This window comes from Nelumbo lutea, chromosome 1 (assembly GCF_056320005.1).
Source record: "Nelumbo lutea isolate HS-2025 chromosome 1, American lotus-T2T, whole genome shotgun sequence".
Taxonomy (NCBI): Eukaryota; Viridiplantae; Streptophyta; class Magnoliopsida; order Proteales; family Nelumbonaceae; genus Nelumbo; species Nelumbo lutea.
The window spans coordinates 212,564,743-212,708,921 of NC_142684.1; the positions used below are offsets into that span (position 1 = coordinate 212,564,743).

At 38.0% G+C, this 144,179-nt stretch overlaps 3 protein-coding genes across 5 annotated transcripts; 1 reads left to right on the forward strand and 2 right to left on the reverse strand.

Annotated features, from left to right (window-relative positions):
- Positions 1-14,948: 14,948 nt before the first annotated feature.
- LOC148880839 (uncharacterized) lies at positions 14,949-16,272 on the reverse strand. The gene is made up of 2 exons (XM_088977342.1): positions 15,242-16,272; positions 14,949-15,159 (listed from the first exon to the last, which is right to left on the reverse strand). Exons 1-2 carry the CDS (start codon positions 16,270-16,272, stop codon positions 14,949-14,951), a joined length of 1,242 nt encoding a protein of 413 aa, XP_088833468.1.
- Positions 16,273-45,542: 29,270 nt separating this feature from the next.
- Positions 45,543-109,534, reverse strand: LOC148880840 (transferases, transferring acyl groups). Of its 3 annotated transcripts, none has more exons than XM_088962899.1 (16): positions 108,833-109,534; positions 108,674-108,737; positions 108,528-108,570; positions 105,403-105,521; positions 98,419-98,492; positions 98,196-98,283; positions 98,018-98,107; positions 86,872-86,945; positions 76,726-76,813; positions 57,126-57,252; positions 56,936-57,040; positions 49,192-49,321; positions 49,033-49,084; positions 48,906-48,950; positions 46,115-46,213; positions 45,543-45,976 (listed from the first exon to the last, which is right to left on the reverse strand). In XM_088962899.1, exons 1-16 carry the CDS (start codon positions 108,880-108,882, stop codon positions 45,824-45,826), a joined length of 1,401 nt encoding a protein of 466 aa, XP_088819025.1. In that variant the 5' UTR covers positions 108,883-109,534; the 3' UTR covers positions 45,543-45,823. The 3 variants fall into 3 exon arrangements, with proteins under 3 accessions (XP_088819025.1, XP_088819024.1, XP_088819026.1); XM_088962898.1 differs by having other exon boundaries at positions 105,403-105,539; XM_088962900.1 differs by lacking the exon at positions 48,906-48,950 and having other exon boundaries at positions 105,403-105,539.
- Positions 109,535-135,756: 26,222 nt separating this feature from the next.
- LOC148880841 (non-specific phospholipase C3-like) lies at positions 135,757-138,943 on the forward strand. The gene is made up of 4 exons (XM_088962902.1): positions 135,757-136,491; positions 137,553-137,959; positions 138,035-138,205; positions 138,368-138,943. The coding sequence occupies exons 1-4, from the start codon at positions 135,866-135,868 to the stop codon at positions 138,727-138,729; spliced, it is 1,566 nt and encodes a 521-aa protein (XP_088819028.1). The 5' UTR covers positions 135,757-135,865; the 3' UTR covers positions 138,730-138,943.
- Positions 138,944-144,179: the final 5,236 nt, after the last annotated feature.

The following is a 144,179-nucleotide window of genomic DNA, read 5'->3' on the forward strand; positions in this document are numbered from 1 at the left end:
AATTCGAGGATGTTGCATAAGCTAATTCACCATACTTACAACAAATGATATATCTGGTCGTGTGATAATCAAATAGTTCAATTTTCCCACCAACCTCCTATACCTTCTAGGATCATGAAATTCTTTACCTGCATCCACACTCAACTTAACATTTGGTTCCATAGGTGTCTCAGCTGGTTCAACACCTAACAACCCTGTTTCATCAAGTGGTCAAGGAAATATTTCCTTTGACATAAGTTAATTCCATGCCTTAGCCTTGCAAATTCTATTCATAGGAAGTACTTCAGCTTACCCAGATCTTTTGTGTTGAAGTGATCCTAAAGGAAGTTCTTCAACCTGTTAATGGGTGTCGAATCCAACAAAAATAAAAGTCCTATTCGAAATAGATACTTTTGTATATAGCGATGAGCAAGGTCGTATCCACAGGGATTGGGTTGATTTATTTCCAAGAAAAACAGTAAAACGAAATGGGGAATTGTTGTAAAAAGGAATTCAAATAAAATAAATATTAAATCAATAGGAGGCAATTTCTAGTTAAAGGAATAAGTTCAGCTTTGATTATATCCATTAACAAACTCTAATAGCCAATCTCTCCTTGATTTCTCGATAACCAAAACAAGCTCTTTGATTACCTCTCTTATTAATAAACAACCCTAAACAAGCTCTTAGGATTAATATATCAATAGCATTAAGAATTAGAAAGACCCAATTCTAATTGATGAACATGCAAGTTCGGTTCATCTAAATCAAATCATATATTTTCATAACATAAATCGAAAACTTGTCCACAATCAATTTATGTTATTCGCCACAAAGATTAAATCTAACAAACATATACGAATTTGAAGATCTAATTGGCAATAAACTATTTCATCAATTGAGCAACGGATCATTTTTGCTCAAGAAACAATGAACTGATAAAATCTATTAGATCTCACAATTGTTGTAGAATCAAAGCTTCATTAACCTTCAACCAGAAAATAAGAGTTTAGTTGCTCTTCATGGAAAGAACGCAGCTCCAAGAAAAAACGAATGTATTCTGCTTCCAAGATGTCGTTCTTGCTATTCTATCCCCCCTTATATAGCCCTAGAGAGGCTATTTCCAGCATCTCTTAGGAGTTCTTCCTCAAATAGAAGTCTACCCTCATTAAGGGATAATGATCACCCCAATCTAATCTATTCTCATCCCTATATAGGAATAAGAATTCTAATTAAAACGGGACTCTGACTCTTTTCAGAAATACAGTATAAAATAAACTCTAATAAATTCTAATAATTCACGCCTCCAATTTAGCTGAATTCCACAAGGTGTGAGATTGATAGAGCGTGCCCACGTCTTGCATGCTCAAGTCTTCTACTAAAACCGTGCTAATCTCCTTCCGAAGTGTTGGAAATTCACCAATCGATGCTAAGATTGTACTTCAAGCTCCTTTCAGCTCTATTTTCCAATTTTCTAAAATAAAACACAATTAAATCTATCAATTAAGTGCAAATTTCCAATAAAATAAGAAGTAAAAATATAAATAATATGGAAGTTATGCACTCTATCAAACCCCCACACTTAGACTTTGCACGTCCTCAAGCAAAACAAAACAAAACAAACAAAGTATCCTACCAAACTTCAAACTCAACTCTCCTTCATCTTTTTCCACAAATATTCTAGGTCAACTATTGTAAATCGTTAAATCAACACAACCAAGTCATACACGACTCATCTAACAACCAATCCAATTTTACTACTTCAAACCAGGTAGTAAACTAGGGAAAACATTTTTATCTCTCTCTCTCTCTCTTTTTGTAAAGTGAGTGCATTTTATGCTCCATCTCACTCTTAGAATTGCTTGATTAGTAGGTGCATTTTATGCTCCATCTTACTTTTAGAATTGTTTGAATAGTAGGTGCATTTTATGCTCCATCCTACTAGGGCACATCAGTTGTATGGTAAAAAATTTACCCTATTTACTTGAACCTGAGTTTAGAACTAGCTTAAAAGGAAATGGTTTTAGAGCAATTCATGTATTCCCTAATCATATCTCATTAGTAAGTTCACAAAAATTTTTCCAGAATATTGTTTCAATTGATTTTAAAATAGTTGAGTTTTTTTTCTTTTTTTCTTTTTTTTTTTTTGATAAAATTGCTCATCTAAATTCCTAAATCAAAATCCTATACTCCCCCCCCCCCCCCACACACACTTAATCCATACATTGTCCTCAATGTATCAAAAGAAAGCTTACTAAAACAAAATTCTAGTAGTATAGAGATAAGAGAGACTCCCCTGACTAGTGAGCTCTAATGTAGCGGACCATCATGGGCTAGGTGGGTGAGGAGGATGGAATTCCATGCTTCAATTTGTATAATTTGGGCTTTCAAGAGCTACCTCCTCCACATCGTACACCTGAAATCCTTCATAGAAGGGTTTTAAACAGTGTCCATTTACCTTTAAAATCTTGTTTGTGGTTGGACTTTGAATTTCAACTGCTCCATAAGGTAAGACATTAGTAACGATAAAAGGTCCAACCCATCGAGAAAGCAACTTACCAGGAAAAAGTTTAAGTCTAGAATGAAAAATAACTTTCTGACCAACAGAGAAAATTTTCCTTGAAATCATTTTGTCATGTAAAACTTGTCTTTTCCTTGTAGATTCGCGAACTAGGCATCATTGCAAATCTCTTCAAGCTCTTGCAATTGCAGCTTTGTTAGTTCTCCCGCCTCATCCATGTGCATGTTGCATTACTTAACCGCCCAATATGCTCTATGTTCTAATTCAACAGGGAGATGACATGGTTTACCAAATATCAAGCGGTAAGGAGACATACCTATAGGAGTTTTATAAGCCGTGCGATAAGCCCATAGTGCATCGTCGAGTCTCAAACTCCAATCCTTTCTATTTGGATTGACCGTCCTCTCAAGTATAGACTTGATCTCCCTATTGGATACCTCAGCTTGTCCACTTGTTTGTGGATGATATGCGGTGGAAATTCGATAGGTGATGTTGTATTTCTTAAATAGAGCCTCTACCACCCAGTTACAAAAATGAGTGCCTCGATCACTTATTATTACTTTCGGCATACCAAACCTGGAAAAGATATGGGACTTGACAAAATCTACAACAACTTTAGCATGGTCAGTCCGGGTAGCCTTAGCTTCTACCCACTTTGAAACATAATCCACAGCTAGTAAAATGTAAACATTATCAAAAGAAGAAGGAAACGGGCCCATAAAATCTATACCCCATATGTCAAATATTTCACATACAAGTATAGGAGTAAGCGGCATTTGATCTCTATGACTTAAATTGCCCATCTTTTGGCATTGTTCACATGCTTTGCAAAACACATATGAATCATGAAACAGAGTAGGCCAAAACAATCCACATTCTAGCACTTTACGTGCTGTTCTTTTGGGACCGAAATGGCCTCCACAAGCATATGAGTGACAAAATTGAAGAATGGAAGGGATTTCGGTTTTAGACACACACATTCGAATAATTTGGTCAGAGTAGTGTTTCCAGAAATACAGTCATCCCAAATGTAGTATTTAGCATCACTGTTTACCTTATCTTTTTGGGCTCTTGATAAATCTCCTAGTATTGTTTTAGTAACTAAATAGTTAACAATGTCAGCGTACCATGAAGTTTCTCCTTGAATTGTAAAAAGATGCTCATTCGGGAAATCACCTTTCAAGGGTGTTACTTCTTCACTTGTAGTCAGTCTACTAAGATGATCTACAACCAAATTTTCTGCACCCTTCTTGTCGCGAATTTCTAAATTAAATTCTTGTAGCAAAAGAATCCAATCGATGAGCCTTGGTTTTGCTTCCTTCTTGGTTAGCAAATACTTTAGAGATGCAAGGTCAGAATAAACAATCACTTTAGTACCCAATAAACTCATAAAGTACATCATTTTGTCCAGGAATGGCACCAACTGTTAGACAATTTTGTATGCCCTTAGCTTCAATCAAAATGATGTACTTTATGAGTTTATTGTAAATGAATTAAAGTGCATATTTGATTCATGTTCCCTTGGTATGTTTCTGTATAATACCCTTAAATTGGACACTTAATGAGACTCGTGTTAGTTTAGAATGTTCACAGCCAGTGGGTTGATTTGGGGAGAACTATCCTGATAAGGCTGACACTGTAGTGCCACCAAGTCGGTTGGGGTGGCTTGTCTCAGCTACCGGGGTGAGACCCTAGGAACATACAGTGTGGGATTAATTGAATATTTGAACTGGACCAGATTTCCAGTATTGCCCTGGACCTTGGAGATTGATGGGCAAAACTGGAAAGTTACACCCGAACCCTAAACTCGATTATGATGCTGCACTAGGTGTCAGATTGGGCTGTCTTTGATGTACCAATCAGTGAGATCCTTAGCGGGAGTCAAAACCTGAGTATATTGGGACAGTTTGAGAATTCATCTGAGTGGGTGATCATAGTGACAGGATCAGCCCCTTTGTCGGACAAAGGTAATGATCGGGGATGCACTCTCACTGATGGAAACCAAGATTGCCGGTAGCTGATTTCAATCGTGGAAATTTGTTTCGCAAAATATATTTTATATGAGATATAAAAGTATATACATTATGGTTTCGAAATGATTTGCAAAAGGTTTTAATTCCCGAGATCCATACTTGAGAGAGTGCAACATTGTTCCTTGCAGCCAAGGGAGAGGTCATCTCTTATTGGGCAATGTTTGATCATTATGGGCTGAGAGGTTAAGTGTAAGACCATTGAGGATAATACCTGATGGGCTAATCTTGCATCAGCCCACAGTCCCTGGGGGTTACAAGGTGGCTTGGCCCAGGGACCACTTAGGGTAAGTGTTGGGCCCATAGAGCCCATTTGATGGGTTTCAGGGGGTGCACTGTCTATAACAGTGTATTCGGCCAGGCCTTGCAACAAAGGCTGGGCTGAACCCATGTGGCGGATGTGTAGATCAATGTTTGGGTCCCACGCCATACAAGGAAGCCCAACTGGGTAGCAGTTTGGAAGGCTAAATGAATATATAACCCTAAATGGGCCTTAATCCCATTTCGAACTGGGCTAATCTGATTAGTCACTTAAGGGGCAAATTCTGAGATAAGATCAGCTAATAGGATTGTGCCCACACCCTATCCACTCAGAGAGTCCAAGATCTAAATGAGATTTAGATCTAGAAACTTCCTAATTAGATTAGGAGATGGCTGATCTAATCTGCAGATAAGATAAGGATTATCCCTTATCTTAAAGGGACTTCTAATCCAGATATGATTTGGGTTAGCAACTCCTAATGGGATTAGGAGCTAATCCCTTTAAGTCTATAAAAGGAAGAGGGGCGACAGCCTTTAGACACAACACAATAGACAACCACCAGCAACAGTCTTGTCTTCAGAGCTAAGATCACAGAAGAGATAATTCTGCACCCTGCAAATACTCTCTTGCCGCCTCCTTCCTACAGCCGCGGCCTACAACAGTTCGATCTCCATTCCTTGGGAGAAATCAAGATTGGATCTTGATTCCAATCTTTTGGAGAAAAGATTGGTAGGAGTTGTATTCACAAGTCGTTCAGGTGATTCTTGAGAAGGATCAGGTTCCTTTGGAAAACATTGTTGATTCTGCTCCACCCTGCATTGCGCCATCTTCAGTGGGAGCAGATTTTGGATCCTACCTTGGGCACACCTCCATTGAGAGATATTGTTTCTCTGTATCAGGTATTATCTCTCCCTACTCCTTTTGGTTCAGATCTGGTTCAGTTTATGGTTCAAGAATGATCATTGAAAATATGATTTTCTAAATAGGGAATTCGATTCCCAGTTGAAGGAAAAGAAAAATTTTTGAAATTCGCCCCTTTATTCCGCATTTTTGGGTGTCCATGTGATGGATTTCCTATCCCCTCAGTGGTATCAGAGCCATGGTTCAAATCTTGAACCATTCTATTTCAGATCTGAACCTGCGCAAATAGGGAGAAGGCATTCTACCCAATTTGCGCAGATATGGGTTTTAGGAAATTTGTTCCCAAAACAGATGGGCAAATAATCTGAAATTAATTTTAAATAAATCTGATTATTATTTAGAATAGTTTTTTATAATTTTCTTGATTTATGGGTTGTTCGTACAAGAGGAGATCGAACTCTTGGTTTGCGCAGGGAGAACTACAAGATTTGCAGTTTATTGAATTTATTTATTACATTTGGTCTATAAATAATTTTTTTTAGACTCAATGTATAGGCATTTGATCTGATGTAATTATTAATAGAAATATGATTTCTATTTAATTTTAATTTTGGATCGAAGATGGCAGCGCAGAGAAGGAGATTTCGTAGATGGGACATTCGCTATATGCGATTTACAGTTTGCAAAATTGCAATCTGTGATCTAACCTCTATTTTGTAGGATGGAGTGTGCGAACAACCCTGATTAACTGATTCTTGTTTTTCTTTTATCAGTTATTTAATTTTAGATTATTTTCTTGAATTAAGGATTTAATTAAAAATCAAACCCTAGACCCATTCGAACCAAGATTGGTTCAAACTATTTGGACCAAATCTAGGGTTTAATCAAGGCTGAAAGTCAGCCCTAATTTTCCCACTAATGGGCCTGAGGATTGATATTTAATTAAATGGTTAATTCGGCCCAACCTGTAAAGGCCCAGTTTTAAATAGTTAAAACCGCTAAAAGCCCACTTCAAAGGATAAAGCTATGTGGACCAAACTGGATATCCCTAATTCAGCCCATATACCTAGATAATATTAATGGTTAATTATGGATTTTAACGAGCTTCCAATGGGCCTTACAGATAATTAATTGATTGGATCAATTTATCCCAGCATGAGATGTATGGATGTGTGATGTGCTGCGTACATGGGGCATAAGTACTTGGCCCATGCTCATTCGACAGTGGCTCTTGCGCACACCATGGCTGAATGCACATCATTGCCATGGTGTCCCTTCTGGTCATTGGATGACCTCCCTCAGTGATGGGCCCCACACCTCATCAAGAGGTTACGTGCGGAACCCTAGCCGATTTAAGGCCCACCGAAATCTGGCTTTATGAAAGTTAGTGGGAGCCACTTTGCTTTGACCTAAATCAAACTAGGGCGTAATTATTTGTTCCCTCCCGCTAATATGAGTGCATGTGATAGGGAGATTCATATGATGAACTCTCTAAAGGCCCTCCATCATTAGCATGAGGATGGGCCCTTCAGTAATGAGGAAACACACTAGAAAATGGGCTATCCATTTGCTGTTGGGCTTGTCTGAGTGTTTCATAAGATGATAGGGGCGTCATAGACCGATGTGGGAGGGGCTTCACCAGAAAATGGGAACTCTCTCACAGTCCATTGGCGTTCACGAATATGATGGGTAAGCACTCACTGGACAGAAAGGTTTACCTGAAAATGGCTCTGAACCTTGTCTGACAGGGGCCAAAGGGAAAACTCATATGATGAGTGGATATGATCCTTCACAGAAAGGTGGTGGGGTTATGCAACTGAAACGGTTGGCTCCATGCACCCTATGTGATTTCTCACATTTCTAGAGACAACCCGTAGTCTCCATCACTAAGAAAGGAGGGAAATCTCAGAGATGAATAAATGGAAATCGATCATAGATTAAAATCCATATCTATGAAATGATTATGAATCAAATTAGGTTGTGGATTGATGTTTGCTCTTTTATCAGAAAATGGCAAACGGATCTTTTCAAAGCTTCTTGATGTCAACAAGCTTAAGGGCCCAAACTATGCCGACTGGTACAGGAACCTTATGCTGGTCCTAGCTTCTGAAAAGCTGGACAAAGTGGCAAAGAATCCTACCCCAGAGCGTCCGGGTGACAGGGCTTCTGAGGCCCAAAGTAGAATCATTCTACTCGACAAAAGGTCTTGAAATAGTTCATGACCACTCAAATGTCCAAGGGCCAACAAGTTCACAACCATTGTCTTCGGATGATGGGTTACATCAACGAACTGGAGGCTCTTGGATCCAGGTTGGACCTTTCAACCCAGATAGATGCTATCCTTAATTCTTTGTCTCCTTCCTTTAATCTGTTCATCATGAATTATAACATGAACAACTGAATGTCATCTTGCAAGAGCTCAGCAATATGTTGCAAAGAGCTGAAGAACTGATTAGAAAGGATGAGCATGTGGCTATGCTTGTTGAAGCTAGCAAGATAGGCAAGAGAAGGAGGAAGGCAAAGAAGCCTCAGAAGAAAACCACCAAGGGTAAGAAGCAGAAGAAAGACAAAGCATCGGATGCCTGTCACTTCTACAAGAAGACCGGCCACTGTAAAAGGAATTGTCCTGCCTACCTGGAATCCAAGAAAGGTAATTTTGAAACTTGTGTTATAGAAACCAATTTATTGGTAGTTTCTATGTCCTGGTGTATTGACTCCGGGGCTTCAACTCATGCGTGTAACTCATTGCAGGGGTTCAAAGTAAGCAGAAGGCTGAGTGAAGGAGAATTCACTCTCTACTTGGGGACTACTGCAACTGTTGCAGCCGCGGCAATAGAAACCGTGGAGTTAATTTTTAGAGAAGGAAAAGTTGTACTGAAAGATTGTCTTTATGTACAAAACTTAAGAAAAAATTTGATTTCTATTTCAAAAATGTGTGCAGATGGTTATTCTGTTTTCTTTAGTAATATGATTACTATTAAAAGAAATAACAGATTCATCGCATACGGGGAACTGGAGAACGGTCTCTATGTTCTACACCCTTCTCTAGAAACTAACATAACCGGAACTACGTCGGCTGAAATCCCCAAGAAGAGAGCCCGTGATACAGTTAATCCCACGTGTCTGTGGCATTACCGACTTGGCCACATCAGTGTTGACCGAATCACATGGTTGGTAAAGGATGGTCCTTTGGATTTTCTAACTGTAGAAGATCTTCCCACCTGTAAGCCTTGCCTACAAGGCAAAATGACGAAACAGCCATTTAACGGTAAGCCTGAAAGATGTACAGGCACACATGACCTAATACATATTGATGTATGTGGTCCCTTGAGTGTTAGGACACGAAATAAACACATGTATTTCATCACCTTCATAGATGATTTTTCACAATATGGTTACGTGTACTTAATGAGACACAAGTCTGAATCCTTTGAAAAGTTCAAGGAGTTTAGACAAGAGGTTGAGAAACAGTTGGGGAGAGAAATTAAAGCCCTTCAATCTGATCGAAGTGACGAGCATCTCTCTGACGAATTCAGGGACTACTTAAAGGACAATGGGATAGTATCACAATTAGCTCCTCCTGCTACACCACAACTTAACGGTGTTTCAGAGAGGAGGAATAGGACCTTATTGGATATGGTCCGGTCACTTCTCATACACTCGGAGTTACCCACATCCTTTTGGGGTTACACATTAGAGACTGCGATTTACATGCTGAATCGGGTTCCAACCAAATCAATTCCGAACACTACATATGAACTTTGGACCGGAAAGAAATCAAGTGTCAGACACTTGAAGATTTGGGGTTGTCCAGCACATGTCAAAAGAACGAGTGCAGGCAAGTTGGAATCCAAGACCAGTCGTTGCCTATTTGTAGGCTACCCAAAAGGCTCTGTAGGTTACCTATTCTATGACCCAAGTGAGCAGAAAGTGTTCTGCAATCAAAATGCCCAATTCGAGACCGATTACATCTTGAACACCCATCATTAGGAAATTGTTCTTGATGAGGAGAGCTTAGGAACAGTGGGAGATGTCCCACAAGTTCCAGGTAGTGACCAACCTAGAAGATCCACTCGGGTATCCAGGCCACCAGTTCGTTATGGTTATGACCAGGATAGTTACCTGGTGGAAACCTTGACTAGTGAGGAGGATCCCGTGACTTACGCGGAAGCTATGTTGGACATAGATTCCTAGAAGTGGGTGGAGGCCATGAGAGCAGAGATGGACTCAATGGAGACCAATGGAGTCTGGACTCTAGTAGATCCGCCCTCTGGGGTAAAAGCAATCGGTTGCAAATGGATTTACAAGAGGAAAAAGGACCCCGATGGTAGGGTTGAGACCTTCAAAGCTCGTCTGGTGGCGAAAGGATACACTCAGAAAATGGCATCGATTATGAGGAAACCTTTTCGCCTGTGGCCATGCTTAAATCCATTAGGATCTTGCTAGCTGTAGCAGCACACCATGATTACGAGATTTGGCAAATGGATATCAAAACTGCATTCCTGAATGGAGATCATACTGAAGATATCTATATGCAGCAGCCGCAAGGCTTCATAGCTGCGAGTGAGGAAAACATGGTATGTAAACTTAATAGATCCATTTATGGACTTAAGCTAGCTTCTAGAAGTTGGAACATCCATTTTGACTATGCTATCAAATCGTTTGACTTCAAGCAGAATCCGGATGAACCCTGTGTTTATAGGAAGTACAATGGAGATAAGGTTACCTTCTTGGTTCTGTATGTAGATGACATTCTACTCATTGGGAATGATGTAGGAATGTTGACTATGGTGAAAGTATGGCTTTCACAAAAATTCTCCATGAAAGATCTTGGAGAAGCCTCCTATATACTGGGTCTTCGACTCTATAGAGATAGATCGAAGCGGATAATAGGATTATCCCAATCTGCCTATATTGATAAAATAGTCAAAAGATACAACATGAAATAATCCAAGAAAGAAAATGTTCCTTTTAGGCACGGAGTCACTCTCTCCAAGAAAATGTCTCCCAAGACTTTTGAGGAGATTGATGGCATGAAAGATGTTCCCTATGCCTCTTCCATAGGGAGCATCATGTATGCCATGCTGTGCACTCGTCCTAACATTGCTCAGGAAGTGAGTGTAGTAAGCAGATTTCAAGCCAACCCAGGGCAGGAGCACTGGACTGCTGTGAAAGATATACTTAAGTACCTTCAAAGGACAAAAGAGTTTTGTCTAGTATTCGATGGTAATTCACTACAGATCCAAGGGTATACAGATGTTGATTTTCACTCAGATCCAAATGATAGAAAGTCTACATCTGGATATGTTTTCATGATAGGATCATGTGTTGTTTCCTGAATGTCAACAAACAGGGGTCCTAAGTAGCAAATTAATAGTCCACAACCCAAGCCAAACGCATTGCCGTAAGCGAGGCTACCTTATGAATGAAGGTGTTCATTCCTGAATTTGGAATTCAGCACATCACCCATTCTATAGTTGTGTGACAATAGGAGGTTGATGTTAAGAGGTAGCATCAGCGGAGAATGTGGTAGACCCATTGACTAAGCCACTATCACAGAAAGTGTTTGAGAAACACGTGGAAAACATGGGACTCCGGCCAGTACCTGATTGGACCTAAGTGCAAGTGGGAGATGTTAGACAGTTTTGTATGCCTTTAGCTTCAATCAAAATGATGTACTTTATGAGTTTAATGTTAATGAATAAAAGTGCATATTTGATTAATGTTCCCTTGGTATGTTTCTATGTAATACCCTTAAACTGGACACTTAATGAGACTCGTGTTAGTTTAGAATGTTCATAGCCTGTGGGTTGGTCTGGGGAGACCTATCCTAACAAGGCTGACACTGTGGTGCCACCAAGTCGATTGGGGTGGCTTGTCTCAGCTACCGGGGTGAGACCCTAGGCACATACAGTGTGGGATTAATTGAATCTTTGAACTGGACCAGATTTCCAGTATTGCCCTGGACCTTGGAGATTGATGGGCAAAACTGGAAAGTTACACCCGACCCCTAAACTCGATTATGATGCTGCACTAGGTGTCGGATTGGACTGTCTTTGATGTACCAATCAGTGAGATCCTTAGCGGGGGTCAAAACCTGAGTATGTTGGGACAGTCTGAGAATTCATCTGAGTGGGTGATCATAGTGACAGGATCAGCCCCTTTGTCGGACAAAGGTAATGATCAGAGATGCACTCTCATTGATGGAAACCAAGACTGCCGGCAGCTGATTTCAATCGTTGAAATTTGTTTTGCAAAATATATTTTATAATAGATACAAAAGTATATAAATTATGGTTTTGAAATGATTTGCACAAGGTTTTAATTCCCAGGATCCATACTTGAGAGAGTGCAACACTGTTCCTTGTAGCCGAGGGAGAGGTCCTCTCTTTTCGGGCAGTGTTTGATCATTATGGGCTGAGAGGTTAAGTGTAAGACCATTGAGGATAATACCTGATGGGCTAATCTTGCATCTGCCCACAATCCCTGGGTGTTACAAGGTGGCTTGGCCCAGGGACCACTTAGGGTAAGTGTTGGGCCCATAGAGCCCATCTGATGGGTTTCAAGGGGTGCACTGTCTATAACAGTGTATTCGGCCAGGCCTTGTAACAAAGGCTGGGCTGAACCCATGTGGCTGATGTGTAGTGAAAGAATGGTAGGATCCATCTTATGGACGCCATAAAGGTTGCAGAATGGGTGGGCGAATTTCAAAAATTTTCCTACATTCTCCCAACTGGGAATCATATTCCCTAAATTTAGAATACAATATTCAAGGATCCTAATTGAACCATAATCAAACCATATCTGTACCAAAAGACAAATGGGAGGAATATACCTTATCCGGAGAAGCACTATCTCCCAAAGTTGGTGTTCACGCCCAAAGAATGCTTCAAAATCCGTTCCTGCTAAAGATGACACAGCTGTGGATGGAACAGAACCAGCAGGGTGCGTCCTACACACTGGATCCTTCGTAAGTATCCTCTGGAAGCACTAAACATTGAATCTATTTCAGTCTTTCTTGCAAGACTGATGTCAAGAACAGATTTCTTGACTTTCTTTTCTGCAAAGATCTAATCTTGCAAAGGAGATGGTGGCGGCAGGAGGAGAACTCTAAAGGCGAAAAGGCTGAATTGCCTTTTTTCTTTTTCTAGAGTATGAGATCTAATCTCAATTCGCAGGAACCTTTCTTGCGATTTCTCTTGGTTCGAAATCTGTTGTATTTCTCTCCCTTTTTTTTGGTTAGGGTTTCTCCTCCTTTCTTTTTTGGTTAGGGTTTCTTTGTATGGCGTGGGACCCAAGCATTGATCTACACACCAGCCACATGGGTTCGGCCCAGCCTTTAATACAAGGCCCAGCCGAATTCACTGAAAAACTCAATGAACCCCTTGAGTCCATCATATGGACCCTATGGGCCCAACACTTACATTAAGTGGTCCCTGGGTCAAGCCATCTTATAAAAACCCAGGGACTGTGGGCAGGTGCAAGATTAGCCCATCAGGTATTATCCTCAATGGTCTTACACTTAACCTCTCAGCCCTTAATGATCAAGCACTGCCCGACAAGAGAGGACCTCTCCCTCGGCTGCAAGGAACAGTGCCGCACTCTCCTCTCACATGGATCCCGGGAATTAAAACCATTTGCAAACAATTTGAAACCGTACAAATATATTAATTTTGCAAAACAAAATTCCAACGATTGAAATCAACTGCCGACAGTTTGGTTTCCATCAGAGAGAGTGCATTCCCGATCATTACCCTTTGTCTGACAAAGTGGCTGATTCTGTCACTATGATCACCCACTCAGATGAATTCTCAAACTGCCCCAACATACCCAGGTTTTGATCCCCGCTAAGGATCTCACTGATTGGCATATCAAAGGCAGCCTGATCCAACACCTAGTGAAGTGTCATAATCGAGTCTAGGGATCAGGTGTAACTTTCCAGTTTTGCCCATCTATCTCCAAGGTCCAAGGCAATACTGGAAATCTGGTTCAGTTCAAGGATTCAAGTAATCCCATACTGCATGTGCCTCGGGTCTTACCCTGGTGGCTGAGACAGGCCATCCCAACACTTGGTGGCACACCAGTATCAGCCTTGGCAGGATAAATCTCCCCAGACTTATCCAACGGCTGTGAACATTTAAAACTAACACGAGTCTCTATAAATGTCCAGTTTTAGGGTTTTACACAGAATTAAACCAAACAACATGAATCAAACATGCACTTTATTTATTTCCACTAAATAACAAAAGTACATCAAATCAGATTGAAGCTAAGGGCATACAAAAACTGTCTAACATGTAGATCAATGTTTGGGTCCCACACCATACAAGGAAGCCCAACTGGGCAGCAGTTTGGAAGGCTAAATCAATACATAATTCTAATTGGGCCTTAAGCCCATTTCGAACTGGGCTAATCTGATTGGTCACTTAAGGGGCGAATTCTGAGATAAGTCCTTGAGAAACCATCGATAAAATCCTGCATGTCCAAGAAAAGAATGAACTTCCCGTACACTTGTGGGATAAGGTAAGGATTTAATAACATCTATCTCAGCTTTATCAACTTCAATTCCCTTAGAAGAGACTACATGTCCCAAAATGATTCCCTGATCAACCATGAAATGACATTTTTCATAATTCAAAACAAGGTTCTTTTCTATGCATCTTTTAAGCACTTTTGTAAGGTTGGATAGACACGAATCTAAAGAATCACCATAGACAGTGAAATCATCCATAAATACCTCTATGATCTTCTCCACATAATCTGAAAATATACTAACCATACATCTTTGAAACGTGGCAGGAGCATTGCAAAGACCGAATGGCATGCTTCGGTAAGCAAATGTACCAAATGGGCATGTGAAGGTAGTCTTTTCCTGGTCTTCTAATGCAACTGGAATTTGATGAAAACCTGAATAACCATCAAGACAACAATAGTGAGATTTACCAACTAATCTTTTAAGCATTTGATCGATAAAAGGAAGCGGGAAGTGATCTTTTCTAGTTAATGAATTTAGCTTCCTATAATCTATACAAACCCGCCACCCATTTTGAACTCGAGTGGGCACTAACTCACCGTCTTGATTCTCAACCACTGGTATACATGTTTTCTTTGGAACCACCTACACTGGACTTACCCACTTACTATCCGAAATCGGATAAATTATTCTGGCATCTAGAAGTTTTAAAACTTCTTTCTTTACCAATTCCATCATAAGTGTTGAGCTCATACTACAGGTTTAGAATCTTCCTCCAATAGAATTTTATGCATGCATCTAGATGGACTTATCCCCTTTATATCAGCTACAATCCATCCAATCGCCTTTGCACTCCTTGAGCACTCGAATAAGCTTTTCTTCTTCTATAGCATTAAGTTTGGAAGAGGTTATTACAGGAAGTGTCTCCCCCTCTCCTAGGAACATATACTTTAGATGATTCGGCAATGATTTCAGCTCCAATTGTGGTGCCTGCACAAAAGATAGAAGGAGTTTTGTGTGAGATGGAGGCAAGCTAATAAAAGACACATTATGAGTTGTAGGTTTAAGAGATTCCAACTCAAAAGTTGTGTAGTAATTCAGGATTTAGCACAAACTCCGTTGCAGCTTTTTGTAATTCTTTACGATCAAAACCGTTGTTAAGTGCAACCTTCAATGCATCTTCATCATCCAATTCAAAAGTTTGCTGCACTAAAGAGTCAATAATATCTATAGAAAAAACAGAATGTACATCACTAGGATATCTCATACCATCATAGATATTAAAATTGACAATCTCACCATCAAATTCCATGGTTAGTGTCCCCTTATGCACATCGATTTTAGTCTTCGATGTCTTAAGAAATGGTCTTCCCAAAAAAATTGGAGTTGAATTAGAAGAATTATCTTCTTCCATATCAATCACATAAAAATCAGCAAGAAAGACCAAATCATTGACTTGAACTAACACGTCCTCCAAAACCCCCTTCGGATATATAGTGGATCGATCAGCAAGTTGTAGAATCACACCAATTTCTTTCAATGGTCCAAGATTCAAAGTTGTGTAAATAGAACGAGGCATGGCATTTATTGAAGCTCCTAAATCTAACATTGCTCTTTCAATCTTAACATTTCCTAACTTACAAGGGATAGTAAACATACATGGATCCTTACATTTAAGAGGTAATTTCTTTTGGAGGATTGCTAAAACATTCTCCCCTATATGGACTTTCTCATCACCTTTCAGCTTTTTCTTAGCAGTACACAACTCCTTGAGAAATTTAGCACAGTGAGGTACTTGCTTAATTGCATCAAGGAGGGGAATATTTACCTCAACCTTGCGAAATATCTCAAGAATATCCTTCTCTTGCTCTCCTTTCTTGGACTTTGCAAATCGGCTAGGAAAATGTGGAGTTGTCACTATGGCTTGGGGTTGTTTGCTGCTTGGATCTTTCAATTGTCTGTCTTGATTTTGTGGTGGTAATACTTCCTTTTCGATTTCTTCTTTAATTACACGCTTGGGTACTTCGTTGCTAGGCTTTTTCAACTCTTTTCTACTTCTTAAAGTAATTGCACTAGTATTCTGCTTGGGGTTGACTACGATTTGTGAGGGTAATTTTCCTGATCCTTGAGATTCCAATCGATTCATAGCAGTCACCAATTAACTCATCTGATTTTCCAAGTTTTGGATGCTTGTCCTTGTCTCCTATTGAAATTGTTATGTGTTAGTGGCGAGTGCTTTAACAATTTCATCTGAAGACATACCTGGTTTAGAAGATGAGTGTTGTGGAGCCAGTTGTCTAGCTTGATATTGTTGTTGGAAACCAAAGGGCTTGGCTCCATAGCTAAGATTAGGATGACCCCTCCATCCGAAATTGTAAATATTTGAATAGGGATCTAGGGATCGCATCTCCTTTGTGGGAATCCTCCAACAACATTGGCTTGTTCATAGGGTTCATCTTGAAGTATAGGGCACATGTCGGTTGGATGACCCATAGTAGAACAAATGGCACAAGTCTTCACTTGTTGTATGTGACCCACAACCATTTTTTTCCACAAGAGAAGTGAAAGTGTCTAATCATTGATCAATGGGAGAAGTACTTACCTCATTAACTCTCCTTGGGATGGAATCTTGTCTATTGCCAAATTGTTGTGCATTGGCAGCCATGTTTGAAATTAGTTCCCTTGCTTGAGTAGGAGTCTTATTCACCAACACACCTCCACTTGCAGCATCGATCATACTCCTATCCATTAACAATAATCCTTCATAAAAATATTGGATAAGGAGTTGATAAGGAATTTGAAGTTGATGTAAAAGTTGTTTGAATCTCTCCCGATACTCATAGAGAGTTTCTCCATTGAACTATCTTATTCCACAAATATCCTTCCTGATGTTAGAAGTGGTGATGCAGGGAAGAATTTCTCAAGAAATTGCTTCATCTAATTCCATGTAGTAATAGAACCGGAAGGTATGTAGTAAAGCCAATCCTTAGCTTTGTCAGCTAATGAGAAGGGAAAGGCGTGCAACTTTATTTGCTCTTTGGTAACACATTGAGGTTTCATGCTTAAACATACTTCACCTGAAAGTCCACGAAAAGTAGAAAGTAAGTGAATAACACCAGATTTTAATTCAAAAGGTACCATTAGTTCTGCATATTCAATGCAGAGGGGCTGTTGATTCAGATCTGGTGCAGCTAACTCTCTAAGAGTTCTTTTGTCGACAATGGCCATGATTTCTTCTTCAGAATTGCTAGATGAATCGACGAGGTTTGTTGCCAAATTCACTCAGGGAGATGGGGGCGATGTTGATTGGATACGACGTTGCTTGGCTTGTTTCCTCAACCGGTGAACTGTGTTCTCGATTTCGGGATCGTATTGAATTTCACCTGTATGAGAAGAATGAGGCATTAACTAAGCAAAAGGAAATAAATCTTATTAAAGACACCAATCCCCCACAATGGCGCCTAAATTTGATGGGTGTCGAATCCAACAAAAATAAAAGTCCTGCTCGAAATAGATACTTTTGTATATAGTGATGAACAAGGTCGTATCCACAGGGATTGGGTTGATTTATTTCCAAGAAAAATAGTAAAATGAAATGGGGAGTTGTTGTAAAAAGGAATTCAAATAAAATAAAGATTAAATCAATAGGAGGCAACTTCTAGTTAAAGGAATAAGTTCAGCTTTGATTTATGCAATTGATCATTGATGCAAAGATGAATTCATATATTTATGAGTAAATTGGTTATAGCCATTAACAAGCTCTAATAGCCAATCTCTCCTTGATTTCTCGATAACCAAAACAAGTTCTTTGATTACTTCTCTTATTAATAGACAACCCTAAACAAGCTCTTAGGATTAATCTATCAATAGCATTAAGAATTAGATAGACCCAATTCTAACCGATGAACACACAAGCTCGGCTCATCTAAATCAGATCATATATTTTCATAACATAAATCGAAAACTTGTCCATAATCAATTTATGTTATTCGCCACAAAGATTAAATCTAACAAACATATACGAATTTGAATCTAATTAGCATTAAACTATTTCATCAATTGAGCAACGAATCCTTTTTGCTCAATCAATAAAAATAATCATCACAGGAAATTACAGAAAATATATAAATACTCAAGAAATAATGAATTGATAAAATCAAGTAGATCTCACGATTGTTGTAGAATCAAAGCTTCCTTAACCTTCAACCAAAAAATAAGAGTTTAGTCGCTCTTCATGGAGAGAACGCAGCTCCAAGACAAAAAGAATGTATTCTGCTTCCAAGATGTCATTCTTGGTATTCTATCCTCCCTTATATAGCCCTAGAGAGGCTATTTCCAGCATTTCTTAGGAGTTCTTCCTCAAATAGAAGTCTACCCTCATTAAGGGAAAATGATCACCCCAATCTAATCTATTCTCATCCCTATATAGGAATAAGAATTCTAATTAAAATGGCACTTTGACTCTTCTCAGAAATACAATATGAAATAAACTCTAATAAATTCTAATAACTCATGCCTCGAATTTAGCTGAATTCCACAGGGTGTGAGATTGATAGAGCGTGCCCACATCTTGCATGCTCAAGTCTTCTGCTGAAATCATGCTAATCTCCTTCCAAAGTGTTGGAAATTCACCAATCAATGCTAGGATTGTGCTTCAAGCTCCTTTCAGCTCTATTTTCCAATTTTCTAAAATAAAACACAATTAAATCTATCAATTAAGTGCAAATTTCCAATAAAATAAGAAGTAAAAATATAAATAATATGGAAATTATGCACTCTATCACCTGTCAATCCCATTACTGTCACTCCTAATTATGACAATATCATCCACATACACCACTAGCAAGATTTTCCCATCTTTTGAATCATGGTTGAACACAGAGTGATCTACCTAACACTATTTCATCCCAAAATTCTTCACTACTTCACTGAATCTACCAAACCATGCACGTGGAGACTGTTTCAGCCCATAAATTGCTTTTTTAAGTCTACAAACCTTACCATCCTCCCCCTGAGCAACAAACCTTAGTGATTGCTCCATATATACCTCCTCAATTAGATCACCATGCAAGAAGGCATTCTTGATGTCAAGTTGCAAGAGATGCCAGTCATACATTACTGCTAATGAAATCAATACCTGAATTAAGCCAATTTTAGCCACAGGAGAAAATGTATCCATATGTCAAGTTGCAAGAAGGCATCCTTGGCCACTAACTTGGCCTTTAATTGTTCCACATTGCCATTTAGAAGATACTTCACTATGTAGACCCACTTACATCCGACAACATGCTTACCAGGAGGGAGAGTAGTAAGTTCCCACGTGTAATTGTGTTGTAAAGAAGACAATTCCTCTTCCGTTGCTTGTCGCCACCCTGAATAGCTAAGAGCTTCCTAGACAATTTTGGGAGTGGTTAGTGCTCTTCTATGAGTATACACTTGTCGAATTGGTGGTCGCTCAGTAGTTACTTGCACGGAAGAAGGAGGATGAACAAAAACCACAAGAGGGGGATCCACAACTAGAACAGGAACCACGGGGAGGGGGTCCTCAAATAGAACAAGAAGGGGAACCATGAGGGAAGGAGAAGGGACCTAGTACGCAAGAAAAATGAAACTAATTCAAAGAGAGTGACATCCGATCAAACAAATGACTTATGACAATTAGGGTTATAGCACTTATACCCTTTTTGAGTCCTAGAGTATCCAAGGAAGATGCATTTAGTAGCATTTGCATCTAACTTGTCTAAACCAAGCCCCAAATTTTGTACAAAAAAAAAAACACACCCAAAGACTTTTGAGATAAGAGGAAATGGAGACAGAGTGGGAAACAAAATTGAGAAAAGGGGATTGACTTCCAAGGATAGACATGGGCATCCGATTGATGAGAAAACATGATGCTAAAACAACATCACTCCAAAAATGCTTTGGAACATTCATATTCAGTAGAATGGACTGAGCAGTTTCAAGTAGATGTTAGTTTTTCCGTTCAACCACACCGTTTTGTTATGGGGTGTAGGAACAAGAAGTTTGATGAATTATCCCATAGTGATCTAAGTATTGCTAAAATGGTGTTGAGGTGTACTCTTTTGCATTATTTGGGTGAAAATTTTCAATATGAACTCCAAATTGGGTATGTATTTCAGCACAATTTTTGAAAAATAGAGAACAATCCACTGTAATCTTTCATAAGATAGAGCCATGTCATCCTTGGAAAGTCATCAACAAAAATTATAAAATACTTATAACCATTGTATGGCACTACTTTATTTGGAACCCAAACATCAGAATGAATTAAAGAAAAAGGACTTAAGACATGACTATCAACTCTTGAACTAAAAGAGACTCTATGGCCTTTCCCAAGCTGACACGACTCACAATCCAACGATGAAAAATTACTTAAGGACTGAACCAACAACTTTAGAGCCTTGAGAGATGGATGACCAAGTTTGCAATGCCATTAGAGAGAAGTAAGAGATTACAGAAATGCTACTGTTGGGCCACCACTGATAGCTATAATTATACAACCCTAGCAAGTACACTAGTTATCAAGTAGTATAAAGATATCGTTCCCATGAGGATTTAACAAAATAAGTATTAGAACTATAGCTTCCCTCAATTATCTGAACAACCGAATTCTAACAATAGGAACTACTTAAAATTAAAGATAGAAAAAAGAAATAAAAACTAGGGCAATCAATGACTGAACTTGCAATGATCTAATTGAAATTGCTAGGACTATTGGTCCACCTAACCATTCCAATGAACATCGATTTATTAAATTAACCAAGATAATTTGTTATTTTCATAAGCTGAAGTTTTTCCTAATTTATTTAATATTCCCTCCCAGGATATATCAAACCTACTTCTATTAAGTAACCCTTTGATTCATCGACTTGAGTTCTCGAGATAGAAAGTGCATTAAGTTCTATGAAAAACCTGTGTTATCAGATGAATCATGTATATATATTCCTATATACCATTCAATTCACACTATGAATTATTTAGTCTTTTATATGAATCCTCCTTCCGATTCATTCATATAAACCAAATCAACTAGGAGGTGTCCAAGCTCCTAATTGCATTATGCATAACAATTCATAAACCATATGAAAATAAAACCAACTTGGTTGAATTAAATAAAAATCAATCCATGGTCGTGGTTAGGCTTTCTGCAGCCCCAGCTATAAATAAACTAGTTCATGATAAAGGAAATTAAACAAATAAGGTATAAGAAAGAACTCATGATGTCGCCCCTTGAGATTGAGATCGATGAACTTCTTCTCCTTGCTGCCACCTTCCTCTTTTTCTCCTCCTGTGTTGCCGACTGTCTTCTTGAAGGCTGAAGCTCTCTTGGAGGATTTCTCCTTGATTGCTCTAGAGATTGATTGATTGATTGATGCCCTGGTGCTAATCTGCCCCCCTTTATATAGCTTTAGGAGGAGGGGTTGTTTCCAACTCCTTCTTGGAGTTCTTCCCCAAAAATAGAAAGTCCTAATCTAATCCTATCCTTATCTCTTATCTATTAATCTCAATCTCCTTTATCTTTCTAGAATTACATCAGAAAATTGAATATGATAGGAATATTTGCATTTTTTTATTCTTGCATTCGTATTAGGCTTCCTCAACGAATTGGGCTGCTACAATGCTTCTCTACGAGTTGGGCTTCTGTTACGAACTAGGCTTCCCTACGAATTTTCTCAGACTTTGGGCCCGATTGACTTTGATTCATCCCGAATCTATCAAAACTCAAAACATAAAAATTGTATGTTTCTTCTTTATCTTTCCAATGCATCTTGAATCATCTCAATCAGAGTCTGGATGTGAGAGTTATGCCCATATTACTAAGTGGCTCCAAAACTATGCAAAATTACCCGATTAGCCTTGTTTTTCTCCTGACGCCTTCTTTCGTGCCCTAAATCGAAATACAAGAACAATGAGTCTAATTAAGTACTAATTAAGTATAAAAAACTGAACATTTAGGGATAAAAATATGATAATTCTTATTCTCATCAACCACCATCAAGGTAATACAACCCACCTGCCTTATGCCCTCCACCAATCTTCATCCCAGTCTTGAGATCTTGAAACTAGGGATGTAAATGGAGCAAATTCGAATCGAATCAAGCTTTGTTCAAATTTGAAACCAATTAAATAGAAGAATATTCAAATTCGATTCAATATCCGACGGTTTCTTAAAGCAATATTTCGAATTCGAATTCATCTAAATAATCGAATATTTGAATTTAATTCGAATTTGAAATACATTTCTAACAGCAAGCTCTTCACCAAGGAAGGAAGAAGAAACCTGGTTTGAAGTTTTTTTTTTTCATTCCTTGTCGATCAAATTTTCAAAAAACAAAGAAAAAAACAATTAAATTGTTTTTCGAACCATAGCCATCTATTTGATGTCGCTGCAACAAGTGCCGCCATCAGTGTGGTCTACAACGAAGAGATTGTCCACCATGTTCATGTGCTCTACAACATCAAGAGGGAAAGAGAGCAAGAGATTGAGGCAGGAGAGAGAGAGAGAGAGAGAGAGAGAGAGAGAAAGTGATTAAGAAAAAGAAAGAGTAAGAGTAAGAAATGTTGTAGAGTAAGATAAGAAAAAGAATAAGAAAAGCTACGAAAAAGAAATGTTGCAGAGTAAGAACCGATGAAGAAGAAAGAAAGAGTAAGAACGAGGAAGAAGGAAGAATAGTAAACTAAAAGTGATTGAAATGAAAAGTACAAAGTAATTAATGAGATACAACCTTTTGATAAAAAAATAATAAAATATTAATTTGTTTATTCCAAAAATCATCATAACATTTGTATTCGTTCAATTGTTTTATTATTAAAATATTACTTTATTTGACCAACAAGTCATTATAGCATATCTTTCTTCATTTAATTCTTTATTATTAAAATAATATTATAAAATAAATTTTCAAAAGTCATCATTCATTGTACTCTAACAAAAATATATTAATATATTTATTTAATATGAATATAATTGCATCACTAATATCGATATGTATGTATAATGTTAATATATATTATCAAATCGAATCAACTCCTATTCGAATTTGATTTGATTAATTAATCGATAAAAATACTTTATTTGAATTTGACCGTTAATGATATTCGAATAATCTGAATTCAACTCAATTATGTCGAATCTCGAATTCGAACTTGAATTTTTGAATATCGTTTACACCCCTGCCTAAAACACACAAGAAGAGGGATAAAAGGTTATAGAACAATTAAGTGACTTGGTTAATCTACTAACAAACATAAGGTTAAACGAGAACTTGGGAATATATAAAACAGATGATAAAGATAAGGAGGTAAGATCAACATCACCAACACTAGAAATGGGAGATGTAGAATCATTAGAAAGGGTAACTATTTGGAATGTGGAAGACTGAGAAAGTGAAGAAAATACATTCAGATTCCCAAACATATGATCTGAGGCTCCAGAGTCAATGATCCTGTGCGAAGGTTTGGAAGCCATGCAAGCCATACCTGAATGGGCAGAGCAGTTGTGTTCTGCTAAGAGGATGTCTGAAGGAACTTCTCATATACCTCACGTGGTACACTCACCATCATTTCCTTCCCAGAAGAACTAATAGATATGGAGGGAGTTTGATTAGTTTGTTGATTTTCACTAATTGTACCACTGCCACAAGTCATAGCATGGTTAGCCCAAGTGTCGGGTGGGCCATATAAATCATAGCAGAAATTAAGAGTGTGCCCCTCTAATCCATAGTATGTGCATTACTTCTTCCTCTACCATGACCTCCCCCTGACTCTCGACCTCCACTACAGTCACCAGAACGATTAAACATAGGACCACCTCGGTTTCCTAGAAACCCATGGCCACCACCTCCACTACCTCTATTTCCATGACCTCCCCCTCTAGACTCAATAGACTTAATATATATCCTCCAAAAACGGGCAAACACTTCTTCAAGCGAGGGAAAAGCAGACCCCCCTAGTATTTTTGCTCGGACATGTTCATATTCAACCTTCAGACCCACTAGGAACCTTATCACATCAATTTGTTCTCACAATTATTGCTGAACTTGAACATCCAGTGTCAAATGATGATATACATTAAGCTCATTTCAGATATCTCTCATGCTTGCATAGTATTCCTCCAAGCTTTGGTTACCTTGCTTCATATTAAAATACTCTTGGTACCACTGATATACCCTAGTAGTATTATCTTGGCCGGGGTAAAGTTTCTTAGCATGGTCCTAGATTTTTTACCTATATCTAGGAACATAAAATTCACATTGATTTTAGGTTCCATGCGTGCTATTCCTATTGGACAGTTTTGTATGCCCTTAGCTTCAATCAGAATAATGTACATTATGACTTTATTGTAAATGAATAAAAGTACATATTTGATTCATGTTCCCTTGGTATGTTTCTATGTAATACCCTTAAAATGGACACTTAATGAGACTCGTGTTAGTTTAAAATGTTCACAGCCATTGGGTTGGTCAGGGGAGACCTATCCTGATAAGGATGACACTGATGTGCCACCAAGTCGGTTGGGGTGGCCTGTCTCTGCTGCCAGGGTGAGACCCAAGGCACATACAGTGTAGGATTAATTGAATCTATGAACTGGACCAGATTTTTAGTATTGCCCTGGACCTTGGAGATTAATTGGCAAAACTGGAAAGTTACACCCGACCCCTACACTCGATTATCATACTGCACTAGGTGTTGGATTGGGCTGTCTTTGATGTACCAATCAGTGAGATCCTTAGCGAGGGTCAAAACTTAGGTATGTTGAGACAGTTTGAGAATTCATCTGAGTGGGTGATCATAGTGATAGGATCAGCCCCTTTGTCGGACAAAGGTAATGATCGGGGATGCACTCCCTTTGATGGTAACCAAGATTGCCTACAGCCAATTTCAATCATTGAGATTTGTCCTGCAAAATATATTTTATATGAGATATAAAAGTATATATACATTATGGTTTCTAAAATGTTTGCAAAAAGTTTTAGTTCTCGGGATCCATATAAGCAGAGAGTGCAACACTGTTCCTTGCAGCCAAGGGAGAGGTCATCTCTTGTCGGGCAGTGTTTGATCATTATGGGCTGAGAGGTTGAGTGCAAGACCATAAAGGGTAATACCTGATGGGTTAATCTTGCATCTGCCCATAGTCTCAGGGTGTTACAAGGTGGCTTGCCCCAGGGACCACTTAGGGTAAGTGTTGGGCCCATAGAACCCATATGACGGGTTTCAGGGGGTGTACTGTCCATAACAGTGTATTCGGCCAGGTCTTGTAGCAAAGGCTGGGCTGAACCCATGTGGCTGATGTGTAGATCAATGTTTGGATTCCACGCCATACAAGGAAGCCCAACTGGGCAGCAGTTAGGAAGGCTAAGTGAGCACATAACCTTAATGGGTCTAAAGCCCATTTCAAACTGGATTGTTTTAATTAGTTAAATATGGGGCGAATTCAGTGATGGATTAGTAGATAGGATAGGGTCTTAACCCTATCCACTCAGAGAGTCCAAATCTGAATGTGATTCAGATCTGGAAACCTCCTAATGTGATTAGGAGAAGGCTGATCTAATCTGTAGATAAGATAAGGATTTATCCTTATCACCTAAAGGGATGTCTGATCCAAATAAGATTTTGATCAGCAACTCCTAATGGGCTTAGGAGCTGATCATTTAAGGTCACAAAAGAAGGAAGGGGCGGCAGCCTTCAGATTAATCACAAGATCATCAGATCACTGCAAGTCTTTAGAGCTGAAATCACAGAAGAGAGAATTCAGCATACCTGTGAAAATACTCTCATGCCGCCTCCTTCCTGCCGTCGCCTCACCTGCCAGTTCAACCTCCTCTTCAATGGAAGAAATCAAGATTCGATCTTGATATCAGTTCCTTGTGAAGGGACTGATCAAAAGCTATGCTCACGTGCCATCCTGCTATTTCTTGCAAAGAAACAGTTACTTGGAGAAGAACACTGTTGATTCTGCTCCATCCTACACTGCGCCATCTTCAGTTGGAGCAGTCTTTGGATCCTTCCTTGGGAGTGAACACTTCCATTGAGAGATATTACTTCTCCGTATCAGGTATAATCCTCTCCTACTGTTTTTGTTCAAATCTGGTTCAGTTTAAGGTTCAAGGTTGATCCTTGAAAATATGATTTTCTAAATAGATAATGCGATTCCCAATTGAAAGGGAGAGAATTTTTTTTTGAGATTCGCCCACCTTATTCCGCAAGTTTTGGGCGTCCATACGATGGATCTCTCATCCCTTCGTGGTATCAGAGTCTTGGTTCAAATCTTGAACCAATTTTTTTCAGATTTGAACCTGCGCAAATGGGCAGAAGGCGTTCTACCCGATTTGCGCAGATAAAGGGTTTTGGGAAATTGTCCCAAAATTATGGGCGAATAATCTGAAATTAAACTTTATATAAATCTGATTATTGTTTATAATTTTTCTTTATGATTTTCTTGATTTATGGGTTGTTCGTACAAGAGGATATCGAAATCTTGATTTGCATAGGGAACCTGCAATTTTGTAGTTTATGGATTATTTTATTACATTTGGTCTGTAAAATAAATTTTTTATTATTTTTAGACTAAAATAATTTTTTTTTAGACTAAATTGCAATCTGCGATTTGTAGTTTATGAAACTGCAAACTGTGATCTAACCTCTGTTTTGCAAGATGGATTGTGCGAACAACCCTATTTGACTGATTCTTGTTTATCTTTTATCAGTATTTAATTTCATATTATTTTCTTGAATTAAATATTTAATTAAATATCAAACCGTAGACCCATTACCAAGATTGGTTCATGATAGCTATAAGTATATAACCCTAGCAAGTGCACTAGTTATCAAGTAGTATAAAAAATATTGTTCCCATGAGGATTTAACAAAATAAGTATTAGAATTATAGTCTTCCCTAATTATTTGGACAGTCGAAATTTAGATTTGAGGAAACAAGAACTACTAAAAATAAAGATTGGAACAAATAAAATAAAAACAAGGGTGATCACTAATCGAATATGCAAATGATGGAGTCGCTAGGACTTTAGGTCCACCTAACCAATGTAATGAATATTGATGGGTCCAATTATCCAAGACTAATTGTTATTCCCATAAACTGAGACTTTTACAAATTTATTTAATATTCTTTCTCGAGATATACTAAACCTACTCCCATCATGTAATCCTTCGATCTCTCGAGTAGAGCTCTCAAGATGGAAGTGCATTAAGTCCAAGAAAACCATTAAATTCAGATGAATCATGTATATATATCTCTATATACCATTCAATTCACACTATGAATTATTCTGTCAATTATGTGAATTCCTCTCTCAATTCATTCACATAACCCAAATCAATTAAGAGGTGGCCAAGTTCTTAATTGCATTAAGCACAATAATTCATAGACTATATGGAAATCACAATCTTGGATAAATCAAGAAAATAAAATATATTCATTAACATGGTTTGGCTTTCCATAGCACTAGCAAGAAAAAAATCAGTTCATGATGGAAGAATTAAAACAAACAAAGGGGAAGAAAGAACTCTTGAATTCGCCCATGGTGCTGAGATCTCCTCTTCTTGAAGTTTCTTGAATTCTTGAACCTTTCTTGAACCCTTCTTGAACCCTTCTTGACTGATTGCTCCTTGCTTCTTGATTCAGATCAGAAGTTGAATGATTGAATAATTCAGTGATCAAGTGATACCTAAAGCTGGTCCGCCCCCTCCTTTATATAGATTAAAGGGGAGGGGGTGGTCTCCTACTTCCTCTTGAAGTTTATCTTACAAGAATAGAAAGTTCTATCCTAATTCTAACCTTATCTTTTTATCCCTTGAACTCAATCCCTTTTTCACTCTAATATTACATCAAGAATTTAGATCTAGAAGGATTCTTCTTAGTTTCTTGTTCTTGGATTCGTAATAGGCCTCCTCTGCGAATTGGGCTTCAGCTGCGGATTGGGCCTTCCTACGAAATTGCCCCGAATTCGGGCCCGGATTAGACTTCGATACAAGCTGAATCTGCGAAAGCACAAAACATGAAAGTTGTGGCTTTTTCTCTTATCTTTCCAGTAGATCTTGAATCAACCCATTCAGAGTTCGGAGACGCGAGTTAGGCCCAGATCACTGAACGATGTCGAAACTATGAAAAATCATTCGATTTGCCTTTCTTTGCTCTTGATGCCTTCTTTCATACCCTGTACCAAAATACAAAAAATATGAGTCCAATTAGATGCTAATTTAGTATAAAAGACAGAATAATTGGGGATAAAAATATGATAAATTCTACTCTCATCAGTTCAAATTGTTTGGACCGAATCTAGGGTTCGATCAAGGTTGAATATCAGTCCTAATTTTTCCAAAAATGGGCCTGAGGATTAATGATTAATTAAATGCTTAATTCGGCCCAACATGTAAAGGCTCAGTTTTAAGTTGTTAAAACTACTAAAAGCCCACTCTGCAGATAAAGCTATATGGGCCAAACCCATCAACCCTAATTTGGCCCATATACCTGGATAATATTAATGGTTAATATTATGGATTAAATATGCGCTTCAAATGGGCTTTACAGATAATTAATTAATTGGATCAATTTATCCTTGCATGTGATGTATGGATGTGTAATGTGCTATGCACATGGGTCATAAGCGTTTGGCCCATGCTCAATCGACAGTGGCTCTTGCGCACACCATGGCTGGATGAACATCATTGCCATGGTGTCCTTTTTGGTTATTGGATGACCTCCCTCAGTGGTGGGCCCCACACCTTGTGGAGAGGTTACGTGCGGGACCCTAGCCGATTTGGGCCCACCAAAATCTGGCTTTATGAAAGTCAGTGGGAGCCACTTTGGTTTGACCTAGAACAAACTAGGGCGTAATTTACTGTACCCTCCAGCAAATATGAGTGCATGTGATAGGGAGATTCATATGATGAACTCTCTAAAGGCCTTCCATCATTAGCATGAGGATGGGTCCTTCAGTAATGAGGAAACACACCAGAAAATGGGCTATCCATTTGCTATTGGGCATGCCTAAGTGTTTTAGAAGATGAAAGGGGCATCATAGACCAAGTGGAAGGGGCTTCACCAAAAAATGGGAACTCTCTCATGGTACCTTGGCGTTCATGAATATGATGGGTAAGCACTCACTGGACAGAAAGGTTTACCTGAAAACGGTTCTGAACCTTGTCTGACAGAGGTCAAAGGGAAAGCTCATATGATGAGTGGATATGATCCTTCACAGAAAGGTGGTGGGGTTATGTAGCTGAAACATTTGGCTCCATGCACCCTATGTGATTTCCCACATTTCCATAGACAACCCGCAGTCTCTGTCACTGAGAAAGGAGAGAAATCGCAGAGATGAATAAATGGGAATGGAACGTAGACTAAAATCCATATCTATGTAATGAAGATGAATCAAATTAGGTTGAAGGTCTTGAAACAGATTGAACTTGCCAATGACATATTGGACAGTCTCAAGACAATGTACAAAGAGCAGAATTGTTCTACTCGACAGAAGGTCTTGAAACAGTTCATGACCGCGCAGATGTCCAAGGGCCAACAAGTTGACGACCATTGTCTTCGGATGATGGGTTATATCAACGAACTAGAGGCTCTTGGATCCAGGCTAGATCTGGTAACACAGATCGATTCTATTCTCAACTCTTTGCCTCCATCCTTTAATCCATTCATCATGAATTACAACATGAACAAGCTGAATGTCAGCTTGCAGGAACTCAACAATATGTTGCAGAGGGCCAAAGAATTGATTAAAATGATGAGCCCATTGTCATGCTTGTTGAACCTGGCAAATCGGGCAAGAAAAGGAAGGCAAAGAGAAAGCCCCAGAAGAAGGCTGCCAAACCCAAGAACCAGAAGAAAGACAAAGCATCGGATGCCTGTCACTTCTGAAGAAGACCGACAACTAGAAAAGGAACTGTCCTGCCTACCTGGAATCCAAGAAAGGTAATTTCAAATCTTGTGTTATAGAAACCAATTTATTGGTAGCTTCTACGTCCTGGTGTATTGACTCCAAGGCTTCAACTCATGCGTGTAACTCACTGCAGGGGTTCAAGGTAAGAAGAAGGCTGAGTAAAGGAGAAGTTACACTCTACTTGGGGACTTCTGCAATTGTTGCAGCCGCGGCCATAGGAACCATGGAGTTAAAAGAAATAACAGATTCATCGCATATGGGGAACTAGAGAACGGTCTCTATGTTCTGCATCCTTCTCTATAAACTAACATAACCGAAACTACGTCGGCTGAAATCCCCAAAAAAAGAGTTCGTGATACAGTTAATCCCACGTGCCTGTGGCATTACTGACTTGGCCACATTGGTGTTGACCGAATCACAAGGTTGGTAAAGGATGGTCCTTTGGGTTTTTTAACTGTAGAAAATCTTCCCACCTGTGAGCCTTGCCTACAAGGTAAGATGACTAAACGGCCATTTAACAGTAAGCCTGAAAAATGTACAAGCACACTTGACCTTATACATACTGATGTATGTGGTCCCCTGAGTGTTAAGACACAGAATCAACACGTGTATTTCATCACCTTTACAGATGATTTTTCACGATATGGTTACGTGTACCTAATGAGACACAAGTCTGAATCCTTTGAAAAGTTCAAGGAGTTCAGACAAAAGGTCAAGAAACAGTTAGGGAGAGAAATTACAGCCCTTCGATCAGATCGAGGTGGTGAATATCTCTCTGACGAATTTAGGGACTACTTAAAGGACAATGGGATAGTATCACAATTGGATCCTCCTGCTACACCATAACTTAATAGTGTTTCAGAGAGGAGGAAAAGGACTTTACTAGATATGGTCCGGTCAATTCTCATACACTCAAAGAGTTACCCACATTCTTCTGGGGTTACGCATTAGAGACTACGATTTACGTACTGCATCGGGTTCCAACCAAATCGGTTCCAAACACTCCATATGAACTTTGGACCAAAAATAAACCAAGTGTCAGACACTTGAGGATTTGGGGTTGTCCAACACATGCTAAAAGAACGAGTGCAGACAAGTTGAAATCCAAGACCAGCTATTGCCTATTTGTAGGCTACCCAAAAGGCATTGTGGGCTACCTATTCTATGACCCAAGTGAGCAGAAGGTATTCTGTAGCCAGAATGCACAATTCTTGGAAACCGATTACATCTTGGACACCCATCGTCAGGAAATTGTTCTTGATGAGGAGAGCTCAGGAGCAGTGGGAGATGTCCCACAAGTTCCAGGTAGTGACCAACCTAGAAGATCCACTCGGGTATCAAGGCCTCTAGTCCATTATGGTTATGACCAGGATAGTTACTTGGTGGAAACCTTGACTAGTGAGGAGGATCCCGTGACTTATGCGAAAGCTATGCTAGACATGGATTCACAGAAGTGGGTGGAGGCCATGAGAGCTGAGATGGACTCAATGGAGACCAATGAAGTCTGGACTCTAGTAGATCTGCCCTCTGGGGTAAAAGCAATCGGTTGCAAATGGATTTACAAGAGGAAGAAGGGCCCCGATGGTATAGTTGAGACCTTCAAAGCTCGTCTGGTGGCGAAAGAGTACACTCAGAAAGAGGGCATCGATTATGAGGAAACTTTTTTGCCTGTGGCCATGCTTAAATCCATTAGGATCCTGCTAGCTGTAGCAGCATACCATGATTATGAGATTTGGCAAATGGATGTCAAAACTGCATTCCTGAATGGAGATCTTACTGAAGATATCTATATGCAGCAGCCGCAAAACTTCATTGCTGCAGGTCAAGAACACATGGTATGTAAACTTAGTAGATCCATTTATAGACTTAAGCAAGCTTCTAGAAGTTGGAACATTCATTTTGACTCTATTGTCAAATCGTTTGACTTCAAGCAGAATCCGGATGAACCCTATGTCTATAGGAAGTACAGTGGGGATAAGGTTACCTTCTTGGCTCTATGTGTAGATGACATTCTACTCATTGGGAATGATGTAGAAATGTTGACTACGGTGAAAGTATATCTTGGAGAAGCCTCCTATATACTAGGTCTTCGACTCTATAGAGATAAATTGAAGCGGATAATAGGATTATCCCAATCTGCTTACATTGACAAAATAGTCAAAAGATACAGCATGGAGAACTCCAAAAAAGGAAATGTTCCTTTCAGGCACGGAGTCACTCTCTCCAAGAAAATGTCTCCCAAGACCTCTGAGGAGATTGAGGGCATGAAAGACGTTCCCTATGCCTCTGCAGTAAGGTGCATCATGTATGCCATGTTGTGCACTCATCCTGACATTGCTCATGCAGTGAGTGTGGTAAGAAGATTCCAAGCCAACCTAGGGCAGGAGCACTGGACTGCTATGAAAAATATACTTAAGTACCTTCAAAAGACAAAAGAGTTTTGTCTGGTATTCGATGGTAGCTCAGTGCAAATCCAAGGGTATACAGATGCCGATTTCCAATCGGATCCAGATGATAGAAAATCTACATCTGGATATGTTTTCACGATAGGATCGTGTACTGTTTGTTGGAAAAGCAGTAAACAGGGGCTCACTGCAGACTCCACGACTGAGGCCGAGTACATTGCCGCAAGTGAGGCTGCCAAAGAAGCCGTGTGGATGAAGAAGTTTGTTCACGAGTTGGGAGTAGTTCCGTCCAGCACATCACCCATCCCGTTGTTGTGTGACAACAATGGAGCCATTGCTCAGGCTAAGGAGCCACGAGACCACTTGAAGTCAAAGCACATCGAGAGGAAGTACCACGTACTACAAAAGACTGTTGGTAAAGGGGACATCCTAATTCAGAAAGTAGCGTCAACGGAAAATGTAGCAAACCCATTGATGAAAACACTATCACAGAAAGTGTTTGAGAAACACATGGAAAGCATGGGACTCCGGCTTGTACCTGATTGGACCTAAGTGCAAGTGGGAGCTGTTGGACTGTTTTGTATACCCTTAGCTACAATCAGAATAATGTACATTATGACTTTATTGTAAATGAATAAAAGTACATATTTGATTCATGTTCCCTTGGTATGTTTCTATGTAATACCCTTAAACTGGACACTTAATGAGACTCGTCTTAGTTTAGAATGTTCACAGCTAGTGGGTCGGTCTAGGGAGACCTATCCGGATAAGGCTAACACTGATGTTCCACCAAGTCAGTTGGGGAGACCTATCCGGATAAGGCTAGAGAGAGAGAGAGACCAACAAGAAACACATCAGATCCTCTTTATTGCTGAAATCAAGAAGAGAGAATTCAGCACCCTGCGAATACTCTCTTGCCGCCTCCCTGCACTTGCTGCCCTGTTTGTCAGTTCGATCTCCAGTTGTGGGAGAAGTCAAGATTGGATCTTGACATCAGTTCTTTGAGAATGGATTGAAAAGGAAGCTGTGCTCACGTACCGTTCTACTGATTCTTGCGAAGGACAGAGTTCTTGGGGAAGAACAGTGCTGATTCTGCTCCATCCTGCACTGCGCCATCTTCAGTGGGAGTAGACTTTGGATCCTTCCTTGGGCGTGAACACCTTCGTTGGGAGATATTACTTCTCTGTATCAGGTATAATTCTCTCCTATTCCTTTTGGTTCAGATCTGGTTTAGTTTAAGGTTCAAGAATGATCCTTGAAAATATGATTTTCTAAATAGGGAATGTGATCCCTAGTTGAAGGGAGAGAAAAATTTTTGAAATTCGCCCCCTTATTCCGCAATTTTTGGGCGTCCATGGGATGGATCTCTCATCCTTTCAGTGGTATCAGAGCCCATGTTCAAATCTTGAACCATTCTGTTTCAGATCTGAACCTGCGCAATTAGGGAGAAGGCGTTCTACCCAATTTGCGCAGATTTGGTTTTTGGGAAATTTGTTCCCAAAACAGATGGGCAAATAATCTGAAATTAATTTTAAATAAATCTGATTTTTATTTAGAATTGTTCTTTATAATTTTCTTGATTTATGGGTTGTTCGTACAAGAGGAGATTGAATTCTTGGTTTGCGTAGGGAACTTGTGATTTTGCAGTTCTTGATTTATTTTGGGTCTGTAAATAATTTTTTTTTATTTTCTAGACTCAATGTATAGGTATTCGATTTGATGTAATTATTAATAGAAATAGGATTTCTATTTATTTTTATTTTGGATCGAAGTTGGTGGCGCAGAAAAGGAGATTTCGCAGAGAAGGAGATTTCGCAGATGAGAGAAATGCTATCTGCGATTTGCAGTTTGTGAAACTGCATTCTGTGATCTAACCTCTGTTTTGCAGGAAGGATTGTGCGAACAGCCCTGTTTGACTGATTCTTGTTTTTCCTTTTATCAGTATTTAATTTTAGATTATTTTCTTGAATTAAGGATTTAATTAAAAATCAAACCCTATACCCATTCGAACCAAGATTGGTTCAAAACTGTTTGGACCAATTCTAGGGTTTAATCAAGGCTGAAAATCAGCCCTAATTTCCCACTAATGGGCCTAAGGATTGATATTTAATTAAATGGTTAATTCGACCCAGCCTGTAAAGGCCTACTTTTAAATAGTTAAAACTGCAAAAATCCATTTTAAAGGATAAAGCTATATGGGCCGAACTGGGTAACCCTAATTCAGCCCATATACCTAGATAATATTAAAGGTTAATATTATGGAATTTTAACGGGCTTCCAACAGACCTTACAGATAATTAATTGATTGGATCAATTTATCCCTGCATGTGATGTATGGATGTGTGATGTGCTGCCTACATGGGCCATAAGTACTTGACCCATGCTCATTCGATAGTGGCTCTTGCGCACACCATGGCTGAATGCACATCATTGCCATGGTGTCCCTTTTGGTCATTGGATGACTTCCCTCAGTGGTGGGCTCCACACCTTGTGGAGAGGTTACGTGCGGAACCCTAGCCGATTCAAGGCCCACCAAAATCTGGCTTTATGAAGGTCAGTGGGAGCCACTTTGGTTTGACCTAAATCAAACTAGGGTGTAATTTTGTTCCCTCCAACTAATATGAGTGCATGTGATAGGGAGATTCATATGATGAACTCTCTAAAGGCCTTCCATCATTAGCATGAGGATGGATCCTTTAGTAATGAGGAAACGCACCAGAAAATGGGCTATCCATTTGCTGTTGGGCTTGTCTGAGTGTTTCATAAGATGATAGGGGCGTCATAGACCGATGTGGGAGAGGCTTCACCAGAAAATGGGAACTCTCTCACGGTACCTTGGCGTTCATGAATATGATGGGTAAGCCCTCACTGGACAGAAAGGTTTACCTGAAAACGGCTTTGAACCTTTTCTGACAGAGGCCAAAGGGAAAATTCATATGATGAGTGGATGTGATCCTTCACAGAAAGGTGGTGGGGTTATGCAACTGAAACAGTTGGCTCCATGCACCCTATGTGATTTCCCACATTTCCAGAGACAACCCGTAGTCTCCGTCACTGAGAAAGGAGGGAAATCTCAGAGACGAATAAATGGAAATGGATCGTAGATTAAAATCCATATCTATGAAATGAACATGAATCAAATTAGGTTGTGGACTGATGTTTGCTCTTTTATCAGAAAATGGCAAACGGATCTTTTGCAAAACTGCTTGATGACAACAAGTTGAAGGGCCCAAACTATGCTGACTAGTACAGGAACCTTATGCTGGTCCTAGCTTCTAAAAAGTTGTGGCAAAGAATCCTGCCCCGGAGCGTCCGGGTGATAGGGCTTCTGAGGCCCGAAGGAGAGACTATCAAGAATGGGAGGAGAAAAACTCCCTTGCCCGGTGTTACATCATTGCCTCCTCAGACAACCCGATACAGAGGCAGTTCGATCAGATCGAACTTGCCAAAGACATATTGGACAGTCTCAGGACAATGTATGAAGAGCAGTATCGTTCTACTCGACAAAAGGTCTTGAAACAGTTCATGACCGCACAAATGTCCAAGGGTCAACAAGTTCACGACCATTGTCTTCGGATGATGGGATACATCAATGAACTGGATGCTCTTGGATCCGGGCTGGACCTTGCAACCCAGATAGATGCTATCCTAAACTCTTTGCCTCCTTTTAATCCATTCATCATGAACTATAACATGAACAAGCTGAACATCAGCTTACAAAAGCTCAGCAATATGTTGCAAAGAGCTAAAGAACTGATTAGAAAGGATGAGCCTGTAGCCATGCTTGTTGAAGCTGGCAAGACAGGCAAGAGAAAGAGGAAGGCAAAGAAGCCTCAGAAGAAAGCCGCTAAGAGCAAGAAGCAAAAGAAAAACAAAGCATCAGATGCCTGTCACTTCTGCAAGAAAACCGGCCACTGGAAAAGGAACTGTCCTTCCTACCTGGAATCCAAGAAAGGTAACTTCGAAACTTGTGTTATAGAAACCAATTTGTTGGTAGCTTCTGCATCCTGGTGTATTGACTCTGGGGCTTCAACTCATGCTTGTAACTCACTGCAGGGGTTCAAAGTAAGCAGAAGGCTGAGTGAAGGAGAAGTCACACTCTTCTTGGGGACTACTGCAACTGTTGCAGCCGCGGCCATAGGAACCGTGGAATTAATTTTTAGAGAATGAACAATTGTACTGAAAGACTGTCTTTATGTGCAAAATTTAAGGAGAAATTTGATTTCTGCCTCAAAACTGTGTGCAGATGGTTATTCTGTCCTCTTTAGTAATACGGGGAACTGGAGAACGGTCTCTATGTTCTACATCCTTCTCTAGAAACTAACATAACCAAAACTACGTCGGCTGAAATCCTTAAGAAGAGAGCTCGTGATACAGTTAATCCCACGTGTCTGTGGCATAATCGACTTGGCCACATCGGTGTTGACCGAATCACAAGGTTGGTAAAGGATGGTCCTTTGGATTTTCTAACTGTAGAAGATCTTCCCACTTGTGAGCTTTGCCTACAAGGCAAGATGACGAAGCGGCCATTTAACGGTAAGCCTGAAAGATGTACGGGCACACTTGACCTAATACATACTGATGTATGTGGTCCCCTGAGTATTAGGACATGAAATCAACACGTGTATTTCATCACCTTCATAGATGATTTTTCACGATACGGTTACGTGTACCTAATGAGACACAAGTCTGAATCCTTTGAAAAGTTCAAAGAGTTCAGACAAGAGGTCGAAAAACAGTTAAGAAGAGAAATTAAGGCACTTCGATCAGATCGAGGTGGCGAGTATCTCTCTAACGAATTCAGGGAGGTCCTTTGGATTTTCTAACTGTAGAAGATCTTCCCACTTGTGAGCTTTTCCTACAAGGCAAGATGACGAAGCGGCCATTTAACAGTAAGCCTGAAAGATGTACGGGCACACTTGACCTAATACATACTGATGTATGTGGTCCCCTGAGTATTAGGACATGAAATCAGCACGTGTATTTCATCACCTTCATAGATGATTTTTCACGATACGGTTACGTGTACCTAATGAGACACAAGTCTGAATCCTTTGAAAAGTTCAAAGAGTTCAGACAAGAGGTCGAAAAATAGTTAAGAAGAGAAATTAAGGCACTTCGATCAGATCGAGGTGGCGAGTATCTCTCTAACGAATTCATGGACTACTTAAAGGACAATGGGATAGTATCACAATTAGCTCCTCCTACTGCACCACAACTTAACGGTGTTTCGGAGAGGAGGAATAGGACCTTATTGGATATGGTCCGGTCGCTTCTCATACACTCAGAGTTACCCACATCCTTTTGGGGTTACGCATTAGAGACTGCGATTTATGTGCTGAATCGGGTTCCAACCAAATCGGTTCCGAATACTCCATAAGAACTTTGGACCGGAAAGAAACCAAGTGTCTGACACTTGAAGAATTAGGGTTGTCCAGGACACATTAAGAGAACGAGTGCAGACAAGTTGGAATCCGAGACCAGCCATTGCCTATTTGTAGGCTACCCAAGAGGCTCTGTAGGTTACCTATTCTATGACCCAAGTGAGCAGAAAGTGTTCTGCAATTGTAACGCACAATTCTTGGAAACCGACTATATCCTAGACACCCATCGTCAGGAAGTTGTTCTTGATGAGGAGAGCTCAGGAGCAGTGGGAGATGTCCCACAAGTTCCATGTAGTGACCAACCTAGAAGATCCACTCGGGTATCCAGGCCACCAGTCCGTTATGGTTATGACCAGGTAGTTACCTGGTGGAAACCTTGACTAGTGAGGAGGATCCCGTGACTTACACGGAAGCTATGTTGGACATAGATTCCCAGAAGTGGGTGGAGGCCATGAGAGCAGAGATGGACTCAATGGAGACCAATGGAGTCTGGACTCTAGTAGATCCGCCCTCCGGGGTAAAAGCAATCGGTTGCAAATAGATTTACAAGAGGAAGAAGGGCCCTGATGGTAAGGTTGAGACATTCAAGGCTCGTCTGGTGGCGAAAGGGTACACTCAGAAAGAGGGCATCTATTATGAGGAAACTTTTTCGCCTGTGGTCATGCTTAAATCCATTAGGATCCTGCTAGATATAGCAACATACCATGATTATGAGATTTGGCAAATGGATGTCAAAACTGCATTACTGAATGGAGATCTTACTGAAGATATCTACATGCAGCAGCCGCAAGGCTTCATTGCTGCAGGTTAGGAAAACATGGTATGTAAACTTAATAGATCCATTTATGGACTTAAGCAAGCTTCTAGAAGTTGGAACATCCGTTTTGACTCTGCCATCAAATCGTTTGACTTCGCGCAGTGTCCGGATGAACCCTGTGTCTACAGGAAGTACAGTGGAGATAAGGTTACCTTCTTGGTTCTGTATGTAGATGACATTCTACTCATTGGGAATGATGTAGGAATGTTAACTACGGTGAAAGTATGGCTATCACAGCAATTCTCCATGAAAGATCTTGGAGAAGCCTCCTATATACTGGGTCTTCGACTCTATAGAGATAGATCGAAGCGGATAATAGGATTATCCCAATCTGCCTACATCGACAAAATAGTCAAAAGATACAGCATGGAAAACTCCAAGAAAGGAAATGTTCCTTTCAGGCACGGAGTCACTCTCTCCAATAAGATGTCTCCCAAGACTTCTGAGGAGATTGATGGCATGAAAGGCGTTCCCTATGCCTCTGCCATAGGGAGCATCATGTATGCCATGCTGTGCACTCGCCCTGACATAGCTCAGCCAGTGAGTGTAGTAAGCAGATTTCAGGCCAACCCAGGGTAGGAGCATTGGACTGCTGTGAAAAACATACTTAAGTACCTTTGAAGAACAAAAGAGTTTTGTCTAGTATTCGACGGTAGCTCACTACAGATCCAAGGGTATATAGATGCCGATTTCCAGTCAGACCCAGATGATAGAAAGTCTACATCTGGATATGTTTTCACGATAGGATCGTGTGCTATTTGCTGGAAAAGCAGCAAACAAGGGTCCACTGCAGACTCCACGACCGAGGCCGAGTACATTGCCGCAATTGAGGCTGCCAAAGAAGCCGTGTGGATGAAGAAGTTCATTCATGAGTTGGGAGTAGTTCCGTCCGACACATCACCCATCCCATTGTTGTGTGACAACAATGGAGCCATTGCTCAGGCTAAGGAGCCACGAGCCCACTCGAAGTCGAAGCACATCGAGAGGAAGTACCACGTACTACGGGAGATTGTTGGTAGAGGGGACGTCTTGATTCAGAAGGTAGCGTCAGCAGAAAATGTAGCAGACCCATTGACAATGCCACTATCACAGAAAGTGTTTGAGAAACACGTGGAAAGCATGGGACTCCGGCTAGTACCTGATTGGACCTAAGTGCAAGTGGGAGCTATTAGACTGCTTTGTATGCCCTTAGCTTCAATCAAAATTGATGTACTTTATGAGTTTATTGTAAATGAATAAAAGTGCATATTTGATTCATGTTCCCTTGGTATGTTTCTGTGTAATACCCTTAAACTGGACACTTATTGAGACTCGTGTTAGTTTAAAATGTTCACAGCCAGTGGATCGGTCTGGGGAGACCTATCCTGACAAGGCTGACACTGTGGTGCCATCAAGTCGGTTGGAGTGGCTTGTCTCAGCTACCGGGGTGAGACCCTAGGCACATACAGTGTGGGATTAATTGAATCTTTGAACTAGATCAGATTTCTAGTATTGCCCTGGACCTTGGAGATTGATGGGCAAAACTGGAAAGTTACACCCGACCCCTAGACTCGATTATGATACTGCACTAGGTGTCGGATCGGGGTGTCTTTGATGTACCAATCAGTGAGATCCTTAGCGGATGTCAAAACCTGGGTATGTTGGGACAATCCGAGAATTCATCTGAGTGGGTGATCATAGTGACAGGATCAGCCCCTTTGTCGGACAAAGGTAATGATCGGGGATGCGCTCTCTCTGTTGGAAACCAAGACTGTCGGTAGCCGATTTCAACCGTTGAGATTTGTTTTGCAAAGTATATTTTATATGAGATATAAAAGTATATATATTATGGTTTCTAAAATGTTTGCAAAAGGTTTTAATTCCCGGGATCCATATAAGTGGAGAGTGCAACACTGTTCCTTGCAGTCGAGGGAGAGGTCTTCTCTTGTTGGGCAGTGTATGATCATTAAGGGCTGAGAGGTTAAGTGTAAGGCCATTGAGGATAATACCTGATGGGATAATCTTGCATCTGCCCACAGTCCCTGGGTGTTACAAGGTGGCTTGGCCTAGGGACCACTTAGGGTAAGTGTTGGGCCCATAGAGCCCATTCGATGGGTTTCAGGGGGTTCACTGTCTTTAACAGTGTATTCGACCAGGCCTTGTGACAAAGGCTGGGCCGAACCCATGTGGCTGATGTGTAGATCAATGCTTGGGTCCCACGCCATACAAGGAAGCCCAACTGGGCAGCAGATAGGAAGGTTAAGTGAGCACATAAGCTTGATGGGCCTAAAGCCCATTTCGAACTGGGCTATTTATTTAGTTAATTAAAGGGGCAAATTCTGAGATGGATTAGCAAATAGGATAGGGTCTTAATCCTATCCACTCAGAGAGTCCAGATCTGAATGTGATTCAGATCTAGAAACCTCCTAATGGGATTAGGATAAAGCTAATCTAATATGCAGATAAGATAAGGGTTTATCCTTATCACTAGAAGAGAAGGTTGATCCAAATATGATTTGGATAAGCACCTCCTAATGGGATTAGGAGCTGATCTTTTAATTTAACAAAAAGAAGGAGGGGGCAGCAGCTTAGAGAGAGAGAGACCAACAAGAAACACGTCAGATCCTCTTTAGTGCTGAAATCAAGAAGAGAGAATTCTACACCCTGCGAATACTCTCTTGCCGCCTCCCTGCTCTTGCCGTCCTGTTTGCCAGTTCGATCTCCAGTTGTGGGAGAAGTCAAGATTGGATCTTGACATCAGTTCTTTGAGAAATGATTGAAAAGGAAGCTGTGCTCACGTACCATTCTACTGATTCTTGCGAAGGACAGAGTTCTTGGGGAAGAACACTGCTGATTCTGCTCCATCCTGCACTGCGCCATCTTCAGTGGGAGCAGTCTTTGGATCCTTCCTTGGGCGTGAATACCTTCGTTGGGAGATATTACTTCTCCGTATCAGGTATAATTCTCTCCTATTCCTTTTGGTTCAGATCTGGTTCAGTTTAAGGTTCAAGAATGATCCTTGAAAATATGATTTTCTAAATAGGGAATGTGATTCCCAATTGAAGGGAGAGAAAAATTTTTGAAATTCGCCCCCTTATTCCGCAATTTTTGGGCGTCCATGGGATGGATCTCTCATCCTTTCAGAAACAATGATTATCTTTTAATAGATATGTGAATGAATTGTTTTAGATAGCAAATTAAATGTTTGTATATAGGTTTATATAAGCTTTGCATATAATAAAATAGCTTTTCAAAACACAAATAAATGATCTTTAGAGACAGTTACAAGTGCCTCTAAATAAGACCAAATAATACTTTAGTGGCAGTTTTAAGTGTTGTTATAAAGCTTAAATAGGATTCTTAAAAATTACTTTTAGAGGCAAATAAATTTGCCTCAAATTTAATTAAAATGCCCCTAAAAATGTATATTTGGTGACACTCATACATGTCTCTGTAAAATGCTTTTAGCGTCAGTATTCTAGAGGCAAGATTATGTGCCTCAATATCTTATTTTTGGAGGCACTTATCAGATGTGCCTCTAATTATAAGTCAAGTGCCTCTATAACATTTAGAGGCTAGACATTTAGAGGCAATCACCTGAGTGTCTCTATTTCTTTTTAGAGGCATTTTTTGTTGCCTATGTAGGTGATTTTTCTAGTAGTGATAGCAAAAAGGAAGTTGAATTTAGAAGGCCATGCACCACTACCAAATTAATTTCTACCTTTAAAACTCTAAAATCCTAGAGTTTTAGTAGGATCAATGTATGAGACTGGTAAAGAAGCAAGTATCATATCAATATGTCCTTTTTCTAGTCATACATCCCAATTTAGCTATAGGAAGCAATAACCAGCCTTGGAGAAGATTCATCCAAGTGACATAGAAACCAGTCATGTAAAGAGAAGCTACATTCTAATGATTATGCTAATCTTTCCTAGTTAAAGTGAAAATCCAGGGCATCATATAGAGACATAAGGAATATCCTTCTCATACACCATGTGAAGCAGAATAATTTCATTTTAGTTTCATGTAGCATTTTAACCAACATTTCTCTTGTATGAAATAGGTTCACTAGATAAATAAAATGATTCACTTCTGATTGTTAAAAATGTAAATGAGTTCATTTATTGAAATCCAGAAATGACTGAATTACAATATTTTATCAGCAATGAATGGATTCACCTTACATGTCATACTTGAATACTATCATTTTATTTCAAATGCTTCCTAACAAGCTATTAATAATTGGACAATTATAATGTAGAAACAGTCAAAAAAAAGTTGAAACTATGAAAGGTCACAAGGTAATTATTCTTATAGAGCATGAGAAACATGATCTGTAGGCTAATTAAGGGTCATTGCTTGGTATAGTGATTAAATCTCCAGTCTTAATAATGGATATGGCATTAACAGAACAGAATGAAGAAATAGGATTCATGTAGCCAACCCCATATACTTGGGTTAAGGCTTGGATGATGATGATTGTATCCAGTCTATCCCTCCCAAGAACCCATAATTGAACAAAATAATTGATAAGGGTCCAAGTAGATTTGTGCATTAACTTGATGTAATTGGGAAAATTCGGTTGTTGACAGTAATAGACCAGATAGAATCCATGAAAGTTAAAATTTAATTACAGAAGACTAGCTAGAGCGGCAGGGATATCTTTTCTGTTTTTCCATCAATAAGATGGTCATCCTGTTCAGAAACAATTTAGCCTACTTGATTCTCTAGTTCAGGCTGGGCTAGCAATAAAATTTTCTATGTATTATTCCACATTTGCCCATCAGTACAGATTCCATTTTTTTAATTTAGCATATGATACTTTTTAGTTACATTCTCAAAACAAATAAATAAGTAAACTAATAAAGGCACAAATATGTAATACCCAAAGGCACAGAAATGAAGTTTACCTGAAGGATGTATTCCATGAATAGTTGTGGATTCTGCTACCTGAAAATCCTCCACATCCTCTGCAATCTCTGGTGTCAAAGATTGCAAACCCCTTTGAACAGATTGTTTGTTTTGTTAACCTGAACTAGGAACTTATAACTTTAGAAAACACACAAAAAATTTACTTTTTGCTGCCAAATGAAATTTGTATTTCATAACAAATTTATATTTTAATGGTTCTATAGTGCTTGTTTTTTGCAGAATGGATGTGAATGAGGAAGAAACACCTTTCTTCCTGTGATGTTCCAGTCTTCCAGAATGGATGCAGATTGATTGATATTTGGATAGAATACAACATTGATTGATGTTTAGATGGCTAAAGCACATGAGGAAGAAACCACAAATGTTGAGCATGCCATAAACAATGTTTTGAAAATCGTAGTCATATCATAAATCGTAGAGAAAGTTGAATCAAATCAAACCGTGAATCATATCATAAATCGTAAGATTATTTCTATTATTTATAAATTTGTCAAAAATAAATAAATATAGATATATTTAAAACTATATATATATATATATATATATATATGAAAGTGACTTTATCCTACTTCTAATCTATGTATAATATATATGTAGGTATGTACCTAAAATAATAGAATTATCACTTATATAATAGAAGCCCGAGATGATATAATCAAGTTTGACTTAAAAGCCAAACAAATTCACATATAATGGCTTTTTAACCAACATATGATGGAAAATAAACTCAATTTCTAGTCTTAAATAACGTAAATAAATCATTTTCTAGTAATGGCTTAAAAAAACCTCTCTTGACAAAACTAAATATAAATAAAAACATAACAAAATAGAGATCTAATTCTTAATTGAATTTATTTGAATCGTATAAACTGTAAGATTTATGAATTAAATCATAGGATTCAAACAAAAATTGTATGATTTTTGTAAACCGTATCGTAAATCGAAACCCTTGGCATTCAAGATTCAAATCGTGAACCGTATCATAAATCATATGATTTTGACAACATTGGGCATAAATACAAAGTTCAAAAAAAAAACGTTCCTAACTTTTCTTCCTGTGACGCTCCAGAATGGATGCAGATGGATGGATGGGAAATAAGATTCAACTTTGACAACTAGAAGAGGAAGAAACACCGGAGATGTTGAAGAAACCACAAACCTTGAAGCTTGTTTTGGCGATTTAAAGTTTTGAACAAACCCTAAATAGAGAGAAGAGAGAACACCGGTGATGTTGAAGCTGGTTCGCAGTGAAAAGCTTGTTTTAGCAATGTTGAAGCTCAGTGATGTTGCAGCAAAGAATCTTTGGAGAGTGTGAGAATGAACCTTCAAACATCTAACCTCACTGTCACGGAGTCTGAGAAGGAGAAACCTTTGAAGTTACTTTGATACTTTCAAACCCTGAAACAGACCCCCATTGATGAACCCCTCGACCCAATTAACCCTGACCCTAATGGGTACCCTCAACCCAAAACCATCCTGAACTTTTTTCCCCTGACCCTGGTGAGCCATTCGACCCATATTGACCCACCACTAGCATGGGTGGGTTTGGAGTGGGTTTCAAGGTGAGTGGGTCAAATGGATTGGGTCAAAATTGCCAGCCCTGTAACCCAAATAGGGGGACTGCTGCAACTCTCACCAATATGGTTAACCCATCGGATCTGGCTTGCATCAAAACGGGATCAAGGAAAATTTATCCACACAACCTCATAGATGTCACATCCATAAGAAGTTGCTTCAATTGTGCAAAGCTGCATGGTCCACCTTTACATGTTCTGTTGCAAGTGATTGGGGGCACTTTCACCAGCCAGCTTTAACAAGGATTATTACAGGACAAGCAAATGACAGTTCAGTTGGAATACTTGAAACACATTTGCCGTGCTGAAATCCATTCCAAACGTAAACAATGGACTCAGTTGGGCCAACTTGGATTACTTTGTGAAATAATAATAAAGCATATTAGAAAAGGGAACTTGGCTAGAATATTTGGTCGTAGTACATCTTGTGAAATATCATATAATGTACCAAAATTCAGGTTGGCCTAAGTTCTATTCATGCCAATCCATGTTAAGCATTCGCTCTCTAATTTGCAATGGGTAGATTCATGAAGTTAGATTATTATACACATGTAACACAACAATCAATCTAATTGGCTGGCAATCGTGAACTTTCTTTCTTGGTACTAAATTGTGAACTTTCTTTCTTGGTACTAAATCGTGAACTTGACTATAGAAACGAACTCTACCAATTGAATTCACCAAAACTTTAACTTGATTCCAGAGAAATCTGCAATCCCAATGAGAGCAGATAAAACAATGGAATAGCCAACTAAGATAGAAAAGGCTGCAAATGTTGATTCTGAGATGGTATCCACATATAAATTTATCAACCCAGTGAGCACATTCGCCTGCAGGGAAAATGAGATAAACTTCAACCTGATGCAGGTATAGATAGATAGAAAGATCTACATATAGATACATAGATAAAGAGAAAGGGATACAGAGGAAAAAGAAAAGCTTTTTCATAAGAAAGTAAAAGGAGATACCAAAAGAAATGTTCCCAGTAAATTCCGGTTGTATGCTTCTTCCAGTATTGAAGTGTGTTCACCAGGGATAAAATCTGAAAGCATTAGAATTGCTAGTACCTGGACGATTATGAAATTTTATGAGTACCAAAAATCCGGTTTGATCCAAAGAATTATACCTTATACTACTAGTACTGTCCATTTCTATATCTGAACTCTAAGATCCATTTTTGGTTAAAAGAGAAAAGAAGAAAAATAGAAAGAAAATCAATTAATGATCATCAAAAACTACAACTAAAGGCACATTATAACAGGAAAACAATAAAAACGGGTGAGAGCATAAACTCTAAAAGAGGTGGTGAATCCCTGTCAAGCCGCAAACATCTTGGAGGGCATTAATGAAAAAATAACCAATTAGACAATACATATAATGATGTTTTATTATTTTTAACATTTTATGGTTCGTATAATGTTGTTTTATTAGTCTCCTCACATGTTGGCTTCCAATACCCAGATACCTGTACATACTAAGAGTATAGAAAACAGTAGAAATAAAAATAGTAGAGAAAGAAAAGATAGAAGAGAGATTTGTAAGAGAACAAGAAGAGAAAGATGAAAGAAACCAATAATGTATGGAAGCCGTCTCCGTTAGCTTTTATACTTAAGAAATAAAGATATATACAATGTCCAATATACCCTTAATAAGTCGGCTACTGTCAACAACTTAAAAATCAGCAAATTAAAGAATTCCTAAACTAATGGGCCTTCGGCCCAACAATGCCAAATAAATTGTAGAGAACACTGATATGGGCCCCACAGAAGTGATCCCCACTGTGTTCGTAGGACAGCATGTGTAGTTATTTGTTTCAGTTATAGTAGTATCAGTTTGGGTCAGTTTGTTAATTCAGTTGTTATTTATTTCAGTTTTTATTTACTTTATTTATCATGTAAGTACTAAGGACAGATCTGTCCTTTCCATTATGTACTGAACATAACCTATAAATAAAAAGAGAGTGGCGGCAGCAGATCAGTTAGAATCTGTCCCTCCTTTCAACCCCTTGTGTTCTCCTGTTTCTCTTCTATTACTTCTCCCTTCTCTCACTTTTCTTCTGTTTTGTAAACCTAAAACCTATTAGGATTCAAGACTGATTAAAGTCTTGATCTTCTACTTAAATAAAATAAACAAATAATTGTAATTCCTCAACACTCCCCCTCGATTTGAGAGTAAATATTACACATTCCCAACTTGCATAGTTCATGTTCAAGCTTACTCTTTGTAACTCCCCTGGTAAAGACAACCAACTATAATTAGTCAAAAAACATATTGTAAGCAAACTTTTCCTAATGTAACCATCTCCTTTATGAAGTCTCTATCAACCACGATATGCTTCACCCTAACATGCTAAACTGGATTATAGGTAATGTTGATTGTAGCTTGATTATCACAATACAACATTATAGGTTCCTCAACAACAATTCCAAGCTCACTTAACAAAAACCTGATCCAAAGAAGTTTTGAGACACCATGAGCCATAAATCTACACTTGACCTAGCCACAACTAATTGTTTTTAACTCTTCCATGAGACCATGTTGCCTCTTACAAACTGTAGAGAGACTGGGTCGAATGGGCCCTAGTATCTTTTCCTGTAATATGTTATTTATTTATTTGTTAGCTACTGAGCCTATCTTTATGAGCTGTTATTTCTTTTTCTTGTTCTCTTTATGTTACTGCCTAGCTGGCCGCCCACTTAAGAGCATACTTGTAATTAACCTAAGATTGAAGTTTAACAAAAGGATTAGAGAAGGGAGGGGGGAAGAGATATTTGAGCTCTTCTTCATCCTCCTCTTCTTTTCTCCATCTTCCTTTGTGCTGTTGTTCTCTATTTTTCTTTCTTCATTCTCTCTAAATTTTACCAAGTTTATATCAGTTTTACGAGACTTTACATTTGGTATCAGAGCAGGTTTCTTTTTTCTTCTTTTTCTTTTTATCTTTTTTCCATACACCCTCCGATTAAGAAAGTGTATGGAGAGAGAGGTTCTCTACAGTTCAGATGACCTTTTTGCCTAGTTGGTAGAGGGTTTAGAGAGTTGTATTCTGACCGGAAACTGCCACGAAGTGATGTTGTACTGTTTCTGCCCAAAACCCTAGCCGATTTTGGTGTAAAACAGGATTCTCCCCCTTTCTCCAGTTCTTCTTGATTTTGGTGTAAAACCCTAAACCAGCTACAAGGGATTGCAATTCCACCAAAAAATCCAAAAAACTGGACTTACCTGAAGTCTTTGATCAACCCTTTACCTTATCATGCAGTCGGCCAATCTAGGGCTGCACGACGGAGCAGCTCAAGAAATCTTTAAACTTGCTCTGATACCAAGTAGAAAAGTTTGGACAACCCGTTTTGATATAAAAACTGTAAGAGAAAGAAGAAAAAGAAAGAGACGAAAAGGTTTGCTGAGAAAGAGAGAGAAGAGAGAGAGAAGAGAATGGGAGAAGCTCAAAATTAGGTCTGGCCGCCCCTTTCATTAGATTATATACTCATAAATAAAAGAGAGTACAAAGACAAGTATGCCCTTAGTAAGTCAGCTACTTGTGAGAACTTAAAAAAACTCTTTAACTTAAAACATAAACTAATGGGCCTAAGGCCCACTAACTCCCTAGCTATGCTATGTAAATAAAAAACATGTTATATCAGCCCAAAACTCAGTAGTTTTGATTTACAGTAAATATGTAGTGACTTTCTATTAATAATAAGAAAACTATTTTAGTGAATTTCCATTACTATTTACTTTAGTGGAAGAAAAAATGAGAATTACCTGAAAGTTTTGTGCCAATACAAACGTAACATATGTCAGGTTGCACTGCACCAAAGTTCCAAAGAGTGGCAATTATTTGATGGTAACAGCTATGGTTACAATTTTAATAAGAGTGTTTATCAATTACCATTCTACGAGAAACTCCTTCAATGTGCTTGTCTAGGATGATAGTTGATAGCCTACAACAGAATTGCAAATAAACAGGATATAAACAGTCATTCTCAGTTCCAAAGGACATAATGTTGAATTGAATCACTTATGTTTAAAGTTCCACCAGAAAGGATACCAAAAGATAACAGATAGAATCCAGATTCTTGTCCGTGTCCATTGACTGTTTCTCATCTTCCCAGTGAAATCGTTCCCAAAGAAAAGATAGTTTCCCAATTGGACACCAAGAAGATACAAACCCCAATATCCTACCAAAGAGCATTGATGAATTCTTAGAAAATAATCACCTAGCACCAGAGTAGAAACTTCAACATAGTTTTATGAAATGAATTACAAATTCATTATCTCAAACGCATCTAATTTAAAAAAATATATATATGTATACCATCCCCTTATTGACAGGTCTTCTCAAAGCATAGTGAGCCAACCTTTTTTATTATTGAATGAAAGCCTTGTCTGTTGGCTTTTACTTTCAAAACGGTTGGATTGCTCATGCTAACACCTTATAGGAAGTTTTCTGCTGATTTCCCTAAAAGAACCTAGCCTTTGACATAAATACAATCATCTTCCAGATTCATCAACAAAGGGAAGATTTTCCATCTTCATTATAACCAAACTGAACACAGTGATGTTTTCTTCCTTTTTTTTTTTTGAAATGTAATGCACCATTGTACTGATATAGATGAAAGCACATCAGCACCCATGTATGCCAGGGAACTGTACAATGATAATATACAAAAAACAAGGTTCTAAATATCGAAACGTATTGAGGCATATCAGCCAATACGTATCGTATCGGTGAACCCCTGATACGCCCCTAAAGTGGGTGTTTCAGGGTCTGACCTGGTTCAGGGGGTAGGTGGGCCTTAAACCGACCCCCCTGAACCAGTTTGAAAAAAAAAAACTAAAAAAAAATAGTAAAGGTGCAGTTTGATACAGGCCGATAGGCCGGTTTGGACGTATCAGCCTGTATCGATATTTAGAACCTTGACAAAAAGTGTAGTTCAGTATGTTAGTGTGACATTGACAATGCATTCTGTTCGAAAAACAAAATACAATGCTCAGTTGGGAAGAGTGCAAATACAAATATGTTAAGTGCAAAACCCTTATATTCAGTATTTGTAAACCTTGTATTTGCACTCTTCCCAAATGAGGCCTAAGGAACTCTCCTGAAAGTCTTGCCTATCACGAGCCACAAATACACTGTTCCTTTGACTCTATCGCAAAGAATTTGATCCAAGCATGATCTGTTGTCACAAATAAAGGTATTTGTCTCAGCCTAAATGCACCAAAAAATTGCAAAGGGTTTCAACCAATTTTTTTTTTTTTGACAAGTAATTTTGTAGAGAACACTGATGTGGGCCCCACTGCAGTGGTCCCCACTGTGTTTGTAGGACAGCAGTGTAGTTATTTGTTTCAGTTATAGTAGTGTCAGTTTGAGTCAGTTTGTTAATTCAGTTGTTATTTATTTCAGCTTTTATTTACTTTATTTATTATGTAAGTACCAAGGGCAGATGTGTCCTTTCCATTATGTACTAAACATAACCTATAAATATTAAGAGAGTGGCGGCGGCAGATCAGTAAGAATCTGTCCCTCCTTTCAACAACTTGTGTTCTCTTGTTTCTCTTCTATTCTCTCTCTCCTTTCTCCCTCTTTTTCTTTTGTTTTGCAAACCTAAAACCTATTAGGATTCAAGACTGATTACAGTCTTGATCTTCTACTTGGTATCAGAGCCTATCTAGGGCTTCTCATGTGTGTCTAGTCCAGCCGACCACATGAGGACTAGCTAGGGCTGGAAGGTTTGAAGAAGTTTTTCGGTGGCTGAATCTTAGAGATTACCAGGAGAGGTTCGCAGCAGTTGAAGACTTGCCGCGGCTTGCAGAGAGTTGGTAATCAGGAAGAGGCAGCAAAGATTAGGGTTCAGGTAACCCTAGAAGACAGTAAACCAAAGTACATAAGTTTTTTTTTACTGAGTTTCAGAGACTGCAATCAGTCGAGATAGGTTGGACCTATCTAGAAAGAGGGGTCGAACTGTGTTCAAGTTTGTTCTAGGGTTTGGCTTGCCGAACTGTGTTTAAGTTTGTTTCTAGGGTTTGACTATTGGGCCGACCCCCCTCTTCAAAGGTGATTAGTTTTTAGGGTTTCATATTGCCCTACGACAAGTCCTACTTGTGCGGACTACTTGGAGAGTGCAGCTGAGCACTTACTTCAGACCTACAGTTGAAACCCTAATTTTGCTCTCGCAACAGGGAGAAAGTAGTTTTGGAAACCACAGTTATGGTAGTGTATCTGAAACCGGGTTTCAGATTACAACTATGAGATTTGATGGGTCAAATTATTTGGAGTGGGCGCAATCAGCCATGATGGCTATTGGAGGAAGGGGAAAACCGGGTTACCTCTTGGGAGATGTGAAAGAACCTTCCAAGGAGAACCCAACATACACCAAGTGGGTTCAAGAGAAATATTTGGTTATGGCATGGCTGTGTAATTCTATGCAGCCACATATCAGCCAAAATTATTTGTGGGCAAAGACAGCCAAAGAGATATGGGATGTTGTGAAATAAACCTATTCACAACCCCTTAATGTTGCCAGAGCCTATGAATTGAAGTGTGAGGTGAACAGCCTTAAACAAGGAGAGAAGTCACTTTCTGTCTACTTCTCTACCTTGAAATCCTTGTGGCATGAAATTGACCATCTAGAGACCCTTGAGTGGGAGAGTCCCAAAGATGCACAGACTCACAGAAAGTAAGTCGAGACGAATAGGGTATTTGAGTTTCTGGCTGGTTTGAATTCAGAATATGACATTGTGCGACAACAGATATTGACAAGAGATAGTGTGACCCTCTCTCAAGCATACTCCTTGGTGCATAGTGAAGAGACCAGGAGGAAAGTCATGATGCAGCCTCAACCCTCTTTCCCAGCCTTGACAGCTATTAAACCCAAGCCAAGGGATGACTCAGAAAGGGACCGGAAGAAGGAAGATAAACGGGATCTGGTATGTGAACATTGCAAGAAACCCAAGCACACAAAAGATACTTGTTGGAAGCTACATCTTCACTTGGTCCCAGCAAAACTAAGAAATAAGAAGGGTAATGCACATATGGCAGTGAACACTGATTCAACATCCTCATCAGGCACATCCCTAGAGTTTAGCTGCTATCCGGGCTGCCCTCATACAGCTGGAAAAGGAAGTTGGGAGTTCAACTCAACCATCTCAGTCAACATCAGCTCCTGCCACATCTACATTTGCACATTCAGGTACTCGAGCCTCAGCTTACCATGCTTCAGCTCCAGGTAATACTGATCACTACTGGGTAATAGATTCAGGTGCATCTAACCATATGACTAGCTTGCCATCTTTGTTCACTTCTTATCACTTGTCCTCTGGCCAAGATAGAGTATCCATTGCTGATGGCTCTCTTGTTCCCATTTCGGGCAAGGGGGACATCAAGCTATCGGATACTATCTCTTTATCTTCTGTCTTGCATGTTCCTAAGCTTGATACTAACCTGCTTTCAGTTAGTAGTATTACCAAACACATGAACTGTTCAGTAACCTTTTTCCCTGACCGATGTGTTTTTTAGGATTTGGAGACAAGGAAGGTGATTGGGACTGGCCGTGAGACGAACGGGATCTATCTGCTTGGAGAGAGTTCTCGTCAGGAGGAGTCAGTGGATAAGAAGTCTTTTGTTTCCCAGTCTGTGAGTTCGGTTATGCTTTGGCATAACCGATTAGGTCATTTGTCTTTTAAGTCTTTGAAGAGTCTGTTTCCTGCTTTATTTGAGTCTGTTGAGTTATCAAAGTTGAGGTGTGAGAGTTGTGAGCTTGCCAAACATTGTAGAACCTCTTATTCTTTAAGTAATAAAAGGAGTAATTCCTCTTTTGATATTGTGCATACTGATGTTTGGGGGCCATATCATATCTCTTCTATGGGTGGGTACAGATATTTTCTACTGTTTGTTGATGACCATACCCGATTTTCTTGGGTCTATCTTATGCGTTCTCGGGATGAGGTTCCTGCTCTGACCCAAAACTTCCATCAGATGATTCTCACTCAGTTTGGGACCAAAATCAAAGTCCTTAGATCTGATAATGCAAAGGAATACTTTGTTCAACCATTGACCTCCTACCTTCTTAGCCATGGAGTTATTCACCAGAACACTTGCCCTTATACACCACAGCAGAACGGCGTTGCTGAAAGGAAGAATAGGCATATCTTGGAGGTGGCCAGAAGCATTATGTTTACCTCCAATGTACCTATTCGCTTCTGGGGTGATGCTATCCTCACGGCAGTTTGTCTCATTAATCGAGTTCCTTCCCGGGTCCTTGATATGAGAACCCCCTTTTCCCTTCTATACCCAGACGAGGAGTTGTTCATTGTTCCCCTTAAAACCATTGGTTGTACTTGTTTCGTTCAGCTTCTCGGGCCTCATCATTCCAAGTTTGAACCTAAGGCCTCCAAATGCATTTTCCTTGGTTATGCACAAACTCAAAAGGGTTATTGCTGCTATGATCCGGTTTCAGGGAAACGGTTTGTCTCCATGGATGTCACCTTCTTTGAGGAGACACCCTATTATCCTAGGGTTTCTCCTCAGGGGGAGAGTAGTGAGAGTGGAAGTGGGGCTGGTAGAAGTGGAGTTGTTCCTTTACCTATTCCACTGGATAATGAAGGTTGTAGTGGTGAGGGTGGTCAGAGGGAGCCGGAGTTGAGAGTCTATCACAGGCGATGCAGGCAGGTTGATCCTAGTCTTCGGCAGTCCCGGCCAGCTCCAGTTCCTTCTGCGGCTCCAGATCCAGAGCCAACTGAGATACCTCTCACTGTTGCCACTTCCCCTCCTATGGATGACCTTGATCTCCCTATTGCCATTCACAAAGGGAAACAACATTGCACCACTTCTACAGCTCACAGCATCTCACAGTTCTTATCCTATGATCGTCTATCACCATCTTACCGGTCCTATCTCACTTCCATTGCCGATGTCCCTATTCCAAGAACAGTGCAAGAAGCCTTATCAGTTCCAGAATGGAAAGATGCAATGCAAGTCAAAATGGATGCCTTGTTGAAGAATAATACTTGGGCACTAGTTGACCCACCAAAAGGAAAGAAACCGGTGGGATGCAGATGGGTGTTCACTGTGAAGCATAATGCTGATGGCTCTATTGAAAGGTACAAAGCCCGACTGGTTGCAAAGGGTTTCACTCAGACTTATGGTATAGACTACTTGGAGACCTTTGCCCCAGTAGCCAAGATGACCACCATTCGAGTTTTGTTATCCCTTGCAACAAATCATTCTTGGCCCTTGTTTCAGATGGATGTTAAAAATGTCTTTCTGAATGGAGACTTACAAGAAGAGGTTTACATGCAGTTGCCTCCTGGATTCTATGATACAGAGACAGGTAAGAAGGTTTTCCGACTGAACAAGGCATTGTATGGTTTGAAGCAGTCACCTAGAGCCTGGTTTGATAGGTTCAGATTAGCCCTTGGAAGGTTTGGTTATGTACAGGCCCAGTCAGATCATACACTATTCATCAAGAGGGTGGAGTCCTCTCTGACACTACTAGCAGTATATGTTGATGATATCGTGGTGACAGGAAATGACAGTCATGAGATTGAGTCCCTCAAACAGCTCCTTCATCAAGAGTTTGAGGTGAAAGATCTTGATGCACTACGGTACTTTTTGGGTATTGAGGTTGCTAGATCCAAGCAGGGGATTTTTATCTCTTAGAGAAAATATGTTCTAGATTTGTTGGCGGAAACTGGAAAGTTGGGTGTTAAGCCGACTGATATACCCATCGAACAAAATTACAAGATTAGTGCAGATGGTGGAGATCCTCTTGAAGACAAAGTTATGTTCCAATGGTTGGTTGGAAAGCTTCTATATCTCTGCCTCACTCGGTCAGATATCAGCTATGCAGTTAGTGTTGTTAGCCAATACATGCACTCCCCTAGAACTTCTCATCTTCTTGCGGCAGAGAGAATATTAGCATACTTGAAGAGATGCCCGGGTAGAGGTATATTGCTCAAGAACAATAATCACATGAGGGTGGAAGTCTATACAGATGCCGATTGGGTTGGAAGTGTTGATGACAGAAGGTCTACCTCTGGATATTGTGCCCTGGTGAGAGGTAACCTTGTCTCTTGGAGGAGTAAGAAGCAGAGTGTTGCTTCCTGCTCCAGTGCTGAAGCGGAATACAGGTCAATGGCTAATGGAGTGGCTGAAATCTTATGGCTAAGGTCACTACTTGAAGAGTTGGGTATTGACTATGAAAAGCCCTTAATGCTGTATTGTGATAATCAGGCAGCTATTAATATAGCCCACAACCCAGTGCAGCATGACAGAACTAAACATATCGAAGTTGATCGACATTTTGTGCGAGAAAGGGTCACATCACAAGAAGTGTGTCTTCCGTGCATCGCATCTAATATGCAGCTCGCGGATATCCCCACCAAGGCTGTACCAAGGAAGAAGTTAGAGACAGACCTATCCAAGTTGGGTATGATAGATATCTACTCCCAACTTGAGGGGGAGTGTAGAGAACACTGATGTGGGCCCTACTGCAATGGTCCCCACTGTGTTCGTAGGACAGCAGTGTAGCTATTTGTTTCAGTTATAGTAGTGTCAGTTTGAGTCAGTTTGTTAATTCAGTTGTTATTTATTTCAGCTTTTATTTACTTTATTTATTATGTAAGTACCAAGGGCAGATGTGTCCTTTCCATTATGTACTAAACATAACCTATAAATATTAAGAGAGTGGCAGCGGCAGATCAGTAAGAATCTGTCCCTCCTTTCAACAACTTGTGTTCTCTTGTTTCTCTTCTATTCTCTCTCTTCTTTCTCCCTCTTTTTCTTCTGTTTTGCAAACCTAAAACCTATTAGGATTCAAGACTGATTACAGTCTTGATCTTCTACTAATTTCAACCAATTGCTTTTCCTTTCTAACTTATGCCTTGTAGGTACCAGCCTTTAAGAAAGTTCTCAACTGTGACAGGAAATAATCAACTCCACCCAAACGTTCTTAGAGCCATTTCCCATAACACTATTGATGCCAGTCTGTGCATTGTCTTACAAAAGGACCAAATTGGATGAGCCTGAATGCCCCCACTTCCCAACCCTTCTATCCGCTAGACCCAGAAGTGTTATTGTTTGAATTTTCTGCAGCAACATTGCCATAGATTCTACCTTCAGTCATTGAGACTTGTTCTAACTTGCGGATCCCAAACCATTGTACTGTTTTAAATTCATAGCATTTATTGACCAGTTCATTCTTGCTATAAGCTGCCATGAATAAAGTTTGAAAAGTTCCATCAATAGTTGACCATCAAGCATGGGTCCTTCCAAAAGCAGATGCTAGATCCGCCACCAGCTTTCTAACTAATCCCCCCCCCTTGTATGTATGTATGTACAAGTACATGTTGGCTCAACATTTGGGTAGTTTTTTAGCAGGTTTTAACTAAGAGTGTAGAACCTTTATTTGGATTAGTAAGTGGTAACTGATCAGAGATTTCATTCATAAAGAATGAAATACAAGGAATACACAAGGCATGTATTCCTGGGAAAAGGAAAGCCTGTCATTCAGCATTCTCAAGAATCAACTAAGTATACAAGACAGAAACAACCCTACCCACCCCTCCACCCTTTCCACCAAGCACTCAACCTCACCCCCAAAGAAAGGTTTAGAATGTACTATATATTTTATAAATGAAGCAGCTAGAAAATCTAAGGACTGGTTTAGAGAAAACAGCTGTATAGGTAAAACCGAAAAAGAAAAAAGATTGAACAATTTAACCCCAGCTTAGAAACCTAAACAAAACAGGATTTCAATCAAGAAGACTAAGGAGGATCTTTACATTGTCCTTACCAAATATACTAAAAATTCCCTCCTTATTTTGGCTAATGATGTTCATTGCCCTTTCATAAGAAATGAGATACTCATTTAACCCAGACATCAAACATATTTGGTATCCTGCAAGAAGATTAGTATATCAGTTAATTTTCAAAAAGAAACCAACTAAAAAGCATAAAAAAGACTAAACAAATTAGGGATATACCTATTAGAATTAATGAACCTAGAATACCGCAATATTGGGGATGAATGTTAATGATGAATGTTAAAATGGATACAGCTGCAAGTGTGAAAAAGAAATTCCAATGTACACCATACTCTCCCACATGAACCTACAATGAATAAAGAAAAGAATGCCCTTACAGATAAGGACCACAACCAAGAAGAGTAACTAAAAGAAAGAACCCTCTTTTTAGAATTTTAAGGATGTCTACTCACTCCAAAAGGAATCACAGTGGTGACTATTCACATCGTTTCAAAGAATACAACTAATAACAACAGAATTAAAATAGCAAAGCAAACACAAAGCATAACAGTTTTTTTCGAAAGGTATACATAAAGTAAGACAGTTGAACATGGTTAACAACAAGAAATTCTCAAGACTAAAAAGACACATATAACAAGCATTAGATGCCATCACTAAATATCCCCCTTCCCACCAAAAAAAAATCAAATAAAAAAAAAAAAAAATTCCTATGAGGGCAAAAGGAAAAGGTAGAAATTTCTCTTGCAGACTAGCTTGGCTACTGTGGATGTTATTCCTCTGTTCCTTGCAACAGCTTCTGATCTACAAGTTGATGATCAAGATTTGGTGATATCATCCCTATCACCTAGAGGAAAAGAGCAGCTTACTTCTGAAGCTGAACCTGCTGTTAGTATTCAGCATATTCCAAGTGGCATCAAAATGCAATCATCAGGCAAGTGATGTCCCTTCCAGAAGGTGTGCCCAGGTTGCCTTGCACATCCAGTAATGGTTTAATTGCTTCTGAAAGTGATTCATAACAAAGAAGAATTTGAGGGGGAGAGAAATGGAGTTCGTGCAGGCAGGTCTGTGGAGGAGATCCTTGAACATAGAAGCAAAAAATTTCCTGTTTGAAGAGATGAGAATCAAGGGGAAGGTAAGCCTGAAGGTAAGGGAAGCGAAAAAGGGTACAATATTGCTGGAAGGATTAGAAGTGATCGAGTGGCTAAGAGAGTTCATAGCTGGAGCCTGTTCAAAAGCTAAGCAGATAAACTGGCAGGATTTTAGTACATTAGAAGGGAGAAGATATGTTGTTCAATGTAAGAGGAATAGAAAAGGCTTCTTCATAGCTTTGGCTGAATTTTTTGGTAAGGGACGAAGGCAACTGGTGTGTCTACCAGCAGGAAAACAGTTAACAAGGGCCAGTGGTAGACACACCAGTTGGTATATCAGTTAACTGATAAAAAAGCCTCCATAAGGGAGGAGAAGGCAAATCTCAGCAACAGCAGGGTAGAACAAGGGCCAGTGGTCATGGCAAAAACAAAAAGGCCAATGCAGAATGGTGGGAGGTCTAGAGAGAGAAGAGTGGGATAGTATGTTTGTGATACAAGCCAAGGAAAAGGTTAATGATTGGAGGAGGGTAGCTGACTTACTGGCAACCAGGTTGAAGCTGAAGAGTGTCTTCATAGTAACCCCCTTCGATAACTGTAAAGCCCTCCTAGATCCATTAGAGAATGAATTGGAAATATCAGCTATCAATGTTCAGGCTGATTTCGGATCATTCAGTCTTTAAATGGAATCCAACATCCAACTCCAAGGATTTATTTGTCGAGGATGGTGTGGTGGTGCGTGTAATAGGCTTGCCATTTCATCTATGGAAACAAGAAGTAGCAGAATCTATAGCAGTATCGTGTGGAGGAATCTTGAAAGGAGCTTTCTGGGGTGATCTTTATTCCGTAGCAATCCTGCTAAGTGGTGTGAAGCCAGAAGACACTCCACGAAAGGTAGAGGTACGAACAGAGGGGAGTTTTGTCTCTGCGTGGCTAGCATCCTCCATTGAAGCAGGGTTGTGGAAGGAAGCTCGTATGGTAGGAGGGGAGAAGGAGGAAGAAGAAGCATTACGTGGACTTGTGAGATTGGTTAATTCAAATGGGAAGGAATGTTTCACTAAAAAGGGCCAACAAATTCTGGGAAGTCAAAAAGCTTTAGGGCAAATGGAAGGTCAAACCTGTAGAAAGCAAGAAAAGGATATGACAAATGGTGGATCTTTTGTGCAGGTGGTGTCAAGGGAAATAGACAAAAATTTACCTATGTCTAAAGGGAGAGGGCTGAACCAGCAACCTCAGATAGGGAGGGTTGCTGGTTCGACCATTAAAACAGGGGGGCGTGATTTGTTAAGAGGTCACGTGGGACGAAAAGACTTAGAAAATGGGCCCAGTATCCCTTTTCTTGGGCTGGAGAAGGAAACTCATGTAAAGGCTTTAAAGCTGGGTTCTTATATTACAAGTTTTGATCCCAAGGCCCATTACAAGATAGATGGGCCAAGGGACCCTTTAAGTAAGCACATGACTGGGAGGAGGGATGAGATGATAGACGAGATTAAGCGTCTATCTTCTTCTACCCCGAATCCCTCCTTTCGATCGAATAGTTCAGGCGCAAAATCTCAAGACTCTCAGTCTCGAGGCTCTCTACAGTGGGTCCCATCCAACCTGGCGAACCGTCTCTCACCAGATAGGCGCAACCCGAGATACCTGAAGCCTAGTGATTTGAACATAACAGGGTTTGAAGATTGGTTGAGTGAAGAAAACAGCAGTGACGATTCTGATAGAGACGAAACTTTAGGTTTGGGAAGTTTGTCTCCGAAAAGCAACAATGATTTACTTGAAATAGAAAGTTTGCATACAGAGTTGTTGTTTTTAGAGGAAGAGATTGAAGAGGCAGGTGGCGGGAAGACTAGAAATGGTGAAGAAAATGGTCCTAAAGCTGTGAAAACTCCTCTTCCCTTCGCCGAGGGAGCTGACCCTAAGTCTAATGAATTACAGGATGTTGGTGGAGAGGGACAAGAATCGGCCGTGAGGATGGATGTGGGTATTCCAGTGTCGGAAACACAGAGAAAGGTTTTCCAAGTGGGTAGGTCGTTAGGAAGTGATTCTTTCACTATGTCTACTTCACAACTTTGTCCAAAAAGGGGAAAGGCCTTAAAACCATTTGTCGCCTGTCAGCAATTCAATTCCAGTGATTCTAGTCCTACCCCCGTCCTACCAGGTATGAGTGTCAATTCTTTTTTAGGTACTGGCTTGTCTGCTATGCCTGTAACAGATATTCCAGCTTCCCATCCAGGAGGTTCTGATGCAAGAGAGAGGGTGACGGAAGGAAGTAGTAAGGGGGAGGCGGACAGAATTTGGGAGTTGATTTGTACAATGATGGAGGAACTAAAAAAAATGGAAGGATTCTTAGAGAGATATTGTAGCCAAAATAAGTGTGAACATGGTAAAATTCTTCCTCAGACATTGGCTGGAAAGGATGGAGAAAAGAAAAAGGATGATTGTTGTATTAGGAAGGGGGGGAAAAAGGAACAAAGAAGAAAAAAAGATCTGAAGTGGAAAGGCTAATCTCAGACATTGAGGGGGATTTAGAATTCTGTGGTAGAGGGGATAGGAGGAAGGGCCTGAAATGAGGAGATTATGGCCTTTTCATGGGTTTTTTTGCTATTTTGTCTCGATGAAAATTATTAGCTGGAATGTAAGAGGGTTAGGAAGTGCAAGAAAGAGAAGGGTGATCAAAGACCTACAACGAAGGGAAAAACCCGATATTGTGTTGTTACAAGAATCCAAAATGATGGAATTAGATGGGAGATGGGTGAGGAGTTTTTGGAGGTCTAGAGGTTTAGGTTGGAGCTCGTCTCCTTCTTGGGAAGCCTCGGGGGGGATCATAACATTGTGGAGGGAGGATGTGATGGAAGTAGTGGAAGAATTGATAGGCAGATTCTCAGTTTCCATTAAGTGTAAGAATGTAGAGAATGGGTGTGTGAGAGGAATGAGATGTGGGAGGAACTATATGCAATCAAGGGGCTATGGGATGGCCCTTGGTGCCTGGGCGGGAATTTTAATGTCATTAGATTCTATGATGAAACCAGTAATCCCCAACAGGTAATTACAAGCATAAGGAAATTTAATGGTTTTATTGAAGACTGTAAACTGAAGGAAATACCTCTGCTGCAAACCAGTTACACTTGGTCCAACCTTCAAGAAACCCCTTTGTGTTCGAAGTTGGACAGGTTCTTATTTAACCTTGTCTGGGAGAATAGTTTGAAAAACTCGGTTGCTAGAGCGTTACCCAGGGTCACCTCCGATCACTGTCCTATCTAGATGGGTACTAAGTTTTTTCCTATAGGACCCAAACCGTTTAGATTCAAAAATATGTGGCTTACCCATCCAGACTTTGTGAAAAAAAGTGAAGGAATGGTGGGGTGAGGAGGATAAGGAGGTAAGATAGAAGGGGATCAAGTTTCATAAGAAATTAAAAAGGTTGAGAGACAAAATAAAAGAGTGGAATAGAGATCATTTTGGTAGAATTGATGAGCGAAAATTGTGCCTAATCTCTCGAATAGAAAACTTTGATGTAAAGGAATCTCAAAATGGGTTGACCGATGAGGACAGAGTGTTAAAGAGACAATTGAAAAAGGATTTGGAAGAGGTGTTACTGAGGGAAGAAATCAGTTGGAGACAAAAATCTAGACACAAGTGGATTAAGGAAGGCAATGGGAACACTAGATTTTTCCATGATTTGGCAAATGGGAGACGAAGAAAGAATCTTGTGACCAAGCTAGAGATAGGAGAGGAGGTGATTACCAACCAAGATGACATAGCCAGAAAATTTGTGGACCACTTCAAATCGATTTATAGGAGACCTTTGAGTGAGAGAGCAGTCGTAGAAGGGGTGGAATGGCCAAGACTTGATGACGGAGTGGCAAGGTGGCTGGAAAGGGATTTCGAGGAAGAAGAGATTAAGAAAGTTGTCTTTCTAATGGATAGATCCAAGGCTCCAAGTCCATATGGATTTACAATGGGTTTTTATCAAGGCTGTTGGGAGGTGTTGAAAGAGGATTTAGTTGAAGTCTTTAAGGAATTTGTAGACAATCACAGTATAAGCCCTGGAATTAATGCCACCTTTTTGGCCTTGATACCTAAGAAGAATGATGCCAACCACCCAAAAGACTATAGGCCTATTAGTCTGGTGACAAGCATCTATAAAATTCTGGCTAAAGTGCTCTCGTTGAGGATCAAAACAGTCCTCCCTACTATCATTAGTGAAACCCAGGGGGCTTCCATTCAAGGGTGACAAATAACAGATCAGATCTTAATTGCGAATGAGTGTGTGGAGGAAATGAAAAGGTCTAGTAAGAGAAGTTTCACTTGTAAATTGGATCTTGAAAAGGCCTATGATTTGGTGGACTGGAAGTTTCTATTAGAGGTTATGCAAAACTGTAGATTTGGGGACAAGTGGTGTAGTTGGATTTTTGGGTGTATCAGTACTTGACACTACTCTATTCCGGTAAATGGTATGGTGAGGGACTTTTTTCTAGCTTGCAGGGGTGTCAGGCAAGGGGATCCACTCTCACCCTTCCTTTTTACCTTAGTAGTTGATGTGATTAGTAGGATCATTACTAAGGCTGACAGTGAAGATGCCATTAGGGGTTGGAGAATAGGGAGACACCAAGTCCCCGTCACCCACCTTCAGTTTGCAGATGACCTAATGATCTTTTGTGAAGGAGGTTTTAGCGAAAAGGTAGCAAACCTAAAGGAGCTAATCAAAGGATTTGAAAGTATTTCTAATTCGAGAATAAATTTGGAAAAGAGCTGCTTAGCGGGTATAAATTTGAAGGTAGGGGAGGTCAAGGCTATTGCTAAGTGTCTTGAGTGTTCCACCTCTGCTTGGCCTATGCCATATTTAGGGCTTCCTTTAGGGGCAAATCCTAGGGAGAGTAGATTTTGGACCCCAGTGATAGAAAAGTTTGAGAAGAGATTAGCCTCATGGAAAAGGAATTATATCTCTTTAGGAGGGAAAATTACCCTAATAAGAGCTACCTTGGCTAACTTACCTACCTATTTTTTGTTTGTTTTTAGGATACAGTTAGGGAAGCTAGGAAACTGGAGAAGTCGATGCGAGATTTCTTATGGGAGCCGGGACAAGAAAAAAAGGATCACTTGGTTAATTGGGAAATTGTGTGCAGAAGTAAAGAAGAGGGGGGTTTGGGACTTGGGAGGGTAACTAGAAAAAATCAAGCTCTGTTAGGGAAATGGTTGTGGCGATGGCCATTGGAAAGAGAGAGATTGTGGCATGAGGTGGTGGCAAGCATTCATGGGAGGTCAGAGAATGGATGGGATGCTGGTGCATCAAGGCAAGCTAACCTAGCAACACCTTGGAAGGCCATTCACAACACCCTTCCTCAATTCCTCAATTTTATCAGGTATGAAGTTTGTTCTGGCAACTTTGTCCATTTTTTGGAGGATATTTGGGTAGGAGACACACCTTTAAAGGATTTGTTCCCTTCGCTATTTTCTGTTACTTTGTACAAAAAAGATGTGGTCTCAAAATTTGTCTCACCTTTGGGAACACCCTTAGATCCTACTTGGAATTTTGGGTTTCGTAGAGGACTTAGGGATGATGAAATTGAATCTCTTTCTGTTTTGCTTGGTTGTCTTAATCAGGTTTGTTTGGATCCCTCCAAGCCAGATAAGAGGGTATGGACTCCTAGACCCAATGGAACCTTCACTTGTGCTGCTTTCTTCAAGTCCATCTCTCAACTTTCTACTCACCAACCCTTTCCGTCAAAAGAAATTTGGTGCATGCCAGTTCCCCAAAAAATTATGGCGTTTTGTTGGGAAGTATTCCATGGGAAAGTAAACACTCTAGATAACCTACAAAAGAGAAGAACTTTCCTCTGTATTTCTCCTAATTGGTGTATCCTCGTAGAGCTCACAGTGAGGATTGTTACCACCTATTAATATCTTGTTTGGGAGTAGTTGGAATCTACCAGCAGAAGTTCACATGCTCTTCAACCATTCTACCTTTTATTGGCCTACAACAATAGGGAGAATTAGGTGGAGATGTGTTCGTGCTACCTTGATTTGGACTCTTTGGGAAGAAAGGATTATTAGAATTTTTCAAGAAAAGGAAAGGAGTAGTCAGGAATTGAAAGACTATGTGTTAAATAGGGCAATACCTTGGCTGAAGACCTTGGAAATCTTTCATCAATTCTCCTTTAATGACCTTTGGAGAAATTGGTCAGCAGTAGTGAGGTCTTCATATCAAGGGGAGATGTTTCATATTCCCCTAAGGGTGTTTGGGTGTGTCTGCTTTGCGCATATTCTTGGTCATTACCATTCGAAGCTTGATCCCAAGGCAAAGAAATGTGTCTTCCTTGGATATGCAGAGAATCAGAAAGGGTGCCGCTGCTATGATCCAGTCTCTGGGAACCGGTTTGTTACTATGGACATCACCTTTTTTGAATCTACATACTTCTTCTCAAGGAATCCTTCTCAGGGAGAGTGTTTTGGGGAAGCAAGTCAGTAGTCTATCCCTCTCCTAGTTCCAGTTCCTATGTCTACTACTGTGCTTGACAACCATCCGATATCACCCACTCAACAAAGTTGAACTTTGATGGAAGTAGCATGGGTAATCCAAGATTATCTGGAATGGGGGGGGTGCTTTGAGAAATGAGAAGGGAGAGATTTTGTTGCTCTACTCAGGTCCCTTGGGAATTGGGGACTCCATCAGGGCAGAACTTTTAGTTGTTGTACAAGGGGTGCAATTTGCAAACCAGCTGGGGGTACAACACCTAACAATCAAGGGGGATTCCAAAATGGTGGTGGGTTGGTTGAAAAATCCCGAAGAGGCTATGTGGCGTTACAAGAATGAAATGAAGAAATTTAGTTGGTTGACAAGGAATATGTTGGTCACTGTACAGTGGGTGGGGAGATCAGCAAATACTTTGTCAGATGTGTTAGCTAAGCAAGGGGTAAATAGGGAAGAATTGTTTTGGGCTCAGTTGTGATTCTTGCTTTTCTTTCCTAGTTTACTTGTAAGATTCAAGGGGGGGCTGCGGCTCGTGCCTCTCCCTGGGATGTTGTATGAACTCACTCTGAATCTGCTTCTGAATTAATAAATTTGTTATCATTCATCAAAAAAAAGGAAAAGGTAGAAGATATCAACAAGCTAAATAACGTGCATCAGAATTTTAATTAAATACAAACCAACCTAATCTGAAAAAAATGTAATTAAATCATATAAGAAGTCCTTATATTTTGGTAATAAAAATTTTCAATTATCAAAAAAAAATCATATAAGAAGAAAAAATTGATCTTCCTAAGAGAAGGTATGTTCAAGAACTATGATGCCCAGGCACCATTTTACCCCTGCTTTGTTGTTTAGATCAACTTGGCCCTTTTAGTGTCTGGGGTTAAGGCTTCATAGCTCCGCACACCAAAAGAAAAATCTAATACCGTTTCCAATTATTAATAATTTTTTTAATGGGGACTTCAGATGGTTGGGGCTTTTTTTTTTTTTGTTGAGACAAACTGTAGGAACAACCCACCAAGAGAACAAAGGATTTTATGAAGGGCCACTTATCCTCATTGCCCTTCTTTTTTCCTACAGAACTTTGATACCTAGATACCAGAAGATGGTTGTAATAGTATCTCTGGCACTTCAGTTTTTCTCATAAATTTCATCTTCAATACCTTACCCAACCATGTCTCTTCTAGTTTTGGCATAGTAGTTCAAGAATATTTCCTCATATCTATACCAGGAAATGGCCTTCTACTATGAAAACTAGAGGTACACCATTTCTTGAATCCGAGTTGGGATCCACAAGCAAGAAAGTTCTTCACAGTTGGCATCTATATTTTTCATTTAACACCACATAAAAGAGAAAACTAAAGATTAAATCCTTATTCATACACATAATGCTCTTTTACATCTATACACCTTCTGTTGGAAAGGGATGACGAGGATTATTCCTTGTGGAATCCAAGTCAGAATCTTTCCTACTTTTTTTAGTTATTTATTTTCTTATTTAGGCTATGATTATTTTCCTTTTTTAGGTTGTGATTTAGTTTCCTTTTTTTCTTTAGGCTAAATTAGTGGGTTAGTTTCCTAGAATAGCTCCTAGATTGATTCTTAGAAGTATATATTTGTACAGATCTTCTCAATGAAATTAGAACAGAAATCTTCAACCATTTGTTTCTGTTTTCATGGTATCAGAGGCTGCGACGATGTTTGGAACGAGCCATTCTTCATCAACAGTGGACTCGACAACAGTAGTGTTATCTTGAGAGTTGTACTTAAAGTAGAGGAGAAGAGAAGAACACCACTAATATGCTGTGAATGTCGAATTGAATAGCTTAGCCGACAGTACTATTATTTATATTATGTAGTACAATGATACAGGAAGTTACTGGAATGCCCCTGATTAGTGATGGGACACCCAGACAACTTAAAACATTAAACAGGATTAGGCCCATTAACATAGGCCCAGTACAGGACAACTTAAACTTAAGTATAGGCTAATAAGAACTCTTATCAGCCGAATACTCATACATACAAAGACTTCAATCTAACACCCCCTCAAGCTAAGCATGGATATCAATCATGTTTAACTTTCCAAGCATGTCCCTAAACTTTGCTGCTGCCAGCCCTTTAGTCAGTACATCTGCAATTTGCATCTCAGATGGAGTATAAGGCACACAGAGTTCACCCGAGACAATTCTTTCTCTAACAAAGTGTCGATGAATCTCAATATGTTTTGTCCTGTCATGCTGCACGGGATTGTTGGCAATGTTGATGGCAGCTTTATTGTCACAATACAGCCTGAGAGGACCTTCAGCCTTAATGCCAAGTTCATTAAGAAGAGTTCTAAGCCATAAGAGTTCAGCAACCCCGTTGGCCATAGCTCAATATTTGCTTCTGCACTTGATCTAGCCACTACATTCTGCTTCTTATTGCGCCATGTCACCAGGTTTCCTCCCACAAATGTACAGTAACCCGAGGTTGACTTCCTGTCTCCAACAGACCCAGCCCAATCTGCATCAGTGTAGGCTTCAATTTCAATTCTATTGTTTTTCCTGAAGAGAATTCCCTTTCCTGGGCAAGTCTTCAAGTACCTGAGAATCCTTTCAACTGCTTTCATATGAGGGATCTTTGGAGAGTGCATAAATTGACTGACAACATGCACAGCATAAGCAATATCTGGCCGAGTGAGGGATAAGTATATCAGCTTCCCTACCAATTTTTGGTATCTCTCTCTATCACAGTAGTCCTCCCCTACTAATTCCTACAGGCCATGGTTCTGTTCTATTGGAATATCTGCTGGCCTGCACCCCATCATGCTTGTTTCCTCTAGGAGGTCAAGGACATACTTCCACTGACATATGTAGATTCCCTTTCTTGACCTGGCAACTTCAATCCCAAGAAAATATCTCAAATGACCCAAGTCTTTGATCTCAAATTCCAAAGCTAGAAACTCCTTCAGTCTTTTTATCTCTTCCAAGTCATTCCCGGTTATTACCATATCATCTACATAAACAATGAGTGCAGTAAGTTTGCTATCCTGTCTCCTTATGAACAAGGTATGGTCTACACTACTCTGAGTGTACCCCACTTTTTTCATGGCCCCACAAAGCCTCTCAAACCATACACGGGGAGATTGCTTCAACCCATATAATGCTTTCCTCAGTTTACACACCTTTCTACCAAAATCATAGACTGGTGGAGATTCCATAAATACTTCTTCATGAAGGCCACCATTTAAGAAGGCATTCTTCACATCCAGCTGAAGAAGTTCCCATGAAAAATTTGCTGCAAGTGACAAAAGAACCCGAATTGTGTTGAGCTTTGCTACTGGGGCAAAGGTTTCTTTGTAGTCAATCCCTTCTTTTTGAATGAACCCCTTTGCCACAAGTTTGGCCTTGTACCTTTCAATGGACCCGTCCTCCCTGTGCTTTACAGTAAACACCCACTTGCACCCAACAGTGCTCTTCCCCTCTGGCAAATCCACTAATTCCCAAGTTCTTGCTTTCATTAGGGCTTTCATCTCTTCATTCATAGCTTCTTTCCACCTTGGATCAGACACAGCCTCTGAGTACCTAGAAGGAACACGCACAGAGGAAAGAGCAGACACAAATGAGTGATAGGCAGGAGATAAATGTGAGTAAGAAACAAAATCAGCAATGAGGTGTCAGGTGGTGCAAGAGCGAATAGGCTTACGGAGAGCAATAGGAAGATCCAAATCAGAAGTATGTGAGTTGGAATTACCTTGGATTGTAGAGACAGATTGATCCGAGTCCAACTGGTTGCTGTCATGAGATTGAGGGCCCCTTTTTCTTCTATTGTATGTAAGTATCTCTTTCTGTTGCCTACTGGAGCCTTCAAAAACATCTGCAGCATCATGAGAGGTAACCGGCACAGTGGGAGCCTCACTGGGTTGACCTGGAATGCCACAACAAGGAGTAGGAGGAGAGGATGGAAGACCCGAGGTAAACAGAGGAACAAAAAAGGAGGGAGAATGAGAATCCTCTTCCATCCCATTAGTCTCCCCCTGAAGAGGATCCTGAGAAGACTAAAAAGAGGGTTGAGACTCAAAGAAGACCACATCCCTGGTGACATACTTTCTCTTGGAGACAGGGTCATAACACTTGTAACCCTTTTGTGTAAGAGAGTACCCCAGGAATATTCCCTTTGTAGCCTTAGGATCAAGCTTGGTCTTCTTTGGATCCTTCACATGTATGAAACATAGACAGCCAAAGACTCGAAGAGGAAGGGAAAAATCTAGAAGAGTGGGACACAAAATAGAGAAAGGGGTTTTCCTACCCAACACCTTAGATGGCACCCGATTTATCAGATATGATGCAGTAAGTACCGCTTGAGACCAGTATTGCTTGGGGACTTTGTGCTGGAATAGTAAGGCTCGAGTTGTCTCCAATAGATGTCTATTCTTGCGCTCAGCAACCCCATTCTGCTGAGGGGTATTAGCACAGGATGACTGATGTAGTATGCTAGCATCTTCCATGAATAAGTTCAAGGATTTTTCAAAGTATTCAGCAGCACTGTCTTACCTGAATTGCTTAATCTTCTTATTAAATTGCGTTTCAATCATCTTGCAAAATGCCATAGTTATCCGTGGTACTTCATCCCGTCCTTTTAACAGATAGATCCATGTGCATCGAGAGTAGTGGTCAATAAAACTGATGAAGTACCAGAAGCCATCAAAAGAAACAATGGGTGAAGGGCCCCAAACATCAAAATGAACCAAATCAAAAGGAGCACAAATTTCATAACTAGAAATTGGATACACAGTTCTACATTGTTTTGACACTTGACATTCTTCACAGGTTAAACTCTGACTTGAAATGCCCTTAAACAGTTCGGGAAACAACATTTCTAATGAAAAGAAAGACACATGACCTAGCCTAGCATGCCAAAGATGCAACTTAGCTTTTGACTCCACACTCTCCGGACTACTACTAGCAGATGCTTGTAAGGCTGAACCGATGTCTGCATCAAGATAGTAGAGTCCTTCCATACTCATGACCGCACCCAATCGTTCTCCTTGTCAATCTGTCCTAGAAGACACAATGAGTAGGATAAAAGGTTATACTACAGTTCAAATTTTTGGTAAGTTTTGAAACAGACAAGAGATTTGAGGTGAGACTAGGAACATGTAAAACTGATTTAAGAGAGAGATCCTTGCTTAGGTCAACCATTCCCTTTCCAGAGATAGTGGAGAAAGACCCGTCAGCAACTCTCATCTTATCCTGACCAGACAACAAATGATATGAGGAGAATAGGGAAGACATATGTGTCATGTGCTCAGTAGCACCGAAATCAATAACCCAAGAAGTAGAGTCAATAGAGCCAGTGGCACTGAAGGCAGAAGCTGTACCTGATCTGGCAAGAGATGTAGAAGCAAAAGAATTGTTCCTTGGACGGGCTAATGCCTTGCTAAGGACCTCTACCTCACTAGCAGTGAATCCCAAAGCACCAGTTCCAGAGGAATCAGCAACCTGTCCCATAGGAGAAGAAGACACTGTTGGAGTATTCTATGAGTTGTCACCATTGTTGCTGGTGACAAGATTCCCACTTGCCACAGGCCTGTTATCCCTAGAAGAAACTTCTCTGGATATTAGAGACATCTTGACTGCAGCTGCTATGTAGGTGACACTGATTAAGACTAGCCGAAGCAGTTGAGAAGGTTCTGAACCAGTTCTGGAGCAGATTCTGATTGGCCGAAGTGATCACAGCAGGTTCTGAAGCAGTTCTGAAGTAGGTTCTGTATTGCCGAAGTGATTACAGCAGGTTCTGACAGCACTCAACACAGTTTCAGACTTGCTGAGACTGTCACAGTTCTGAAGCAGTTCAGTTACAGCAGCAAGCAAGGAGTTCTGGGCTGGTAACCGACCTGAAACTAAGGGTTCTCAACTATTGTGCTATGCAGACTCCACTTGAACTTCAAGTACAGCAACTGTAAGGAGAGTGTCCCTCCTTCCGGCCAATACTAGGACTGCTGACATCAGTCCTCAACTAGGGTTCACAATGCTGGACAATCTGGAGCTGGAAGCTCCCTAGGTAATCTTCACTTGAGCTGAAGCAGTTCGAGTACAGCAGTGGTGAGAGGTTCCGGACTGATAACCAACCTGAACATGGAGCTGTTTACCACTGTGCTATGCTGGTTTTGCTGGGGCTTCGAAGCTGCAGTTGTGGAGAAGCTCTCCCCCTTTCGGCTAGGGCTAGGACTGCTGAAATCAGTCCTCAACTAGGTCTGTCCTATACAGACCTCTCTTAGTAGCCAAATAGCTACTATTTTCTGAAAGAAGAACCTAGTAGGACATCCACTTCTGGGCCTTACCTCCCTTGAGCCCTACAACTAAGGGAAACCCTAGGTTCGAATCTGCTTTGTTCTCTTACAACCCTAGTTTTTTCAGCAACCCAGAAAAGAAGAAAGAAGATGGAAAGAACAGCAAGAGAAGAGAGAGTAGTGCGCCGGTTGAAACCAAAGAGAAGCTAGTGCTCTGATACCATGTTATCTTGAGAGTTGTACTTGAAGTAGAGGAGAGGAGAAGAACACCACTAATATGCTGTGAATGTCGAACTGAATAGCTCAGTCGACAGTACTATTATTTATATTATGATGTAGTACAATGATACAGGAAGTTACTGGAATGCCCCTGATTAGTGATGGGACACCAAGACAACTTAAAACATTAAACAAGATTAGGCCCATTAACATAGGCCCAGTACAGGACAACTTAAACTTAAGTATAGGCTAATAAGAACTCTTATCAGCCGAATACTCATACATACAAAGACTTCAATCCAACAAGTAGATTCAACCATGAATGCATCGAGATCCCTTGGAACCTCCTTCACCACCTCTGACATAAGCCATTCTCTACAGATTACCCAACACAAATTAAATGGGTCCAATTTTTGTGAGTGGTTTCAATCCGTTTTGTTAGTGATTCGAGGAAAAGGAAAAGTGGGTTACCTTACTGGTGAAATCCCTCCTCCAGCGAGCAGTAATGCGAGTTACAAGACATGGGAAGCTGAAAATTCCATTGCCATGGCGTGGTTAATCAATTCCATGGAGACGCAAATAGGACGCACGTATCTGTTTTACAAGAATGCTCACGAAATATGGAAGGTTGTTCAGGAGATGTACTCAGATCTTGGAAACACATCTCAGTGTTTTGAAATCCGTTCTCTCCTGCGGAACATAAGGCAAGGATCAATGTCAGTAACAGAGTACTACAATAGGCTGATTGATCTATGGCAATAAATGGATTTATTTTATACAATTCCATGGAAGTCTACTGATGATGGAGTACTATACAATCAAGTCCTTGAGAAAGATCGAGTATTTGATTTTCTTCAAGGACTCAATAAAGACCTGGATGAAGTACGAGGTCGTATTCTTGGAATCAAACCCCTTCCTTCAGTTCGTGAGGTGTTCTCTGAGGTTCGACGAGAAGAAAGCAGTAGGAAAGTCATGCTGAACCCATCCTCACACGGAATCCTAGAGGAACAATCTCAAGGATCTGCACTTGCATCTACTCGATCTCAACCTCAGAAGAAAAAACAAAACCACCAGTGGTGTGAACATTACCAAAAGTCGTACCACACAAAGGAGACTTGCTGGGACATTCATGGAAAACCTCCAGATTGGAAACCATGGAATCATAGGAAAGGCAACCCTTCAGCTCATGTAGCCGAATCTACTGAGACAAAGAAGCCTAACACAGAAACTTTCGCACCGGAACAAATGGTGATTTTAAGGTCTCTTCTTCACCAGCAACAGATTTTCGAGGCATCAGGTTCTACACCTACAGCAGCAATTGCACAACGAGGTAATATTTCATCATCTCTATTATTACGAAAAGATGATCTCAATGACTGGATTGTTGACACCGATGCATCAGATCATATGACAGGACATCATACAGCTTTTTTGAATTATAAAAAATGTGATGGTGAGATAAAAGTCTCAGTGGCAAATGGGAATACAATAATTGTGGCTGGAATTGGAGATGTTTTTTACCAAGGACTTTATTTGAAATTTGTTCTTCATGTTCCGACTTTAAGATATAATCTCCTTTCTGTTAGTAAGTTAACTAAGGATCAAAATTGTAAAGTAACATTTCTTTGTGATCGTTGTATTTTTCAGGATCCGTCTTCGAGGAAGATGATTGGCAATGCTGAAGAACGACATGGTCTCTACTATCTCACTGATTCTTCTCCTAGGCCAAAACCACATCTATCTCTTTCTACGTCTAGTTCATTGAATTCGGATGTAATTCTATGGCACAAACGCTTAGGACATCCTAGTTTTCAATATTTGAAACATTTGTATCCAAACTTATTTCTCAATAAAGATCCTTCTTCTTTCCATTGTGAGTCATGTATTCTTGCGAAACAGTCCAGAAAAAATTATCCTATTCACAATTACAAACCTTCCAAACCGTTCCATCTTGTTCACAGTGATATTTGGGGAGCATCACGGGTTGTGGATTTAACAGGCAAGAGATGGTTCATCACCTTCATAGATGACAATACTCGTGCTTGCTGGGTCTATCTTGAAGAACAAATCTGATGCCGGGAATGTGTTTCAACAATTCCATAAAATGATAAAGAATGTGTTCCAATGCAACATTCACATACTCCGCACAGATAATGGAGGAGAGTACTTTGCACAGATTCTTGGGGATTACCTCATTCAGAATGGCATATTTCATCAAAGCTCATGTACATCTACCCCACAACAAAATGGGGTTGCAAAACAAAAAAATCGTCATTTGTTGGAGGTAGCTCGATCACTCATGTTTGCTAGTGCTATTCCACATCATTTTTGGGGAGAATCTGTATTAACTGCTGCCTATTTAATCAATAGACTTCCATCAAAACCCCTCAAATTCCGTACACCAGTCAATTGTCTCCAAAAAGAATTCCCTCATGTTCGTTTACTCAACTCTCTCCCACCAAAAATATTCGGGTGTTCTGTGTTTGTTCATAATACCAATCCTACTCGGGGAAAACTTGATCCAAAGGCCATCAAATGTATCTTCATAGGATACTCTCCCGCTAAAAAATGATATAAATGTTACAATCCTGTCACAAAAAAATTCTATGTATCCTATGATGTTACATTCCTTGAAGATCAATCCTTCTATTCCCATGATTCTCTTCAGAGGGAGAACATAATTGAAGATAATCATTGGGATCCTTCGATACCTCTTCCTGTGTCTTTGCCCCAGATCTCGGTCAAGGGGGAGGATCAGTCCAACAAAAAAGTGAACTAATTGTTTACTCAAGGAGGCCCCATGTTACTCAGCAAAACCAATCATCGGAACCTATGGCGGATTCACCACAAGATTCACAAAGAGGTGTTGTTACAATTGATGACCTGGATGTTCCCATTGCTATAAGAAAGGGGGTAAGATCTTGTACTCAACATCCGATTTCAAATCATTTGTCATATTGTCGTTTATCTAACACTCACAGGACATTTGTATCTCAACTTGATAATGTAATAATTCCTGTAAATATATATGATGCCTTGAGAGATTCAAAATGGAAGGTTGCTGTTTTGGAAGAGATGAAGGCACTAAATGACAATAATACATGGGAAGTTGTAAACATGCCTGAAGGGAAGAAGTTAGTGAGTTGTAACTGGATTTTTACAGTGAAAGTAGGCTTGGAAGGGAAAATAGAGAGATACAAGGCGTGTTTGGTTGCTCAAGGGTATAAGCAAACATACGGGCTTGACTACGAAGAAACTTTTGCACCAATTGCAAAATTGAACTCTATACAGGTTCTCTTGTCTATGGCAGCCGACTTGGATTGGGAATTGCACCAAATGGATGTTTCAAATGCTTTCCTGAATGGAACTCTTGATGAAGTCTACATGAAGCTGCCCCCTGGCTTCGAAGACAAAGAAAAACCAAGATCAATGTGTAAATTGAAGAAGTCTATGTATGGGTTAAAACAATCTCCTAGGGCATGGTTCACTCAATTCAGCACAGTTATGAAAAGATTTGGATACACACAAGGACAGGCAAATCACATCCTATTCATAAAACAGCCAAAGGATGGAAAAAAATCAACCTTGATTGTGTATGTTGATGATATGGTAATCACGGGTGATGACAATGATGAGATTACGAATCTCAAGGACCTACTACAATCTGAGTTCAAAGTTAAGGATCATGGAAAACTTCAGTATTTCCTTGGGATGGAAATTGCCAGAAGCAAAACTGGTATTTTCATTTCTCAAAGAAAATGCATCCTAGATCTGTTGAAGGAAACTGGGAAGCTTGGTTGTCCTCCAGCTAGCACTCCACTGGAGAAGAATTGGAAGCATAAGATCTCTGAGAATGATCCTCCAGCTAACAAAGAGAGATATCAACATCTTGTGGGAAAACTAATCTATCTATCACTTACTAGGCCTGATATTGCCCATAGTGTTAGCATAGTTAGTCAGTTTATGCATGCTCCAACCGAGAGACATCAGTGTTTTGTTGATCAGATCCTTAGATATTTGAAAGGAACTCCTAGCAAGGGTATATTGTTCAAGGAAAGTGATAACCGGTTAGTTGAGGGATTTGCAGATGCTGATTGGGCTGGTTCGGTTGAGGACAGTAAGTCTACTATAGGATATCGTACAAAGGTTTGGGGGAATGTTGTTACATGGCGAAGTAAGAAGCAAACTGTTGTGTCCAGAAGTAGTGCAGAAACAGAATGCAGGGCAATTGCACAAGGGATTTCTGAGTTAATATGGCTTGAACGACTATTGTCAGACTTAAATGTTCCACTTGATAGTCCAATGAAGCTGTATAGTGACAGTAAGCCAGCAATAGCAATTGTACACAACCCTATTCAACATGATCGAATGAAGCATGTTCGCATTGACAGAAATTTCATCAAATCAGAGATCGAAAGTGGAAAATTTTGTCTATCCTATGTGCCATCTGGATCACAGGAAACAGACATCCTCACTAAACCATTACTTAGGGTCGGGTTTGAGACAAATGTATCCAAACTGGGAACGATTGATATACATTCACCAGCTTGAGGGGAGTGTTGGAAAGGGATGATGAGGATTATTCCTTGTGGAATCCGAGTCAGAATCTTTCCTTTTTTTTTTAGTTATTTATTTTCTTATTTAGGCTGTGATTATTTTCCTTTTTTAGGCTGCGATTTAGTTTCCTTTTTTTTAGGCTAAATTAGTGGGTTAGTTTCCTAGAATAGCTCCTAGATTGATTCTTAGAAGTTGTATATATTTGTACAGATCTTCTCAATGAAATTAGAACAGAAATCTTCAACCATTTGTTTCTGTTTTCACCTTTCTCAAATCAGAAAGATTTCCAAAGACTCCAAAGTTAATAACAATAATAAGAACAATAATGCCAATTCTTTTCTTGTAATGCATCACAAACATATCCAAAATATTTCTTTCCCAAATTTACATAGGTGAAGTCAAGATAACAATTTGACTAGAACAAAAGATCATTTCAAGCATACCATAATCCCCCAACCATACGTTCTGCTATACTCTATTAAAAATTATAGAACCCATCTGTTCAAAAATCTGATATTGATATATCAAGAAGCAACTTTAAAATCTATGCCCACCGGACCAGCATCCATTCTGTCTTGCTGATCGCTGCTTCAATAGTAGCAGCCTTCCCTTCAAACACTCTACTGTTCCTTTCCTTCCATACATAGAGCAAGCAGAAGCATCTTCCATAGGATCTTCCCTCTAACTGAAAACCTAGCTATCACCAGGAAGCTAAAAGTGCTGGCAAATCAGGGGTTGTCAGTCAACATGCATCTAACAGCTGAAGGAAGTAGGCCCAGACAGAAAGAGTGAAAGTGCAGTTAATGAAGAGGAAGTTGACAGATTCTGGACTTGAACTGCAAAAACTACAGGAAGGTGCAGTGAAAGTTTCTTCAGTTATTTCCCATTATAGAAATAGGCAACATTTAGCCTTCTAAAACATACTCAACTGCTCTAACTCTTAACCAATAAAATCCTTTAAACCTCACCCTATTCCCAAACTTACCTGCTATCTTCTGAAAGCAAGTATGTAACATAGACTGAATTATCCTACTTTTTTTTTATAGTTAACTATCATAGCTTATTGAACCAATGACATAGCAGAGTAACATAACTAGGAAAGTAGTTTAAAACTTTTATTGTTTCAAAATGGATAATTTGGTGCAACAAATTACAATAGACACCATATGAAATGTAGAAGCTTTCATAAAGGTAACTAAAGGAATTTTTTTTTACCTGATAATCTACTCCTGTTGTAAAAATGAGACGACCAACTCCTAGAAGGAGAAGTGGACTTGTAGATTTAAGTGCAGTCTTCCATTTCCTTGGGAGAAAAGAGTAAAACTTGAATCCACAACATGGTGCAGAGGAAAATTTCTTGAAGCATCAAAAGTAGCATAGAAGGCAAGCATGGAAGCACCAAACATCATTATTTTCAAAACTAAAAAAGATTTCTCATGAGTGGTTTCTAAAGGCATCTTTCCCTGCTCTCTTAGAAAGGCACACGTTCAACAAAAGAAATAATAAGAGATAACCAACAAAAATATTTAAACCAATGTAATAATTTATCATCCAGTTAAACAAATTGAAATAGCACGATTCTTCATGAGGTCTACCAGTCTAGGATAGTCAAAGTAAAGAAATGACAATATTTATTCCATATAAAGTTAAAGAAACAACATAAACATAACCACATGATAAGGTGTCAGCATTAAAACCTTCTGCCTAACTCTTACGAACATAGATCCGAAATTGCTATTTTGTTCTCATGCTAGAGTGTTCCCTACTACACACACCTTAATCCAAATGTGCTGAGAAAAAGGGTAAAGGCATGCTATGGCATTCCGTGAAAGTAATATGCTACAACAGCACCAATTCTGGTGAGAAATGAGAAAACATTCCTACATTTTTTTGGATGAGGGTGGGTAAAGAAGTTGATCAACACAAGTATTTGATTAGCTACTTTAAGTCTAGGAACATTAACAAACAAGACAATGGAATTAGTAGGTATAGTGAAAATAAGAAGGATTAATGTAGTGTGAATACAAGAGACTGAATGGAAGGGTGAAGCTAAAGAAATTGGTAATTGTAAACTATGGTCTACAAGAGAAGTAAATAAAGGAAATAGAGCAGCAAAAAATGGTAGAGAAAGATTAAAAAATGAAATTGAAATGTTAAAAGAAATGGAGATAGAAAAAATTTTAATTAAACTAGCTTTAGGCAAGGAATCATTGATGTAATTAATGTTTATACACCTCAAGTAGGTTTAGAAGTAAAGATTTAAAACAACTTTGACAAAATATAGATGGACTACTCAAGAAATCCCAAATGGATAAAGGATCCTTATAGAGGGGACCTAAATGGTTATGTGGGAAAAAGAAGTAGAGTATAGATAGGGAGTATCAAGGATTTGGGTTTAAGAAGAGGAATAATATCATCATCATCATCCAAGCCTTATTCCAACTATGTAGGGATAGCTATAATGAGAATTTGACAAAAGTTTTAATGCCATCTGCCAACCTGATGCAACCATCCTCCTTTATCCAGGACTGGGACTGGTGTTGTAAGACAAGCTCATGCTGGCCCTAACACATGCTTCAAAATTTTCTCCCGAACCCGTTAATTCCCTTGTCTTTAAACTAGGATTTTGGATTTCATAAAGGGTTAAGGGATGGTAAGTTGATTTGTGTCACTAAGCTACTTCATTAACTAGAGTCTGATTGTTTGGACCCCACATCTTATCAAAGAGTTTGGACTCCTCTTCCAAAAGGTACATTCACTTGTTCTTCTTTTCTAAAATCCCTCAGTTCTAAACCCAATTCCCAAGGGTACCCCTTCAAAGAAGTTTGGGCATGACCTATTCCTCCAAAAATTATTGTATTCCGCCGGGAAGTCTACTATGGGAAAATCAATACCTTGGAAAACTTGTAGAAAAAGAGACCCTCTCTTTGTCTCTCCCTGAATTGGTGCTCCTTGTGTAAGGCCCAGAATGAGGACCATTTCCATTTGCTGATCTCCTATTCCTTTGCTACAGCCTTATGGAGCTGGAGCCTTGGTTTATTTGGAGGTAGGTGGTCTCTGTCATCTGATTTGAGTTTGTTATTTAACCCTTCTTGTTTTGTATGGCACACTAGAAGAGGCAAGTTCATGTGGAAATGTGTTAGGGCAGCCACCTTATGGACTCTTTGGGAGGAAAGGAATGCAAAAGTCTTCTTAGAGAAGGAAAGAAGATTAAATGAAGTGAAGGACTGCATCCTAACAAGAGCAATACATTGGCTGAAAACCTTGGATATATTTGATGATTTCTTTTTTGATGACTTGTGGACGAATTGATTAGTAATAGCTAATACTTCTACAAAGAAGAATAGAAGTTTGTCAAAATGGGCTCCGCCTATAGAAGGTGTCATCAAGTTGAATTTTGATGGAAGCAGCCAAGGTAACCCTGGGCCTTCAAGTATAGGGGGTGTCCTGAGGAGTAAGGACAGCAACATCATCCCCTTATTCTCAGGATCTGTGGGAGTGGGGGACTCTACAAGGGCAGAAATACTAGCTGCAGTACAAGGAATTCAGATCGCTAACCAGCTTGGGGTGGAGCATCTCCTAGTTGAAGGGGACTCTCAAGTGGTAACAAGGTGGCTTCTAAACCCAGATGCTACGATTTGGGGCTACAAGGATCTCATCCAAAAAGTAAAGTGGTTAACTAGTAATATGAGAGTTGAGGTAAAATGGGTAAGCAGGTCTGCCAACACTATGGCTGATTCTTTGGCCAAACAGGAGGTTTCCAAGGGGGATCTTTTTTGTGCTGCTTTGTAAGTTGTTATAGTATATTGGAAAGCTGTACTTAACTAGCCTGGAGAGGTTGCATCTCGTGCTCTCCTTGGGGACATTGTACTATTTCCCACTGCTGATTAATAAATTTCTTTCAATTATCAAAAAAAAAAAGAAAGATGAATGTTTAATAACATAAAAAAGTGGATCAAATTCAAGTTTTTCCTTGCTAGAAAAATATAATGAATGATATGTAAGAATTGCAAAGTGATTATCAAAAAAATTGCAAGGTTATTAAAAAGAAAAGATTCACAACATAGACTAATGGTGGTACATGTTCATGCTTAAATATGAAAAAAAAGAAAGAAGAAAATAGGTCATCAAGAATTACATGGTTGAATCTTGTTAGTGAAGGGGTATTTCGGTCTTTGTACCTGTTGAGAGTGATGATGTGTACTATTATGTTAGTTCGAGTGTCTCTTACTTAAATAAGGGCACTTATGTCTTTTCCAATCACATTAATAATATAATAACAGGTCTGACCGAAACTATGGTTGACTTTTTCCTAATTTTGAACCAGACCTTTTCTCTTCTCCTTCCTCTTTCTTCCTTCTTCTTTCCTCTCTTCCTTCTTGCTGTTTACTTTACAGCTAACAAACAAAACAGACTTCTAGGGCAGGCCAAACTTTAACATGGTATCAGAGCCACATCAAACAAATCAGACCTGTTAGAATTCTGTTTTCTGCACATTCGAACTAGGGTTTCTCTTGGATTTCTCAGCCATTGGTTGGAGACTAGGAAAAGGGCTGAAAAGGAGTGATCGCCCTCTTCCCTTGGAGATTTCTATGCCTCTAGTGGTGTCGTTGGTGATTGGTTGCTGTGGTTTCTAAGCCCTCCCCTAATTAATGTAGAGCTGGTGCGTGTGGTGTAGTGGTGTTTCATTCCTTCGTGTGGTTGGCCTTCAGGCGATGAGGTAAGGAGTTTTTTTATGCATATTTTCTATTATGGAACACATGAGAGGTGTGGTACAGATCGTATAATGGGTTTTCAGATTGCAGTATGCTAGGGTTTATGCTAGGGTTTATGCTGGTTTGTGTGTGATTCGAAGGGAAATAGTGTTTACTTAATGGTGAAACTTCCGGTAGCTGTAGAGTAGGGTTTGTGGTGTTACAAGTACAGCTTTCAGCCTTTGTCATTGCTGAAATCAGTGTGCAAATTTCGGTCAAGTGTCTGTGTGTAGTGCTCAGGATTCAGTGATAAGGGAATTCGGCAATGGCAGATAACAGTGATAGTAAACCTAGTGTGATGATATCTACTAACTACCTGAATGTCCAAATGACCTCCATTAAACTAAATGGAGAGAATTATGTCCCTTGGGCCAAGTTTGTAGAGGTTTTTCTGAAGGCAAAGAAGAAGGTAAAGCACATAAGAGAGGAGAAACCCCCCACTAGTTCTTAGGAGTATGAAGACTGGGAACAGGAAGATGCACAGATTATCACATAGTTGTGGAACAATATGGAACCCAGAATCAGTGTGAACTTCATGTTTCTTGACACAGCCAAAGAGGTGTGGGATCATGCCAGGAAATTGTATTCTGGTCAGGATAAAACAACTAGGGTATATCAACTGTATCAGGAATACTTCAATCTGCAACAGGAAAATCAGAGCCTTGAGGAGTACTATGCCAGTATGAGAAATATCCGTAATGAGCTAAATGTCTATCACCCTCTCACTTCTGATGTCAAGGTTCAACAGCAACAGAGAGAGCAGCTTGATGTGACTCGGTTTCTGGTGGGGCTGGAGTCTGAGTATGAACCAGTACGAGCCCAAATACTAGGAGGATCTGCCCTTCCATCTTTAGAGGTGTTTACTCGTCTTCGGAGGACTTCCATTGGATCTATGGAAAACTCTAATATCTCAGATAAATCAGCATTTGTAGTGTCGAGAGGACGAGGTGGCAGTAGTGGTCCAGTGTATGGCCGGAGTGGTAGTGGTGGATCTACACATATCCGTGGTGGTGGTCGTACTGGAGGCAGAGATTCAGGGGGAGCTTGTGGTAGAGGACGTGGCTCGGGTCCACAGAGGTGTACTCATTGTGGTTTGGATGGACATACTATTAACTATTGCTATGACTTACATGGTCCACCCTCGACGTGGGCCAACCATGCCATGACTAGTGACACCAGTTCCAGCTTTAGACAAGAGAACCGATCAGCTGACCAGATGCCTTCTACCTCTCCAGATGGTCCCGGCAAAGAGATGGTGAGTGTTCCTCGTGATGAGTATGAAAAGTTTGTTCAATCCACATCACAGCAGAACACAACTATCTTTGCACACTCAGGTATGGCTTGTTTGGCATCCACACCCAACCCCTAGATTATTGACTCTGGAGCCTCCGATCACATGACGGGGACTCCAGGTGTGTTCTCATCTCTCACTCATTGCTCAGCATCACACTCTGTTACCCTTGCTAATGGCTCCACATCATCTATTCGTGGTGTTGGTAATGTTGACCTAGACCCTATGTCCCTATCCTCTGCTTTATATATGTACCTAAACTTCCATTTAATCTTATGTCTGTTAGTAAGCTGACCAAGTCCCTTAATTGCTCTGTTACATTTTACCCCTCTATGTGTGTTTTTCAGGATCTCAAGACGGGGATGAAGATTGGTGGATGGCATGAAGATTGGTGGATGGCATGAAGCCGATGGACCGTGTGTCAAGTCCTTTTTCTTTAATTCATTCAGATGTTTGGAGTCCTTATAAAGTGATGTCATATAATGGGCACAGATATTTTGTTATTTTTATTGATGACTTTTCAAGAATGACGTGGCTCTATTTAATGAAAGAAGAAGTGAATTATTTGCCATCTTCCAGAAATTCTATGCTGAGATCCACAATCAATTTGGCGTTCACATCAAAATTTTCTGTTCTGATAATGGCCGTGAATACTTGTCTTCATCTTTTCAAGAATACTTGGACCAACATGGCATTATACACCAAACTTCATGTACCTACACCCCACAACAAAATGGGGTTGCTAAGAGAAAGAACCGACATCTTGTAGAAACGGCACGCTCACTCATGCACCACATGAATGTTCCCAAACCCTTTTGGAGTGATGCAATGCTCACCTCTTGTTTCTTAATTAATCGGATGCCCACGTCTATTCTTGATGGTCATTCTCCTTTTAGTGTCTTGTTCCCCAACATGTTTCTGTTTCCGCTTCCTCCTCAGGTTTTTGGGTGTGTCTGCTTTGTCCATAATCTAGGTCTTGGGACTGACAAGTTAGATGCACGATCCCTTAAGTGTATCTTCCTTGGTACAAGTGTTACCATCCCAATTCTCATCGTTCTTTGGTATGTGTTGATGTTACTTTCTTCGAGTCTACTCCGTTCTTCGTGGGGTCCGGTGATGCTGCTTCCTCCACATCACCTCCTCCTCTTCCCCTTCCTGTGGCTGATCCTCCTCCTCTGGTTCCAGTCGTGCCTACGTCTTTGCCTCCGGTGCCACCGTCCGTTGACCGTCCACCTATCCGTCACGTGTATACACATAGCCCACGTGTACTGGCTACGCCTCCTCCGGCTTCATCACCGTCAACAAATCCGGCTCCAGATCCTACACTAGCCACCGACTTTGATCTCCCTATTGCCTTACGGAAAGGTAAACGCACCGGCACCCTTCACCCTATTTCCAATTTTGTTTCCCTTACTCACCTCTCCGCTTCCCATCGCCAGTTCATCTCCTTGTTATCCTCAGTGGTTGTTCCTAAGGATGTCCAGGAAGCCCTTACCTCTCCAGAGTGGTGTCATGCTATGGAAGAAGAGCTCTCTGCCCTCCATCATAATCACACTTGGGACCTCACCGCTCTTCCTCCTGGGAAGCAGGCTGTCGGTTGTAAGTGGGTGTATACCGTTAAGTATTTGCTAGATGGTCGTGTTGAGCGCCTGAAGGCACGGCCGGTTGCAAAAGGGTACTCCCAAACCTATGGCATTGACTACACAGAGACATTCTCCCCGGTTGCTAAGATAGGGTCAGTTCGTGTTGTTATCTCCCTAGCAGCTAGTATGATTGGCCTCTACATCAACTAGATATCAAAAATGCTTTTTTGCATGGTGATTTGCTCGAGGAGGTCTACATGGAGCAACCACCAAGGTTTGTTGCTCAAGGGGAGGATGGTAAGGTATGCAAACTTAAGAAGGCTATATATGGACTTAAACAGTCCCCTCGAGCATGGTTTGGTAGGTTCAGTGAGGTGGTCAAGAAGTTTGGTATGAAACAGTGCCAAGTTGATCATTTTGTCTTTAGTCATGACCCTCCAGTAGGAAAAATACTACTGGTGGTGTATGTAGATGATATCGTTGTGACTGGGAATGATAAAATGGGCATTGACAAACTGAAGGCATTCCTACAGGAACACTTTCAGACAAAGGACCTTGGCAAATTGAAATACTTTTTGGGCATAGAGGTAGCAAGATCTAAGCATGGCATTAATTTGTGTCAGAGGAAATATGTGCTTGATTTATTAGAAGAAACAGGTTTGTTGGGTACTAAACCGACTGAGACACCTATGGAAACAAATACGAGGCTGAGCAGTGATATAGGTAAAGTATTTGAAGACCCTGGAAGATACCGACGTCTTGTAGGCAAACTAAACTACCTAACCATTACTCGGCCAGATATTTCATTTGCGGTTAGTGTGGTGAGTCAGTTCATGCAGAAACCTTTGGTCCCACATTGGAATGCAGTGCTAAGGATTGTGAGGTACTTGAAAGGAGCTCCTAGTCGTGGACTGTACAAAAGTGGCGGAAAACTGGAAGTAGAAGGATACACCGATGCTGATTGGGCAGGTTCCATGTCTGATAAACGGTCTACTATAGGCTATTGCACCTTCCTGGGGGGTAACCTGGTAACGTGAAAAAGTAAGAAGCAAACAATTGTGGCAAGAAGCAATGCAGAAGCAGAATATAGGGCCATGGCACATACTGCTTGTGAATTAGTGTGGCTAAGGAACCTTCTACAGGAGATAGGATATGGCATCAGTACTCCAATGAAGCTCTATTGTGACAATTAGGCAGCGGTTCATATCTCTTCCAATCCGTTGTTTCATGAAAGAACCAAGCACATCGAAGTTGACTATCATTTTGTGAGAGAGAAGGTGTTGAATGGAGTGATAGAGACTGCATATGTTAATACAGGAAATCAGTGGGCAGACTTGTTTACAAAAGGTTTAAGTCGGGGGAGAGTGGACTACATATGTAACAAGCTGGGATTATATGATATATACACTCCAGCTTGAGGGGGAGTGTTAGTGAAGGGGTATTTCGGTCTTTGTACCTATTGAGAGTGCTTATGTGTACTATTATGTTAGTTCGAGCGTCTCTTACTTAAATAAGGGCACTTATGTCTTTTCCAATCACATTAAAATATAATAACAGGTTTGGCCGAAACTAGGGTTGACTTTTTCCTAATTTCGAACCAGACCTTTTCTCTTCTCCTTCCTCTTTCTTCCTTCTTCTTTCCTCTCTTCCTTCTTACTGTTTACTTTACAGCTAACAAACAAAACAGTCTTCTAGGGCAGGCCGAACTTTAACAAATCTATAAGAAGAAAAGCTTTGACACTATGTCATGGGCATCTACAATTTGACAATGACACAGTGTTTTTAGCAAGGATTACCTAAAGTGAACCTTGAGAAGAGCTGTGGCTGGAGTAAATATGAGTGAGGAGGCAGACAGAACTACAACACTATTGGGATTATCAACTAATGAGTGGCCAATGAAGTATCTTGATCTCCCACAAAGAGGTAACTATAGGAGAAGTTGTGTTTGGGGAAGGGACCCCGTCTTGAAAAGCTATGCAAAGAAATTGACCACTTGGAAGAGGGGAGGATAACCTTGATCAATTCAACCATAAAAACCTACCAGTCTACTATCTCTTGGTATTTAGGATGTTGCGTGTAGCAGCCAAAATATTGTGGACCTATCGTGAGGGCTTCCTGTGGGAGCTAGGAGCACCTGTTAAAATGGAAAACCATGTGTACCAAGAAAACAGACAGGAGCCTGGGCATGGGTAGGTTGGGAGAAAAGAATTCAGCCTTGTTAGGGAAAAGACTTTGGAGGATTCCAATAGACTCTACCAAGCTATGGAATAACATGGTGACTAGCATTCATGGGAGACACCCTAATGGCTTGGTATGCCGGATTAAATGAAAGGGCCTCTTCCTCTTCTCTTTGGAAGGCAATGATTGAGTTGCTTCCTTGATTCTTAACTCATACTCACTTTTTTACAATTCTGGATATAGGGTTAAATTTTAGGAGGATCTTTGGTGGGAAGATGGATTGTTGAAAGAATGACATTCTAATATTTATTCTATCTCTTCCCTTCAAAACTAACCCATTTCACATCCCCTTTCGCCCTCTCCATCTGGGAACTCTTGTGATTATGGTTCTAGGAGAAGGCTTAGAGACCATGGATTACCTACAACCAAAGATCTAGTCAGCTCTCTGGGTTTTGTTTCACTCAATCCATCCAATTCTGATCATAGAATGCAGACTGTCTCTTCTTCCTGTTGTTCTCATGTGACCATTTTCCCTGTACTTAAACCCCCTTTACCATCTTCTCATGCCTTTCCAGTAAAGCAAATCTAGGTTAAACCTATACTACACAAACTACAGCTCTGATCTTGAATCTGGACACCCCCTCTAATCAGATTTGCCTTAGTAAGACACCTATTTAGAGCTGCTGCCCACACTAGAACATTAACTTTTGAGGAGGAGAATGGGTTCCAAATCCTGGAAGCAGGAACTGAGACAAACTGCAAGCCGTCAACTTGTGAGCAAAAGATTTAACAGTAAAGAGTCATCCGTAGACCAGATCCTGGCCCGAAAACAGGAGCAAATCAGCAAAGTTTTCATGCCCCCAGTCCTGAAAGCTTCACCGATAGGTAGGATTCCAGACCACCCCAATCCCCAGGAGCTCATAACAGTCGGCCACCATTGCATCTTGATCAACCACCAGCTGGAAAAGCTGAGGAAAACCCTCAGAAAGAGGATGGCCAGTGCACCAGGGCTCCTTCCAGAAAGCCAGTGTGCAACCGTTTCCCAAATTTGGTTTGAATCTTCTGCTAAAATTTGGAAGAAGATCCATAGTTTTCCTTCAAATTGAACAGCCCAGGGAGGAAGGGGAAGAAGTGGTTATCCAATTAAGCTTTTCGAAGAATTCTCAGTTGAAGATTTATTATGGCTCAGTTTGGGAAGAGTGCAAATACAAGAATGTATAGTGTAAAGTGTTAGAACTGAATCGTCAGTGGCAAAAGGCGAGAGGCAAGAGAGAGTGAGAGAAGAATACAATGAAGAGACAAATATGCCTCCACTTTTTCTTTTGTTTTCTGCCAGGGCATTTTTTTTCTGAAAAAAGGAGATTTTTTCAGCACATGGATTTAGGCTCTATTTTGTAGATGTCACAAATTTTATCAATTCAGAAAACTTGGTTATTTTAATTTTTGTAAAACTTCCTTACATAAATACATGCTAAAAATATGAAGCAAGAAATTTTATCAAAAAAATATGAAACAAGAAAAACATTTTTTGAAAAAAACTGAAGTTAATACTCACACTGACAAGGCATTCCGTGCTTGTCTTGAAACTAATGAATTGGCCAAAACAAACGACCCTACCCCAAGATCCATCTGCTTGCCAAATTAAAAATTTCAAAGATCAAAGGTTCAATATGAGGATTACAACTGATCAATAATGGAATTAGATAATATCATAATAGAACAGAATCATAACCAGTAACGATGGATTTAATTTTAAGCAAGCACCAATGAATGCACATGTTAATAAATTAGACCATAATTAGAAGCACTTGCCTAATAAAAGGGTAAATAAAAATCCAAGTTATGTACCAAAATAAAACATGAAGTTGACAATACAAGTCACTCAATAATTGTTCATTCTCATTTTCTAATATTTCCATTGCCATAGATATATCTAAAGAGGTATAGCCTACATTATGACCACATATTGAGTAAGTTAAGAACAATTTGTTATCCTTACAAATAAACCTAAAGAGTATACAGCAGAAATAGAGTCATTAGACTCTCCCCCTGGAATACACTTAAATCATAATTCCGAATATAAAACAAGGATTTCTGGAATTTCTAGCTTTTTCAGCATTGATATTGAGAAAAGATAGACAATAGCTAGCACTTGATAGTACATAAAAAATTATAAATTCATTAAAAAGGAATATAGGTAAGGTATATAAATTTTGGTGGGAGAATAAAAGTAAGTTATGCACTTATGGTTGAAATTTATACAGGGTTTTGGGCTTGTATGGTGAAAGAGATGGAAGTATGTGTTAGATCTTCTTATGGAGATGGGATTTGGGAAACTTGGTGTCAAACCTACCTCTACACCTATTTATGTCAAACATAAGTTTTCAGCTAATGATGGTGAGCTCTTGGCAAACAGGGAGTGTTTCAGAGGCGTTTGGAGAAGTTACTATACATTTGCATGACATGGCCAAATATCTCATATGTTGTTAGCGTGATTAGTTAGTTTACATGCCACTAGAGACACACATATGGCTGCTGCAAACATGAAACTTCATTGACTGAGACCATGCCAAATAATTAGTCCCATCTCACTGAGGTTACTACCCCCAATAGAGTCTCCACATACCCTCCCAGACTAAACCCAGAATCTGTGGATTGTTCCATCTCACCTCCAGTTTTCTCCACTAGACAAACGGAGACAAACGAAAATCAAAATACAATGTTACTAGTCAAACAGCCAAAGCAGGGATTTCACCAGACCTGGCAAAATGGGAGAAAGGGAGAAAGTCTAGCCGCTCCTACTAGAGGCCCCAAAAATCACTTCAACTTGGATCGATCTCAAAGATAACCAGAATGCTTCTATTCTAGCTCCAAGCACCACTTCCAAACTCCCTTTGTACCCCTTAATCTAAACACTCTAGTTAGCTGGGGTTTTAAGGAAACTCTCCAAGAACCTGCCTTGGGCCCTAAACAAGCATTGTAATCTTCTCCAAAAACCTCATCTAACTGGGCTAAATACTTGCTAATTAATTAACCAATCAACTCTCCATACAACCTATGTATGGGATTAAAGAGAAGAAAAATGAATAAGGTAGGAACTCCGTTTTGATACCAAGATGTAGATCCCACCAATAAAAATATGAAAAAAAAAATAAAAAATAGAAGAGAAGAAGAAGATTGAAGAATATGGAAGAGAGAGAAACAATGGAGAAAGAAGATGGAAGAAAAAGGGAGGAAGAGAGTAATTCGATCCAACGTTCAAAGTATCGATACGTATCGGGAGCCTCCCGATATGCTCCTACAGAGGGTGTATCAGAGTTTTGACCGGTTCAGGGGTGGACGGACCTTAAACTGGCCCCTCTGAACCGAATTTGGAAAAAAAAAAAACTACCGATACGCCTCTACCGACGTATCGGGCGTATTGATATTTTGAACCTTGATTCAAACCTCTCTCCAGCCCTCACAAATATCTTTTATTCTTTCATTGTAAAAGAGACATAATTACATGTATACCCTTAGTAGGGCAGCTAGCACTAAAAACAGTAACAAAAGAAATAAAACAGGCCCACAAGTAAGGCCCACTAACTACAGAAATAAAACATGAACAGAAATAAATAAAAATAACAATGTTCCATGGCCCATTCGGCCCATCATCTCTACAATAACCTTTGTGTTACCTACAACTTTAGGTAACAAATATAAATCTTGTGGCTTTTGGAACCCTATCATACATTCCTTGTATCTCTCTTCTCAATTCTTCAAAAGTTCTTTAAAACTTTTAAAGAAGTGCAAGTCTCATTGGTGGCAGTGGCTTCATTCTTTAAAATTTTAAATTATGGTTTACAGGTTGCAATCTCAAGGTAAAAGATGACCCTGTTTCACATCTTAACAAAGGGAAAAAAAAAGTCTATTTTCATTCAAACCAGCTACAATAATAGTGGGAAGGTATACTTAAGTCTATTTGAAAAACTCAATGTATGCTTAAAGTCAATTTTATGAAACCTCAAGGCATGCTTAAGTCTTTTACCCTTATATCCAATGTTTTCAAATGCGGAGGTGTAACGCAAGGCATTTCACTACCTAGAGGCATGAGGCGTAGTTCAGAACGTAAGAGGCATAAGCCTCCCGAACACAAGGAGGCGTGAGCCTCCTTAAGAAGAGGGGGATGAGGAGGAAGGAGGAGGAGGAAGGGGAGGAGGCGTGGCACAAAGGCGACTCGTAGAATTAGGAATGTAATATGTTTTACATCACATTAGCTACTTGAAGCAATGCAATTAAGGAAAAAGAAAGATTGTAGGTTTTACAAGCTTGAAAATGTTTTATATGTTTGATTTTATTTTTAAATTTTCATTTGAATACGCTTTACATGTTATGTTTATGTATTTTAATTTAATTTTAGATAATAGGATTTTTAAAAAAATTATTTTAAAACTTAAGTTTATATTTTTATTAATATTATGTTTAATATTTTTTTTGAATTTTCTGACTTTTTTATTTTTTAGCAGTTTTTTGTATTTTTGCACCTTGCTTCAAAAAAGTGCACGCCTCATCTTGCGCCTTGCGCTTTTAAAACATTGAGCATAGCATGTGCTCTTACATTGGTGTGCGTGTGTGCATTGAAAAAATAAAAGTTTTGATAATGTGAATGTTAATGTATTATTTAATGGCATTAAGAACATGTTAGGAAACCTAGCATTCTGCACCATTATATGAACCCATCAAGTCATATTGCATCCAACATTCACTGAAAGTCATTAATATGGATGCCAAGGTCATCTAGTTCAACAGCAGAAGATCTTGCCATGGGAGGGTTGTTTTCTTTTGATAGTGAATTGCCATGGGAGGAGCATTGAGGAGCCCGTTGCACTAGCTAGGAAGCTAATAACCCTAATTATCTATAATTGCATCTATTTCCTATATCAGTTTTTCTGTGTATATTTACATTGGGCTCTTATAGACAGTTTGAATCATTCTCCCTGCCTTTGGGGTGTGGTTAATTGTACTCTTTTATATTTGATTCTCTCATTAATTAATTTCCCTTATCAACAAAAATGCACAAAAGAGTAGTTCATCAAATAAATGAATAGCAATAGCTAATCCACTTAGTAGTCGATCAAGACTACAATCAGTCTTGAATTCAAAAGAAAAAGAAAGAAGAAATTTCAAAAGAGAAGAAGAAGAGAGGGAGAAAAGAGAAGCACACGAAGAGATTTTGAAAAGAGAGAGAGGGTTGATTAGTTGATCTGCCGACCCACTCTTAATATTTATATATGTTGACTATTTGTAAAAGGGCTGAATTGCCCTTATTGCTTACATGGCAAATAAACTAATAATAAAGTTATAATAACAAACTGAAATAACTACCAACTAACACTAACATAACTTACAAAAATGTGCTGCCATACGAACACAGTGGGGTCCACATCAATGTTCACTACACTCCCCCTCAAGTTGGGAATAGATATTTGTCATTCCCAACTTGCATAGGTCTACCTCTAACTTCTTCCTTGGAACAGCCTTGGTGAGAAGATCTACGAGCTGCATGCTAGAGGTGATATATGGGAGACACACTTCTTGAGGCGAAACCCTTTCTTTGACAAAATGTCAGTCGACTTCAATATGCTTAGTTCTGTCATGTTGTACCGGATTATAAGCTATATTAATAGCAGCTTGATTATCACAATACTGTTAGACAATTTTTGTATGCCCTTAGCTTCAATCAAAACGATGTACTTTATGAGTTTATTGTAAATGAATAAAAGTGCATATTTGATTCATGTTCCCTTGGTATGTTTTTGTGTAATACCCTTAAACTGGACACTTAATGAGACTCGTGTTAGTTTAGAATGTTCACAGCCAGTGGGTCGGTCTGGGGAGACCTATCCTGACAAGGCTGACACTGTGGTGCCACCAAGTCGGTTGGGGTGGCTTGTCTCAGCTACCGGGGTGAGACCCTAGGCACATACAGTGTGGGATTAATTGAATCTTTGAACTGGACCAGATTTCCAATATTGCCCTGGACCTTGGAGATTGATGGGCAAAATTGGAAAGTTACACCCAATCCCTAGACTCGATTATGATACTGCACTAGGTGTCGGATTGGGCTGTCTTTGATGTACCAATCAGTGAGATCCTTAGCGGGGGTCAAAACCTGGGTATGTTGGGACAGTCTGAGAATTCATCTGAGTGGATGATCATAGTGACAAGATCAGCCCCTTTGTCGGACAAAGGTAATGATCGGGGATGCACTCTCACTGATGGAAACCAAGACTACCGGCAGCTGATTTCAATCGTTGAAATTTGTTTTGCAAAATATATTTTATATGAGATATAAAAGTATATATATTATGGTTTCGAAATGGTTTGCAAAAGGTTTTAATTCCCGGGATCCATACTAGAGAGAGTGCAACACTATTCCTTGCAGCCGAGGGAGAGGTCATCTCTTGTCGGGCAGTGTATGATCATTATGGGCTGAGAGGTAAAGTGTAAGACCATTGAGGATAATACCTGATGGGCTAATCTTGCATCTGTCCACAGTCCCTGGGTGTTACAAGGTGGCTTGGCTTAGGGACCACTTAGGGTAAGTGTTGGGCCCATAGAGCCCATCTGATGGGTTTCAAGGGGTGCACTGTCCATAACAGTGTATTCGGCCAGGCCTTGTAACAAAGACTAGGCTGAACCCATGTGGTTGATGTGTAGATCAATGTTTGGGTCCCACGCCATACAAGAAGCCCAACTGGGCAGCAGTTTGGAATGCTAAATGAATACATAACCCTAAATGGGCCTTAAGCCCATTTCGAACTGGGCTAATTTGATTAGTCATTAAGGGGCGAATTCTGAGATAAGATCAGCTGATAAGATTGGGCCCACACCCTATCCACTCAGAGAGTCCAAGATCTAAATGAGATTTAGATATGGAAACTTCCTAATTAGATTAGGAGATGGCTGATCTAATCTACAGATAAGATAAGGATTATCCCTTATCTTAAAGGGACTTCTAATCCATATATGATTTGGGTTAGCAACTTCTAATGGGATTAGGAGCTTATCCCTTTAAGTCTATAAAAGGAAGAGGGGGCGGCAGCCTTTAGACACAACAGACAACCACCAACAACAGTCTTGTCCTCAGAGCTGAAATTACAGAAGAGAGAATTCAGCACCCTGCAAATACTCTCTTGCCGCCTCCTTCCTGCAGCCGCCGCCTACAGCAGTTCGATCTCCATTCCTTGGGAGAAATCAAGATTGGATCTTGATTCCAATCTTTTGGAGAAAATATTGGTAGGAGTTGTATTCACAAGCCGTCCAGGTAATTCTTGGGAAGGATCAAGTTCTTTGGAAGAACACTGCTGATTCTGCTCCACCCTGCACTGCGCCATCTTCAGTGGGAGCGGATTTTGGATCCTACCTTGCGCGTGAACACCTCCATTGAGAGATATTATTTCTCTGTATCAGGTATTATCTCTCCCTACTCCTTTTGGTTCAGATCTAGTTCAGTTTATGGTTCAAGAATGATCCTTGAAAATATGATATTCTAAATGGGGAATTCAATTCCCAATTGAAGGGAGAGAAAAATTTTTTGAAATTCGCCCCCTTTATTCCGCAATTTTGGGCGTCCATGTGATGGATTTCCTATCCCTTCAAATACAACATTAAGAACTTCTCATAAGCAATACCCAACTCCTCAAATAATGACTTCAACCATAGGATTTCAGCCACACTATTAGCCATAGATCTATATTCAGCTTCAGCACTAGAACGAGAAACAACACTTTGTTTCTTACTCCTCCAGGAGACAAGGTTACCTCCTACAAAGGCACAATATCCAAAGGTAGACCTTCTATCATCAACACTCCCAGCCCAATCAGCATTTGTATAAACCTCAATCTTCATGTGATCATTATTCTTGAATAATGTACCTCTACGTGGACATCTCTTCAAGTATGCTAATATCCTCTCAACTGCAAGGAGGCGAGTAGTTCTAGGAGAGTGCATATATTGACTGACAATGTTGACTGCATAACTGATGTCAGGTCGTGTCAGACAAAGATAGAGGAGTTTTCCAACTAACCGATGGAACATAGCTTTGTCTTCAAGTGGCTCTCCACCCTCTGCACTAATCTTGTGATTTTGTTCAATAGGTGTATTTGCAGGCTTAACACCCAACTTTCCAGTTTCTCCCAATAGATCTAGAACATACTTCCTTTGAGAAATAAAAATCCCATGTTTAGATCTAGCTACCTCTATACCCAAGAAGTATCGTAGCTCTCACAGATCTTTCACCTCAAACTCTTGATGAATGAGTTGTTTAAGAGACTCAATCTCACTGTTATCATTCCCTGTCACTACAATATCATCCACATTCACACCAAGCAAAGTCAAGGAAGAGTCCACTCTTTTAATAAACAATGTATGGTCTGACTGGGCCTATACACAGCCGAATTTTTCAAGGGCCTGTCTGAATCTATCAAACCAAGCTCTGGGGGACTGCTTTAGTCCATACAAGGCTTTATTCAACCGGCAAACCTTCTTTCCTGTCTCTGCATCATAAAATCCAGGAGGTAACTGCATGTAGACTTCTTCCTGTATGTCTCCATTGAGGAATGCATTTTTAACATCCATCTGGAACAAGGACCAAGAGTAATTGGCAGAAAGGGATAACAAAACTCTAATAGTGGTCATCTTTTCTACTGGAGCAAAAGTCTCCAAATAGTCTATACCATAAGTCTGAGTAAATCCCTTTGCAACTAATCAGGCCTTATACCTTTCAATGGAACCATCAACATTATGTTTCACAGTAAATGCCCATCTACATCCAACCGGTTTCTTTCCTTTAGGTTGGTCAACTAGCTCCCAAGTACTATTCCTCAGAAGAGCATCCATTTCAACCTTCATTGCATCTTTCCACTCAAGAACTGACAAGGCTTCCTACACTGTTCTGGGAATTGGAATATCAGCAATGGATGTGAGAAAGGACCTGTAAAAGGGGGACAGGCAATCACAGGACAGGAACTGGGAAACGCAATGAGTTGTGGATGTGGTGCAACATCGTTTGCCTTTACAGACTGCAATGGGGAGGTCAAGTCATCCAAATGAGGTAAAGTAGCAACAGTGGAAGGTATCTCAGTGGGGCCTGGATCTGATAAAGGGACTGTGGTACCTGGATCTGGATTTGCAGAAGGAACTGGGGCTGGCCTGGACTACTGATGACCGAAATCAACCTACCTCCACCGCTTGTGATAAACTCTCAAATCCTGACACCTCTGACAACCCTCCCCATTACATCCCTCATCACTCAATGGAACAGGTAAATGAACTTCTGATGAATTAACCCCACTATCACTACTCTCCCCCTGAGGAGAAACCCTAGGGTAATAGGGTACCTCCTCAAAGAAAGTAACATCCATCAAGACAAATCTTCTCCCAGAAGTAGGTTCATAGAAGCAATAACCCTTTTGAGTTTGTGCATAACCAAGAAAAATACATTTGGAGGCCTTAGGATCAAATTTGGAACGATGAGGTCCAAGAATCTGAACAAAGCAAGTGCAACCAAAGGTGTTAAGGGGAACAATAAACAATTCTTTATCGGGATATAGAAGGGTAAATGGAGGCTTCATGTCAAGAATCCGTGAAGGAACTCGATTAATGAGCTGTTGTAAGAATAGCATCTCCCTAGAAACGAATAGGCACATTGGAGTTAAACATAATGCTTCTAGCCACCTCCAATATGTGCCTATTCTTCCTCTCAGCAACCCCATTCTACTATGGTGTATAAGGACAAGTACTCTGGTGAATAATCCGATGATCAAGCAAATAAGAGGCTAATGGGTTGATAAAGTATTCTTTCGCATTATTGGATCTGAAGATTTTGATTTTGACCCCAAACTGGGTTAAAATCATCTTATGAAATATCTGGGTCAAAGCAGGAACCTCATCTCGAGAATGCATAAGGTAAACCCAAGAAAAACGGGTATAGTCATCAACAAACAACAAGAAATATATATATCCCCCCATAGAAGTGATGTAATACGGGCCCCAAACATCAGTATGCACAATATCAAAAGAATTACTACTTCTTTTATTACTCAAGGAACAAGATGTTCTACAATGCTTTGCAAGTTCACAACTCTCACATCTCAAATTGGACATCTGAACAGACTCAAACAATTTTGGAAACAAACTCTTCAAAGACCGAAAGGATAAATGACCCAACCGATTATGCCAAAGCATAACCTGACTAACAGACTGAGAAACAAAAGACTTCCTATCTTCACGATCTTCCCAATGAGAACTCTCTCCAAGCATGTATATCCCATTCATCTCACGGCCAATCCCAATCACCTTCCTTGTCTCCAAGTCTTGAAAAACACATCAGTCAGGGAAAAAAGTTACTGAACAATTCTAATGTTTTGTAATACTACTGACTGAAAGCAAGTTAGTATTAAGCTTAGGAACATGCAGAACAGAAGATAAGGAAATGGTATTAGACAACTTGATGTGTCTCCCTTGCCAGAAATGGGAACAAGGGAACCATCAGCAATGGACACTTTATCTCTATCAAAAGATAAGTGATAGGTAGTGAACAGTGATGGCAAACTAGTCATATGGTCAGATGCACCTGAGTCTATTACCCAACAATGTTCAGTGTTACCTGGAGCTGAAGCATGGTAAGCTGAGGCCCGAGTACCTGAATGAGCAAAGCCTGATGTGGGAGGAGTTGATGGTGGCTGAGATGATTGAGCTGAATTCCCAGCTTCCTTTTCCAACTGAGTTAGGGCAGCCTGGACAGCAGCTAGGGTGTCTAGAGGCATGCCTTTTGTGCCCGATGAGGATGCAGAATCAGTATTAACAGCCATATGAGCATTACCCCTTTTGTTCCTTAGTTTTGTTGGAACTAGATGAGGGTGCGGCTTCCAACATGTGTCTTTAGTATGCTTAGGTTTCTTGCAATGTTCACACACTAGATCCCGCTTATCTTCCTTCTTTATATCCCTCTATGTATCACCCCCAAACTTAGGTTTAACTACTACCAAGGCTAGTGGGAAGGGTTGATGCTGCAATCATAACCTTTCTCCTAGTCTCTTCACTATGCACTAAGGAGTAGGCTTGAGATAAGGTCACACTGTCCCTTGTTAGTATTTGTTGTCACAATATCATAGTCAGGATTCAAACCAGCTAGGAATTCAAAAATCCTATTAGTTTCAACTTGCTTTCTATGAGTTTGTGCATCCTTCTGACTTTCCCACTCAAGTGTTTCTAGGTGGTCAATTTCATGCCACAGAGATTTCAAAGTAGAGAAGTAAACCGAGACTGGTTTCTCTCCTTGCTTAAGGTTGTTAACCTCACACTTCAATTCATAAGCCCTAGCAACATTAAGGGGTTGGGAGTAAGTCTCTTTCATGACATCCCAGATTTCCTTGGCTGTTTTTGTCCACAAATAGTTCTGGCTGATATGTGGCTACACAGAGCGGCACAGCCATGTCATAACCAAATAGTTCTCCTGAACCCATTTGTTATAAGTTTGGTCCTCCTTAGTTGGTTCTTTCACATCTCCCAACAAGTAGCTGAGTTTTCCTCTACCCCCAATGGCCATCACAGGCGATTGAGCCCATTCTAAGTAGTTTGATCCATCAAACTTCACAGTTTTAATCTAAAAGGCATTCTCAGACATGTTACCAGAATTGCTAGTCCCAAAAACACCTTCCCCCTTATTCTTGAACTCCATTCTTGGTCAAGAACTAATAATAAAAAACCTTTTAAACTACTATAATAGAAAACAGCACCCAAACAACTAATAACAGCCGGCCTAGGTCTTCCAAAGAACAAAGAAAACGGAATTTTGTGTGAAACCAGTTCAAAATCTGATCTTAAACCAATAATAGTTCTGAATTTTAGGGTTTTCTCTCAAAACCCTAGAAAAAAAAAACAGATTTTCCACCTGCACCTCTCAGAATAGACTAAGATGATTTTTTCCAAGGTTATTCTCAAGAAAAAACTTACTTTATGAAAGAAAGTCTCTAGCCGCCACCTTTTGTCTGATGCAAAACCCTAATCTTGAGGATCCGAAGCCTTTTCTGATTCTTCCTGACTATTGGAACTCTCCCAGCCTTCTACAATCTTCTTAGTAGCAGCCGCACACTACCAATAACCTCCAAGAATCAGCCGATCCTCCTTCTCTGTTGAAAAACTTCTAAACCTAGGAGATTCTCATGTAGTCAATCTAATTAGATTAACATAAGAGCTCCTAGGTCGGCTCTAATACCAAGTGGTCGATCAAGACTACAATCAGTCTTGAATTCAAAAGAAAAAGAAAGAAGAAATTTCAAAAGAGAAGAAGAAGAGAGGAGAAAAGAGAAGAGGCACACGAAGAGATTTTGAAAAGAGAGAGAGGGTTGATCAGTTGATCTGCCGACCCACTCTTAATATTTATATATGTTAACTAATTGTAAAAGGGCTGAATTGCCCTTATTGCTTACATGGCTAATAAACTAATAATAAAGCTGAAATAACAAGCTGTAATAACAAAATGAAATAACTACCAACTAACACTGACATAACTAACAAAAATATGCTGCCATACGAACACAGAGGGGGCCACAGCAGTGGGGTCCACATCAGTGTTCTCTACACACTTAAATAGTTCAAACCCAAAAATGCAATATTAATGTTAATATGATTTGATGGATGAGTGTGAAATAGATTACCAGACCAGTACCATAAGTCTCAGCCTTGGCATATCTTCTAGGAAATATTTGGAAGTCAACAGCCAAGATGCATAAGCATGTGACAATCATCTATAGAAAGCAATCTTCATGAGGGACAGCAATGAAGAAAATAAAGAAAAATGATTCAACCAAATAAGTAAGCATGGGAACAACATACCATTGACACTCTGTATGATGAAATATTTGTCCTAATAGAATAAACTGATTGGGACCTTCCTTTAGAGTAAGGAGAATAAGAACCAAACCTGGTTAAGGTTTACAGAAACTCAAATCAGGGTTTAAATATCTTAAGTAGCTTATATGGCCAATTGCTCGTACAACATCTTGGAGGATTTCAAACATGTTGCCTATAAGTCCTCGCCAATTAAAACATTGCTTACCTTTTCATTACGATACAGAGAAGAAGAAATATCAACAACAAAACTGCACCCATATTTGCCCATTCTGCTAGAACCTGTCACGGAAAGAAAATGAAAAAGCAACATATCATGCCAAAAAATAGACAGTTCACTTTGCTGTTTTCACCGAAAATATCTTGAACCAAAACATAGATGTACACCTTTTTATTGACTGATGTAATCGACATTGAAATATTTAACTCCTAAATGCAAGACTTTTTTTGTGAGGAGGGTGTGCTTAGAAAGTAAACAAGAGATGGTAATCAAAACTTCAGTCAGAAGTTGGGGTTGAAGATTAGGGAAGCTAACAAGGCTACTGTGTTACTGGAAGGTGTTGGAGTGATCGAGTGGTTTAAGGACTTTGTACTTGGAGCAAGTCTCAAAGGGAAGCAACAAGTCAGAACGAAGGGTTGACAAGATGGCAGGTCGTTGGAGAAGGGCATTGAAGGTGAAAGCAAAAAAAAAAATTATGTTTGAAGAATGGAGATCTAAAGGAGTGCTGGGGTTGAAGATTAGGGAAGCTAAGAAGGCTACTGTGTTCCAGGAAGGTGTTGGAGTGATCGAGTGGGTTAAGGACTTTATACTTGGAGCAAGTCTCAAAGGGAAGCAAAAAGACTGGAAAGAATTTGGCTCTGAAGAAGGAAAGAGGTATGTCATAGAATGCAAAAGGAACATCAAAGGAGCATATATAGCCTAACTAGAATTTTGGAAAGGGTAAGAAGCAGATTGCTTGCTTCCCTGAACGAAGACAGGGCCAAGGTTGGAGGGAAGTATCTGGAATACTTAATGAGTTCTTACAATGCCTGGAAAATGCACAAGCAGAGGTCCCAACAGAGTTGAAAGAGGTTAAAGAAAATAGTAGTAATACTGAAGATCTGGGACAAGAGATAGTGGTTATGGCAAAGACTAATGAGAAATGTAAGATGGCTGCTTTCTCAAGAAAGGAAGATTGGGAGAGTAAGTTTGTAATCCAAGCTAAAAACCATGTCAGTGACTGGAGGAGAGTTGCAGACTTACTGATACAGATTGAAATTGAAAGGTATGTTTATTGTAACCCCTTTTGAGAGTTGTAAGGCTTTGTTGGATCTGGTTGAAGATAGGTTAGACCTGTCTGCAACTACCATTCAACCAGATCTTGGATTATTTACAATCTTTAGACGGAGTCCTCTTTCCAACTCTAAAAAGTTCTCTTTTGAAGATGATGTGATTGTATGTATCTTGGGCTTGCCCTTCCACCTGTGGAGGCAAGAAGTGGCTGAATCTATAGCCCAGCTGTGTGGAGGGTGACTCACTGGTGTCTTCTGGGGGGATCTCCACTCAACTGCTATATTATTAAGTGGAGTAAGGCCAGAAGATCTGCTGAGGAAAATAGACTTAAGAGTGGAGGACTGGTTCTACTCAATTTGGCCGACTTCCTCCATAAAAGCAGGCCTGTGGAAGGAGGCTCAGAAGGAGGATGAAAAAGTGGAAGATGTATTGCATGGATCAAGGGGATTGGTGAGTTCAAATGGGAAAAGAAGTTTCACCAAAAAAGGGTAAACAGGAGCTGATGGGGTTGGAAGGTTTGATGCAGATGGAAGATCAAAAGAGTGGCATATAAGGTAACAAGGTGGAGTGTAGCAGATCTTATGCACAGGTGGTCATAGGTGGCAGTTTTTTAATTAAAAATTTATACAAAGAAGGGGGGATGGTAGGTCTGACCCAACCTGAACCAAGAAAGGAGGGAGCTGATCCATCCTTATTTGGGTCTGGGCTTGACAATTTAAGGGATCATGTGCTGGACATCTCTGGTCATAATGAGCATCTGATCTTAGCAAGGCCCACAGGTAACAATGAGCTGAGGCAAGCTGGGCTTAAGATAGCCCATCCTGGGATAGGTGAGTCTTAAAAGCTCATGTTACTGAAGGTAAGGTGGGCTCAAAGGGTGAGGCACATGAGTCACTTAAAACTCACATGTCTTACAGGGGGTGGCTTTGATAAATGGTAAGAAACATCTATCATCTTCCTCCTCAATTTCTTCCTCTAAACCAAAGGTTACAAGAGCAGGTTCAGCTTCAACTGGCTCTCTACAGTGGATTCCAATGCAGAAACTAAAATCGTTGTCGGCTGATAGATGCAACCCAAGGTCTATTAGGTGCAGCGATCTTGAATCCTCAGTAGATGGAAACTGGTCTGAGGACAAAGGAAGTGACGTATAAGTTCTGATGACACAATCAGTTTGGGTAGTGCTGATTTGCATCAAAATGTGAAGTTCATGGAAGAGGAAAGCTTTAATACAGAAACCTTATTTCTGGAAGAAGATGAAGGGGCTGGAGGTAGAGTGAGGATTGTTTGCCTGGGTCTGACACTGCACACTCCTTTTCTCCTTCCATTGAGGGGGCTGCTCCAACCTCTTAGTTTTGTCAAGAAGTTAGCAAAGGGGAGCAGGACACATTACAAAGCAAATCTGCGAGGATAGCCCAGAAAGGACAATACAGGGACGGATGTTTTCAGCAAATAGACTAGCCAAGGGAGACTACTTGTCCATACACACTTCTCAGCAAACTCCGACAAGGGGAATAGAAGTTACATCCTCTTGTTCTAATCCCCATATAAAAAGCTTCTGTACTCCTCAGTCAGACCCTGCCTCTCCAGGTATTATTTTCCCTTTGGTTTTTGGTGTTGACATGTGTGCTGAGCCTGTTGCAGATACTCCAGCATCGCATTTTGTAAGGGGTAGTGGTGGTGTGGGGGAAAGGAAAGTGAGGGGATCTGAAAAGGTTAAAGAAAAGAATGGAGCAGCAGTAGGCAAGGAGGTGGAAAGGTTCTGGAGATTGATTTGTGAAGAATTGGAGGAGCTTAGGAGAAGGGAAGGATGTGGGGAAAATAGTGCTCAGAGGGAGGACTTGAGTAGTAAACAGGAAGAGTTGGAAAAAGGAGATAGTGAGGAGACTGGTCTACTTCCAAAACCTGAAGGTAGAAACCGAACTAGTGGATTAGGTAAATTAGAGGGTGGAGAGGAAATATTTCAGAGGAAGGTGGAGGAAAAAAAGAAAAAAAGTCTGAAGTGGAAAGATTAATCTCTGACATTGAGGGTGATCTAGAGTTTAGCGGGAGGGGAGAGAGGAGGAAGAACATCAGGTAAGAAATGGGGTCAAGTAGGGTCATTGATTGAAGTGTATCTATGAAAATTATAAGTTGGAATCTGAGAGGGTTGGGGAGTGCAAGAAAGAGGAGACCTATAAAGGACTTACTGAAGAGGGAAAAACCTGAAATTGTGATGTTGCAAGAGACAAAATTGTCAGAAATGGAAGGAAGGTGGGTGAGAAGTTTTTGGAGATCAAGGAGAGCAAGCTGGTCTTCAGCTCTGTCATGGGAAGCATCAGGGGGTATTGTTACAGTGTGGAAGGATGAGGTAGTAGAATCGGTGGAACAACTGATAGGTAGGTTCTCGATCTTGATCAAATTTAAGAATGTGAAGGATGGATTCATTTGGGTGTTAACTAATGTTTATGGCCCTAACAATTATAAAGAAAGAAATGAACTATGGGAGGAGTTATCTGCTATACAAGGTTTATGGGATGGTCCTTGGCGCCTCTGAGGAAACAAGTAACCCTTCTCAGCCAACTACAACAAGCATGAGGAAGTTCAATGGTTTTGTAGAAGAGTGCAAACTAAAGGAAATCCCTTTGTTGAAAGCTAGGTTCACTTGGTCTAACTTTCAAGAAAACCCCTTATGCTCAAAATTGGATAGGTTCCTTTTCAACCTAACCTGGGAAGGTCACTGGGGAACCTTGGTGTCCTGAGCCCTGCCTAGGTTCAATTCTAACCATTGCCCCATTAAGATAGGTGTGGAGTCGTTTGTTATTGGGCCTAGACCATTTAGATTTGAAAACATGTGGTTAACGTAACCAGATTTTGTGGAAAAAAATAAAGGAATGGTGGAATAAAGAGCTAAGGGGGGTAAAGTGGAAGGGGATAAGATTTCATAAGAAGCTAATGGTTAAGATTCAAGCTGAAGGAGTGGAATAGGGACCATTTTGGTAGAATTGAGGAACAGAAATTGAGTCTAATATCTTGGATTGAGGAATTGGATGAGAGTGAAGCTCAAAGGATAATGAATGCACATGATAGGGAGATAAGAAATCAATTAAAAAAGGACCTAGAGGTTGGCGTACTTAGAGAGGAAATTTGTTGGAGACAAAAGTCAAGACACCGGTGGATTAGGGAAAGTGATGGAAACACTAGATTCTTCCATGATTTGGCAAATTGAAGAATGTGGAAAAACTTTGTGGCCAAATTAGAGGTAGAAGGGGAGGTGATTACAAATCAGGACGAAATAGCCAAAACCTTCGTGACCCACTTTATGTCCATTTATAAAAGGCCTTTGAATGAAAATTGTCTATGGAAGGGTTGGATTGGCCATGTTTGGGAGAAGAGAAAGTGAGGTGGTGGAAAGAAGTTTCGAAGAAGCTGAAATCAAGAAGGCAGTGTTCCTGATGGATAGATCTAAGGCACCTGGACCAGATGGATTTACCATGGCATTTTACCAAGATTGTGGGAAGTACTAAAGGATGATTTGGTTGAGGTTTTTAAGGAATTTGCAGATAATCACACAGTAAGCAGGGATGTCAATGCCACATTTCTAGCCTTAGTCCCTAAGAAACCTGATGCTATTCACTCGAAAAATTTTAGACCAATTTGCTTGGTGACAAGCATTTACAAAATCCTAGCTAAGGTTCTATCTCTGAGGATTAAAGAAGTTACCCCCTCCTTAGTCAGCCAAACCCAAGGGGCCTTTGTACAAGGAAGACAAATAATCGACCAAATGTTGATTACCAATGAAAGTGTGGAGGATTGAGATCTGATAGGAAAGGCTTTGTGTGTAAGTTGGATGTTGAAAAGGCTTACTACATGGTGGACTGGAAGTTCCTTAGTGAAGTCTTAAGAAACTGTGGCTTTGGTGAAAAGTGGTGTAATTGGATCTTAGGTTGTGTTAGTTCCTACCACTATTCAATCCTGGTGAACGGAGTGGTGAAGGATTTCTTCTCAGCTAGCTGGGGTATCAGGCATGGGGACCCTCTCTCACCTTTCCTTTTCACCTTAGTTGCTGATGTGCTTAGTCGTTTAATCTCTAAGGTTGATAAAGGTGTAGTTAGAGGGTGGAGAGTTGGTAGAAATGAGACCCCAGTTACCCATCTCCAGTTCGCAAATGGCATATTAATCTTTTGTGGGGGGGATGAGATTGAAAGGGTGAGAAGTTTAAAGGTGCTGATTAGAAACTTTGAAAGTGTATTTCCAACTTGAAAATCAATTTTGAAAAGAGTTGCATTGCAAGGGTTAATTTGGAGTCAAGAGAAGTGGAGGATATTGCTGAGTGCTTAGAGCGTTCTATCTCTACTTGGCCTTTGACCTATTTGGGGCTTACTTTAGGAAGCAAATCCTCAGGAGAGGAGGTTCTGGTGCCCAATTGTAGAGAAGTTTGAGAAGAGATTGGCTTCATGGAAAAAGAACTACATCTCTCTGGAGGAAGAATCACCTTAATAAGAGCTACACTTGCAAACCTTCCAACTTACTATCTCTCTGTCTTTAGGATCCCAACTAGGGAATTAATGAGAGACTTTCTTTGGGAACTAGGGGAACATAGGAAAGACCATTTAATTAAGTGGGAGGTGGTGTGTAGGAGTAAAGAGGAAGGGAGCTTGGGACTAGGGAACTTAATTCAGAAAAATACAGCCTTACTGGGGAAGTGACTATGGAGGTGGCCGTTAGAGAGAGTCAGGTTGTGGCATGATGTGATCGGAAGCATACGTTGATGCTCAGGGAATAGATGGGATGTTGGTATATCAAGGCAAGCAACCTTGGCAACCCCTTGGAAGGCAGTGCACAATATTCTTCCTCAGTTCCTCTTCATATCAGGTATCATGTGTATGATGGCAACACCGTCCTCTTTTGGGAGGACATTTGGGTTGGATATGCTCCCCTGAAAACCCTTTTCCCCTCCCTATTCTTAGTTTCTCGATACAAAAAAGAGGCTGTTTCCAAATTTTTCTCCTCATTGGAAACCCCTTGGGCTCCTACTTGGGATTTTGGGTTCCATAGAGGCTTAAGGGATTAGGAGATTGAGTGCTTAGTCAATTTACTCTGCCTTTTTGAGAAAGTTTGTTTGGCAAGAGCTGCATTGGTATGGACAATCTGGGAAGAAAGGAACGGTAGAACTTTTTTGGAGAAGGAAAGGAACCTTCAAGAGATAAAGGACTGCGCCTTGGTTAGGGTGATTCAGTGGCTGAAATCTTTGGACTTGTTTCACCAATTCTCCTTTAATGACATTTGGAGGAATTGGACAGCAGTGGCAAGTTGTTCCTCTTCCAAGACTAAAGTGAGAACAAGCTGGTCATCACCTCCTGCAGGCTTCTTGAAGTTGAATTTTGACAGAAGCCATCTAGGAAACCCAGGTCCTTCTGGGTTAGGTGGGGTATTGAGGAACGAAGTCAGGAATGTGATACTTATCTTCTCAGGTCCTTTAGGAGTGGGAGACTCTACTAGAGCAGAAATGTTTGCTGCCCTGCAAGGTGTACAGTTTGCAGCTCAATTAGGGGTGAACCAGCTAATAGTTGAAGGTGACTCAAAGGTTGTAATAAGCTAGTTGCAGGACCCAGAGTCAGTAGTTTGGTGCTTCAGGAATGAAATTAAAAAGTTTAAGGTGCTGATAAGAAACATGGACCTAAGAATACAATGGGTGGGGAGATCAGCAAATGCTATGGCGGACTGTCTAGCCAAGCAAGGGGCAGCTAGGGAAGTTTTGTATTGGGCACAACTGTAACTTATTACTTTTGTTTTTTTTTCTTTAGTGGAGAGATTGCAGCTCACGCCTCTCCAAGGGCTGCTTGTATGTGCTAATATTTCTAAATTAATAAAAAGTTCATTTAACTATCAAAAAAAATAAACTTCAGTCAGAAGTTATGATTGGTATCCAAAGATGCTTACAGTGAAAAATAACAAAATTGGGAGAATGATAAAAAGAAAATCCAAAGCCAGCATAGCCATATAAATCCTCCAATCTCTGAAAACAACTGTTTTGCCATCTTTCTTCTTCAACACGGTCTCTGTACCATTTAAAAGATCTGGATAAAAGAAATATTCACATCTTACATCATTTGTCCAAAACAACCAATGTATGCATAGCATCACAAGAATCCATCCCCTAATCAGAGAACAGAATAGACACATCAAATGCTTACATAAAGGAATTGCCACATCAAAATCATAAAATCTGAGTATCTATGAGGCTATGAGCTAATAGCTTAATCCTGATCAAGACAAAGATGGTTGACATAGAAGCATTTAGTTTTCTCACCGATCAAAGAAGAATCCACATCTTGAAATGCACCGCAAAGGCAAAAGGGTAAGAAGGAAAAAGAATAGAATGAGTACAACCTATGCTGAGAAAATGCATCTCTAATTTAGACAAGAGCAGCATCATAGGCTTTCACACCCCTCAGCAGGTGTTGACTGAGCTTCAAGAAGCCCTGGGCTGTAGAATTGAGGTGTGGCCGATCAATTACTTGGGACTCACTATTGGTGGAAATCCTAAAGCAGCCAGCTTCTAGGGGACGGTTATAGGGGTGTGAAAAAAAAAAAAGACTTGAAGCCTAGAAAAGAAGCCATATCTCCAAGGGAAGAAAGCTTACCCTAATCAAGGCAACCCCATCTAGCCTCTCAGTGTTTAAAAAGTGAAATCATTTAGAAAAGCTCCAATGCAGCTTCCTTTGGGAGGGAGGAGGGAACTGGAGGACAGTGTATAAAGTATAAACCAAAGATGGAAGGAGGTTAGGAGCTTCACCATATTACTAAGATAAACAGGGCTCAGCTAGGAAAGTAGATTTGGAGATATAAGACTGAGCAGGGCTCTCTATGGACTTCGGTGATTTGTAGAAAATATGGAAGAAAAAGTCTTGAAAGGGGCAGCTCTCAGCCTTTACCAAGCTACACTCTTGCAAACTCTTGGAAAGGTACTCTCCTGGATGCTAGCAACTAAGCTGTTTGCAGGTTTTAACAGAGATAATTTCAAAATTGGCAGGAAATTCTGCTCACATCCCCAGCAACCCCCCCTGCTGAAGTTATCCTCCCCCCAGGCAGGACTGTGCTTTCTTCCTTAAGTTTGATGGCAGTTCTAGAAGGTTTCTTGTTCCCCCTTCAGCAGCAGGGATAGATGGCATCACCCAGAACTTAAATGTGGACACTGTGTGGGTTTATAATGACCCTATAACAGCTGCAGATGCTTCTGAAGGAAGACCCACTCCCTTCTTGAGGGCCTAAGGACTGCCAACTGACTACACATTAGTTCCTTAGCTGTGGAAGGTGATTCTAGAAACACCATCAAGTGGGGCAAAGGCCAGGAAGAAGGGCCATGCAGGGTTGCCCACCAATTTTCAGAGATTCCTGAACTATCTTCTTTGCTGAACTGCAACTTCAGATGGATCCCCCATTAGCTCAACCATACAGCTGGCAAATGGGTTAGCTAAGTTAGGTTTAGGAAGGGATTTTTTGTATGGTGCTGACACAATGATTACTTAATAGATTAGTTGCAAAAGCTGCAGGCTGTAGCATGTGGGGCCCATGCGAAATCAGCAAGATAAGAGAGTCTGGAATGGGAGAAATCTGAAGAATAATTTAACAAATCATTCTACATGAAACTCTCAGCATTTCCTCATGCAAATTTCCCTGCCTCAAAGGTTTGGAAATCTGCCGCCCCATCCAAGATTGCTTTTTAGCCTGATTAGCTGCCCAGAAGAAATGCCTTGCCAGTGATAACTTATTGAGAGGAGTTGTGCCTGTGAATAGCAGTGGGTATGTTTTATGTGAAAGGTCTGAGGAATCAGTGAACCATATCTTTCTTCGTTGCAGTTTTTCTATGCATCTTTGGGCATGGATCAGAAGCATCTTTGAAGTTGAGGGATGTTGGCTGGAGTCTGTGATTTGCTTTCTTCATATGGGCTGATAGGAATGCCCATATTTTTGAGAACTTAAGGATATCTGAACAGGATATGTTAAGGAATGTTGTTCTCATGGTTAGCTTCCTGTAATGATTTCCAAGGAAATCCTTATGAGAGTTTTTTTGCAGGGTCATAGGTTTTGTAGGTTCTTATGCATTTTGTGAATTCCTAGTGTATAATCCTCTGGTGTACATGGGGTTTTTTTTTTTTTTGTACTTTTCTTTGAAGTTCAATGAAATTCTATACTTTGCCCATTCAAAGAAAAAAAAAAGGAATAGGTAGAATAGACTAATCAAGTCCTTGCATAAATGAATAGACACACTGAAATCAAATAACCTGAGTTTCTACAACTAACAGTTTAATCCTGATCAAGAGAAAGGTGGTTGATATGTGAGCATTTTATTTGTTTGCTTGTCTATCTATTTTCCTGAATAAATGCCATATGGCACAAAAGAAGTCCTTAGTAAAATAACTTATAATGATTAGTTTGTATTAACTTCTATTTTGACTACTTGGGCTGTTATCTCTTTCCCTTTTCTTTTCTTTTTTTTTTTTTTTTTGAGGGGGGATGTCAGAACTTGGAATTGAATTTTACATATCTTAAATAATTTTTACTCTGAAGAAAAGAAAAGATGAAATTGCAGTAAATTCGTTTCCAGACAGTATCTGAGACTAACCGTCAAGGAATATCCTAATGGACTTTCTGTTTTAATCAACCAAGCTCGTGAATCAATTAACACATTATCGCCTTAGATGGGTTTACCCATGGGCCTACTAACCTGGTTTCAGAAAATAAGTTAAAACAGTCTTATAAGACCATTATCCAAGTAATATGCATTTGAAATTACGAACGGTGCTTTTAGGAACGCAATTCTCTTGAAAAAAAGACAATATCTTCCAAATATTTGATTCAGAATGAAAATACACTAATTGAATTCCTCTTTCAAGCGGTCTTACACATGTCTATTCATCGAACGAGAAGACAAAAGTTACAGTTGTTACAGCTTGGATCGATCATTTAAAGAGAAACCTTCGAATTTCAAACTAGTGAAAAAATAACTTAGGCAGATAAACCATAGCGGGAAATCAAAAGAAAGGCTTAAGAGAATTTATTACTAAGGCAATTGAAGCTAATTGAATGCCGCAGAAGTATTAGAGCCTGAAGAAAACAGAAGAAAGTTACTAAATTAAAATAAACAACGAGGCTTATAAGTAGAATTCAAAACTTGAAAGGAGAGAATATGTTTATAAGAAAAACTCACAGGCACGATTGTTGAGAGCGCAGCGATCTCAAGCATGGAAGTTCCAGTCAAATTACTTACGAATCTGACCGGAAAACAGTGAAATTTAAGAAAATGCAACTCTTGAACCAGCATATACACGAGATTCTTGAAGGAAGAAACAGTTGGAAAAAAACTTACTCTTCCTTTAGTTGTTTGTTGGGATTGAAGGATTTCCGAAGAGGATCCATGGATGCACGAAGCTCCGGCAAGAAGTGAGCGACAGAAATGGACAATTAACCGCGACTTAATTGTTAAGTCGCGTGCAGAAACCAAGACGCATGCGAGACAAAACGAGTGAGTGAGAGGGCTGGCGCGCCTGGAGCTTAAAAAAGAAAAAGAACAAGAAAAAAGAGAAGGGAACAGAAACAGCGAGAGATGGAAAATAGGAGACTAGCTCTAGCAGCGGAGAGAGGGATAGGGAGTGAGGTAGCAGCAGGACCAGGCGACTGTCTTCATAGAAGTAGAAAGACGAATACTGTGGGGAGAGAGATTGATGGAGAGATCCTTCGGGGAGATGGACCTGCCTGTCCGAATGAATTCGGTCTCTCCCGCCGCACCCACCCGCCCAACCAAAATAAAATGAAGATCAATGAAAACGGCTGAGACTGAGACAGTAGGAAAAACACGGATCCATCGAATCGAATGTTACCGAGATCCAAATTTGATTTGTTAATATTCGGATTTTAACCCAATCATATATGTCGGATCCATATCGGATGAAAATCATATTCACATTATTAAATCATAGGGTGGATTCGAGCCGAGCGAGTCGAATAGCTAGCTATTCGAGCTCGATTCGCCAAGGCAGTACGGTGATCGATCTCGAGTCGGCTCGAGTCAAAAGTTCATAAGTTTGAGTTTGATTTAATAAAAATATTTTATAAAAATAAAAAATTATATATAAAAAATATTTTTTATTTGATATTTAAAAGTTAAGAATTATAATAATTAGTTATTATTATATATAAAAATAAAAATATTATATATAATATTTTTATTATATATATTAGTTTCTATAATTTATTATTATTATTATCATTATTATTATTATTATTATCATTAAAACTGCTTCTTCCATGTCAGCACAACTCTCTGAAATCCTTCTTTTTCATTTTTTATTTTTTTGAATTTTTTATTTTTTAATTTCACATAATTACCCATTAAACCAATAAGGAAATCACATATACCAAAAATTTCTAACAATCATAAAGCTTTTCTAATGTTTAGCCAAGTGGCACCACTTTCCCCCACTTCCTCCTAAATTGTCTCTAATTCCTATTTATCTCCTAAATTATATCTAACTCCTATTTATCTCTTAAATTATCTCTAATTTAGTAAAGAGATTCTCTCCTAAACTATCTCTAATTCCAATTTATCCTCTCCCTCACTTTTTATCTATATCTATCTAAAGAAAATTTCAATTAAAAAAAATCAGAACTTTTTAAATGTTATAACGAAATTATATACTAAATTTATAATATTTATTCAAAAAACAAAAAATTCATAGATTTAATAATATTCATATTATTAATAATTCAGTATTTTTAAAAAATTCATCATGAAATTATGTAGTAACAATAAAAATTATAATTTTATGAATTATTAGATTTAAATGCTATTCAAATAATAAGAATTTAACATTAAAAAATAAAACATTATTTAAATATTTCAATAACTAAAAATCCTAAATAAAAAACATTAAAAATGGCTAAATTATATAACAAAGTATTTAATATTATGCAATAACATTAAAATAAATAAAATTCAAAAAATGAATTTATTTAAATATTTTACATATTGTTTAAATATTTAAATAACAAAATATTTAATATGAAAAATTTTTAAATAGTTAAAATAACGAAGTTATGTAATAAATTTTAAAAAAAAATCTTAAAAGTACAAAAATAATTATAATAGAATACATAATATTCATATTAATAAAAACTTAATATTTTACAAAATTAATAATTAATTATTTAATAATAGTAAAATTATAATTTTATGGATTATTAAATTCAATAAATAATTAATATTTTAAGAAATTAAATAACAATATTATTTAAATAAGTAAATAATATTGTAAATAACTAATTTCACTTATATCAATTAATAATTATAGAAAATAACTATCAACAAAACTATATTTATTAGTAATAAATTTACAATAATAGTGTGTATATTGATTATATATTTATATTTACTATAATTAATATTTATTTTATTTTCAGTAACTATTTATTGTTTTTAATAAATATACTTTCAATAATTATTTTTAAATGTATTTTTTGTTATTTAATATAAAATTATCAATAATTATTGGAGATTAAAAAACTATTGTTTAACTTTTGAAATTTAATTTATCATATTTATTGTATTTTTGTTATAAATTTATTTTTAGAAATTATATATTTTTTATAATTTATATATTAATACTTATTAGAGATTAAACTATTATTTAAGATTACACTATTTATTGACTAATTTAGTATATTTTCAGTATTTAATATATTTTTGTAATTATTGTATTTTTATTATATATCTATTATATTTTTATTATAAACTTATTTTCAATGACTGTATACGTTTGTTATAAGTTTTCATTAATTATTGGAGATTAAACTATTATTATTTATTAGAGATTAGACTATAAATTTAGTTGAAATTAGGAGTGTTCAATGATTGGTTCAATTCAGTTGCAGGCTATTTTGTCAACCAAATCGATTTGGTCAAGTTTGTAGTTTGTCACTCGAAAATGATTGACCATTAGCCAAAATCCACCAACTCGGGTTGTATCAATTTGGGTCTATTTTTGACTTAGTTTGTTTGTTCAAAAGATTTAAACTTAAAAAATTAACATTAAATTTCATAAATTGCAATGATATTATTAAAAAGTAAATTACAAAAATTAAATCTATGATATAAAATATTTTAGACTAACAAATATGAGAATTTTCCTACTTTCCTGTATTAAAAATTAAATTTAAAATATAAAATATTAATATATATTTATTAAACCAAAGTCGATTTGAAATACTAGAAAACCAACTAAATCGGGTTTAGATTGATCAGATTGTTTATTAAAAAGTTCAAATATAAAACAATTATATACTCTTATGTATTTCTATTGTTTAACTTTCGCTTAACAAAGCATGGGTCCCCATCACCATACCTCTCCTTGCTTCATTATCCCCACCCTGCATTCTATTTATCTTTCTCTCCTCTCCCCTTTCCACCACTCCCATTAAGCCATGTCACCCAACTACCTAAAAATATTCCTATAACCTCTCTCCTAAAATGTCTCATTTAAACCAATAGGAAAGTATCATGTTGCCCCACTCCCTAATGAATTCATAAAATGCATCTCCCCCAATCTATATCTACTCTCCCTCATTTAAAATATTCATATTAATTAATAAATAGTTAAATACAATTAATGTTTAATCCCACCCATATTCAATGAGTATTAAATAGTGTTATTATGAAAAGTTAATAAATACGGTTAGTAAATTGCCAAAAATTTATAAATATCGTTATTAATTAACTCATTAACAACATTTTATAGAAATTGAAAAATCTTTAACTAATTTCTATAAATTGAGAATTATATTTAACAATTATCAACAAGTATAAAATTTTAGTTATTGTTATTATTATAATTAATAACCAAATACAAATAGGGGTACAAAATATTATAATGTTAGAAAATGAAACTATTAATTAATTTGTATTGAAAAGTAAATGATAAATTAGTGTAATATTGTTAGTAAACTACCAAATAAAAATATATATTTAATATTAATTAAATAAATTAAATAAATCACCATAGTTACACAAATGTAATAAATTTTTCAAAATTCATTATATAACATTTTTGAAATTAAAATATATAAAGTATTTGAAAGTTTATTTAAGATGCACTAAATAATTATTGAAAATTATTATAATATTTTGGAAATTTTAGGAAATTTTATTACATTTGATAGATTGTGGAAAATCATTGAAAAATCATGTAATTTTCATTGCAAATTATTGAAAATTCTTAAAGATAAATGACTGGGAAATGAAAAACTATAATTTAAACAAATAATTACACAAATTATTAAGATAAATTAATATAATATTGGAAAAAGGAAATTATTGGTTAGTTTATATTGGAAATTATAAGATAAATTAGTATAATTCTGTAATTAAATCATTTAGAAAAAAATAAATTATTTAATAAAATTTTAAATAAATTTGAATAAATTTTTAAAATTACATAAGAATAATAAATTTTCCAAAATTTTCATAAAATTACATTTTTGAATATTAAAGACAATTCTTGCCCATGCCGAAGGGGCGAATAGGTCTCATGATGTGCTAAGGTCTTTTATCAACTCAACACCTTAGCCCTTAGGCTCTGGAAGCGACTCGCGATCCACTCTCCTTATCCTTAATGTTGCCCATGCCAAAGAGGCAATTGGGTCTCATGTGGTGCCAAGGTCTTTTATCAACTCGGCACCTTAGCCCTTAGGCTTTGGGAGCGATTCACGGTCCACTCTCCTTAACATTATTTAGCCAACATGCGGCCTGACCTTTCTACCTAAGCGGGTGGTCATTCTGTAGTAACTTCTCATATGGCTACTTCTACGTCATCCCATGGGATTATCTTTCTGGGCGAGTGCTTGCGAGACTACTATGTACGTGTTCTGCCCCCCCCCCCTTGTGAGGGCATAATATTGTTGTCGGTGTAAGTCGGTAGTTTAGGGCCACAGCGTACTACATCAGCCTCATAATGACGTTGGTCATCCACTCCTAAGAGGATCCATAGAGAGCTCGACTTGCAAGAGCAGCTCTACAAACTATAGATCATCGACTCGCTCGGGAGCCTTGAGGGGCTCGACTCACAAGGGCGTTCCCACAGTTCGTAGGCCGATAACTCCCACGGGAGCCTCAAAGGGTTCAATCTGTAGGGGAGACCTCACGAAGATGATTGATGAGGCTTATCCAGGCTGAAATAAAGTCAGCAGAGCTACTTAGTCCGTTGGCCATCAATCAACTTCTTGTGGGAACCATGACTGGCTTGACCTGCATCAACATGAATGCGCCGAGCTGCTCCCATGCTCACATCTGGAAATTCATGCTTCATCTCATGGAACCATTGCGCTTTGATCTCGGTGGGAACTGCTAATGGCTCTATCGCGAGGAGATGGGCTTTCACATGCGATAGCAGGGTATTTATCTAAGGCACTGGGGATGTTGAGTTCGGCCTGAACTTACTTGATTGTCATAGGGGAGTTCTCTAGGTTCATCACATATGTTTTTCCCCCCAGTAATTGGTATTCGTTCTAGGTGTTGACATTGCTCAAAAGTGCCTTCAAGTTCATAAAAAATGAAAATTAGAAAGTGAGAACTTTAATTTCTAAAAGGTGAGATCTTAGCTTTTTGGAAGATATGGAATTAGCTGAGGTGAGAACATAGCTTCTTGTAACATTTCCCATAGACGGGTGCCAATTGATGAAGGGTTTTTTGGCAGCACCCTGTTGTTCAGACTACTTCCAAGTGACCGATGACTCAGATGCCGAAGTGGAGGATTTTTGCTGGATGAGGACTTGGATGTCAAGCTGGGGGATAAATTGGGTGTTGAGCTAGGTTGATTATTGAGCTGGGTAGCTCTTCAGAGAAACCCACAAGGAATCAATGTTAGAGGACCCAAGGTGGCTAACCCGACAAGGTCGCTTCGATGATTAAGTTAGTATTCTCGTAGTAGATTGCAAACTAAAAAATCAAAAAGTATGAGAACTAGAATGTGCTTACTTGACTCTCTCTCGTGTCATTGGGGTTAGTGCCTTTATATAGGCATTGTTTGGTGTGGGCCTCACACACCGCATCTGAGATTTCCGGGAGGTTGTGCCTAACCAGTCCAAGATCCTCGGAAGTAACTGCCATGCACATTGACCATCCTCCGGAACATTCGGTACATGGGTCAACTTCCGAGAAACTTGGGAGCATCAGGATATACATGCTGAATTTGTCGGCAAGCACATCTCGCAAGTCACTGCCTGGTCCCCTGTTAGGTCAGCAAGCCCTCAAGGGAGGTCGCTCCTCGTGTCGAGGTCACTTCGGCCGGTGACGAGGTGCTACAGGCTGACCCTAGACGAGGTGCTGCAAGCTGACCTAAGTTGTGGTCAAGGTCGCTAGGTTGGCGTAAAGGCAAGTCGCCAAGTCAGTGGTGAAGGCAGGTCACTAGGTCGGCGATAAAGGCAAGTCGCCAGGTCGGAGTAAAGACGAGCCATGATCTGAGACTCCAAATCATCACTTAGGTGGTGTCTATGTGTCATCTAGCCGTTCTGAGATGCCATGTGTCACGACATGACTAGAGGCCAAATCCACCCTCATCACCTCTTTTTGTCCAAAAACCATTTATTTGGTTAGCGAACCGCTGACTTGGGCAGTCAAACTGTCAACCCGGACAATAGTTTTTGGCCTTTTTTTGTTTTTCTATTTTTTTTTGTCAGAGCGGATCATCCATTTAACAAACAGACTATTCTACCCTAGAATGGTTCCCTATCTAGTCCAATTTTAAAAACCTTGGACAGGGAGTGGGTACCTTGCCTTGAGATTGGATTGGTGTGCAGCATGGCCTAGCCTAAGGCCCAGTCCATGGACCAGCCCAACCCATGACATGGAATGGGCCCGTGCGAGCTCGAGCCATGGGTCGTGCCGAACCGACCCCCCAAATTATCGTAGAGGAGGGAGGCACGACCTATGATGCCTCGTTGGCCAACACAGCACGACTTGCACTTTGTGCGGGCCATATGCGGGTCGTGTCGTGCCGACCCAGCATGACCCAATTTACACATCTACTTGAACCTGCCCAATACTGGGGATGGTGCAAGGAAATTCGAGGATTGTCCATCCTTGATGAGGAGTGGGGTGCCTTGCCCCTAAACCCGATCGACATTGAAGAGTGGTTATCTTGACCTGAACCCGCGTGACATTGGGGACGAGGCGGGGATAGGGTGCCTTGCCCTAAATCCACCCCATTGTCATTACTATATAATTGTTAATTATTAGTAGAATTAATAACAATGTTAGCTTTTATATTTATTTTAAAAGTAATCAAAATTTTATTTAAAAATAATAAAAAGAATAAAAAATATTAAAATCATTACAAATTATTAATAAAACTAAATTTATTAAAAAATATTTATTCATATTCAATTAACAATATTATTTTTTATAAATCAACATTAAATAAAAAATAAAATTATTAAATCCCTTAAATTTTTTTCGTGCATCACACGGGTCCCTACTAGTTATTACATTAAAACAAGGAAGTCTAAAAATTTTCTCTTGTTCTGAATTTTTTATTATTTTTTAATTCCATGTCATTTTTAAACAATGAATGGGATGCAATTTTCCAATAATCTAAATAATCTTTTCTCCTAAACTACCTCCCCAACTTTCTTCTAAATTATCTCTAATTCCTATTTATCTCTAAAATTGTGTCAAATTTAGTAGAGAGTTTCTCTCATAAATTATCTCTAATTCCTATTTATCCTCTCCCTCACTTTTTATCTATATCTATCTAATGAATGTTTGGACTAAAAAATTAAGAATAATTTAAATATTCTAACAAAATTATATAATAACTTTAAAATTCTTATTAAAAAACACAAAAAATAATTTTATATTTTAACAAAATATATCACAAAGTTATGTACTAACAATTTAAAAAATATAAAACTTTGAATATTTCAATAAATAAATATCTTCAAAAACAAAATATTATGAATATCTAAATAATTATATAACAAAATATTTAACAATATGCAATACTTTAAATAAATAAAATTCAAATATTTTACATATAACTTAAATATTTAACATAACTAGATTTTAAATAGTTAAAATAACAAAAATATGTAATAAATTAAAAATATATATAGAAAATTAGAAAAATAATTATAACATGATATTGAAATTAATAATAATTTAATATCTTACAAAATAAAAAAATGAAATTATGTATTAATAGTATAAACTATAATTTTATGGATTATTAAATTCAATAAATAACAAAAAATTAAATATTTTCCATATTATTTAAATATTTAAATAACTAAATATTTAACATAACAAGATTTTAAATAGTTAAAATAACGAAATTATGTAATAAATTTAAAATTTTTCTTAAAGGTAGAAAAATAATTATAACATGATATAGAAAATAATAATAATTTAATATCTTACAAAATTAATAATGAAATTATGTTATAATAGTATAAATTATAATTTTATGCATTATTAAATTCAATAAATAATTAATATTTATAGTTTTAAATATTTTACATATTATTTAAGTATTTAAGAAACTAAATATTTTAAATAACAAAATATTTAACATAACTAGATTTTAAATTAGTTAAAATAAATAAATTATGTAATAAATTTAAAAAATCTGAAAAGTAAAAAATTAATTATAACATAGTATTGAAATTAATAATAATTTAATATTTTGCAAAATTAATAATGAAATAACATTAATAATTTTTTAATATTTTTACATAATATTGCAAATAACTAATTTCACTTATATCAATTAAACTTTCATAAAAATTAATATTTATTTTAATAATTTTAAACTCTTAACATATATTTATTGACCATTTTTGAAAATCGACCCACTCAAGTTGTACTGGTTTGGGTCGATTTTTTGGTTTGGTTAGTTAGTTCAAAAGATTTAAACTTAAAAATTAAATTTAAATTATAAAAGTTATAGTGCAATTATTAAAAAAAATAAATTTATGATATAAAACATTTTAAACTAAGAAATATTGGAAATTTCCCACTTTTTCATATTAAAATTTATGTTTAAAAATATAAAATATTAATATATAGGAATGGTTAGGTCATTCAATTTTGGTCGGTTTGCAAATGGACAAAACGAAACTGATTCAACTTGGTCAAGTTGAGAATTTTTTTAACCAAAGCCAACCTAAAATACTAGAAAACTAACCAACTTGGGTTGAGTTGATTGGGTTGATCGGTTTCATCAGTTTGATGAATAAACGTAACTGAAACTAATTATTGTTACTTTTTGTATTATAAAAATTTATTAAAAGTAGTATATAAAATATGAATAATTATTAATTATTTAAAAAGTTAAAAATATAAAACAATCGTATACTCTTATGTGTTTCTATTAGGGTCATTTACTAGAACACACGTTATAGGTTTTGCATATTTACTTAAACCTACCTTATAACTTTCATTTTATTAAAATATCCCATATATTTTACAACTTATATATTTAATCAACCTTTGTTTTGCCACTAGGCCCATGATTTTTTATTAAAAAAATACTCTTAACACTTTTTTTGTACAAAAAATAAAATTGACCAAATATAGCTAATAGAGTGGTTGTCTGTCTTATTATAAACAAAATTGGTATTTTTATTTTTATTTTCTTTTGATTAAATTTATTTAAATGAATATTAGGGTCAACACTATCATTTTCCACTATCATCTAATGAAAGATTGATTAAATCCATTGCAAATTATAAGTGGTGTTTTAGTAAAATACAAACCATAGAATAAATTTTAGTAAATTCATGAAACTATAAGGAGTGTTAGTAAATGACAATTTTTATTATTTAGCTTTCGTTTAACAAATCCTGTGCATTGCACAGGTCCCTGCTAATTATTATTATTATATGTATGTATGTCTGTAGCTATTTGAGTTTAGCTCACAAGCATCATGTGTCGAGCTTTATTAGGCTCAAGCTCAGCTCAATTAATATTCGAGGTCAGTTTTCTCATAAACAAAAAAAAAAGTTGGTATATTTGCTGGTTCCTTTGAGATTTGATTCCGGCAACCACCACATTTGGGGAGGGGGTACTTCTTTTACAATACTGGTAATAATTTTTTGGTATCATAGTCAAACCCTTTTATTAATAAATAATAAGTAATAATATATGATATTTTGATAACTATTTACAAAAATAAAAAAACATAAAAATATCCTATACTTTGGGGCAGCACAATTAAACGCCTCAACCTTCATTTGCGACAATAGAGTATCTTGTATTTGAGAATTAAACATTGAAGACTACCCTTTGCATTCCATAAGTTATTTGTAGCACATTGTGTCATACTAACAGGGCCTCGAGCGATATACAGGAAAATCAAAAGATTGATTAACCTTATTAATTAATAATCTGAAAATGTTAGTTTTTTTTCCAAAGGTCAATGTAGAGGCAAGGATAAAAAATTGTTGCTTTATAGGGCTATACAACCAAGGTGGGGGGTATCATCCCCCAAACCTTGTGCAAGCGGAGTTCGGTCCTAACTCTCTTTTACAACCAGCAGGAGACCTTACCATTGTTTGCATAATAGAAAATCTCTATTATGGTAGGAAATGTTGAAAATTGAATTAATAAAAAAATCTCTATTTATCATTGTTTGCATAATAGAAAAATAAAAAAAGAAAGAAAAACTTGAATATCTTAAAAATCCTTGATATGAATAAATTACTTTTCAAAAATTTATGAGTAAACTAATTTTCAAACAATTCTAAATATATGAACAATTAATTACCAAAGATATCAAAAAAATCAATAAATTATAATTTTTAAATTAACTTTCACTAAATTAAATTACCAAAAATATTAAAATTAGCATGGTTTTTGAACCGTCATTGACCTAGACGGTCAGACCGTTTGGCTTAAAAACCATCTAAGCAATTGGTTCCATTTCACCCCTAAACTGTTCATTTCCCCAAAACTATTGATTTAGTCAACAACCCACTAACCCGTTCAACCTAAACAACGGTTTATGGTTTAATTAATTATTTTTTATATTATATTTTTAAAATTTACAATTGATCATCCACTTGGATTGAACGATTGAACCAATGACCTAAAAACCGGTGGCAAAGGCGGTTTCGATTTTGGGTGAGTTTTTAAAACATTGAAAATTAGTTTATGGAAATCACTAAATTAAAAAATCATAATAAATTCCAAAAACCAATGTAAATTTCCAATAATTATGGAAATTATTAATAATCACCAAATGTAAATTATCAATATTAAAATTCCCCAATAAGTTTTCAATTTAATAATTACCAAAAAATCTAAATTACCAATAATTAATTATGGAAATTATTAAAATTTTTAAATTTGATAAATTTCAAAAAATATTAAATTTTCTGAATAGTTATGGAAACTAAAAATATAGTTAAAATTCGTCAATAGTTTTCAAATTTAATATTTAATAATTACCAAAAAATGTAAATGAACATATCAATAAATAATTTTTCACTACCAAAACTAATTTTTAATCTAAATAGTTTTTCTAAGATTACCTAAAAACTACTAAAAATTTCTGAAAAAAATAAAATTTCCGAAATTTTCAAAATTAATAGTTTTCTGAAAGTTACTAAAACTTTCTGGTAATAATTATCATCTTAGATAATTACTAATCAGGACCCGTGCAATGCACGGGCTTCGTTAAGTGAAATTAAAATGACAATCTTTGGCATTATTAGTCAAGACAAATTTTTATTTAATATTAAAATTATTTAAAAAATATTTTAAAACTATAATGGTGATATATTTTATTATGCAAATTGATTGTTGAGTTGCATTAGATCCATAAAAACCCTAGCGGGGACCTGTGCAATGCACGGGAAAACATAATATTCAAATTGATGACAAAATTTATCAAAAGATATACTTGTGAGTCACATGGTAAATTTATGTAAATGGTAAATTGAATTTGTAGTAGTTTTTCAACATTTTTTAGGAAAAAGAGAAGGTAGAAAATAAATTTTATCAAAAATAAATTATCCTTCTTTTTCATTAATTTAAAAATTAATAACTAATTTATAAACATTTTTAATTTTCCATTTATTTGCAATTAATTAACAGTTTATTTTCTATGAAAAATAAATTTATGCAATAATCAAATTTAATTTTTCGTTATGTTTTAAATAATTTTCAATATTTTAGAAAATTTAAAAACTAATCATTTTCAATAATTAATCAATAAATTTTCCAATTTTTTCTAAACTATGCTAAATTGTCTGTTACTTTCCAGAAAAAGGGTTATTCAACAATTTTCTAAAATTGTAAAAAATAATTTTCAGAAAATGTTTATAAATTTCAGAAATTAATGGTAATGTTCTTGTAATCTTCATTCAATAATTATAAATTATTGATAAATATAAACTTCAATATTTGAATGATTAATTTTCAGTAATTAATCAATAATTTTTTCAAAAATTTACAAAATTATATTAGATTATATGTTATTCTCCTAAATTACTCTGATTTTTAAAAACTCTAATAATCAAATTGTCTTAATATTTTCCGTAATTTTAAATTTGTAATTGCTAAAAGTTTTAATTACTGATAAATAATATTAATAAATAATTATTGAATACATTAAAACAAATAAGTAAAAAATATTAGAATTACTGAATTATTAAAAATAATAATTTTTGAAGATGTGAATAATAAAAAATATTAAATACTGAAATAACAAAAAAAATATGAATTAATGACAAAATTGAAATTATTGAAAATTAATTTTATCAAATAACTAAACAATAATGCAGTGTTATTTTGCAATAAAATATTCAATAATTATTTGAAATTATAATAATTTATTTCTTGAAATATTTAGTAAATTTCATAAGTTACAGTTAGTATTTTCATTATCAATAATTACAAATAACTAAGAATGATTAATAACTATAAATAATAATTTTCCCAATCTTAATTTATATAAAAATGAATCAAACCAGTGAGATACTCACCTATAACCATATATGAATGTATAAAATAATTAATTTATAATATATTGAGAAATTAAAATAATGATTACATTGGTTATTTATTATTTTGAGAAAATAAATAATTAACATTAATGATAATTAATTTTGAGTAATTATCATTAACTTTTAGCAACTCAGTTGAATTAGACTGGTCCTAAAAGACAAATCTGGATTGGTTTGTTAATAAAATGGTTTTTCATATAAAGTTATGGGTAGAATTCAAGTCAAACTTTCTAGAATCCGAACCATATTAATTGTCTTCCTAACCTGAACAAAACTACAGTGTCATTTGACACAGTGGCCAAATAACCGAAACTAGGGTGAGATATTCACCCTTGTTTTTCTCCTTTTCACTCCCAAATGCTATCTAACAACTTTGTCGGCAATTAGAAACATCAAAAACGGCTAGTAGAGATTCTAAATTGTGTGAAATATGTTCCTATGTTTTGGAAATTCTTTCACTCCATTTCTCTCTCTAAATCAAAACAAAAAAATGACTGAACTCCTATTTTGTTCCAACAACCAATGACCGAACTCTTGATCCATTCTCTTCCCAATTCGTTCCAACGATCGATAGTGAATGATTGAGCATAATGGGGTACTGGAGGTTGAGCCACAAGAGGGAAAAACAATAGTTTATGACAAAATGCAGAGTTGCGATGAGAGAAAGTTTGCGATGAGCAAAGATGCAAGCACAATGCAACCTGCAATGAGAAAACAAAAGGTTGATGTTGTGTGATTTATGCACAGTTAATTCAGGCAAGTGTACCTTAGTCAAACGTGTGTATATTGATGAGAAAAGTATCGATCCTACGGAGACTAGATCACAGTATCAAATCAAATTTAAAAAGTTGAACTTGTGAATCAATTGAATGAATAAAAACTAAAAGAATTAATGCAAATCCAAGAACTTAATAAAAACTGAATTGATGGACGAATGCAGTTAGGGTTTAGATTTCATTAAATCAAGGTTACATAATTACCTATTTAATCCAACTCAAGACCAAAATTACCCTAATGTATATTAAAGTTATTTGCATGTGATAGTGGATTTCCCTAAATTAATTAATAAGTTTTTTCAAGTCATATTAATCCTTCATTAATCCAATTCTACCATCAAATTTCTAAGTGGTTGTCCAAAAGAAAAATAAGCATTAATTTCTTTGGAAACCTCTAAACGTAGAAGGGGATTTGACTCACTGAGCTTCCTTGATTCCTACACATGAGCTAATCATCTTTCGATATCATAGTCTATCATGCAATTTTTATTGCCTAGGGATGTAATTCATAACAATCATTTGGTCAATCATGCATGAATCATCAAATTATTAAAAGATTGGCCAATTCTTTTAAAGCATTAAGTATAGTAATAAAAATTCCTCATGCAAATAACAAAGGTCTTGAATTGAATTAAATAAATAACTATATAATCTTAAGATCAAAATCCATCAAAACCCTATGTAAGAGAATTTAGCTAGACATCATTAAATTCAACATGCTCAAGAAAATTAAAGGGAAAACACAACAAGAACACATCAAAGAATGAATAGAATAACAAGAAAACATTAGCTTTTGAAGGTAGAAGACAAGTGCAACAACTAAGCCTTTCTCCCTTTTGAATTCGGATTCTTCCTTTCCTTCTCTGGCATGCTGAAATTGCTTTCGCTTCTCTTCTGATGTGCTGAGACTGTTTCCTCTTCTCTTTTCTGCTCAATTCTCTCTAAGGATGTGCCCCTTTGCCTTGAGTCTATGGTCCTTTTTATAGTGCAGCCTCCCTTCAATTGCTTTTCAATGCAGACTCCTAATTCAACACGAATTAGGTCTCTTAGTCTTTTATCTCAATTGAATTCCTATCTCTTCTGCACTGCCAATTGCCAGACCCGAAACTTGTAGCTCGAATTTAACTTGGTTGGCGGCGGAATTAGGTTGAATGATATGATGGGTAGAGATATCCATCATATGGATGCCCGAATCTTGCGAAATAGAATGAGCGAATTTCAAAAATTTCTCTCCATCCTACTAGGAATCGTATTCTTTATTTTAGAAAAATCATATTTTCAATGATTAATCTTGAACAAGAACCGAACCAGATTTGAACAAAAGTAGTAGGAGAGGGATATACCTGATACAAAGAAATAGTATCTCCCAATGGAGGTGTTCACACCCAAGGAAGGAACCAAAAACTACTCCCACTGAAGATGGCGTAGTGCAGGATGGAGCAGAATCAACAGCATTCTTCAAAAAAACCAGATCCTTCGTAAGAATCAGCTGGACAACACGTGAGCACTACTTCCAATCAGCCTTTTCACAAAAGACTGATATCAAGATCCAATCTTGATCACTCCCACTGAGAATAGGAGATCGAACTAGCAGATATGGTGGTGGCAAGAAGGAGGCAGCAAGAAAGAATTTAGCGCAGTGATGCTGAATTCTCTTTTGTGATTTCAGCTCTGAAGAGGATGTGAATATAAATGTCTTTTTAAGGCTACCGCCCTCTCCTCCTTTTATAAGCTTAAAGGGATCAGCTCCTAATCCCATTAGGAGTTGCTGATCCAAATCATATTTGGATCAGATTTCCCTTTAAGTGATAAAGGTAAACCCTTATCTTATATGTAGATTAGATCAACTCCCTCCTAATCCTATTAGGAGGTTTCCAAATCAGAATCACATTCAGATCTAGACTTTTTGAGTGGATAGGGTTAAGACCCAATCCTATCTGTTAACCTAATCTCAGAATTTGCCCCTTATTTAACTAATCAAATCAACCCAGTTCGAAATGGGCTTTAGGCTCAATAAGGTTATGTGCTCTCTTAGCCTTCCAAACTGTTGCCCAATTGGGCTTCCTTGTATGGCGTGGGACCCAAAAATTGATCTACACATCAACCACATGGGTTTAGCTCAGCCTTTGTTACAAAGCCTGACCGAATACACTATTATGGACAATGCACCCCCTGAAACCCCTCACATGGGCTCTATGGGCCCAACACTTACCCTAAGTGGTCTCTGTGCCAAGCCACCTTGTAACACCTAGGGACTGTGAGCAGATGCAAGATTTGTCCATCAGGTATTACCCTCAATGGCCTTACACTTAACCTCTCAGCCCATAATGATCAAACACTGCCCCGACAAGAGAGGACCTCTCCCTCGGCTGCAAGGAACAATGTTGCACTCTCTACTCACATGGATCCCGAGAATTAAAACCTTTTGCAAACATTTAGAAACCGTAATATATATACTTTTATATCTCATATAAAATATATTTTGCAAAACAAATCTCAACGATTGAAATCGACAGCTGGTAGTCTTGGTTTCCATCAGAGAGAGTGTATCCCCGATTATTACCTTTGTCCGACAAAGGGGCTGATCCTGTTACTATGATCACCCACTCAAATGAATTCTTAAGCTATCCCAATATACCCAGGTTTTTACTCTACTAAGGATCTCACTAATTGGCATATCAAAAACAGCCCAATCCGACACCTAGTGTAGTATCATAATCAAGTCTAGGGGTCAGGTGTAGCTTTCCAGCTTTGCCCATCAATTTCTAAGGTCTAGGGCAATACTAGAAATCTGGTCCGGTTCAAAGATTCAATTAATCCTACACTGCATGTACTTCGGGTCTCACCTTGGTGACAGAGATAGGCTATCCCAACCGACTTGGTGGCACATCAGTGTCAGCCTTATCAGGATAGGTCTCCCCAGACCGACCCATTGGCTGTGAACGTTCTAAACCAACACAAGTCTCATAAGTGTCCAATTTAAGGGTATTACACAGAAACACACCACAAGAACATGAATCAAATATGTACTTTATTCATTTACAATAAACTCATAATGTACATCATTCTGATTGGATCTAAGGGCATACAACTGTCTAACATGATAAAGATAAGAGTTGTAGCCCTATCTCTTAGATTTAATTAACCGTTTGAATCAACTTAATCCGAGTTGTAGGCAAAAAGTTATGCCCAAAATATGGGAACTATATCAAAACAGAAAATTTCTCGATTTTTGTGCATACATATCAAATCCGATTTCAATGGATTCTCTCCTTCATGGCTACATCCTGGAGCATCATTGCTACATAGCCATCCTCTATGATTATCTTAATCTATTAAATCGAACTCCTCCTTAAAATGGCACAATTAAGATCCAAATCTTCTTGCAAAATAATATCATCATAATTAGTGCAATACCATGCTAATTCCAAAAACATTATTACCTAAAATCATCAAGCTAGAGGTATGAAAATATGTACAAATATAGGCTTATCAGTTTAGCGCAACTAGAAACGAGGAAACAAAAACTTTATTATCAATTCTTAGTGGTACATGATGTATTTATAAATACAATTTGATGCCCAACAACTTGCTGAGAAAGTGGCAAGGAATCAAGATTAAGAAGGTGCCAATTGGAGAAACCAATTGGCACATGTTCTTGATGTCGTAATACTCCCCCTCAAGTTGGAAAAGGAGGTTGCACGCCCAACTTGGATAAAAGAAAAGTAAACTGATCACTCCCCAAGGCTTTGGTAAACAAATCAGATGATTGCGACTTAGAGGGAATGTAACTTGTCGCAGTGGTGTGGGCTTGAAGATGAGAGTGGACAAAATGACAATCAATCTCTATGTGCTTTGTCCGTTCATGAAAAACTGGATTGGCGGCAATGTATGAAGCGGCCTGGTTATCATAAAAGAACTGCATGGGTTATGGATGTTGTAGTCCAAGATCAGCAAACAAGCGTTTAAGCCAGAGTAACTCACTTGTAGCTGCCGCCATTGATCTTTATTCGACTTCGGTAGAAGAGCAAGAGACGGTTAGTTGTTTCTTGGATTTCCATGATAGAGGGGAGGAACCCAAAGTAGTAAGGTAACCAATTGTTGACCATCTTGTTGATGGGCAACCTGCCTAATCTGAATCACAGTATCCTCGTATGAGGAGATCATATTTAGAAGAAGAAAACACCCCATGCTCAGGTGAAGACTTGAGATACCTTAGAACATGCATAGCAACATCCAGGTGTTGTTGCTGTGGATCGTTCATTAATTGACTGAGGATATGTACTGCATAGGTGATTTCTGGTCTATACTGATCTAGGTGTGGTATGGGAGGACCGGAATTTGGGCCAAGATGGTGTTGTTGCTCCATAGGAAAAGGACTTGGACAATGTCTAAGCATTCCCATTTCTTTGAGAATGTTAAGCGTGTATTTTCGTTGGTTTAGGAAGATGCCAAAAGGAGATCAAGGGATTTCAATGCCCAGAAAATATCGGAGTGAATCCAAGTCTTTGATGGGAAAGCAATGGGTGAGTTATTTTTTGAGTGAGTCAATGCTGATAGGATCATCCCCGACTATGTTAAACCATCCACATAAGCTAGAACAATCAAAGTCTCTCTAGTTTTGTGAAGCATTAATAGTGTAATCTGTAGAAGATTGAGAGAACCCTCTTTGCTTAAGTGCATGGGTTAGAGTTTCAAACTAATTTCTGGATGCTTACTGTTTGACCATAAGCTATTTGGCCTATGCACATATCTACATCCATTTGATGTAAACGCCAATCCCATGTGGCTGCTAAAGCTATTAGATAACAAACAATGACAAGTTTAGCAACTGGTGCATAGGTTTCTATGTAGTCCACACCTTCAGTTTGGGTGTAGCCCTTGACTACAAGGCACACTTTGTAGCGCTCTATACCACCATCAGGATTGGTCTTAATTTTGTAGACCCATTTACAACCAATGGGAATTTTTCTAGGAGGAAGATTTGTTAGAGACCAAGTTTTGGTAGTTTCAAGAGCTTTAAGTTTAGCTGCCATGGCATTACGCCAACACGTGTGTTGGTTGGCTTGTTGATAGATGGTGGGTTTAGGGGGCAGCCTAGATGGAGTGGAGCTCGAATCAAGGTTAGTAAGAAAGTTGCAAATTGGGTGACTTGTGCTACATGCTGAATTGGTAGCTTGTGGTCCATGTTTGATAGTGGGGCAAATGAAATCCTTTAGTTTGGTGAGTGCTTGACGCATTTTGATGGGCCTAGAGCTAGATTGGACATTCTCATTGGTGTGAGTAGGATCGATGAACCCATCATGTGGTTATGGTTGTGATGGTTCTGCAACCTCAATTTGATTTGTGGAATCTGCACACAGTTCTTGTGATGGTATCAGGCTCATATCATCATCTTGGTGAAGTGGGCTTTGAAATGAATCCATATTGACATCATCAGTTGTTGCGCAGGTGCCATCATCATTGATTGTTTCCAATGGGGAGATGACATCATTTGTGATTGGAACAAGGACCACTACAGTAGTGGAAGTATCAACATTGTTGTGATAGGCAGTCTTGAACAGAAATTGATCTTCACAGAATATCACATTCCGAAAGACTAATATTTGCTTCGTTTCAAGATTAAAAACACTGTAACCTTTCTGGCCATGAGGGTACCCGATGAATATGCATTGCTGTGAACGCGGGCTGAATTTATCCCTACCATGTTTATGTGTTGTGGCATAGCAAAGACACCCAAATGTGCAAAGATGATCATAGGCAGGTGACCTTTGAAACAACATTTCATATGGGGTTTTACCAAATAGGTTAGGAGTGGGTAAATAGTTGATTAGATATGTAGCTATAAAAACACACTCCCCCAAAACTAAATTGGCAAACCTATTTGGAGTTGTAGGGTTCTAGCCACCTCAAGAATGTGACGGTGTTTTTGTTCCACCACTCCATTTTGTTGCGGAGTTTCAACACACGAATGTTGATGGAGTATGCCATTCTCAATGAAGTATGTCTGCATAGGACCAGACAGAAATTCCAACCCATTATTGGATCAGACACATTTTACCTGTGGGCTAAATTGAGTTTGAACCATAGCAAATAACATAAATAAGTAACAGTAAGCAGCAAATTTGCATTGCATCAGAAAAACCCATGTAGCTCGTGAATAATCATCCATAATAGTAAGGAAATATCTATCCACTGTAAGTGAAGGTGTATAGTATCCACCCTAGATATCTATATGTATCAAATCAAAGCATTTCTTAGCACAGATCTTACTAATGGGAAAACAATGTCAAGCTTGCTTTGCCTTCATAAAAATGTCACAACAAGTATTATTAGGTACAATGATATGTAAATAAAAAATCAAAGCAATATTTTGATAAGAAGCATGTCCAAGTCTTGAATGCCACAGTCTTGAGTCAGCATCATGAACAGTGTGAAGATCCATGGATGGCAGACTAGGTAAAGATAATACAGACCATCATGCATCAAACCGAGTCCAATAACCTTTTTAGAGCTTAGGTCCTGTATCACATAGAAATTTGGAAAAAAATAAGACGACACAATTAAGTTGTGAGGTCAATTTGCTAATGCTTGTCTAAACCAAAATCAATTTAGATAGATTGGACGGGCCAACAAGACATATTGAATTGGATCAGTCCAGACTTAATGGTTCAAAGTATACATTGGATTGGATTGTACTTGGTCCATCTATAATAAATTTTTATTGGATTGGGTTAGTTGGTGGGCCAATATCTGGTCCATTGATAGAAGATAATAATATAGATATCAATGGACCAGGTTTGCATTAGAATTAATCTAAATTAAAACAATTTTGAAGAGATTGGATGATCTAGACATTGAATTGGACTAGTCCAATATTCAATGGATTAGATTGGACCTGGTTCATTTGTAATGGACTCACACTGGACTAGATTGGATTGGACCAAATACAGTTCAATTGACACCCCTACCAATAAGGTTGTGTTTGGTTTGAAAGAAAAGGTAGGGAAAGATTATTTGATCCTTTTTGGAATCAAGAAAATCCAGCTTTGTTTCTTAGGCCAACCAAGTGATAGAAAATTTCAAAAATTTTGCTCATTCTCTCTGACTTCTTTGGACAACTAAAGTAGCCCAGAAAGACAGACCTAATTATTCAAAATAGTGAAACAATTTTGCTTGAACTTTTGTCACCCAAATTCCAAATATGCATCAGGATTTGCTTCTTCTCTTTTCTTCTCTTCACTGCAATTGCCATTAGTGATCTTGTCATGAACAATATTCTTTTAGGGTCTACAACTACTGAATGTAGCATTTTGCCAATACTTCCATGTAATATATAGTGACCTCAAGCTAAAGATCAATTTTGTGCTTTGATTAGTGTAACTCTATGAAACGTATTTGTTCTTTAAAGGAGTGTATGTATTTATCCCTCTTCCTGTGTTTGTAACTGATGAATTATTTTTTCTCAATATGTTGTTTCAAAATTACAAGTTAATTAGCCAATCTACTAAGAAGAATGTACAGAGTTTGTTTTATTGATTCTAAGCTTGTTTTTGACATGTAGCTTTGATGATTGGAACACTGAAAAGTTGCGCAAAGCAGCCCTGATGAATTGTTCCGATGCAACAATGTTTTGCTTCTTGAACACTGAAAAGTTGTGCAAAGCAGCCTTGATGAATTATTCCGATGTAACAATGTTTTGCTTCAATCCAAAGAGCATCAATTGGAACAACTACTTTGTGAAGATTCACCTCCTTGGCCTTGTAAAATATGTTTTCAAGTGATTTTTGGGGCATTGAAGATTTCATGGAGCCTTACGCACGGATTTTAAATGCCTTGTACTTTTTTATATGCCAATTGGATTTTGTATTTAAGCATTGTTTTGGATATTATAATAATTAATAATTTAATTAAAAGTTTATGTTTTTTATTTGCATTTTTATTTAAATTGATTTTTATGTATTATCCATCATGAGATTTGTATTAAACATGTACCAAAAAAAATGTTGAAATCAAATTGATATAAATAGTAAAAAATAAAAATTAAAACAAAGGCATAAAAAGACTTAAGGAGGCGGTCAAGCTAGGAGTGGTTTAGGGGGTAGACGCATAACCGCTGCCTTAGCTCTGAGGTGGCGGTGTAAAGGGCTAAGCCGACAGTTATACAACTGTCGCCTTTGACCCTTTTTCTTGTAGTGATACTAGTGGGGACCCGTGTGATTGGCTATATTTGGTTAATTTGTTTTCTATACAAAAAAAATGTTAGGGGTATTTTTGAAATAAAAAATCATGGGCCTAATGGCAAAACAAACACTCCTTAATGAAATGTTGATTAAGTAAAATATATGAGATGTTTTAATAAAATGAAAACTATAAGGTAGATTTAAGTAAATATATAAAACTATAAGGTGTGTTCTAGTAAATGACCATAATAGAATCACATAAGAGTATACAATTGTTTTATATTTTCAACTTTTTAAATAGTTAATATTTATTCATATTTTACATACTACTTTTAATAATTTTTTATAATACAAAAATAACAATAATTAATTTCAGTTAGGTTTATTCATCAAATTGATGAAATCGACCAACTCGATCAGCTCGACCCGAGTTGGTCGGTTTTCTAGTATTTTAGGTCAGCTTTGATTCAAAATTTTCCTAATTCGATCAAGTTGGATCAATTTTACTTTGGCCATTTGTAAGCCAACCAAAATTGAATGACTTAACCATGGATATATATTAATATTTTATATTTTAAATAAAATTTTTAATATGGAAATGTGGGAATTTTCCCATATTTCTTAGTCTAAATTTTTTATATCATAAATCTAAATTTTAAATTTATTTTTTAATAATTAAATTATAATTTTTAAAATTAAATTTAATTTTCAAGTTTAAATCTTTTATACCGACTAACCCAAAAAAAAACATAAAATCGATCCAAATCGATACAACTTGAATAGCTCGGTTTTTACAAAAGATAAGTCGGTTTCAAATGACCAACTCCCCAACCTGACCAAATCAATTTGGTTGGCCTAATAGCCTATGACTGAACCGAACCAACTCATGAACACTCGTAATTTCCACTAAATTAATAGTCTCATCTCTAATAAATAATAATAGTTTAATGTCCAATAATTATTAAAAATTTATAGCAAAAATACATAATTATTGAAAATATATTGATAATGAAAAAATACAATTATTATAAAAATACAATAAGTACTAAAGCTATATTAGCTTAGTCAATAAATAGTATAACCTCAAATAATAGTTTAATGTTTAATAAATATTAATCAATAAGTTATTACAAAAATACAATAAATGCAATAAATTAAATTTTAATTTTTCACTAATAGTAGTTTAATCTCCAATAATTATTTAAAGTTTTCTATTAAATGAAAAAGTAAAATAAATTTATACTTAATCATTGAAAATACATTTATGACAAAAACAATAAATAATTATTGAAATACAATAATATTAATTTTAGTATATATAATTATATAATAAATACAGATTAAGAGTTTAAATTATTATTAATTTCAATATTATGTTATAATTATTTTTCTACTTTTTAAATTTTAGAACATTAGTTATTTATGGAATTTAATTAACAATAAAATCATTATTTATACTATTATTATATAATTTCATTACTAATTTTGTAATATATTAAATTATTATTAATTTCAATATTATGTTATAATTAATTTTATGCTTTAAAGAATTTTTTTAAATTTATTACATAATTTCGTTATTTTAATTATTTAAAATCTAGTTATGAGAAATATCTAGTTATTTAAATATTTAAATAATCTATAAAATATTTAAAAATTTTTGTTATTTGAATTTTATTTCTTTATAGCTATTACATATTATTAAAATTTTGAAAAACATTTAATTGATGATCCAAAAAATCATAATTTAAATTGTTAGTACATAGTTTCATGATATATTTTGTAAAATATAAAATATTTATTAGATAATTTCGTTATTTTAACTACTTAAAATATAGTTATGATAAATGTTTAGTTATTTAAATATTTAAATAATTTATAAAATATTTATATTTTTTTATTTGAATTTTATTTATTTAAAGCTATTACATATTATTAAATATTTGAAAAGCATTAAAATTGGTAATCCGGAAAGCATAATTTAAATTGTTGGTACATAACTTCATGATATATTTTGTAAAAATATAAAATTAATTTTTGTGTTTTTAATAAATATTTAAAAGTTATTATATAATTTTGTTAGAATATTTAAATAGTTCTTAAATTTTTTAATCCAAACTTTCTTTAGATAGATATAGATAAAAATTAGGGGTGAGGATAAATAGGAATTAGAGATAAATTTGGAGAGAAACTCTCTACTAAATTAGAGATAATTGTGGAGATAAATAGGAATTAGAGATAATTTAGAAGATAAACAGGAATTAGAGATAATTCTAAAGAGATGGGGAAGGTAGTTTAGGAGAAATCCAGCTTTGTTTCTTAGGCCAACCAAGTGATTGTTTTAGAACTTCCTTGAGAAATTTTCAAAAATTTTGCTCATTCTCTTTGACTTCTTTGGACAACTAAAGTAGCCCAGAAAGACAGACCCAATTATTCAAAATAGTGAAACAATTTTGCTTGAACTTTTGTCACCCAAATTCCAAATATGCATCAGGATTTGCTTCTTCTCTTTTCTTCTCTTTACTACAATTGCCATTACTGATCTTATCATGAACAATATTCTTTTAGGGTCTACAACTACTGAATGCAACATTTTGCCAATACTTCCATGTAATATATAGTGACCTCAAGCTAAAGATCAATTTTGTGCTTTGATTAGTGTAACTCTATGAACCGTATTTGTTCTTTAAAGGAGTGTTGGCTGAGGTGCCTGAGGTACCTGAGGTGACCTGGCTTGCTGATGTGGAGGAAAGTGTTGTGTCAATGTCCAGTCAACAGGATGCTTCCACGTGTCCGTATATGAGTAGGTCAGGCCAAATCACCCCTCATCACCACATAAAGACAAACCTCCTTATGTAATTGATTTACAATTGCCTCTATGGTATTTGAAAATTACAAAATTACCACATATAAGATAGATCTTCTAATTTGTAATTGACTTTATGGTATTTGAAAATTAAGACTTGACACATATAAGACAAATTTTCCAATTTAATTGAACCTAAGGCATTCAAAAATTACAGGAATGTCATATATAATTATTTATGATTTTGCCATTCTATAAAATAAAATGCTATCCCTCTTCTCTCTCACCCAATTCTCTCTCTCTCTCTCCTCCTATTCTTTATCTCAATTTTTATTTATTTATTTATTTTTTATTATTATCTAAGCATTTATTTATTTTATTATTATTTACAATTTTGCCATCCTACAAAATAAAATTGATTTATTTAACAACAAAATTGATTTATTTATATTAAATTAACTTCAAAACTGAAAATTTTATTTATTTATTTATTTTATTATATTAAATATATTATTATCCATATATTTCTACTTATTTTAAGTAAATGTTTTTTCCTAAAAACTTTTAATTAAAAAATTACCTTTTGCAAATTCATTTTTTTCCTATAGTCCTTTTTTATTAAAATTATATTATAAAAAGTGAAGTACTAAAATGTCATTATTAGATATCAAGTATATTTAGAGATGTCAATTTAACCCTCCTCCATCGGGCCTCTAACTCACCCCACCCACGATTGAGACGGGTTTTGGGTAAAATCATGGTGACCAGGGATAGAGGTAGGGATGATATTTATCCACCCCCGTCCTAATCCCGACCCTGAACCCATCTCAATTAAAAATGTGTATGTATAAAATATAACTTTTAATATATTATTATATTATATTATATAGTTTTAAATAAGTTTTAAGAAAAGGTTAATAAAAAGAATTTACAAGTAGAAATGACCGAGAAGGGCAGGGTAAATTTGGAGATCCCTGTTGCATATGGGAATAGGAATAGGGTTAGGATTTATAGTCCCACTGGGGTACAAGGTGGGGTATTTCAGTTCGGGGTTGGTATGGAAAACCATGCCCCACCCCACCCTCTTTCCTATATTTGGGCCTAATCAAGTCAAACCCCATTATCCAAATTAATAATTGATTTGATTTGGGATCTATCTTATAAAACCAATTACGGATCTGTTTGAGACTGATCCATCCTATCAATAACTAGACCCGACCCATTGACATCTCTACGGAAATCCAGTTTTGCAAAAGTAATAGTAGGGGGTTTGGTTAGGAGAAATTGAACCAGCAAATAAGTGGTGATTTGGTCATTCTCCCCAGTCTTCTTCTTGGTTGGGACTGTAAATCTGTTGGATTTTTTTTCTTGGTGCTTCATGGGGCTACACAACATGGGTTTTCCATCATCCATCACGTTAACCCCTCCAACCCTGGTGGCAGTAGAATTTGATACCAGGTCTTTTCTACAATGAGTCACTACCAACCAACTTGGGATGTTTTATCCATAGTGCAATTTGTCCCCTAGTTTTATGAAACAACTTGGGGATGTTTTATGAGGTGAACGTTTTTGTTTTCATTTGTTTCTTAAAAATATGTTTTTGAATTGTATATTTGTTTTGAGAAGCAAAACCAAACAAAAAAACAAGTGTAAGAGAACAGAGATTGTGAGATTCATGAAAGATGATGAAATATATTGCATGTTTTGAAACAAAAATATGTTTTTCAAACCAGAATCGCATTTACAACCAAAAACATGTTTTTCATGTTTTATATTTATTTTCAAACGTAACATGATTTCAATTTGTTTTTGAAATTCAAAAAAAATAAAATAAAAAGAAAAAAATCATATCCAAGAACACTCCCTTGGCCAACTACAAGTTTAATTTCAATGGCTTTGAATTTACGTCTACACATCACTAGCAAATAGGTGCTGTTCAACTCCAAAATTACCTAACTCATGAACCCAACCTGACCCTACCATATACCAACTACACTTACCACTTAGAACATTTTCGACATCCGATACAATCAAGGAATTACCAAAAGAATATTAATTAAGTGGCCAAATGAAGTACCCAAACAAGGAAACCAATAAGAAACTTGTCAACTGTTCCTTCAATAAAGGTGGTCCCTAGGATTTCAGCCTTACGTATTCCAATCGAATTGACCTTAATTACCACATCATCAATCGGTCAGACGCCAATATCCATTATCTTTCATCCTGCTTCAATTTTAGATTTCTCATTCCTAGTTGTTCTTTTTATTTATTTTAATTTTTTTTGTATTTCTTTTTGCTGCATCATTCCTAGCTGGTTGATAAAGAAAGAATAAGGATTTCCGGTTTCTATTTTCCTGAATAAACTGCTAAAGTAATGTGCTCTGAAATATGCTCCAACCCCATATATGTATATATATATATATATATATATATATAAAGAAAGAAAAGTCTTTACTTCAACAACTCTTCTTTGTATCTTCTCTCTTACTTCCCTCTCACGCTTCCCTCTGTGTCACGAAACTGCCTTTAAGTACTGCTCTCACCATTACAATAAGGAGCCCAAACCCAACAAAGTAGCAGCCATGGCTTCAGAAGTCACAAACACAAAGCCGTTCCCCATTAAAACCGTGGTGGTTTTGGTTCAAGAAAACCGCTCCTTCGATCATATGTTGGGATGGATGAAGACCCTCAATCCCGAGATCGATGGTGTTTCATCCGGAGACGAATACTACAACCTTTTATCCACAACCGACCCAAACTCGAAACGTATTTACTTCGGGAACCGATCGGAGTATGTAGACCCTGATCCGGGTCATTCATTTCAGGCCATTTACGAGCAGGTGTTTGGCGTACCATGGGGACAGTCATCTCTGGGGGTGAAGATGAACGGGTTTGCTCAGAATGCAGAGAACACACAGGAAGGAATGTCAGATACTGTAATGAATGGGTTTAGGCCGGAAGCCGTGCCTGTTTATAAGGAGTTGGTTTCGGAATTTGCAGTATGCGACCACTGGTTCGCATCAATCCCTACTTCAACACAGCCAAACCGGATGTATGTGCACTCTGCGACTTCGCATGGTTTAATCAGCAACGACACGAAGAAGTTGATTGAAGGGTTGCCACAGAAGACGATCTTTGAGTCACTGGAGGAGGCTGGGTTCTCTTTCGGAATATACTATCAGGATCCTCCATCCACACTTTTCTACAGGTACGTTGATCGAGAAAGCCTATCGGTGACTGTGAGTGAGCTTACCTTGTTAATTAATTTCCCTTCACTGTGGATTTTTGATTAATTGACTCGACGTCGACGGGGGTCAACCCCACATCGGCGTTGTCATGTCTTGTGGGTAATGACTTATGAGCGGCCGGCCCCTCTCGGAAAGCAGCTAGCTCCTTATTGAATTTATGGCTTTTGCGTGCAAGAATTAATGGAGTCTAGTATTGAATTCCATCCCCACCTTAGCTTACAGTACTGAGATGAATTCCATCTACTTCAGTCCAACCATTGAAATCTAGCTATATATATATAGGGTCCCCAAATCAGAGTTGGGCAAACTCTGGAGTTTTCTTTAAGAATTAAACAAAGTTGGTAGCCGAAAAGAGATGAAGCGACGGTGCCGACAACTGAGGCAGGCAATGCAACATTTTCCTTTCCTAACCAAAGACGAATAGACTAGAGGAGAGAGCAACTTTCTCAACTTCTTACAAGCTAAGAGATACTGATGAAACGATAAATTAATTGCACCTGTGAATTGCCGATTTAATCACATTGATTTTGGTTCAAGCACTTTGATTAGGCTCAACCAATTCTAATTGAAGTATTTCCATCATATATATCAATTTGACAAGGCAAATTGGACTTTGAGCTGGTTGCCCATTTGAGCAGTCCAATCGTTTAAAAGAGTGAAGATCTCTCTCTACACAGTTCAACTACCCTGATAGATGTGTTGAACAGGACAATACTAAATAGCGTTTTAAACTGTCATCAGAATAGTGCTAGTGGGCATCGATCCTCTGCCCATATAACGCAACATTCATTGGCAAAGGTCAATGAATGAACAAAAGTATATGCATTCTCAATTCTACTAGGTGGGAATATATCCTTTTTTTGTTTTATAATCTCTATCGTACGTTCTTAATTTGCTTTAATTTCCTCTAGTTAATGGAATATGGAAATTAATTAGTTGGCTTCTTGGACTATTTTGGGTATTTAATTAGTTGGTGTATTGTTTTGTAATGTAAAATTTTAGATTTTTGGTTGTTTGACAGGAATCTTAGAAAATTAAAATACATAAACAAATTTCATCAGTTCGACCTAGACTTCAAGAGACACTGCAAGGAGGGGAAGCTGCCGAACTATGTGGTGATTGAACAACGATTCTTTGATTCAAAATTGCGGCCAGCGAATGACGATCACCCCTCTCACGATGTCTCAGAGGGTCAGAAATTTGTGAAACAAGTGTACGAGACACTGAGAGCGAGCCCACAGTGGAATGAAATGATATTCATAATCATATATGATGAGCATGGTGGGTTCTATGATCATGTCCCAACTCCTACTGGAGTTCCCAGTCCAGATGGCATTGCAAGCTCTGAGCCATTTTACTTTGAGTTTGATCGTCTTGGCGTTCGGGTGCCTGCCATCTTCATTTCTCCATGGATTGAACGGGGAACAGGTGAGACGACAAAGCTACACTAAAATTAATTTGCTGGCTTAAACAATCTAAAGCTCTTGCCCCTTGCAATTGCAGTGCTGCATAGGCCTTCAGGACCGTATTCTACATCGGAATTTGAACATTCCTCCATTCCGGCAACCGTGAAGAAGATTTTCAATCTGAAGGAGTTCCTTACAAAGCGAGATGCTTGGGCTGGCACTTTTGAGACCGTCTTGAACAGGGAGAGTCCAAGAACAGACTGCCTAGGTGATATCTCTCTCTCTCTCTCTCTCTTGGGTGTACTCCAATCTCCATGGTTGTGGGTGGTGGATAGAATATTGATTGAATAAGCATATATAGCTATTTAACGAGGCACATAAGTTGTCAGTCAAGTATAATCTAACATGTAATGAGGCAATTAAATTGCAGTTACTCTGGCAGTAGAGCCGAGGAAACTGCGAGCAGCTGAAGCAAATGAAGGGGCAAAGCTGAGCGAGTTTCAAGAGGAGTTGGTACAGTTGGCAGCTACGCTGAATGGAGACCATAGAAAGGACATTTATCCACACAAGTTAGTAGAGAACATGACGGTTAAAGATGCCAGCAAGTACTGCGAAGAAGCCTTCAAGAAATTCTTGGAGGGATGTGAGAATGTCAAGAAGGGAGCAGATGAATCTGAGATTGTTGTATTACCAACTGCAGCAATGCAATCACCTCCTAAGGACTCAACTCCACCTTCTAAGTCCAAGTCCTTTACTCAGAAAATGTTTGCTTGTTTTGTTTGCAACAACTGATAAACAAATCCAATTAGCTGCTAAGCATTCCATTCTCTGTATGACTGTATGTCTGGGATTTATAGCTAGAATCAGTGTCCCAGTTACAGTTTTAACATGTAATCCTGATGAAAGTTCCATTTATGCATTACATTAATTTTGATTAAATACACAAAAAGATACAGTGAGCAATTGTCTTAATTAATAAAATCCTTCGCCTGTATATTTGTGTGTAGATTTGTTCATTTTACTTGTACATTAGATTTCGTTTTCCTTTTTGTTTTATGGATTTTCATTTTTATTTGAGTGCCATTGCCATATGTTAATGGGTAACTTTACTTGAAGTCTTAAGCTCATCTCAATATTAAGTGGGCTTGACTAGGTAGAGCGTCGAGGCTTGAACTCGGTTGGGCCTAATTTGGGCAAAGATGATTTGCTTTTGGGCTGAATGGGGCTTCAACGCAAGGATACTTTGCACCCTTTTGGCAATCTCCACAATCTTATCGTGACAAAACCGTAAAGCTGGAGAGGAAAATTACACGTAATCATCATCATCATCCATACCTTATCCTAATTATATGGATCGATTACATCAATACTGTTTTACCAATTCTTTTTATTTATAACTAAGATATATCTAAAGATATTTTCGAAAATATTTTTGTCGGTAATCAATAAAAAGGAGGTAATCCAAAAATAGGAAAGCCCTTTTGGGTTGATTTCTAGGCTGCACCTTTCAAGGGTTGCCATTTTTTAATTATTTAATGTCGAAAGTGTAAATTGAAAAAGCGGAATAAATATGTAAATAAATAAATAAAGATCGATGTTAATAGCAATAAATGCTTTTAATGTGTATTGATTTTAGGAAGTGGCGATATTTTATTTTTATTTTATAAGGCCAGTCAATCTTGACAAATTTAAGAATGGGCTGAGCTGCAAATGACATGCGTTTATCTGAATTTGAATATTGGATTTCAAACTAGATTGGGTTAAGGCGATTAATTGGATCCATCATCCATCCCTATCTAGTGATCCAATTTAAATAACATGTTATGTCACATAAAAGGAATCATTTCAATCAGAAAAAAATGCATGTAAAGAATTGATCATTGTCCTTTAAAATGGAGACATCAAATTAATTTGTCATTTGAGGTAAAGACAGTAATTTATATTGATATACCCAAAATGTTTCTAATTATGTCATGTGATAATTCATATTTCACATCAATTTATATTGATCAATCCCAAAGATATTATAACTATTACCAAACACAATGATCCTGAAATAACTTTGACCAATCAAAACCCTTCTCCACCTAAAAGGTACCAATTGGTTTAACACTTGGACAAGTCAGACCGACAAATACCAAATAGTGGCCAAAACGATTTTTATTTCAACCATATATTACTTTATATTCATTTTGATATTTAATATCTTATAAAGTAATTTAAAATCATGTACTACTTTAATTATTTTCATATTTTTATTGAACCCGTCAAACAGCCGGCTGATGGGATCTATTCATTCAACTTATTGTGTTGAGAACTTTTCCTCGACTCTCTGGTTATCTCTTATTTTCTATTAAATCAAATAGCTTTTTAATTTTTCAAAAAATTGAAAACATGAGTTCTTGGTTTTGTTTGACATATTCCAACTGTTGGGGGTTTTCATGGTTTAATTAGCCGAATACTATTTTTTGAAATCGAACCGGTATTACCAGTTTTTGTAGTTCTTAAAATCGAAATCAAATCAATGCCATCGATTAATTGATTTCGTTTCTTTGGTTAAAAAATCAAACTAATCCTTTGATTTTTTTTTTTTTAATACTGAACTGATTGATTCGGTTTTTATAAGAACCCCTACTATCAACTGTGATAATAATGGTTTGGGTTTTGATAGCCATTTTTCCAACCAAACCCAAGTAGACCTCATTCAAACCAGGTCGATTGGTCGACCACTCATTGCCAAATGTATTTGATTAATTATTTAGTCCTGCATTTCAAAATCTCTGTACGTAACAATTTAGTGCAGCTCAAAATTGATAATTACCGGACTAAATCAGACCTGAGCCAACCCACCATTTCCCATCCATAAATTTAAAATAAATAAAAAATGTATTTTATTTAAATAATACTAAAAGTAACAAGCATAAACCTTTTGCAATAAGCACATAAAAAAATTACTTCTATTTGCAATAAGCACATAAAAAATTACTTTTACGAGCATTAAAAATTACAAATAAAGAGGTGGGATTTGAAGTAAATAAAACATAATTTTAAGGCAAGGAAAATTAGATAAAAAACTTCATTCAATTAAAAATAATTTAAACATGGGTTCAAATAACCACATTAAATATATACAAATTTTCAAATAAATGACCAAATTAATAGTTTAAAGAATAGAAAAATAGAAAAAACAAAGGTTTAAAAACTTCAATTTTTTTTTTAAGAATTCTAAGGGGGTGTTCTTTTTTTGGAATTTGATAGAGGAAGTTGGTCAATCCCATGTTATGTGGGGACCAGGCAAAGTTTATTTTCCTAGGTATCACTTACTTAGGGAAATGATACCCATCTTCTAGGTGGGTAAATAACTTTTTCACCTAAGGGAAAAGTTACTAACACTTGAATAGGACAAAAATGCCCTTTTAAGTAACTTACCGAAGAAATAAAAGAATATGGGTAAACGAACTTACCCGGGTATGTGTTTGCCAGGAAAAACTTACCCAGGTAATTGTATTTACTCGGATAAGTAACTTACCGAAAAGCAAACGGGGCCTAAGTAGCACCCTTAAATTTAACTTGCGAAAGTGTAGCACTCAAGTATAGAAAACATGACATCAAAATTTTTGATTGGACTAACAATTTATAGTTGAATTTATAGGCCAATGAGTAGGACCCCAATTGATGAAGTACGATTACCATGGTTACAGAAGAATAAAGCCAAAGCAGAGACTTAGAGCTTATTTGTTTCCTCTTAACTCTTATCTCTTAAGAGGAATCTTTTAACTTTAAGACAAAAATGGTTGTTTGTTTTTTCTTATCTCTTATTTCTTAAAGTGCAACCATACAAGTTTTTGTTTTCCAATTATACCCCCAAAAAAGACAAACAAAAACTCTCATATATGAGGTCAAAATGGATATTTGATAATTATCAGAGTTTAGAACAACATTCTCTGGTTTTTTGTTCAAATGGGGGATAAGAGGAACAATCCATTACCTTAAAATAGAAAGTTAGGTTTCGTTAATTAGTACGCAGGGGCAGTTTCAAAAATTTTGGAAAAGTCAGGGGTATTTTCATAATTTTGGGACATTTCGGTTAAACCAGGGATTCTAGTTCAATGATGGGGATTTTTGGGCAAAAAAATGGAGGGTTGAGATGGGTTTGATTGTGGAGTGGGGTCATGCACGTGCAGGCCAATGAGATTGGCCGAAATGAAATCTTTTTAGATGAGTGGGTAAATTAGGGAATTTTTGGCTGAAATTTGACAAGATGGGGTTTTCAGACATTCCGAGTTGATAGGTGTGGTCAGATTGGCCCAAATGGGGTTGGATTGGGCAGATCTGGAAAAGGTCTGATTTGGTTAATTTAGGGCCTTGAAACGAAATCTTTGTGTGTTCGAGGGGCAAACATGGTCTATTTTGAATGAAATTTGATAGGGTAGGATTTTTGGGTAGCTTGAGGTGATTGGTAAGGTTAAATTGATCCAACTGAGCCCGGATCATGTAGATTTGTAATATGGTCAATCTAGGACCTTGAAATGGAACCTTGGTGCAATTAATGGGTAAACGAAGGTATTTTGGGCTGAAATTGCATAGGTGGGTATTTGGGGGTGTCTTGGATCTGATGATGAGGTCTGATCAGTCTTAGAGAGTCAAGATCATAGGAATTTGGGTCAATGGGATGTTTCAAAATAAAATCTTGATTTGATAGAAGGGCAAGCGAGAGAATTTGGGGGTAAAATTTTATGAGTAGGTGTTATGGTATGTCCAGAGTCTAAAGGTGTGGTCTGATCGTTTCAAATGGTTCAAGATCAAGGTAATTTGGGTTCTGAGTTTTTAGGCTAACAAAAGAGGTCGAAATGGAATCTTCGTATGATAAGGGGGTAAACAGGGGAATCTTGAGTTGAAATTTTACGAGTAGGTGTTTTGGGAGGTCCTAGGTTTGATGGTTGTGTCTGATATAATGGTTGAGGTGTAAGTTGGGGTCAATCGGGGCTATCAGATAGGTATCAAATAGGTTTAATGGTAGGGCTTTGGGGTTGAAAGTTGAAATTTTGGGGTTTTGGGTGTTTCGAAGAGGTTGGATGGGTTTGATAGGGTGTTTGGGGCAAATTAAAGGTTCAGGTGGTGGACCAGACAAAAATTGGGTGCTGATATATGCTGAGATATTGATTGGGATATGTTTCTTAGAACTCTTTCATCGAAGCTATTGTGAAAGCGAAGCCATCCCTACCAAGATTTGGGTACTTGGGAACGATGGCAAAGGCGAAGGAGGTAGAGAAAGAGAAAGCAATGCCGTAGATGGAGTTGTTTAAGCAGAGAGGAGACAGGTAGAAGGTGTAACCCTTCAATTGACTTGTCTTATTGGTCAAGCGAAGAATTCCATCGTTCTGGATTTGGGCATCTCCATTCAAGCTTAAGTTGGTGCCAACTTTAGCGAACCCACCACCATAGAAGAATTCCTCGAGTTGGAAGAAAATTGGGTTGCACAGGAGAAACAAAAGCGAAAGAAATCTGAGAGGGTTGGCCATTAGAATGATATTGGCGGTGATCGGTGAGTGGGGGATGTGGTGGATTTTCTACTTGGAAGAGATGGAGAGGAGTAGACAGCAACAACATGTCTTACAACAGAAAGAATCGTTTCCTTCTGTTGAAACATAAAGCAAAAGAGGAAGTACAAGCAAGAGATTAATGAAACGGTTTAATGGACCCTTAGGTTTCATAGGGTATCTGGTTTAACCAGATGGATAGAAATTAAAGGCAAACATCCGTTATGTTGAGGTTAATTCAAAAGAGTCAACGTGCATGCTTCCTATTAGATGTTTCACGCGTCCCATAAACCTAAGGGTCTACTGAAATGGGTGCTCTCTGCATGCAGGAAATGGAATCTACTCGTGCAAGTAGATCCTACGTGAGAGCAACCCAAATCCGTAGTAAGGGTAGTATTTCCCTTTAATTACTGTCACTACCGATTATAAATAATTATTGTTATTATAAATAATAGTAATTACTGATTATTATAATAATTTAATAAATATATAATTAGTGATTATAATTAATAATTACTGTTATTATATATATTGTTAATAACTAGATATTTACTTTAATTTTACTTTAAATTAAAATTATAAATACTATTATTAAAAAATACTGTTAATAAATTTAGTAACCCGGTTTTAATAATATTATTACAGTAATTTAATAAATATATAATTAGTAATTATAATTAATAATTACTGTTATTATAAATA

Coding starts and splice junctions, on each gene's coding strand:
- LOC148880841 (XM_088962902.1), top strand. CDS start 135,866: ATGGCTTCAGAAGTCACAAACACAAAGCCGTTCCCCATTAAAACCGTG. Junction 136,492..137,552: donor CCATCCACACTTTTCTACAG/GTACGTTGATCG, acceptor GTTGTTTGACAG/GAATCTTAGAAAATTAAAAT. Junction 138,206..138,367: donor TCCAAGAACAGACTGCCTAG/GTGATATCTCTC, acceptor ATTAAATTGCAG/TTACTCTGGCAGTAGAGCCG.
- LOC148880839 (XM_088977342.1), bottom strand. CDS start 16,272: ATGAATCGATTGGAATCTCAAGGATCAGGAAAATTACCCTCACAAATC. Junction 15,160..15,241: donor TTACAAAAAGCTGCAACGGA/GTTTGTGCTAAA, acceptor GTCTTTTATTAG/CTTGCCTCCATCTCACACAA.
- LOC148880840 (XM_088962898.1), bottom strand. CDS start 108,882: ATGGATCCTCTTCGGAAATCCTTCAATCCCAACAAACAACTAAAGGAA. Junction 98,108..98,195: donor CATCATACAGAGTGTCAATG/GTATGTTGTTCC, acceptor TGCTTTCTATAG/ATGATTGTCACATGCTTATG. Junction 45,977..46,114: donor TACTGGGAACATTTCTTTTG/GTATCTCCTTTT, acceptor TTTTCCCTGCAG/GCGAATGTGCTCACTGGGTT.